This window comes from Cyrtonyx montezumae, unplaced genomic scaffold, assembly GCF_038088225.1.
Source record: "Cyrtonyx montezumae isolate F1298 unplaced genomic scaffold, pur_monq_1.0 scaffold_16, whole genome shotgun sequence".
NCBI lineage: Eukaryota > Metazoa > Chordata > Aves > Galliformes > Odontophoridae > Cyrtonyx > Cyrtonyx montezumae.
Window position 1 is genome coordinate 694387 of NW_027071892.1, and position 144179 is coordinate 838565.

Sequence of the window (144179 nt, forward strand, 5' to 3'; positions counted from 1 at the left end):
CCTTCCTGCAGCTCTTTCTGACTTCTGCATCTGGCAATAGAGGTTTTTATGCAATGGGTAACATGGCTAGTGGCACCAGATAATGCTTTTCTGGATCTGGATTTTCTCCTAAGAGCAATGACTCTTTCCCACATCACTCTGTAGCTGAGCTGGGAGCTGCATGTGGAGTTAGGACTTTCTGCAACTTCTGTTTAGGGGAGGCAGGGAAGTATTTTCTGCAAAACAGACCTTATAAATTTAGTGGGGAAACAATGTTGTTAAAATCTTTGGGATTCTTTTGGTGGGAAAAACAAAACAAAAACATAAACAACACAGTTGCTTTAGATTTAGATTTCTGCTGGTCTGAGCATGCCATGAGCTTTCCAGCAGGGCTAATGAGCAATGATAGATACACTGCAGCTTGATTAGTTCTTGTCTGATGGCTTCTCAGTTATTTTTGCCCAGGAGAAGGCTGCTGTTGAGAAAGCCCTATCAGTAACATTGCTAAAGATCTTCACTATCAAATTGATTCAAGCAGAAGAAAATCAAACCTGGGCTCCTGGGGATTCTGGGGGTCTGTAAGGCTCCCCAACCCACTGTTCTACTCCAATGACTTCTTCTTCTGGTTCTCTGCCCTGTTTCCTCTTCTCTTTCCTTAATTTCACTATTCCTAATATTTCTTTCTCCATCACTGCGCTACTCCCTGTCCCTGTCCTCCAACAGTCTTGGTGTCCTCTTCCCTGTCCTTTGCTCATCTCCATCCTTGCTTTTCTTTGTGTATTTCTTTCTCTGCTCCTGTGCCCATATCTTGCTTCTGCTTTTCAGTCTTCTGCTCTGTCATGCTGACCTTTCTCTCACTTCTGGCTACATCTATCTGGCCATCTCTTTTTCCCCTCAATGCCTCTATTTTGTTTCTTTTTGCTCTTCCTCAATCTGTGACTTGCAGCCCATCTCTATTTTATCCTTTTCCCTCTTTATTTTGTCCTGATCTACATCCCTTCCATGTACATCATACCACCACAGTGCCAGTGTCCTGGTCCTTCCCTTCCTCCCACCATTCATATTTTCTCTACCCTTGCTCCCTCTTTTCTCTCCCTCGCCTTCTGCTTCTCTCTCTATCCCTCTGCCATGTCCCCATTCCCTTTTTAACTTGTCTTTGCTCCTTTGCTCCTGGCTTTCTGTGCCAGTTGCTCTGCCCTCCTTCCCATGCTTCTTTTTTCTCTGAGTTTATCTATCCTGTTCCCTATCTCTTTTATTCTTTATGCACCCCATTGCCTTGCTTCCTGCTCATCTCATTTTCTCTCTATCCCTGTCACACTGCCCATCTATGTATTTTCCTCCAGAAAGGCCCTGCTCCCTGTTCCTGTCTCATCCTCCATCCCTGCTCTCCACCCCAAGATTTTTTATTCTACCTTGTCCTGTTCCCTGTTCTACTTTATGCTTCTTGTTTTCCCTCAGCCTACCCTTCACCCTGACCCACCAGCTCTTGTTCTATCCCCCTGTGCAGATGGCTCACTCTGTCTGTCCCTCTTTGCCTGTCCTGCTCCTATCTCTTTTTGCTATTTCTCACTCCTAGTCCCTCCCTACAACCCCCACCTTCTCTCTGCTCCTTCTCCTGCTCTGTGCCCTCATTTTCTGTCTCCATGTTACTCAGTTACTCTCATGCTGTCCCGCTCCTCTCAGCACCTTTTGCTTCTCCCAGTTCTGCTGCCTGTCACTAATTTCTTTCTCAAGCTTTCTTCCCTTTATATCTCTCTTCCTCTTCCCAGAATTCTTCCCTACTTCTCTCTCTGCTTTTCTGTATTCTTGCATCCTGTGCCATTTTTCTCTTCATTGTATTTTCTTGCTCTTCAACTTTCAGTCCCTCTGTTGTATTCACTGACCCTTAGCAGGTAATCTTTCTTTTGTGTCTCTGTCATTCATTTTCTTTTTACCTTACTGTTCATTATATTTCATTCTTCTCCCCCACTCCATGCTGCTTCCCTTTGTATCATGAGAACAGCTTCTCACAGTAAAGACAACTGTAAATCAAACTAATACAAGAATGTGGAGGCAGCTAAACTTGTCAATAAGAAAGCAGAACAGACATCCTGTTGTCCCAACAAGACAACCAAACAGATATCTCTCTTAAACAAAACACCCATAGGAGTGGTGAGGAGCTCTCCCCTTTCAAGGTTTGAAAATTTACAGCAAAACTGACCCTTAGGTTAAATCCCCTTGATAACCAGAGTTTGGAATGTAATGAATATTAATGTGTTATGCCTTTAAAAGTGTATTCGTTTCTCTCTTCAGTGTGCATGTTTGGTGGAGAGATCCCCCATGCACCCAGCGCTGTAATAGAGGGAATACCTGCTTGACATATTTCATTGGTGTGTCAAGTTACTTTGTCAGATTTCCCGGCATCAATTGGTGAGCCAGGCAGGAGACTCTCTTCTTGACTGCAGGACCCGTTGTGAGGGGGACTCCCCGGGCACTCACCGGTAGCTTGCCCAGAGGGGGACTCCAGCTCTCAGACAGATCACCACGGGAGCAGACAAGATCCTCTAGAAAAAGGTATTCCCTAGGTTTGGATTCTCTTTCTATTCTCTTTCCTTCTCTGATTCTTTTCTTTAGTAAAGGCCTTGGGGAAAAGGCACTCATAAGTTGGGTTGGGCAACGCAGAGTGCACGGCATGAGACTGTTTATCAGCTCTGAGGGCACTGAACTGGTTCAGCACTGGACGAAAACCGTGATTCTGCTTAAAAGGGAATTAGGCCCTGGCACGGTAGCTGCCAGGAAGGACATTTACAATTTAGGGTAGAACTGTCATTGTAACGTTGTACTGCCAGGAGGGGCTTGCCATGAAAGTGACTACTGAAAAGAGTAAATGTCTGGATTATATTTCATTTCTATACTTACAGGAACTGTGTTTGCTAACATTACTGTCTGTGTAATTGTTAAATGTTTGTGCTGTGTGGAATTCCACTCCCTGTGTAAAACCCCAGTCTTGCTGAGAGACATTGGTCATAGCTCTTGCCCAGGGAATTTGGTGTTCCCATGCCCTGGGGAAGCAGGCAGACTCCATTGCTCAGCATTACAGAAGTAAAATCATTGTCTTGCTGGGGGACGTTTGTTATGGCTCTTCCCTAGGAAATTCGGTGTTCCCGTGCCCTGGGGTAGTAGGCAGACTCCATTACCAAGTAAAAACACAGAAGATTAACGATTATCACCTTGAGACCGGCCGAGAGGAAAAAAAAACCAACAAAGAAAAAGGGGTCCCTCTGTGTTATATTTTGGCTCACTGAAAAGGGCACCACTGGTGAGCCAGGGGAAACACTGGATAAGAAATGGGGAACATAAATGAAGTAATAGGACCAGTTTCTATAACTGAATATTCTGATCATGAGACTAAGTATTGGGTGTTTGTGAAAGCTGAAGGACTGTATTGTTTGACTCATAGGTTTTGAAAGAAAAAGTGTGACCAATTGTTCTGATGGTGTATAGAAGTGTAATTGTTGATGGTATTTGGAAGTATAATTGTTGGAAGTGAATTAAGGATACGATTTGTGGAATTGTGGGAAAAAAATAATGCAAGAAGGTTAAGGAAAACTTTTAGTTCGAACTTGTAACCTGCGGCAGCCGAGGCAGATGAGCGCGGGCACTGAAAAACCCGCAGGGCCCCCCCCCCACCCCCCGCCCCGCCGCGGCATCTCGGACTGAGAGACAGAGCCGGGATCGGAGACTGCTGCAGTAAGAGCGTTTACTGCGAGCGGGGCAGGGAGGGGACAGGACAGATGAGAACAGCCATCATCTGCAGAGTCATCTGCAGAGATCTAGGAAACCTGGTATCCCAGTGATAGCACTGGAAGGACCCAGGGAGGTTTCCACCCCCACTGGAGAGATAGCAGTGTACAAACTGCAGGGAAATGGGACGTTGGTGTAGAAGCTGTCCCAGGTTGAAGGGGGAGGGAATTGTCTCTGATCACAAAAGCTGAGTGACAGGAAACTGGGAAGTCTACCCTAGCAGAATCACTGGTTAAACTGCAGCTAGGGGAGCAGGGTAAAGAAGTTAATTTTTGGTGGATGCGGGTGCTTCTTACCCTGTGCTGTCAAGAGTTATTATCCATAGATGCTGATTTTATAGCAGTAGTAGGAGCTACTGGCCAACAAGAAAAAGCTTACTTTTGAGACAATTACATATAGGTGGGGAAAACAAGTAGAAATACATAAATTAATGTACATGTCTGGTTCACTGACTTACTAGAACAAGAAGGATGCAGAGATTAAAGAAAATTGGAGCTAGGGGTCAAGGAAGACCAACTGATTGAAATTTTAAGTCTGGCCATAACCCGTACTGGGAAAAAATTGTTTCCCCAGAAGTAAAAGAAATTTTGAATTAGATATATCCAGGAATGTGGTCATTGGGTCTCCTGGAAGAACCAAAATGCAGCCTAATAGGAGTTAAGAGCAGGAGCCAGCCCAGACAGGGTAAAAGTAATATGCTTTAAGGGTACAAGATTGCAAAGGAATAAAAGAAATAATAGATAACTTTTTGGAGTTCAGTTATTAATGGAATGTAAATCTAAATGCAACATCTTGCCATTGAAAAATTGGATGGCAAGAGCTACCATTTGGTACAAAAATTGGGGTCAGTTAATAGAAGTAAATCCATATACTTTATTAACCAAGTTAAGGAATGAGTAGGTGGGATTTACCATTCTGGAATTGAAAGATGCCTTTTCTGCCTGGGAAAGTCTACAGTAATTTGCTTTTAAATTGGAAAACCCCAGTATGGGGAGAGAAGACTCAGTTAACCTGGACAGTGTTGCCCAGGGTTGTTAAAACAGCCTTTAACTTTTGAGAACCAGTCAGCTTACTGCAGTGTGTGGGTGCCACAGTAGCTGTAGGCAGCAAAGAAATGAGATGGCAGTGCACTCAATATGAATGCTGCAATCGTCTGAATTTAATTCAAGACTCGTCCCTTTATATACAATCTTAATTAATATCTGACTATCATAACTCATTATTGTTATGACAAGTACTAGATTAAATATTGAGTACATATCAGAACTTTGGATAAAATATGGGCACATATCAGTGTTTACAGGATGCTTTTACAGGAATACAGATCTTGGCGAACCACCACATCCGCAACTCAATCCCTTCTTTGCTGGTTATTAGCATCAAGATGTTCTCATTAACGTTCTGGTGGTGCATCCAGATGTTGTCCCATGCTCTCAGTACTTTTTCTTCATCAACCTGTCAACTTCAGTACTCTTCCATGCACCCTGGTCATTTGCAGATCAAGCTATTTCAGAGCAGTGAGCCCCACAAATAACAAGAGGACTGTGTACAATGGACTGTGAGTCTGCTAAATTTTCTTGGTTTAAATGGCTATCAAGTTTCTCAACAGAAAGCTCAACAGATCAAAGAGGACTTGGAACAGAACAGAAAGAAGTAATTTTGCTGAGCACCCAGAACTCCGATGTGGAGCTACCTCTGATCCAGCAGTGTGACTGCTTGGTTCTATGCCAGCTGGCCAGACCTAAGGGAGGAACCATTGGATGGTGCTGAGGATTCCTGGACTCATCAATGGAAAAGTATGCATTTGGGGTAGCACATGCTCATGGTACCATTTGGAAAAGAACAAGGATTGAAAACTTGCATCTATTGAAAAAGACATCAGAGAAGTAACACTGTACTGGGAACTGGAAATAAGGTGGCAGATCAAGCAGCAGGACAGGCAGCTGAAGGGAACTGGCTTTAATTCCAGATGATAAACTTAAAATTGATTAACCTGAGTCAGAATCTGTAAAATATTTTGAGGAAGATAGGAATTTAATTAATGATTTAGAAGGAAAGAAACAGACTGATGGATGGGCATATATGGATGCATTGTCGTGCCCTTTAGGATCTTAAGGAAGTTAGTTCTAAGGGAACATAATAAAACATACAGGCAGGCTGATGCTCTTTATAAGTATTTGAACAAAGTAATTGTACAATCCTAGTACAAGGAACAGGGTACAAGAAGGGCCTATCAGGAAAGGGAACATTCCAGGACAACAATGGCAAATAGATTTCTCAGAACTCCCTAGAAAAGGGGGGTATCGATACATGCTGGTTTTAACAGACACCTTTTCTGGGTGGCCAGAAGCCTTTCCTCAAAGGACAAATAAAGCAAGGGAGGTGTCACAGATACTATTAAATGAGATAATACCTAGGTTTGGCGCGCCTGATGTGGTATCATCAGATAGGGGCACACATTTTTGTGAAAAAGTAGTTTAACAAGTCAGCAGGCTTCTGGGAATTGATTGGAAATTACTTATCCCTTATAGGCCTCAGGCAAGGGGTCAAGTAGAAAAGATGAACCATCTGTTTAAGCAACAAATAGCCCAAATATGCCAAGAGATCAAGCTCTTCCTATAGCTCTCCTGCGGATAAGGGTTAAACCTTGAGGTAGGGAAGGATTAAGTCGCTTTGAAATATTATATGGTAGGCCTTATCAAACATCTGAGAAAGGGGAACTCAAGCAGATGGGAGAAAGTATGATAGGGCAATACGTGCAGGTCCTGGGACATCAGCTACAGAAAATTAGTAAGGGGGTACTATCCTCTTGATGTAGGGGACTAGATCATCCAATCCATTCTATTAATCCGGGAGACTGGGTATATATTAAAAGTTTTTCAGGTGACCCACTGGAAGAAAAGTGGAAAGGATCATATCAAGTCTTACTCACTTACCCATACTGCAATCAAGATCAAGGAGGTACCCGCGTGGATTCACTGCTCCAGGATTAAGAAGGCCCCAGGCACCGAGTGGACGGCCACCCCCGACAGACCTCTGAGACTTATTATAAGAAAACAGAATGCTTAATACTTATGTATCCTGTATACATTTAAATATGTACATATTTAATAGTTCCCTGAAAAAGTCCCCAGGGACCGGAAAGAGGGGACTATTGCTCCCATTTTTAAGAAAGGAAGACCTAGGGAACTATAGACTGGTGAGCATCATGTCTGTGCCTGGGAAGACCATGGAGCAGATCTTCCTGAAAGAGATGTTAAGGCACATGCAAGATGAGTAAGTGATCTGAAATATCCAGCATGGCTTCACCAAGAGCAGATCATGCCTGATTCATTTGATGTCTTTCTGCAGTGGACTGATAGCAATGGATTGATAGCATCAGTGGGCAAGAGAAAGGCAACTGATGGCATTTACCTGGACTTGTGCAAGGCCTTTGACATGGTCCTGCACCACATCCTTATCTCTGAATTGTAGAGATATGGATCTGAAGGCTGGACTGCTAAGGGAGATAAAGGATTGGTTGGATGGTCACAGCTAGAAGGTTGTCATAGAGACATCTTAGAGTTATTCTTGTTTTCATCCCATAGACATCATAGAGGCGTAGCATCATCATAGATTGGATGGAGTGATCATAGTATCATAGATATAGAAAAGAGTTATCATAGAGTTGTTGAGTCATCACAGAATTGTCACAGAACTATACAATTGTCAAGTAGTCATACAGTCATCATAGAGTCATCATAGAGTCATAGTCAAGATGCCAAGAAATCTGACATAGTAACTTGACACACCAATGAAATATGTCAAGCAGGTATTCCCTCTATTACAGCGCTGGGTGCATGGGGGATCTCTCCACCAAACATGCACACTGAAGAGAGAAACGAATACACTTTTAAAGGCATAACACATTAATATTCATTACATTCCAAACTCTGGTTATCAAGGGGATTTAACCTAAGGGTCAGTTTTGCTGTAAATTTTCAAACCTTGAAAGGGGAGTGCTCCTCACCACTCCTATGGGTGTTTTGTTTAAGAGAGACATCTGTTTGGTTGTCTTGTTGGGACAACAGGATGTCTGTTCTGCTTTCTTATCGATAAGTTTGGCTCCATGTTCTGGCATTAGTTTGATTTATGCCCACTCCCATTTCTAAGTTTTGTTCTCTGTTTGTGTAACACATCTAGCCCAGCAGATAATTCAACAGGGATCTGGATGATATAAGCTGTTCTCATGATTTAATCATCATAGATTCACAGTCATCCTAGAGTCATTATAGAGTTGTAATAAAACCAAGGTGTGTCCCACTCCAATTTATAGGAGGGAGAAGAGGTTCTTTTTAATATATGTGCACCTGATAGTGAGATTAAGACAAAATGGGTCAAATGTTAGCCCAACCAGTTTATTACAAATCCTAGTTGCTTAGGCATCTGGGGGAGGGAAGGTGAGTGATAGAAAAAAGATAAAAAAGCAAGGAGTCTTGGTAGAAAGCAAGAGAGATAGCCTTGCTGTGGATCCAGCGAGGTTCCTAGTAGGTCGGTTGGTCTCAGGAGCTTGTCTGGTCACCCTGGGGAATGGGAGAAAGCCGGGAAGTTTCGCAGCATGCAGGCCTCAGGAAATTCTTCCAAGGAGGTTTTCCCCTCAGGGAATTCTTAGTGGAAGGTTTTTTTTTTCCTTTTTTGGGAGTTCTTCTCCAAAGTCCTTAGTTTAGTGAAGGCCTTTTATCCCTTATTTCTCAGTTTTTTTTGTTTCTTTTTCTTTTCTCTATGTTAGGTGACATACCTGGCCCAGCAGATAAGCCAGCGGGGAGTGGTGCCTTTGTTGCCATGCACAAGCATTATCGTCTTTTGCAGTGATCAGCTTCTCCTAGCCGTACCCCGAAGAAGACTGCTTGTCCCTATTTCTGCTTATCTTTACAACCATAGCAGAGGCACTGTGGCACAGAGGCACCCCCTAAATAATTTCCAGTTGTCAGTTAAAATCTTTTCACCAGAAAGGTCTTATGAAGCAAGCTTTGAGACAAAAAATGAAGAGCAGTTTTTGTCTTCCACACCATTTGGTGGCTCAAAGATTGCTTGAAACTGATGCACAAAAAACCGTCGACTGTGTCGAGGAAAAAAAAGTAAGCATAAGGGAGAAGACGGGTGGGGGGGGTAAGGGGGAGTTAAATGTTACACAATTGCTATAAAGGATTTATTGGGCTTGGTTACAAATGTTGCTCTGATCTGTTGGACTTGTCCATCATCAGTGGAAGTGGTTACAAAGTGCATAGTGGATACAACATGTTGTATAAGTTGAATAAAACATGGAATCATGCAAGGAATAAACAGAACAGTTGCAACAACAATAGATAAAATAGAATGTGTTTCACCCTTGGGCCACCTAGAAGCCAGGAAAAAAGTCTAGGCCTTACCAAGTTTGGACAGGAACATGGGCAATTTTCTGTATACCCTGAGCAATTTGTTTAACAACTTGGCCATTATCATCAATCTTTAGACAACAATTAGAGTCATCCAATTTGCCACAAACAATCTATTCCCTAACAACATATCAAGCACTAGCTGCTTTTGCAATCCATTATCAGTACTTGTTGCTCTTGTGATTTTAATTCTCAGAAAGCATGTCTAGTCCAATTCAACAATACGTGAACTTGTCATGTAATGTTTTCAAAGATGATTTCGTGTTTTGCCAGGACCATAGATGGAACAAATATGTTTTCTAATAGGCTGAGTGAAGGTATAACTACACCATGCTGCAACACTGCATGTTGCTTCAAGGTTAAAAATGAATAGAACTGCACATTTGAACATCTCAAAAGTGATTTAAATGCTGAGAGAGATATATACTAGTTTGGTGAGTTCAAGTACTTTTATAGTTGTCGTAAATGCTCAGAGTCCAATAGGAGTTTTTGGAATATTTTATTACAATCAAAAGGTGAAAAGCAATAAGCAAGCAGTGCTGGGTGTGCCGGGGAGTCTCCGCTCCGCTAGTGCTGCACACCAAGAAGATGGTTCCCTTTTCTTTTATACAGTGTCTTATTTAAAATTCCCTGAAGTCCCTTCCTCCTTTCAGTTAATCATTTTATTCTTCTACGCTTGCGTGGCTAGTCGCTAGGAGGTCGCACATTCCTTCAGGTGGTCTTTGGGATGAAGTCTGTTTGTCTTCCTCAGTGCCCTCTGATTCATCCCTCTGGGCTCGGCCTTGAAAGGTTTGTGTTTGAGATGCTTATCTCTGCCACCCCTTGGTTTGAGGAATGTGCACTCCCGGCTCCATCTTGCAAGGTTTTGTGTTTGAAATGCAGATAGAACTCTGTTCTCAGTTTATCCTTCCATGCCTTATAAGGAAATTTTACTCCTTTAAGCGATTGTGTCTGCCTATTATGGTTAATGCTAGTTTACAGTTATTGTATCAGCATCCTTGACACTGTGTCTTTTGACACGAATAACATCCACGTTTTACTTAGTATATAGAACTTTCATGGGATAGTGTGTGTAGGATATCTCATAATATAAAACATAAAAGGAGTAATCTCAGAAACTTATGCATTACTTAACGAAACATAGACTCTTTCCAACAGCCATGTTTTGGATGGAACTCCTGGACTGGTGTTACAATCAACATCTCTCTGACACTGAAAAACATCAATAACATAATAGATTTCTTTTTGTGACCACATATGACAGTTATGATGGGTCCTTTGGTTCATTTCTCAATTTATTGGAAACACCATAGTGGAGTTACATGTGAATCATAATCAGTTTGATAAAAAAGTGTAGAAGAAGGGGTCAAAAGGAATGGTATCACTGTGCAGGTAGTAGCCAGTAAACCAGCATAACCTGTGAAAGCTCTGAACCCAAGTGTGAAGTTTAACAGATCTAAAGAGAACACCCACAACAAACAGAAACATGATACTGCACAACCAAGATATATAACGTAATCAAGAGGTATATTCAGCATTCTAGTATGATCAAATCTTCAATATTTGTCACAAAATACAATGGATTTAAGTCATCTGTCAACCTTTGTGTGTTCAGAAAGACCTCTAGGGGGTCTTCTACAAAATAAAACAAGACATCGGCTTACCCTTTTGGGCCTTGTTAATATGGTTAAAATAGGGAATCCAGAGTGTGGTAATTTTATATTCCTTTTTTCCAGCATCCTTAGCCTTTTAAGCATATTTAACAGGTCGTGTCCTTTTGTAGTGAGCTTTCTAATATGCATACAACTTCCACCCCCCCATTCACTTAAGGGGTGTGAATGCAGTTTTCCTGTGGTCCAAGGAACTTGTCCGGTCACCACGGGGGATGGGAGAAAGCCGGGAAGCTTTGCAGCAAGCAGACCTCAGGGAGTTCTTCCAAAGATGTTTTCCCCTCAGGGAATTCTCCGTCAAATCTTTTTTTTCTTCGTGATTTCTTCTCTAAAGTCCTTAGTTTATTGAAGGTCTTTTATCCCCCATTTCTCAGTTTATTTTATTTTATTTTTCTTTTCCTTGTCCTGTTCCCTGTTCTTCTTTCAAAAAAACTTGCCCCCATTTCTGCTTATCTTTACAACCACGAGAGGCAGAGGCACTGTGGCACAATGGTACCCTCTAAACAATTTGCAGTTGTCAGTTAAAATCTTATCAAGCAAGCTTTGAGACACAGAAAAGAACAATTTTTGTCTTCCACAAGGTGTCATCACAGAGTAATCAGAGTTAAAAATTAATCATAGACTCATTGTAAACATCACAGAGACATCAGTAAGTTGTCAGATTCCTCATAGTGTCATCATAGTGTCACTGGTTTATCTCTTGGTCTGAAAACCAAGGGCTTTACTCTAATGCTGAAGGTGAGATGGTTGCTGGGTCAAGCAGAAAGGGGAGAGGGATGACTTGCCAACAGGTTTATCTTTCCCTCTGAGCAGAAAATGGAAAAATGCAAAGTAGTGCAAAACCCTGTGGGGTATGTAGCTTGTCTTCTGAGACAGGTATACCCAGAACTATTGATCCACGAAATTGGAGCATTAACTCTTTAACTACCAGTGCACTACATGATGTTACGATGTGAAATACTGGTTAACAAAAATCATAAAACCATGACAGATAGTATCATAACAGAGTCATAATAGATTTGAAGATTCATTCTAGAGTCCTTATAGAATCATATAAATATCACAGACTGAAAGAGTTAGAGTCAGAGAGTTTTTGTAGAGCCTTAGGGAAATTTTAAACAATTTATTGATGTTGAAAACTTGTCCAGAAACTGAGAGAAGCCAAAGGACATGTTTTGATTTCAACAATATCATACTGTAATGCCTCATTAAAAGAATGCTGTAAATGCAAAATTGCAATCATTTGAAGTGATTTTTTCACCCTCAGATCCATTTAAGGTCCAAATTGAGAATTCAGTCTTAATTTTAGTGGAATTCTGTTAGAAGTTTATCACCAGCCATACTTAAGCATGGCAACTGCATCTCCCATTCCTATTTTGCAGAGAACTCAAAATTCAAACAGAATAAATGAATTTATTGGAAAAAAAAATCAACAACTAAAAGCTTACCCAAATGATTATATCGTCATCTATCTCATCAAAACAGAAGTATGAATATTCATAACTATGTATAAAGGTTGCCATGCAGTTTTGGCAGTTTTTCCTAGAGAGTACCAACAGCAGCAAGAAATATCTCATAAAATAAAGCAAAACTTCAGGGAATCCTTCATTTTCCACAGACATCAGTGGTGGAACAGTGCTAGATACTGTTGCTCTGCCACATCCAATGGAAAGTCAGACACCAATAATGAGTTTTGGTGTGCGTCCTAAATCTAATATTTGAAAGTGAAAGCTGAATTCTTTTTCTACTGATCTTTTCAACAATTAATCCTTCTCACATAAATTTGCTTATAGCCATTTCATTTATAAACTGTGCTATTTTTATATGTACAGGATGATTATTAAGACTCATATATGGTATTAATATAATATAATTGGTTTTACTCCAACAATCCAAAGAGCCTTACAAATAACTAAAACCAAACTGACTTAAATAATGCTCTGCTTTTCACTATGGCTTTATTCCAATGTTTGTATTGGAAAGGAAGTGAAACTGTAGGTCACTTATTAAACGCATTTGCTCAGTGCAATGGCTAAAATTGCAAATCAAAGGTTACAAAAATCCCCATCCAGCAAATCTGCAGTACGAAGTTCAAAACACATTCTGGAAATTCATTAAGGACTTCTTAAACATCAAAAATATTAACTTATTTCTTAATGCAAGTGAAGCTGTACAGGCACATTGTATGTGTGTGTATACATATATACATACATATATATATGAAGGTTTAGGTTTGATATTAAGAAAAAAATCTTTTAAAAAATCAGATAAAAGTTAGGAAAATAGTAGGGGTACTTATCTTTTGCAAGAGCACTTAGGCTGTGGAACGGGCTGCCCATGGAGATGGTGGAGTCACCATCCCTGGAGGCATTCAAATGCGTAGGTGTGATACTTAGGGATATGGTTTAGTGGTATTTGGTGGTAGATGGATGGTTGGACTAGATAATCTTGGAGGTCTTTTCTAACCTCCTCCTCTCCCCCATTATAGAAAACTATAATGAATATCTGCTGCAGTGTGGAGCAGGGCACCTCACAGACTGCATAAGAATGAGTGACCTGGCAATATATTTGACTTTGATACTGCCCTGTTCATGCAAAAAAACTGGGTACTAGTTCACAGCAGAGATCCAGCTCATAGGGTTAGCTGAGTAAGGAATCACAGTAGGTTATAGTTCCATCACCGAAGCCTGTGGCAAACTATACTAATCAGCCTAGTGCTAATTGCAGAGTCAGAGATCATTTCTAGGGTCTCTGAATCCCAGTTTATGTTTGCTTATTTTTACATACATTTGCTTATAATTATGCTTTTTGTCTCTGGATGAGCATGCAATAGTAAAACATTTGTTTGTTTGAAACAAGGAAGATCTAGAAGAGGCAGAGAACCTGGATGGTCCAAAAATGTATGACTTTTAAGGGAAACAGAACTGGATACAGATAAGAGCTTGTGGCAGTGATATGTGACATGGTGAAACAAGTAATTCTAAGTAAGCAATGACTAGTTGTACAATTATGTAATCTATACTTCTAAAATACTGAAATGCTGAAAAGTGCTCTGAAATCTCTGTGAAATACTAGGGAGCATTAAACAATAAAGCGACTGTCAGAAAAGAAAAAGTACATGTATTTATTGACAATTGCTTTCATCTCAGCTGTTGCTGGTACAGAAATTGTTTCAGTGACATAACCAACACTTTTAATCTCAAGAAATAAAAATGATTTATTTTCTCAAAATTAACATTCTCCAAATCTTGCTTAAGAATGGAACTCTAGGTAGTAAGAAGGCTGGAAAGGACCTTATTTTGTGCACAGATATACTGCTTTTTCTATCAATTTCCTCTTACTTCATGAATGGAAGTTGACTGTTGAAGGCTGGAAACGTTTTGTCAATTATGAAAATTCAGGCCAGAAAGGGAAATCTTAAAAAAAAAAAAGTACATACAGTTAAAAAAGCCTAACAACTAAAAGCTTGGCCCACTGTTGTGTTTACAACTGTAAGGAGGAAGCAGATGTGATCATCTGAACCAGATTTATACCAGAGTTTTCTTACTGGTTTAATCCCTACCAAAGTGGTTGCTGATACAGCCTGGACATGCAACAATTGGCTACTGTGTCAAAGAATTGTGGTTTAGTATACAACTTGGGTCACTTGCCAAACAGCAAACTATTTTTAAGGCCATCAGAGTTGGTACAGGAGTTTTGCCTCTTGTATGGGAAGATCAGAATAGAGGATAAGCAACGAAGACACTCTGTATTAGACAACATTTGTGGAAAAAGCTTGGGAGAAACTGGCAGTAACACATAACATGTGTTATCAACACATAACATGTAAACACAGGTGTAGGGTTGCAAGGCAGGGCCATGGGTTTCTGAGGCTCGCAGTGGTCTTGAGGAGGGCTTGTGGGAGGAAGGAACTCGGGTGTGATTGGGTGTCATGTGTCTGCAGGGTGGAGCGGGCGTTTTGGGTGTACGGATATAAAAGGCTTTGTTGCGCAGCATTAAATTGGCACTCGGTGCTTGACATTTGTCCCTGGACTGGGGATGTCCAGAATGGAGGGGATATAGAGCCTTATGCTGTACCATGTCTGGCCAACCAGTAGCAACAATACGTTTATGAAAGTCTTCTGGTATCAATAGAGGAGTGTTTCCCTCTTCAGTGAATGTTAGAAGTACAGGATTCAGTTTAAAACATGCTGCATTTAAGGACAGTATATGTGGGCAACTCAAACCCTCACCTGTCTCTTTCTACAGCTTGGTGCTAGGCAATCTGTATCACCACTATCCCTTCACTGATCTTTGATGTTATCTATAAGAGATGGGTCACCGGCTAAGTTCTGGGGATTTTTTGCATAGTAAGGTCTAGAATGGAGTTGTATTATTATTTGTATTATTTGTTCTCCCAGCAGTGCAACAGGACCTGAACCTATAGTGCTGGTATTAGAAGTTTTTGCAAACAGATGCAAACATCACACTTTGGCATTATCTACCGATTCTGATGCTCAGGCATTTAAAAACAGACCAGTCCTATTTTAACAGAGAAATATAGCATTAATGGAACAACAGAAGTTCTGTTAAATTCTGCACAATGCTACATCTGTCCCCACTCTTTGGCTCTTAATTCATTCCTCTTTATCTTCCCAGTGACTGTCTTTGGCAGCTCCTGGACGAATTCGACCTAAATAAAAAGAAAACAGAAGAACATGTAGTATGATCTCTACAGAGCAGCTTTTCCAAGACCCTCAATGTGCATGGAAAACAAGAAAACCTCCCATCAGTGAACACTTCTTGCCTAAAGGATCAAATTCAAGCCATATCAAGGCAGCACCGTGTGCATCTTCTGGAGATTTCTTTGGCTTCCTGAATGGTCAAACACCAGGGGAAGCTGCCTTCCAGCTAACCAAGCTGAGTATTGTAACTAAAGGACAAAGACAAATACTATCTGAGAACAGAGGTGAATAATGACAAAATAAAGAGAAGAGGGATGATATTGGCATAAAATAATGGTTCCTAAAAGTTCTGCATGTGTAAACTAAAGTATTGCTAGTGACATTTTTCCTGTAGTGTTGGTATTTCTGAGAAACATCAAGCATGTCCTCCTGGACTTTCCTCTTCTTTGGTAAGTGTGAGGACCAGTAGACAAATACTAGAATTCAGTCATATCCTATCCCTAAATTCACTAGAGAGTGTTTGGTTATATATGGAATACAAAAATTGAGATCTGTAGCTGTGACATTGACTTAGAACACAGAGAGCTAACTAGGATGTCAGACAAAGCCTACAACTATATCTGAGTTTTAAGCAAACAGTTTACTCAAATGAAAAATATTATAAACTATTATGAATGACCTTTTGTAGCCAGTGTTCTAGCTGAACCCTTATCACTGTTTCTTTCAGATAAACCATGAAGATCCATGTTATAATTTGAATGGGATTTATGGAAGAATGGTTTAGTTTTCCCAGAAGCATTTACCTTCCTGGGATATTTATATGGAGCAGTAGTTTTCTTGACATGCTCCTGCAAGTCGCGGGCCAAGCTATCATAATCACTGGATGAAAAGGCATCAGACAGGACCACAAATGCTTTCACAACCTAGAAGACAAGGTCAGTAAGAGTGATCTGACACTGTCAGTTTTCAAGAACTGATACATTGGCTATCAGTGAGCAGTTATGAAATCATGCGAGCTTGGAGTCATGATGTGCAAGGAATAAGAGAGAAACAGACACAACATATGAAATGGTTGTGCTCAGCTTTTGCACACGTTCATGCCAAAGGAAAATTTTAAAGCAAAGTTTTTCTGCACACGTTACAGAAAAAGGGCATTTGCTTTATGCTGTCAGACAGGGTCAAGGAGAAGGGGTAACAAGAAGTGTCTCTGCAGAGTCTGCAGAACATTTTATTTCTCTCTAAAGTTTGCCTTACAGTTATATATTACTAAGTAAAAGTATATATTACTAAATAAAGAATAAACTTGATTTATCAAATGTATGGCTTCTGCCACTGCTATGCAGCATCATTACCTCTCCTCTGAGGGCATCTGGACTGCTGACAACAGCTGTTTCTGCTACTGCTGGGTGTTCTATCAAGGCATTCTCTACCTCAAATGGCCCAATGCGATACCTGGTTAAGGGAAGAACCATGGAGGACTTGAGCTGGAAAACAGTACCAAAACAGTTCTGAAATAAAATGTTGCCTTGGTTGTGACTGTATCCTTCAATTTCAGTTTAAATTGAAACTAGATTAAAATCCCTCCTCTGCCAGTGAAGAAAGGGCAGAGTTGTGACCTGCTCGTGTGTTGAAAGAGATGAGTTGCAGGGGAAACTGTTATGAATACATAAGTAAGATGATAATGCAGGTCTAAGAAAAACTACTAATAAAAGCAAATATTCATAAGGTGAGAGGTAATATATTTCACCCCAGGGCAGGTTTAGAAGAGAAGCAAACAAACTGACCCTGAAGAAATGATGATGTCATCGTCTCTTCCAATAAACCAAAAATATCCATCTTCATCCATAGTCCCTCTATCCCCTGTGATGTAAAAATCGCCACGCTCACTCTCTGTAGTTTTCTTATGGTTATCCTTGAAGTGGATTACAAATAATTAAATTTTTGAGCATGCATCAGCATTATACAATAGCACACATAATGTTAAATTAATTTGAATTTATTTGTTCAATCAAGACTCTTCAAGAATTGCACTGATACTGATATAAAATACAATTAAATAGGTTTAAAAAAACCCAACATTCCAACTCTTGAAAATAAATTAACTTAATATTTTATAAATTCTTCTCTTCACCTTTCTAGTATTCACCAATCCAAGCAAGTGAATTCCTCAGGTTTTCTCTAAGTTACTTGAGCTTTTAGTCAATTCTTAACATAAATATTTAATTAGCTTTTGAGATAGCATACAGTGCACATATGGTGCTTCCCAGTAAGATTATGGTCTGTGGTAAGGGTGGTAGAGAAATGTTTTAGTCTGCTTTTTCAGATCCAGGTTTTAACATACTTGAACAAAAATCTGAATCAAAGAACGAGCTAGAAATGAAGTCTGAATCACATTTTTCCTCTCTGTTCTCAAAAGCATCTTCAAATCATAGAACCAAGGCTGGAAAAGACCTTTAAGATCACCAGTTCCAACCCATCTCAACATGCCTACTAGCTATGTCCCCAGCTGCCACATTCAGAGTTCTTGAACATCTCCAGGGATGGTGACTCCATCACCTCCCTGTGCCAATGCATCACCACTCTTTCTGAGAAAGAATTTTTCCTATTATCCAACCTTAAGGGGAAGAATAGCTTCCCATCAGGCCTCTGTCTGCACAGAACATCTAAGGAGTCTATGCTTAGATTCTCTCTGTCAACACAGATTGCTTCTACAGCTCAGGACTCAAAAATTGGGTCAGCAAGCCTGAAAGCAGTCTTTTTAATTCCTAAGGAATTGGAGATATTTTGGAGAGATTGCTGTTGCTGAGGAATAAAATACTTACTAAATATTCGGTGAATAAACCAAGTGGTCTTATGGGTTTGCTTCTGATAGCAATTTCCCCCTGTTGTCCTGGAGGCAGAATATTAGCATTTTTGTCTACAACCTAATATGAAAACCAATACGTACTTTAGTATAAGTAAAATAAAACAAGAACACCCGCCCTCCACCTGCAGAGAAGTCTAAAAAGCAGCCGATAAACCTGAACATCAAATGGGGGAGCTGCCTTTCCCATTGATCCAGGTTTGATCTTCATTCCTCTAGATACAGAGCAGATTATTCCCTGTAAAAATCAAAATCAAAATAAAGATTTGCTGTAGAAAACCACTGCATTCACATTTAATTCATTGCATGCATTTTCTAGAATAACGCCAAAGAAAGAAATTAAGATTAAGAAGATCCTGGATGTTGGTTTTGCACAGTAGAAATGAATAAAATCAAGAAATACTTGGAAATAATACTATTCATTAAATACAAAGAATTTGTGTCCTCTACTAACCAATCTTTCTTAGACCTTAATCTCTGCCCTCTGTCTTATGACTATCATTTGGAATTTGCTTTAGGACATTTAAGAAAATACTATAGCACATCCCCAATCCCCATTTCAAAGAGGTTCTGTGAGTACAGCCATGTAAATGTGCTCTTCAGAGGAGATCTGTGGAGGAGGTTACTGAAACATTCACAAAAATGTGAAAGAAGAAACAGGCTATGTTATTGAAAACAAGCATTAACATTTCATCAAGCAAAAGGGAATTACAAAGATTTAACAGAATAGTGACACTACCGTTTCAGTCTGGCCATATACTTCATAGATGTCTAGCCCTGTCTTGCTTTTCCACTGGTCAATGACTTCTGGGTTTAGTGGCTCCCCTCCACTCAGGCAGTGCTTCAGGTTCTTGAATTTGTAACTTGACAAGGGGTCAAAAACCAGAGAAATACTTAAATCTATTAGATAAGACAAGGAGTAGCAAAATGCTGTAGAATAATCCTGGAGCTCTGTTTACTGTGGAAGCTATTCCCACGAAGTAGGAAAACCAGAGGATTTCTGATTCTTTGGCTCCCAGTAAAGCAAGGATATCAATCTTTGCTCAGTGTTATAGACAAGTAGCAGCAGAGTTAAACATACATGAAAAACAAAGTAAAAGTTTGGCTGAAATCAGCTGGGATTTATGCACAATCTTGTAACTAACCAGGGATTAATTTGCTGAGCCAGGCTCCAGACTGCTGACCCTCTGCAACAGTCCAAGAGAGAGAAAGTACAGGAGAGGAAGCAACCAGCAGGGACAGTTTGTTCATCAGTAATAAACTGGAGCAGAAGGTCTGCCAGTCCCCAGCTCTAATGCTCTAGTGCTGACTTTCTAGGGTGACAGCACTTCCCAACACATGGACAGTTAATATGGTTATTGAAATTAGAATTTTCCACGTGTTTTGTTTTATATTCTCTGAGATTTACTAACAAGTTCAGTAATTAAAAGTCTCAAATTACCAGTGGCAAACTTTTCTACAATCAGCAAAACTATCAAATCTTGTGTGACTGTCTTTTCATAAAGGATATTTTAAACTGAATTACAACCCTACGCTGGGGCAAAAAGCTAGATCTGAGAGATCACTAGTATGTAGTTAGGGTAAATAATATCTCTTGACGTACCTGGAGAGATCATTTTGCACCAGCATGCGGTACAGCGTGGGAGCACTAATCATGGTGTCAATGGGGAAGCTGCAGAGAGTCTAGTGAGTGAAGCAACAAGACTACAGGTGAAACTCAGACAACAAAAGCTGTCTTGTGGATGTACAGTGCAGAGGAAGGTGGGAGTCAAATATATCTCTCCCATTTATGTAAAAGCAGCAGATATACTCTGTTGGGCAAGAAACATTCCTACTCTTGGCATAACAGGTGGAGAATATGTACAGGTGCTTGTGCACATGGCACCCAGACTGTTTAGACAGCTCAGAGCATGGGCAGAATAAGCCTGTCTGCATTATGGGGGTGGTTCATAGAATGGTTTGGGTTGGAAGGGACTTTTAAGATCATCTCATTCCAACCCCCCTGTCATAGACAGGAACACCTCCCTTTAGACCAGGTTGCTCACAGTCCCACCTAGCCTGGTCTTGAGTGCTTCCAGGGAGGGGACATCCATAACCTCTCTGGGCAACCTGTTCTAGTCTCACCACCCTCATAGTAAGGAATTTCTTCCTAACTTCTAGTCTACCCTCTTCCAATTTAAAGCCATTTTTCTCATCCTGTTGCTGCATGCCCTTATGAGTCCCTCCTCAACTTTCCTGAAGGCCCCTTCAGGTCCTGAAAGGGTTATAAGGTCTCCTTAGAGCCTTCTCTTCTCCACACTGAAAAGCCCCAGCTTTGCCAGTCTGTCCCCAATAGGGGAGGAACTCCATCCTCTGATCATCTCTGTGGCCCTCCTCTGGACCCACTCCAACAGCCCCATGTCCTTCTTGTGCTAGGGTCCCAGAACTGCACATACAACGGAGTTTGATTTCATCTTCACCACCACAGGCAGAAAATCACTTTCAGTTTGCATTAATGTCAGCTAATATTACTCCCCATTGTTACTGGAACAAAGGCATGCAATTAGTACTGCTTATGGAATGATTTTCCTACATGCTCAACAGCTATAAGCAAAATTGATGAAGCTGTCTTGGGTCTGACCCCTTCCTTCTCTGTACATTTTAAAATGTGAATAGGACGTTATGGAAAGATACAGCATCTTGAATGCAATAGTGGACATAACACTCACTAAATCTTTCCATGCAGTAAGAAATCATTTTTTCCTCCTTTTCTGCAGGTTAAAACATCTCTGCAAGTCTTTCTTACATTGAGGATAACCGATGATTCAATCTGTGGGAGCTGGTGGACGAAGACACATGATCCCAAAGCCCAGGCATCGAATACAGATGTCAGTGAAGTTACTATCCAGCCTGTGTCTGTAATGCCCCATACTGTGTCTGTTGGAGCCACGTCCAACCAGTATCTAAGAGCAGGAAAAAAATTAAACAAAAAATAAAAAGGAAATGGTAACTTTTGTTTAATTAAAATAAGAAAGAAGAAAAGAAAGCAAATGAAACCAAAGAGTCACTGTCCCCCACTCCTAAAAAAATCAAATGTCCAACAATCAACACCAATAGAAAATAAAATGCAAATCCAAGACTGCTGATGAGATATGTGGGCTCTGGGCACTCTTAAGAAAGTTTATTCGTATATTTGCTAGCTCAGGGATAAAAGGACCTCTATGGTTTAAGAATATGTTTGTACAAATTAATTGTAAACATACAAGATTAGTCATAACATAAGATACAATATGGGAAATAATTACAGTAAAGTCACTTTTATGGAGAAAGATAGGGCTGAAGCACAAGGTTTTGCATTGGACACCAGGTATTTTACTTTACTTTTAAACCTGCTGAGGGACCAGGCTGATCTGTGCAATCAACATCAGCTCTGATTGTTTACACATGACAAAATTTTTACAGCCCAAACAGCATGGTATTTTTGGTTCTGCACTCTAAAATATTCCTGGTTTATGACTTTCCTTTGAACCACTCTAAAGAAAAATTGGAAGATAGTTATTGGAAAATGGCAATACTAGGACTGATCCTGTTCACTTGGAAATCTGTCAGTTTCTAACCTAATTTCTGGGGGAGAAGGACTGTAGCCATACATTTGGGTATTTCTTATTCAGTAAGTTTTCATCAGTTCTATAATGCAGCTCCAATTATGCTTTGTTCTTCTGCCAGGCTGAAATCCTTCATACCTTTCACATAACAGAGGTCTAAAACCAAGGCTGCCTTGGGAATGTCCCGTCATCTTTGGAGAACCTGTGGTTCCACTGGTAAAGAAGGTAATCATTGAATCTTGAATCTTTGTTTTGACACAGGAATGGTCAGCAGACTGGTTTCTGTAAAACACAGAACGCAATTGGTGACTTCAGTGATTACTTTAAACAGGCTTCAGAAAGTAAGATGCACAGAAACCTTTCACCAAATTTGACTAAAATCATGTAAAGTTACACTTCCCTTCATGACAAGCTTCCACTTAAGAAGAACAGGGTAGAAACTTCCTGGAATAAGACTGAAGACTGCTGGTAAACAACTGCTGTCAGCAAACTCTGATGTGGACACAGCAATCAGGGAGCCATGAATTCACACCAGTAAGACTTAGTAGACTTAATACTGGTGTTTGATGAATATTCACTCTTGATGAGTACTTGTAAATTACCATTTGTGGAGAACAGGTCTGCTTTCTGTATCATGACTGCAACGCTGCTAGTGCATACTCACTTGTACAGTTCATTGAAGTTCAGCCATCCCTCCCTACTGCCTTTGGACACCATCAGCTTGTTTTTAAGAAACTGGCACTCAGATGCCACTGAATCTACAGCAGGAGCCAGAATGTCACTAGTAATGATGCACTTGGCCTTCGAAGCCTGGAGTCGATATAATATGTCTTTGGCTGTTAATTGGGATGTTGCTGGAATTAAGACAATTCCTGGAAGAGCAACATAGTTAGTTTAAGATAATATTTTTTATGTCTGATCCTTTTCAAATAATCTAAACTTGTGACTATTCTGAAACTGATCTCTGGGATGAATTTTCCCTGACATTTCCAAATCAGTTAATGTTGGAATTATGCAGCGGCTGTGCTCTCCTATAAGGAATCAAAGGTGGACATCTCTGGTGACTCCACAGATCTCTGTCTTCTGCCATCTACATGATCCCAGACCCCCTATGCTTCCCATGGCTAATCCTGCACAGTAGCTAGGTAACTCACTAAATTAATTTAATTTACATTACTAATACTTTATAAATGATTCTATATTCTCTCAAATTATTTGCATTATTGACCAGTTTTAATTATCTCAGATATGCTCACTGACCTGTTCGAATGCAAGCCACATTCACCAGCCACCACTCTGGGATTCGTGGCAAGATCACAATGACTCTGTCCCCCTTTTGCAGTCCACATATTTTGGTCAACATATTGGCCACTTTCCGAGAAAGGAATCCCAGCTCCTCAAAGCTCCACTTTACTTCTTCTCCATTTCCACTTACCCACCAAAAAGCAGCATTTGATGGTCTTTTTCCAGCCTAAAAACCACAAGGATTACAAAGAAATGCCAATTTCTTCTGAAAGACCGCATAATTATGAAAACACAATTATCTGTGAGTTGGGGATTCAGGTGTTTCCAAACTTGCATATGAGCCATTTCCTGTTCTTAGGTAGTGCAAGACTCACAATCGATCACAGTCAGATATTTCTAACAAACTGCCCTTTTCTGAACCTGAGGTGTTCACCATTCTGTGTCTCCAGACTCGAGTCGTCGTCTGAACTCTATTCCTGTTTAAGCTTTGAACTGGGCATTAACGCTCTTAAGAAGCACTAGCTTCTAGTGGGTAACATGAAATACTTCACCTAATACTTGTGATGTTCTGAATGGAGTTGTGGAATACTAACAGACAAAAGCTGCCCAGGTAGAGTCAAAATAAAGCATGACAATGCAGTATTCCAGGACAAAACTGAGAGCTCAGGGAGAGGGAACTAAGCAAGAGGTATTTAGCCACATGGTATCCGGACAAATGCAGCATCTACTTTGGAGTGAGGTAATTGCACACTTGTGGGAGAAATTTCCATGGCATGGAGTATTATTTTTATGTTACTCTTATTTTTATGATGCGACTTCTAATATTACGGCATGCAGAAGACATTTCAAGGATAAGTCAAGGTCATAAGGGTCTTATCACTGCTTTTTCCACCTACACAGGGTACACCAAGGTTCAGAGCCACTTGTAAAAAATGAAGCAAGAAGAAATGAGACTCCACATCATTTGCTGATGGAAATTGTTTTTAGCAACTATTTTTTTTAATTGAAAAAGGTTATTTTTATAAATTAATTAAAGGCTCTCATCTGCCCAATAAAAGATCACCTACCTTTTCAATCTCAGACCATTTGTCCAGTACATCACTTGCAAAGTTAAAGTACTCTGGTATTTCCTGCTCACCACGTCTGACAGACTTATACTGGGAATGCACATCAGAGACAAGCACCCTGGGGTGTCCATGGAAAATTCTACAAGGAGGTCTCAGAGTCCACAGTGATTTTAGAGTCTGTAACTTACAAATCTTCATGGCAGGATATAAATGGAGATGCAGTATTCTGCAAGAAAGTTAATTGGAATTGTTGTAATTGTTTTCCTGAAACGAAAATAATGAAAAAGGCTAACACGATCTTGAGATTAACCAGACAAAGACAATTCAGTTATGAATTGACTAATTATTAGTTGAATTCACTTAGGCTACTCACAGTTAAACTGATGTTTCTTCAATTAAATGCTAAGTTCCTCAGCGTGCTTTCATGTATTTTGTACCAACAGCTTTTTAAGGTCTTAAGCTACTGACATGATCATCTTGTCTATACCTTGGCCAATCCATATATATTATAGATCAGTTCTTCGAGGCTGCTAACATCATCTACATTATGGAAGGATACTTGTTCTTACATCAGAGCACTTGGTATTTGATTCTCTGAGATTCTTTTTCTTTCACATGGAACTGAAGGGTGTTTCCAGTTTCCATTTGTTCACTGTAGATGTTCTTCTTCCATCTGGTCTCACCATAATAATCCTAAATGATCTGAAGTCCAATCAGTTGCTTTCTTTTTATTGCTATTCTTTTTTTTTCTGTTTTTTTTTTCTTAATTTTTATCATTACTTTCAGCAGTCTATAAGATTGGTTCAAAATCTTGACTAACAGTGATAAAATGCTGTTTAGAGGCACCTGCTGAGCATACATGAGCACTGTCCAATATGGGGCAAAACCTGGTCAGAGGAAACTCTGGAAGAGCCTGCAGAAATAGCAGGGGACAATGCAGTTCATGAGGACTCTGAAAGCTGTTTCTTTCTTGATTTTCCTTTTTCAGCTGCTAAATGCAAATTACTAGTCTTGTTGCAAGCTTAGGTGAGTGATTGCTGATATTCAGGTCATTTCTATTCTTACGGAGGATGAAGCCATCAACCAGCTTGGAAAAAATAAGAAAACTTTGGATTAATTTCTTGTCCATGTGAAATGTGTGTAACCTGAGTGAAACTACAAAAGCTTTGCAAAGTTTTGCCCTTTGTCCCATGTTAAGTTAGTTTTGTATTCAGCACATACTGTCCACATACTTCAACCACAACCACTTCTCCTCTGAAGTACTAACAATGATTCCTGTAAAAAAACTTTATTCCTCATGACAAAATAAATAATTTAACAGTGGAATTCTTTCTTTTTTTACTAGTGGAAGCTGGTAGCAATCACATTTAATCTTCCTATCAGAAGAAAGAACTCAGATACCTATAGCTTGCACAATTTAATCTTTTCAGTGATTCAGAATGCTTCAACACCTTGTTATGACCGTGGTCTTTGGTGAAGCAAAGAATCTCATGAAGATATTAAAAATAAACACAAATGGGTTAGTGGGGATAAGCAGTACAGGAAACTGTCTTGCATCTACACAATACCTTCTGGAATATTATGCACTGTTGCCATGGAAAAACATTCAGCATATCATTCATTGTCATCACTGGGAAATAGCAGTACCAGAAGTCTTGCAAAGAGTTATCAGTAATTCTTCATTACTGATTTGCTGAGTGAAGAAAAACTGCAAAAAGATTTTTAACTTGGTGTATTTAACCCATTGCCTTTAACCCAGAGGAATAAGCAAAGAGGCAAGAATGGTTAAAGAGAAACATGATCTTGTCATCAGTGACTACCAGGAAGGACTGAGGTGGGGCTGCAGGCATTCCCTTGTCTGCTCCATGTTCAGCAGCAGGTATGCCCAGCCCCAGTACTATCAGTACATGACTATCCACTGATACTATCTGGGCTTTGTTCACAGAATCACAGAATCACAAAATTGTAGGGGTGGGAAAAGACCTCTAGAGATCTAGTCCAACCCACCCCCACCAAAGCAGCTCCCTAGCCCAGGTTGCACAGGTAGGTGTCCAGGCAGGTCTTGAACGTCTCCAGAGAAGGAGACTCGACAGCCTCTCTGTGCAGCCTGTGCCAGTGCTCCATCACCCTCACTGTGAAGAAGGTTCCACATACATTTGTGTGGAACTTCCTATGCTTCAGTTCGTGGCCATTTCCCCTCGTCCTATCACCACACACTGCTGAGAAGAGTCTGGCCTTGTCCCTTTGCCTCCTGCTCCTTCAATATTTATAGACATGGATCAGATCCTCTCTGAGTCTTCTTTTTTCAAAGCTGAACAGACCCAGGTCTCTCAGCCTTTCCTCATATAAGAGGTGTTCCACACCCTTTATAATCTTTGTGGCCCTCTGCTGGACTCTTTCAAGGATATCCCTGTCTTTTTTTGCACTGGGGAGCCCAGAACTGGGCACAATACTCCAGGTGAGACCACACCAATGCAAGTAGAGGGAGAGGACCACCTCCCTTGACCTGCTGGTCACGCTCTTTTTAATACACCCCAGGATCCCATTGGCCTTCTTTTCCACCAGGGCACACTGCTGGCTTGTGGCCAACCTGTCATCCACCAGGACACCCGTATCCCTCTCCTCAGAGGTCTGCTCCAGCAGCTCATCCCCCAACCTGTACCAGTGCATGCGATATTGGGCTGTATATATGTAGGCCAAATGTAATATCTCCTATTTATTTTCATAGAATCTATAAAAGATACAATGAGCAAAGATCTCAGCTTGATAGAGCAAATTCTCAGCTATAAAACTATTTTATATTTACTATTTTCAACATAGTAATAAACACTAGCTGTGCATTTTTGTGATGAACAAGAGCTGTATGCCATGCTGTAAACAATCTGCACCATAGGATGTTTGCTGTCACCACTGCTGAAATGCACCACTGTCTCAATGGATCTGTTTGGTCTCCATAAATATTCAGCAAGCACTGATGAATGTCAGTGGCTGTCATGTTTTCCGCATGGGGGAATTCAATTCCACACCCTTTTTCAAATGTACTTTTATGTCAGAGATCGTTCTGTCAGTGTGCCTCTCTGCTGTCTTCTGTCACACAGCAACAAAATGTAACACAGTATTGGTGGGAAGGTTCAACCTTTACTGCTGTACTACCAACATCCGCCTCTAATATTGTGGACCAACATAATGAAATAGGAGACATAACTTTCATAGCAGCCCTCCTAAAATATACAATATAGTTAATATATATCAGCAGCAAAACTTACTTTAACAGTTAACATATTTTTTTTAGAACATTAAAAAATCCAGAGTGACAAAATCACAAAACTAATGGGATATTTGCCCCTGTTTTTGTGAAACTGATTCATCAATGTCTGGTTCAGTGGCAAGGGCTACCATTCTTAGTGAGTTCTCAAGATGTTCATCAGAGATTTTTGATGAAATATTACTCTTCCTGGACTTAATCCTTGACAATAATTGTTCACAAATGTGCTTGCTACCAAAAAGTGATGACATGAATAAGGCTGCTTGTGAAGTGAAGGGTATCTTTCTTTGGTAAGAGAGGTCTTATGAAAGTCTGGTAGAGAGACATGATCACATTTTTGAGTTAAATATCTGGTTGCAACTCAATACATTTCATTTGAAATTTTGCTGAAATTTTGAAATAAATTTGAAATTTATTTTGTCTGGAAATGGAGTCACAGATATAAATTGATTGTTTTGTTTTGCAACCTTGCAACCTATTCTCAGAACCTCATATCAAAATGGAAAGCACAGCTGCGTATTTTTCTCTGTACACAGGACTGTGTTTAGGCAATGTAACAAAATGCACACAGGTACTTGCCATAACTTGAGAATAACACGATTCTATGTCCTACGTGACCTCTTTTCCAGAAATGATTGGTAAAACAGTACTCAACAAGTAAATCCATTAAAAATAGGTCCATAGCAGCAAGAGGATGTTTCTCTTTGACAGAGAAAATCAGGTTCCTGAGTGAGTACTTGATACAGGGAATGGAAAGCAAATCTGATTACAATAGAGTACATGCATTCAGATAACTACTTATGTACCCCAGAGGGGTCATGACAAACAACAGAAGAGCCATTCTATCCACTTAAGAATTAGGATTATAGAGGAGAAACTTAGAATCCAGGTGGTACTTGCATTTAAAGTCAAAATCCTATTAACAGGGATGGATGGAAAAAAAAATAATCTAAAAAGGTTTTACTTGTGAAATATGGTATTTTGAATATTTCCTAAATTCTACATAAAAAATGAATATTAAAGGTTTTTTAATATAATATTCTAAGAAATATGTTTTTTATTTGTTTTTCTCACTGAAGAAAACCACCAATGAAAAATAGCATGCGTTTTGTTAAATGTAACTTTTCTTTTAGATGTGACCACTACTGTTAATGCTGAAAACCAATGTATCTACTTTCAGCACTGTAACACAATAATTTTGATTATTCTTTTTCATAACATAGTGAACCCCTTCTCATTTCTTAGCGTGCTCCAATTCTACAGTTTAGCTAAAATCAATGGATTTTAGAGCATTGTAAGAGCAAAATATACACAACAGTGGATAGAGAGGAGACTACAGATATTCAGAAGCAATGTTCAAGTTTGGACAGGATATTAAAAACTGACAAAATGACAAAGAAAATGGAGGATTCCCTAGTGGTCTACCAAAATTTATACGAAGTTTTGCTAAGAGAAAACGTCTGACAGTTTTTTGACACTTTCACCAGCAGAGTTAGAGATGAAAACAAAACAAGAAAATTGAGAAAAGGACACAGTAATGAGAAAGTTTTCTGAACTGCTGCTAAAATCAGAAATAATTTTTCCTGATTAGTACCAATTGCTTCTTCTTGGTGATCATTCCATCAAGAACTTGAACAATTCATTTTACTGACCTGTTTGCTCTGGGCAGCGTGGATTGAGCTGCCAGGAGTAGGTCTTATTCACTGGTTCATTCAGCTTTCAGGCTTTCAGGACTTGCTTCCCAAAAAATACTCTGGGAAGACCGTCTGGAGATGTGAAGCTCGGATGCGATAATTAAGAAGTACTTGGAGTGATGCCTCTCTACCAGTTGCTTTTTTTTCAAAGTAGTAAGAGCAGAACATAGAACAAAACTGACCAGGAAGTGTAATAATTTCTAGAGTAACTTTTTTTTTTTGTAATAATTTACACCATTGTTAATCATTTATAATTTCCACCTTAGCCTGAAGAACTTCATCTATTCTTTTCTCCCATTTTAACCATTTGAAGTGATTACAGATTCTGTGACAAGAGGTAGTCATACATTATGTCTTTTTCTTTCCAACCAGAAAGTGTTTGGGAATGTTATCTGAAGAGTATTTTAAGAGAGAATTTCATTTCATCAAGGTTTGTACTCATTACAGGGCAGAGATTGTTTATATTAATTTTTCACTTATTTGTAAATGTCAAAATTGTGGTGGATATTTTTAAAGGATTCTGGTGTGTATATTAATTGTAGTAAAAAAATTAAACTTCTGTGCAGTCTTAGATCACTCTCTTATTTCTCTCATACCACATTTTTTATTATTTTCATATTTTCTTATCTGAATTGTAGGTTGATGTTAGAAGTGGTTCTAATATACTCAAGTTATATGAGCCCTGCCTCCATTTTTGCTCCCCATAGCTTTTTCTTCCATACATTCTCTTAGTGCTCTGGTTCATGATAACATGGCAAGTCCAAACACTGTGCAATGGCTGCTGTGGATAATGGAAATATTCTCTCCTCCATTCTCATACAGTGTTATCCTCTTCCCCACTCTTTATTTCTTAGAATCTTTCTCTGGACTTTTCCAGTAGCTGTCTTTGGTAGTGTCTGAACAAACTCCACCTGAATGACAAAAAATGCTTGTTTTAGCAAAACACCTTCTAATTTATCTCTGAGAGGCAAGAAAATACACAGTAACATTATGGTGAGGGTAACAATCTGGAAAGCTGCACAGCTTGGGGCTAGGATGGCGAAATTCCTTGCTGCATGACTCAGCAAGACTACACTGGCCATACTTAACTTGCAAGGGCAAGTATAATGATCCTGGAGAGAAGTGTGCTTCAACTATTAGGAAAGAGAATCATAGGTGTTCTCCAGATACTCTGATGCTAGCAGAAATTTCTGCTTTGTTTTGGCTGAGTCTGAACAGAGCTCAGGAGAGGAACTGATAAGAACAGAATGCCTTGTTCATTTGTGTTGCTGTGAAATCCCTGATATTTCAGGAACTGGTCTTTGGTATTACCATTTCCTCCCTCCTCCCTCCCCCCCTTTTTTTTTTTCCACTAGGAATAACAGCAAATCCAAGCTTACAGCTGCAACACGTTCTCAAATTTATTTTCATGTTACCTATGCTGGAAGAGTTTGTCAGAAAGCAGTGAAAAAGAAACAGGAGCAGGACAAAAACAGTTCAGTTTCTGACATAATTAGACCTGACTCTTATTGTGTACTTACCTTTCTTGGGTACTTGTAAGGAGCAGTCACCTTTTTGACATGTTGTTGAAGATCATGAGTTAGTTTTTCTGGGTCATGTGATATGAAAGCGGGAGCCAAAACAATGAAGGCTTTGACTACCTGTGCCACAAAAGTGAAAGGACTATGTTAACTTCTAGATGTGGTAATAAAAGGACTGCTAAAACTGAAGACCAAAATACAAAAATGTGAAATATTGAGGTTTTTTTTTAATCTCCCCTGTCCTTGGCATTTATTACAAAAACAGCTGTAATGAATTACATATATTAAAGCACGGGAATGTTTTGTTTTATTTTCCTTTCATGTTTTTCTTCTTCACTTTATACACTACTAAACTCTCCAAAAGATTTTGGAGTAGAAAGTAGAAAGCTGCTGAAAATTTCATCTCAGGTCTCAAAGACTTGTTGCTATACTGAAACAACAGAACTAAAAAAACCCTTTCTGATTATCACTGCCACCATGTGCTTGGTGACGAAACAAAAGGAATTAAATCTCAAATACTATTTCTCAGAAAAAAAGATGCCACAATAAATCTGTTATTTAAATAAAACCTTGTTATGAGGGAAATGCTGAAATTCTGAGATCTATTAAGTTTTCAATCTTTTAACCTATTTTAATTTCAAAATCTTAAATGATTTCAGTCAAGGGAAGTTCAGTACATGCAGAGAACTAGATGCTTAGAATAAAATATATTAAATATATTTATTTCCATATATATATATATTTTACCTCCCCTCGGATTGGATCAGGGCTGCTGACAACAGCTGACTCTGAGACTGCTGGGTGTTGTATTAATGCACTTTCGACTTCGAATGGACCAATACGATACCTAGGAGAAAAATACAAATATGACTACACAACAACCACAGCAAGCTTGTCATTTCGCTAGTTTTTTTCAGGTCAAATTTTTTGATAAAACACTTCGCTAACAGTCAAACAATGGAATCTAAAAGCAAATGACTTACCCAGAAGAATTAATTATATCATCAGATCTTCCAACAAACCAAACATATCCTTCTTCGTCCATAATTCCTCTGTCCCCAGTGACATAAAAGTTTCCAGTCATGCAGGCAGCAGTTTTCTCTGGATTATCCTGACAACAAGCAGTAATAAAAGAAAGAATGTGATCAAGATATTTCTTAAGCAATTTTCACAGTAGTATGTTTAATACTATTTCATGAGTTGGGTTTAAAAAAAAGAAGAATCATTTTAATTATCAGTCTTTCACTCTAAGTGTGTAAGAAGCAGAAAAGAATATTTGTATATTCATGGATTTATGTTCTAGGGTACAAAGGTGTGCTCCATCAAAATGCTTATTTATCACAGTATCTTGCTAAAATGCATAATCCGCTCACTTCAGATAAATGCTTTTATTATTTTTCTTGCAGGGCAACTCTACAATGACCTTTCAATAGAAACTTTTAACCCCTGTGCTTCCAAGGTGAAAGCAAAATGAGATGACCCACAGGAAAAACTTCATTAACTACACTGATTTATTGGGTGCAGATTATACAAGAAAAACAAAATAAAACAACAACAAAAACAGCTTAACAACAGAAAACTTGTGTAAAATTAAAGCAATATTACCAAACTAAAATAAGATGTTTTTAATCCCGCAGTTAATTTCTGGGAGTTGTTGTTTGGGGATGCTTCAAATATCATGTCGATTCAGAAGAAGCAGCATATAGATAGGTTTCTCAAAGCTTATTCAATGTGATGGCCCAAATGCAGCAGAAAATGTACCATGGTCAGGTACAGGTGTGGAACAAGGTACTTCTGCTTCATGCTGCAAGTTGCAGTTATACTCTGCATGTCTGTTCTTGATCAGATGTACTGATCAGGCACAAAGCTCTCAAGTCACCTGGAGAGACCCTGTGAAGATGCTGGCTGAAATTCTGCTTCTCAGTGAATAACTTTGCCCTGGGTTTCTCTTGAGCTTCTTGGGAGGCACAGCAGGCAGACCAACTCAAACCTACCAAGTACTCAGAGAACATGCAGAAGGGTCGTGCAGGTTGAACTTGGATAGCAATGTTGCCTTCTTCTCCTTCAGGCAGAACAGTCCCATGGTCATCTATGATCTACAGGAAGAATGACAGAATCACAGAATACCCTGAGGTGTAGGAGACTTTCAAGGATCATCACGTCCAACTCCTGGCTCACAATGACTGAGTGTTGTCCAAATGCTTCTTGAACACAGGCAGCTTGGGGCCATGATCACTGCCCTGGGGGACCTATTCCAGTGCCTAAATACAGTGCCCAAAGGGATATATCGTTACTGATTTGATTAACTTAATGAAATATCTGTGACGTAACAAGTGAATGATGCACAGGAACACAGCATTCTCTTAACACACGTACCCACAACTACAGATGAGCTCAGATGTAGTGTATCAACATACCCGCACATCATAAGGTGGAACAGCTTTTCCCAAAGAGCCAGGTTTAATTTTCATTCCTTTCATATTGGCACATATTGTTACCTGTATAATAGATAAATAGATAGATATTTATATTTGTGCAATATTTTATAGATGTTATTATGGGCTTGTATTAGGCCTGACACCTCCTCATGACTGAATCAGGACTAAAGCACTATGGTTCTCCATCACATCAAGGAAGGGTCAGCAGTGTGGAAAGAGGTTGCTTGTGCTCAGACTGAGACAGTGGATTCTTTTGTTAACACTTAAATTTGCATGCTTGCAGAGACAAAAGAGCAGAGACATCTCTTATCTTATTTCAATAATGGGACAATTAATTTGGAACCATCTCAAGGTTAAGTGGAGAGAATGCATGAAATCTGATTCTTAGTGGCTTTGTTTTATTCAACAGGGATATAAACTGATCTACTACAAGTTATTTTGCAGGGAGCTTCTTTTAAAAAGTTCATTTAAATGATTCTCACCTTGCTGCTGATTTATCAAAGCACACTGTGCCTTAGATATTGTTACCTTTAAGATGGCATACTGCAGGAATTAATACAAACATACTGTTTCAGTCTGGCCATAGCCTTCATAGATATCCAGCCCTGTTTGGATTTTCCACTTCTTCATCACTTCAGGATTGAGTGGTTCTCCTCCAGACAGACAGTGTTTCAGAGTCATGAATCTGTAGCTTGAGAAGAATAGCAAGTAAAATAGTTCTCTTAATTTTTGAAAATAGCAGTTGAATGGTCTTACCTGGGGCATGTGCCTCAACTTTCAAAGGAAGTATGCCTAAAACTTCACAAGCTAGACTGCAAATGACTATAATACTTCTGTCACATTATCTTTGATTGGACTCCTAGATTGCTCATGTTATCACTGAGGGGTTTACTCTCATTGTATTTCTCATAAGCTCAAATATTTTACAGTGTAACAGACCAGTGGGAACAACTGCCAAATAACTATCAGCATGTCAAAGTCCTCTAAATATTCTCTTTGTTCTCAAGGATACAGGAGCGGCTTCACTGTACTCCAGCAGCTCCTTGATCCAGTGCTGTATGAAATCCTCCTTGACTTAAATTTAATTGTGAGCCAGATGTTTGGAGGAAGTGACACTTTAAAAAAGATATACCTAATTTATATCTAATCATTTTAATCTATTTCCTCTGTGCACTTTTTTCAGAGATTCCAGGGTCCAGGGACCCTGAACAGTCTAAGGTACTTATACTTATTCCCCTCATTTCAAACACAGCCTTCTCTTCTGAGAGCAAATTATTGCTAATTAGCTTTCCTTTAATAGAAAAAATAAAAAATAAAAAAGGGACAACAACAACCAAAACCTAACATAAATAACTAAACAGCCACTGCTGTCACAGCATTATATCCTAGCACCTGCTACCCCTACAACACAATGTGCAGTACCTGCTCACATCATGTTGGACAAGCATGCGGTAGGCAGTGGGGACAGTGCAAAAGGTGGTAATAGGGTATCTTGAGAGAGTCTAGGAAAAAAAAACAGAAAGTGATTTTGTTGAAAAGAAAATGTAGTGATGGCTCTGACCTTGTAAATATCTTGAGATATTAACGTGACTATAAGGAATGACCTGAAGTTGTGCCAGGAGAGGTTCAGGTTGGATATTAGGCAAAATTTATTCTCTGAATGAGTGGTCAGGTGCTGGAATGAGCTGCCTAGGGAGGTGTTGGATTCACTGTCCCTGGAGGTAGAAACATGGTACTCAGGGACATGGTTTAGTGAGGAAATATTGGTGGTAGGTGGATAGTAGGACTGGATGAACTTGGAGGTCTTTTCCAACCTTGGCAATTCTATGATTCTGTGACTTCTGTGCTAAAATGTTTGCAAAATCAAACACATAAAAATGCGATATGTTTAACACAAGAAAAAATTTGAATGAATGAGATATCCTGAGCATAGAGTGGTTGTACCAGTCATTGCCACTGTTAAGGGAAAAAATACAATGCTTTCTGTCCAATAAAAATAATTCATAAATAAATGACTACTGAGAGCACCTAGTAGTTCCATGTAAGATTATTTTCTGCTTCCCTGTCCTAGAGTTAAGTGACAGTAGTGAACTGGGAAGAAGCTTTTACAAGTTTACTCTCAGAGCAGTCTGTATCTCCTGTCTAGGAAAGAGGCTAATGGTGAGGAGAAAGTTCAGAATAGCAGAAATCCAGTTCAGGTACTTACTCTACTCTGATTACTGACTAGTGCCCACCCTTCTCTCAAAGTGCCCAGAAGCCCATATTCAAATTTCACTTTAGGCTAAGCATGGGACAGAACAGCAGAGATCTTGAGTTAATTCCCTTCTATGTCTTTCACCATATCTCCTCCACCCTGTAGCCTAACAAGAAGGGAAAACACTTGCTTCTCCTTCTTACTGTGCACAATAAAGAGAGATAATTGCTGGAGTGTGGGAAGTACCATGCCTGCTGCTGAAGAAAGCTGAGTAGGTATGCTCTGGAATCCAGTTTGTTTCACCTATGACAGCTGGAAATAAAGCTCACAGCATGAAATGTTATGCTTACTTTTGCAATGACTGTTGGTTTAAACTGTGGCATACTGTGAACAAAAACACAAGATCCACTGATCCATGGTGCAAAAATACTGCTCCAAGCTGCTTTCACCCAGCCAGTATCAGAGGTATTCCACATTATATCTGATGGAGTCAAGTTCATCCAGTGCCTGATAAAGCAGAGGGGAAAAATAAATGTTTCACATAATGTGAAAGACAACTTAGGGACAAGTCACAGCACAATTAAAGGAAAGGACAGGAGGCTTCCGTTAGAAGATATGGTGTCAGCAATTAGGGCTCTTTAGAAAGTTTGTAGGAATTTGAGATATGAAACATTCTCTTGTTTCCATTAATTTCCTCCTGTTTAACATTTCTAGTGTCTGTTTTACTGCTGAGCAGCCTTGGAATGTGTTGTACAATTGGATTCAAACAAAAAAATTGGTCATTTGAGTAGGCCTTCTCATCAGAGATATCAGCTAAATCACAGGTTACTTATCTAGGAAAATAACAAAGTTAGTTCTATTGACTCCACACTCTCATCTTTCAACAGAGAATGCCAAAGAACATATGTCTTTTGGTTTTCACAGAATTTCTCCCTTCTTGGTAACTACAAGTGAAGGTAAATAATTGTCAAACTAGATCCAAGTGATCTGTGACTTTTCAGATGTTATGATCCAAGGGCTTTTGGTTCTCAAGGGAGATTTTTATAATTCTGAAGAACTCAGCTCTATCTGATTTTGCTATAAGGACACTCTCCTGACTGCTCCTCTGCAATCAGCCCTGTAAGTAATAAAACACTGTGGCTGATGTTTTCAACTGAGACTACAAAAAAATTTTATTAACCACTGTTTCACCCTGAGAGAAGAAAGAGGAGGAAGAAACAAGATCCTACATTTAATGTGTAATGCCTACATTTATTGCAGTTTTTACTATTGTATTTTAAAAAAGAATAATTTTTTCTGTGAGGGTAACTGAATCCTGGAGCAAGCAGTCTGGAGAGGTGATGGAGTCTCCTGTGGAGATATTCAAAACCCAACTGGATTCTTTCCTGTGCAACCTGCTGGAGGGAACTGCTTTAGCAGAGAGGGCTTGACTAGATGATCTCCTGAAGTCCCTTCCTGCTCCTGTCATTCTGTGATTATGTCTCTTAATCATGACACTGAAAGCATCTAGGAACAATACCTGCTACTGGTGGCAAATCCGATGCCGTAACTGCTGTGGGACTGCAGCACCATTTTTGGAGGGCCTGTACTTCCACTAGTAAAATAGATGAGCATTGGGTCTTCATTTCTTGTCTTAATGCATTTGTGGTCAGCAGATGTCACCCTTCAGAAGAAATAGTATATGATGGCTACTACACATATATTTTCCACTTTATTTTTTAAGATTTAGAAGTTAAATAGGAAAACAGTTGGCTCTGAGATATATGATCTCACAGAATAAATAGTTGCATCAGATGGTACACATAAGAGTTAGAGACACGTTTTGATAATCACATTTCTGTTCCATATAACATAACTTTCACAATAATTTTTACCTAAAGCCTATTCCAGTGACTGCCTACATCTATTTTTACAGCACTTTCTGTGGAACAGCAGGTAGCTGCAAAACCAATTTCTGCCTCAGTGCATACCATCTCCCACTCTGAAGTCAGTGGAAGCCATATGCATGTAATGATGGCAGATTAGGAACTTTTAGACACACATTGTACTACTTAAGTTCAAGATGCTATCCAGACTGTCCGGACTGTCAAGATAGTCAAGGGAAGAAATAGCTGATGCTGTATCAGCTGGGCAACAAGAACTGGCAATGGCTGCATTATTGCTGAATTCAAGAGCCATAAGGCTGGGATCTAGTAGACAAGCACAACATGGCTTCAAGTTTAGTACTCTGTGTGCTGGTGTTGTGGTCACAGTTGTAAGCTTCTAAAAAGGTCTCTGTTTCCAAGCTGTTGTGTAAGGAGCAGCTCAAAGACCTGATTCCAGATCCCAAAAGGTGTGTTGGAGGGATTTGATCACTTAATACAGTGATAAAAGTGAGTTGGTAGAGGGTTGGAAAAACATAAGTCATCTGTATTTTGGAATTTCAAAATGTAGCAAAGTTACCTGACTGACAGTTTCCTTTCACAGGAGTGATGCTAAAACAACTGAATACTCACGCAAAGAGTTCTTTGAGGTTCAACCACCCATCTCTCCTCCCTTTGGCTACAATTAGTTTGGCTTTCAGAAACTGGCAGCCAGGCAAGATGGATTCCACAGCAGGTGCCAGGGTATCATTGGTAATGATGCACTTGGCCTTTGAAGCCTGGAGTCGGTATAAAATATCTTTGACTGTTAATTGGCATGTTCCTGGAATAAAGACAATTCCTGCAAAAAAGCAACACAACAAGCTGGAAAATAGTCCAGTTGTCTTTATGATGTTTATACAACATGACTGTTCTTTTTAATAAGGAATTAATATCTCTGACATTATACAGAACTCAATAGATCAAGTTCAGGTAGCTCATACACATTACTTCAGTCAACATCGCTGTCCAGCTTCGATTAATTTTGTAGCATGAACAAATGTGAGTTTGGATAATGAGCAGAATGTGAATGTTATCAAATTTTCAGGAAAAAAAAGAATTCCCTGGATTTCTATACATCCTTTTCCCAAGAATTTCAATAGTCTGAACACATATGATTGATTTCAGTCTTGTTGCAGATTCAGAGGTGTCTACCAAATTTTTCAATTGGGAAACTGAAGAACTGGGATACTGAATGATATTCCCATGTCATAATACAGAAAAAAACTTAGAATTGAGTTCCCTGACACTTGATACCATTTGCAACCTGCAACAATCCCAGAGCAAACAATACAAAAGTGCCTGTTGATGCTGAATTATTCTATCATGGATTTATTTTCATGCAGACTGAAAAGGTGATGGGTAAAATTCTTCTGAAGAATCTGTGGAAATAACAGCAGAGCAGAAAAATACTGCACTGAATTATTTAGTATCACTGTTAGATTACTGCATTAGAACTGTCCATGCTGATAGTATGTTTGGTCAAATCTGGCCTCAGATTGTAACCATTTGGCCTCCATTGGCTTCAAGTAAGGACGGCATTTATTTCAACCAGGTCTGTTAAGCAACTAGTTTATGGTGTTATTTAGGTTCCTGTGTAAATGCTGCCAGCTTTCCTTCTGTATAAGAGAAGAATTATACAGAAAAGAACAGCTAATTCCCGCTTACTTCTCCCCTCTCCCCCCCCCCTTTTTTTTTAGATTGACAATGTAATTTTTTCACATCTATTTATTTTCTACATTCTTTCTGTTTCGAAGACATCAATAAGATGACTTACCTGTCCGGATGCAGGCTATACTCAATAGCCACCATTCAGGGACACGAGGCAGAACTGCCAGAACTTTATCTCCTCTCTGCAAACCACATGCCTCAGAAAGTATGTTAGCTGTTTTTCTGGACAGAAATCCCAACTCTTCAAAGCTCCACTTCACCTCCTCCCCTTCATCATTTACCCACCAGAAAGCTGGATTTGCTGGTCGTCTTCCATCCTAGAACATAGCAACAGAACATATTCAATATGATGACAAACCTTAAAACATTTAGTTTCTATCCAAAATAACTCCAGACTACACAGATCTTTGGTAATCAATCCCGTGGAGTGATGCCCACATTTCTGACAAAGAAAAGAAAATAATGCATTGTGATTTCCAGCCACTATTACTCAGCAACCATCATGAAAATTGTTCCTTATTGTCTGGTATTTTTTTCAATGCCTATAAAATAGAAGAAAATCACTACCTTTTCCAGTTGCATCCACTCATCCAAGACATCACTTGCAAAGTTGAAATATTTGGGTAGTTCCTTTTCACACCGGTTTACAGAGTCATAATATGAAATAATCTGAGATGAAGGAAGCCTGTTACATCCATGGAATAATCTGAATGGCAACCTCAGAATCTGCAAGTAGCGAGTCATCCGGGATATCATAAATGTTCTCATGATAAACAAAGATCTATCAGGCAATGGGAAAAAAATCCAGATAAACACTTACAGGGATCAGACATCTGCAATGAAAGAAATTCTGTTAAGAAACAACCAATTTTTTTTCTTTTTTTTTTCTATCTTTGTTCTCTATTTTTTCAGCTCATGAATGAATCCCATATCTTTGTCATCCCACCTGTGCTCTGGGAGACTTAGGCTTGGGTATCTTATAACAGGGTATGTTCATTTCAAACAGGTCTAGTTCCTTTCCCTCTGTTATTCTTGTCATAAATGCTCAGAGTCCAATAGGAGTTTTTGGAATATTTTATTAAATCAAAAGGTGAAAGGCAATAAGCAAGCAGCGCTGGCCGGGGAGTCTCCGCTCCACCAACAACACACACCAAGAAGATGGTTCCCTTTTCTTTTATACAGTATCTTATTTTAAATTCCCTGAAGTCCCCCCCTTTCGGTTAATCATTTTATTCTTCTACGCTTGCGTGGCTAGTCGCTAGGAGGTCGCACATTCCTTCAGGTGGTCTTCGGGATGAAGTCTGTTTGTCTTCCTCAGTGCCCTCTGATTCATCCCTCTGGGCTCGGCCTTGAAAGGTTTGTGTTTGAGATGCTTATCTCTGCCACCCCTTGGTTTGAGGAATGTGCACTCCCGGCTCCATCTTGCAAGGTTTTGTGTTTGAAATGCAGATAGAGTTCTGTTCTCAGTTTATCCTCCCATGTCTTATAAGGAAATTTTACTCCTTTAAGCGATTGTGTCTGCCTATTATGGTTAATGCTAGTTTACAGTTATTGTATCAGCATCCTTGACATTGTGTCTTTTGACACGAATAACATCCACGTTTTACATTCTGAAAGATGGTTTTTACACTCATTGGAAGACAGCTTTGGAAAAGAGATGAATAACAGATGTTTTCTCTGTTATGAAAACAACCACAAAGTCAAACAGGAGACTCTATCTTCCTTTATTTTTTCCCTTCCCTTTAGAACCTGAATGCTGTGTCTGTATGTGTGATCTTATCTTGAAAACAGCCTGAATATACAGATCTCGGATTTCATTAATCACCCTGTATAAGTGCTAATCAGACTCTTCTCAAGGTGCAGTACAACTTAAAGCTTTTGAGATTTACAAGGAAGAGTTTACTTGAAACCAAGCCTTCCTCAAACCAGGTATGAAAACAACCTAAACTGAAGCAATCTGTCAACCCTAAACAATGAAGACTAGCCCAACAACCATAATCAGGATCATCAAACATGATCAGGATCACCAACAACTTTTGAGGAGTACCCTCCAGATACTAAATTTTTCATCCTTTTGTTTAAGAGCATGAAATAATAAAGTTACACTTACATCTCGTTGAATCAAGGAGACTTGTATAGACTTATTTAAACTAGGCCTCATAGCTTTCACATACAAGTAACTTTAGGAAAAAAGGTAAGTGAAGACAAGTAGAGCTGTTTGCAACTCAATGGGGGGAGGGGTGGGGGGGGTCGGGCAAGGACTGTGCAGTCCCATGAAGAGAAGGACAATACAATGATGGGTTGCTCTTTACAACACAATGGAGGGTCCAGTGAAGATAAGTGGAGTTGCCCGGTGCAACTCAATGGGACAGTCCCATGAAGATGAGTTGCTGTTGCAACACAATGCAACCCCCACAGTTTTTCAAGGATACCACCAGATGTGCCCAGAGACCCTCCCCACATTCTAGGACACATGCTCAGAAGGTGGGAACATTCAATGTGTATGCAACCGATTTCTTGGAAATTGGATGAATATGTATACACTATGCCTATGAATGTGTAGTCACTGTTAGGTTGTACTGAACTGGACTGATCCATCCTCAAGTCATCTCTGTCCTCGCCCTCTAGATTGATCAGCCCTCCAGAGAGCTTTGGATGTATGCTCTGGGCAACAAATTTCAACAAGGTTTAAGGATCATAGGTGTTCCTGCCACCATTAGAGGCTGGCAAACATTTTGGTGTCAGAGTTCACAAACACATTTGAAGGCTTATCCATAGGTTGAAAGGAAATGTTTGGGGCCTTCTGTTACTATACAGATATTAGCTAATGAACTGGGTAACAAGCTGTTCACATTGCATGAAATCATTCTATAGCTGAGAATCAATGGCAAATAGCTCTGATTTAACCTACAAAGTAGGTATCTTTCTTGAGGTACAATATGGCACTTCAGCAGAGTATACCCTGAATCAGACTGCAGGATGTAGCTTCGCAAGCACAATAAACAGGTATCAACCAGAGGAACAATTATCATCTACTTTTCATAGGTGCTGGAACAGGTTGCCCAGAGGGGCTATGGATGCCCTATTCCTGGAATTGTTCAAGGCCAAGTTGGACAGAACCCTGCGCGATTTGATCTAGTGCTCAGCAACCCTGCCCATGACTGGCAGTTGGAACTAGATGAGCTTTGAGATCCTCTCCAAGCCAAGCCATTCTTTAGTTCTATGATCCCATGATTCTAGTTGCCTCACTTACTGTCCTGTCTGTATCTTTGTGCTGGGTAATGGTCACAAGAGCAGGTTGTCAAACTGACTTACACTTTTGTGGGCATGTTTCCCTCCTGTGCTCTCCCACTTTCTCTCCAGGGTTCTTATTACTTACAGCAATTGTAAACCTATTATCTATGCAGAAATTGTTTTTCCAAGCACTGCTAGAGATGGGGAAGTACTTACATTAACCTTCCAGTGGAAAGGTACATTTGGCTCCACTCATGGTAAATGTAACAACCTTATCAACCTCTAAATTTGGCTGATAAAACAGCAGCTCTCTGAGCAGCAAATACTGCTGTTTAGTGCTTCTTTATTTTTGGTCACCAAATAAAGGTAGGGCAAGATGAAGATGCATCATTTTCTCTTCCTGCCATTGTTATTTCTCTCAGGTTTCCTGGCTATAGAAGGCATAAGCCCAAATGAAAGAAAGATAAGGAAATCCAAACTGCCCAAAATAAAAAAGGAGAACAGTGTACTCTTGCTGAAAAAGAGCAATTTTGACAGAGCACTGAAGGAAACGAAGTACCTGCTGGTGGAGTTCTGTGAGTATCAGCTTTGTCTGTCTCTTATCCTGGCAGCTCTGCAGAGCACAGCTGATGCTGGAGCACGAAGGTATGCCTGTTCTACTGCTGCTTTGTCCTCCAGTAGTCCTTGTTCTATGTCTACCGTGTATCTAATTCTGACAATGACTACAATCACTGATTCCTTTTTGGAATATTTGTACACCAGCCTGCTCCGTAAAACCGATACTGATACTAAGATAGATTTACATATGCATGGCTCTTACTTTGCATTCTCTGCTTCTACTGCCTAATCTTGCAAGTGTGTTTCACAGTGATGAAACTCTACGTGTTCAAAGATCACATACGGGTTTCCTCTCTTATATTTTCATCTATGTACAAAATTTATGCCAGATGGCATCTCTCCTCCGTGTTTGGGCTTCAGGGAATTGTTCTATATGTTATTTTAGTGTCTGTAATTGCATTATATAGGTCTGCAAGGCTCTTTCCCTGAAATCAGTGCTTGATTAGGTGGAGGTAGGCTTGTGGTTTTTCTATTATGTTTCTGTTCATTCTTCATAGTGAGCAACTAATTTTGTGAGTTAGAAGGTCTGGCATTATAAAACGTAAATCACAAAAGCAAAAGCAAAAAAAATAAGAGTCTTGTGATTACACCCACCTAAAAGCTCAGGCATTATGTAACTTCCCCCTCCACTTGGAATAGTTATTTGAACAGCTTGCTGGTAGCACAAACTCTTACTGCCAGAGCAAAACTTCTCCAAGGGGTTGCGTGTTACAGTTCATACCTGCAAACCTGTGAATGCTATTTCATGTTCAGAAGGTCCTACTGAGTTTCATTGCCAGTGGCCCCAGTAAGCTCATAGAGGCCATAATGGGGTGTAGGAGTTAAAAAGTGCCATGCAGCAAAACTCATTCACAGTCGGTTTGCAGAAGCCCTACAGATAGCATTGGTCTTTCCAGTGTGTTTTTCTAGCTTGCTTCATATGACCGATCAGGGAGACCAGTCCCATGGAGCAGTGCTCATCCCACTCCTCCCGATCATCACTGACATTCACATTGAATTTAACAGATGAGCTTACAATTCCACAGCTGCATACCTTGTGCATAGTGCTTTGTTGGACCAGAAATGATCATTTAGCCTACAGAAGGATGGAAATAATGCGTGGAGACACAGCATATTTCATATTAAACACTATGCGTTATGACTGTTGCAAGTAGAGAAGTTACAGCAGAGATAAAGGAGTCCTATATGTGACAGCAGTGTAAATAAAAATACTGTAAATATCCAAGTAGAGACAGTTCAACCAACCAAACACGGGAAGATACTAATTAAGTTAGGAACTTTTTCTGAGATAAGTTTACTGTGGGAGTGTCTAATGATTATGGAAAACAGATTTTTCAATTTGTGTAAGACAACAAAAGCTTTGTCTCTGTTCCCTGAGCTTGACCTTGCTTCACCTTGCTATCAGTCATGCACTCACTGAGCTCAAGACACACACACCAGCTCAGCCCTAAGCTGCACACTTTGCAAACTGTCTTTTATCTGAAGGCAGGTATGCATTAGACATAAGATGCAAACCCAAAATCTATACTGAATAAGGAATATTTATTTGAAGTTAAAGCAATATCCTAACTTTGTGGAAGTGGATGTGGTGAATCAATGAAACTAAAAATTACTTTGAGTCACGCTAAACATTTTATTAATTCTGAAACTTTTACAAAACCTAACATATTTCTTAAACTTTGGGAGCAATCACTTCAGAAATTTATTTTAAAATTAAACATTCAAATGACATGTTTGAAATGTTGAAATTTAGCAAGAATACATACATATACTTATTATTTGTTGAGGATTTAAAGCTATTTGACAAATTCACCCTGCAAACGTGAGTTGCTTTGGTTCTGTCTGAAGACGTGATATTTTGGTGAAAAAACAGTGTATCAGAAAACCATTTTTCAAGCTCTATCCTCAAGCTTTTCAAGAGTTGATTCAAAGCACTGAACCTAAATGTCCAAGTCTGGGAGGAGTTTGTACCAAGCCCCATTACTACTGACTGAGCTTATCATAACCTAAGTTCTGCAACACATTTCAGGATTTCAACCTAATAACAAATGGGAAGAAGACATGCAAAAGTTCCATGAAAAATGAGAGAAAATGAGACAACTGTTCAGAAGAGACTTGGACACTCACAAGATGTAGGAGACCTAAACTAAGATCTCCTCCTCCTAATTCAGAGAAGTTTTGGCCCTCCGTCTGATACTCCACCACTTCCACAAATGGATTTCTTCAGAACCAGAGAATGAAAGCACCATATGCTTGCACTCTGCTCCTTTAGAAAAAGTCAGAGAGAGAGCACTGTTCCCCTACCACATCTTGACCAATGAGATTCAGTGCATTCTGGTTTGGCGTCAAGGTTACTGTATCTGTCCGAAGGCTTACTGAAAACCCATGAAAGCCTATCTTCCTACAAACTAGAATGACCTCTACAGTGAGTTATGAAATCATTCAGGCTGACAAGTTCCTCAGTCAAGACACATAACCTGTGAGTTTCCAGCCTCAATCTCAGCAGATCTCTTTGGAGACAATGTCACTAGTCTTCAAAGCAGTGAAAATGCATCCTGCCTTGCAGCACTGGCCCAGGGTTTGGGAAACCTGAGCCCGCAGTGCTGAACCACCTGGATCATTTGCTAGAATTTGCTTTGCCATGAAATGAGAAGGATAAAAATCACATATTCACTTGAACAGAGAGCCAGTAAATAATTTTTTATGCCCTACTCCTTAAAATAGGCTAAGTGAATGATGTAAACATGGAACTACTTTGGTAACTGTGATAACGAGAGACAGAAAAATATTCCCACATAGGGAATTTGTGGGGCTGGTAGGAATTAGTTTTAGAAATCCTGAGATTCTTCTTCTCAACTCTTTCTCAATCATGGCAGGGCAGTGAGAGAATGCAAAGGAATCCTATACACCCTAGAAAGCGGACTTGTACCAAGAAGGAGAAAAGTGTATGCTTCAAATTTAGATTTAGTGCTGTAGGATCTACCTTAAGTGTATTTGTACTGAGAAAACCTCAACCCTTTCCCTGATGTATAATATTATCTACTTACCAGTGGTGGAATATTCAGTGAGGAAAGGCCTGCTTTGACGTCTTCTGCCCAGTGACTCCCAGGCCCTCCTGGTGCCCCCTCCAGTTCTACTCTCACTGTGTCACAGCTTTGTCTTCCTTCAGGCAAGACTGAATATGAAAGCATCTGCTGATTTTCTGCCATGCAGTGTCAGTACCCTAATAACTGAGTGAAGTACACTTGGCAAATTCCCATCATGGAATCAAAGTGATGATCCAGAAATCCAGCATTCTTCTTTCTTCATCCTGACTGCTTTCTGCAACAATAAAGTAACTGAAGGGACAGCACAAAGGAGTTGGGGAAGGGCAGAGTCCAGCTAGCTTCAATTTGCTTTTTTATGATAGAACAGAGAGCAATGTCTGAAAATAGCGTGAGCAGCACATGGCATTATGCCCATTCGCTTATCTGAACTGTGTCCTGGTTGTGCTAAGAGCACTCAGTTTCAAAGTTCACATGAGCGGGTCCTCATTCTGCTACAGTCTGCAGCATTGCCATTAGCGTTAAACTGATCTAAGTATCATTCAGATGCTTATTCACTGCAATTCACTCAGAGTACTGTTGCTTTTAAGTTTTATCCTCAAAAACATGATAATTAACAAAAATCCCAAGCACTTCAACAAAAGTTAAGCACCACAGTGAGGATAAAATATGTCCAGTTATAAACACAAACACTCCAAATACTACTGCTAACAGCTATCAACTGTGACCATTTTAAGTCATGTATTACCTTAGTCCCCACAAACTTCTCTTCTCCAGGCTAAAATCTCAGCATTTCTCCATGTTCCAGTGCACAAGTGCTGCATTTGTACACTGCACTGCTACTTTGTTCTCCAAGCTTATTTCCACTTATATATATAAAAAAAGGAACAAAAAAGAGATATTTACCTTTCCTAGCAGATCTGTGCATGCAGTGATCCACAAGATCAGCTGTAGGATTCCTGCAGCCTGGGACTGTCAATCAGTGCTGAGATAATGATATTTAATAGGTAAAATAGGGTGCCTCTTAAAGATTATCACCTTCCTAAGGCATTAAAGCAGGTGACATTTCTGAAACAAATGAAAAACTGCTGATTGTGTATACATGAGAAGGGAGACTTCCATGCAGAGGAAGAAACATGACTGATTTTAAATCTGTGTATCATCTCACTCATAAAGCCAAACCCTAACCCAAAGCACACTCACTAGGAGTGCTAGGAGCTGATTCTAGCAATGCAGAAATCTGCTCATTACAGCAGAGAATGGGAACAGTTCAAAAACTCCCAGAACATGTATATCTTATATCTAAGCTTCATACAGGAACCTAATGCAGCATGAAGGAGAGGGGGATGTGAGTGCCTCATTCATGTAGGCTTTGTTGGAAATCTGTCTCAGTCTTTAAGAGTAAATTGTTTGAAGCAGACAAATTATTTTTTTGTGCAAAATATGCTTTTAAAAATGAGCTGGATGGTGGAAATGCATGTCCAGCCAAGTACAAGCATCACTAGAATTACTAGATAATGTTCTTGTTGCCAGATGCAGTCCCATTGATTAGCATCAATCCCTTAACTAGATGTCCTTATACATGCTTTTTTTTTAATTGAACATTCTGTATAAAGATCCAAACTCTAGAATAACCTTCAGTGTTTGCATAGCAGAAGACCTCATCTGAACTGCAAACTGCAAACATTTAATTATCTCAAATTCAAAGTACAGAAGTCAACACAGGAGATAATGGGCTGTATTTTGCACAGTACAATAGAACGGGGACACTTTCAAGGTCACATAAGAAAATGTGCACTTGCAGCAAGATCAATACCTTGCTTTTCTTGCTTCCAGTATACTATATTATACAGAAAACCATTCTTCTACACAAAAAATTAAATATCTTTAGTGAAAACTGTAAAAGCAGACTACACAGGAAAGAGGAAAAGTAGGACTCCTGAAGGGAATTTCTGAATGCATCAGAAACTAACAGCTAGGAAATCAGTATTTAGCATTTCAACAGGCATATTTGCAGTGTCTGCAGCATTCACCAGACATCAGTATAGACTACCAATGAAGTTGATGGTCATCAGCAATTAACTAAAGAAAAGAGGAACTCATCCTACTTTCATGTATAGTCACTTAAAGAAAGCTCTAGGGTCATTAAAAGCACGTGTCAGCAAAAAGTATCTCTGCTCAGATTGCAATATAAAGTAGCTCACTACATGGCTCTATGAAACAAAGTAATTGTTCACTCAGGTTATCCATGTGTTCGAAGTACAAAATTTCTGGCCCTCTTCTCACTTTTGACATACCCATTTGACATGGCTTTAGGTAAAACATACTCTGATATTCTCTCTAGTACAGGGATTGCTCTGTGATGATAACCTGTCTTAATCTTTATACAGCAATATGGTAAATTCGCCAGGAAAGCAGGTCTGGTTCCTCACAAAATGTTTCCTACTGCACAGAACAAGAATGCTAGTGTCTTGGGATAGAAAAACCAGCATTTTTGACACTCCAATTACAAGTCTGTATTGCCTTCCAGTTTGTCAGGCTTTGCTTTCAATGTGTGTATGATTTCAACATTAACCTAGTTCTCTGTTTACAGAAATCAAAACCCAAAATTTGAGTTGCTGACATATGAGACAGATAAAATACAAGAAGTGCACTTAAATCCTCAAATATGTAGACTTAGCTCAGGAAATTGAAAATATGGCAAACCTCGCACACACAGCACTTTCTCTTTTGGGGAATGAGGGTATATATTACATCAGTTCATCCTGACCTTTATAGGAAGGAATTCTTATAGCAGTTCTTAAAATAAAGGAAATTGTGGTCATCAGGATTGATGCTAAAAAATGTGGTGCTGTTATTCAGCACTTGCTGTCTCGGTAAACTTGATGCAGAAATGGTGCTATGAACTCTCCCTTGCAAATAAGCGTTCTCCCAGGATGCTTCACAAAATAGCCATGACTGTGTGAGAAGGGATTCAGGTAATTTGGTGATAAGAAATCATTCTTTAAACAAAATATGTTGTTGAAATTGAAATATGTTAGAGAAAAATGGATCCCAAAATCTTCCCAGACAATCTACGTACATATGTAATGCCCATAACGCTTACTGATACCAGTGTATTTAGGAATCCTTCAGGCATCTTCAGCTTCTCTGTCTGGAATATACTAGCAATTTATTTTGCACCTTCTCAAGAAAGTTCTACTTCATGTGCAGTAAACTTCTGATCTTCCAGATTCCCAATTACAGCTGGGAACAGTAACAGATTGCACAGTAAAACACCTGTGCAATCTTATGTTAGCTATATTGAAATTGCCTCTGGTGTAAACCATTGCCTTGGAATTAGCCAGAAGGTATTGGATCCCTAATTACCATGTGACTTCTACTCATTATTCCAAGTTCAGAGCAACACATCCTCTTAGAAAGCCCAGCGTCTCTGCCTAACTGATCTGGGCTAGCCCTGTCAATATACAGTCAATATGTATCAGTACTCAGTCGCACAGCAAACCCTGTGTTTTAATAAAGACTCCATGTATCTGTAATCATTTCAAGTAATGATATTTCATAAAGTCTCAAGAAACATTCTCTGAAGAAGCAGCAGTGTTTTTGCATGGTAAATATGCTACATCTCATGTTGATAGAGCAGAATTTCCATTAGGTATCATGGTTTTCTGCAGTTTCGTCCAGAGCAGATCAAACTCAGCCAAGACTGAAATAGTACTCTGGTGTTTTTGTGTTGGGAAATAGTGTTCTGCAAATTAATGGGGGAAAAATGTTAGCAAGAGTATCTTTATAATTAGGCGAAGGGAAACTGAAATTTCAATTAAATCTCCGAAAATCTCTGTAAAGTTTCATTAAAATTAGTTCATGAACCACAACTGCCATTTGAGCTAGCAAAGGGCTGACACGTGGCATACATCTGTTATTTCAGAACCACTACCAGTCTGTGAGAACATATTCTCTTATTCTCTCCTTCCCTTCTCCATATCTTATCTGGAGGTTTCTGAATTACACAAGTTTATCCCAGTGGAGTACTTACAAAAGTAGTATCTTACAAAGAGTCTCAATGTGAGTACAAACTCTATCCTTGAACTTCCTTTAGAACCTACTCAGGATATTCTGTCAAACTTACTTTTTCACTCTATGTCATTTCTTGCCAACAAAAGACTATTGCAGTCCTGTTGATTATTCCCTATGACTAGTCCAAGTACTCATGGAATCTTGAACAATCAGAATTAACAGAAAGAAATAAGATGTAAAGATAATTTCTCATTTATTTGAGCCATAAATGGCCTATATCCAACCCCTCCAGCTACTACTTGACATAATAATTTCCACTGGAAAGCTTCACACTGGAGCCTATGTAACCGATTCTCTTTTGACTGACCTCTTCCAGATGTTTCTTTATCTCAAGCATCTCATAATTTAACTAAAGAATTCACTGAGGCTGCACGACTGCTTAAGAAAGAAGCTCCAATAATCCAGTTCGGCAAAATGGATGTCACAGATCAACATGATTTGAGAAAAGAATTTAATATTCAAGAGTTTCCTACTGTGAAATTTTTTGTGGATGGCATCAGGGAGGCTCCCATAGACTGCAAAGGTAATTTATCATATATGTTGCTAATGACAGGACATACTGACCTAATTTGCTGCCTACACTGAATTTAACAACAGTTCTGAGCAGAGCCTAAGAAAAAAAATTTACAGTGCAGCCATCAGAGGGAGCTCATACATGGCTCAGAAAAAAAAGAATAATTTGAAATCTTCCGGGGAAAGTTATTCAGTAAAGACAACAATATTGGAATAGGACAGATGAGCAATCCTTGGAAACCCAGGATTTGTTAGAGCTTTTCTTTCAATGAAAGTGCATACAAGTAATTTCCTTTCTCCTCCCCTCCCCTCTCCTTCCATCCCCTTCCTTTCCTTCTTCTCCTCTCCTTCTAGTTTTCCATCCTAAAACTGGTAAATTTTACAGAGTTAGCAAAAATGTTATGACTTGGCTAAGTATCTGTTTGTGCTCTGAGCATATACATTTGATTCACCAGTTTAAAAGAGGATTGTGAAGTTTGTCTCTGAGCCTGTAATGAAATGTAGTGCTCAGGTTTCTTCAGCTCCTGAGACCCCTGTGGCCACTCTGCTAAAAGCTGATCTTAAGTATTTTAGTAACTTGTTTCTCCTTGTACATCGGCTACTGAATTTTGTACCTACGTTCCTATAATCTACCCTTGTGTAAATAGCTTCTGCACAAATGAACCACTGAAAGTACAGTTTGCCATAGAGAATTTGTAATAGAGGTGCTGATACATGAGAATGAAAGTTCCTACTTCAGTTTCTGATTAAATCTATAGGTCTGACTTGAAAAAGTTCTTTAAACTGGTAAACCAATTTGTCAAGTATGCTAGAGAGAGCCAGAGAATATACAACATCATAACACAAGTTGCACACAGCCACCCTTCAGCTGAAAGCTTCTATTTAAGAGATACCCCCCAGCAGGACACAAGGAGTTAGCAAACTGGCTTCTCCCCTGTGGTCTGCATAATACAGTACTGACTACTGTTCAGAGCACATGTACTGCTCATAATGACTTAAGTCCCACATTATTGATTTGCTTGTACAATAGCTAGTGAAAGCCTACCTAGCAAGTATAACTATAAACATTAGGAATCCGCAAGCGAATCCTAGGTATTGAAGAAATAATTATTTACAACTCCAGAATTATTTACAAGGCCAGAATTTGCCCAGAAGAAAGAAGCTGCAGTCCACGTAGAACACCAGCAGAAATACTCCGCACAAGAACAGCTGGCTATTGGTTATATTGCTGACACAAAGCTGCAAGAGCCCAGCTCTGCGTGTGGATGGAAATCAAACTCTGTGTGGCTACTTGGTAGTACTCTGTGTTTTGCTCTGCAGACTATGCACCTTACAGCCGATGTCTGCCAGCTTGGCCTTAAAAAAATCCAATGACAACCCTCCCAAAAAATGAAACAAAACAAAACAAAACACGCACACACACACAAAAAAGCCCAAACCAATAACAACAGCAACAAAAACCAACATATTTTCAACTAGTTGCAGTGAAGCCTGCTGCAAAGACTTGATGGTAGTAAATTATATGACTCAATTTGACCTTGTCATATTGTTAAAATACACATTAGGACTTTCATCTTTGATATCCACTTGTACAGCACATCTTGACTCTAGTACTTCCCAGTGTAACACATGAAGACATTATCATGTACAATTTTTCATTAACCCTTTGCTGGACTTTTGCTCTCATCCAACGAGGAATCCGTGCTCACAGATATTTTGTGGCTGAGAGCCTCAATTTATGGCTCCATTTCCTTAGGAAATGCAATAACTAGAAAGTACTTTCAAAGAGAGTTCAGATTTCTAAAACTCCTGAAAATCTGCGAATTTACCAAATAAATGGACTGAATGTGAACTTATGAACTGAGTAGCATTAATTTGGAACCCCAAAGATGGAATGCTGCTGAATTTAAGGACAACTTTAACAGTTTTCAGCTTTGTTCCTCGTATCTAAGACAGAAGAGAAGCTGCAGTACCACTGGGGAGTTTTATCATGTCTCTGTATCTTTCTGCAGCAGCAAAGGAACAATTTTGACACTTAATTCAATTGAATAGCCAGTTCAATAAAATTTGTAATTGGTTTGAAGAAATTTTGGATTAAACCTCAGGTTGATAGCTCTTTATAGCTTATTATGATTTTGACTCAATTGTGGGGCACATGAAACCCTGCAGAACAGGTTTGCTACTTGTCTGAATTTTCTCCTATCTGCATTCCACAAGTGATCAAACGATTAACTGGACACAGTTGTGTGCCGAGGTCATAGAAAGCTGCTTGTCATCGCCAATCTTCTAGATCTGGCAGTAATCACATTGGTGATGGGACCCAGAAGATGGCTTTGAAACAGCTTTGACCTCAGACCTAAAGAGTCCAAGTTCAGAATCCTTTTCAAATTCCACTGCTTCTATCTTGATTGCTCAAAAATGTCTAATTCATTATGAAGGTCCTTTTAATTCTCTTTTTCTACCACAGGAGTCAGAAGGGCCTCAGCTTTCATCACATGGCTCAAAAGACGAACAGGACCCTGCACAGTTTTAATCAACTCCACTGATCAGGTTGAAGACATCATAAACACCAACGATTTGTCTGTGATTGGCTTTTTTAAGGTAATTCACTGGAGAGATCAAAAGGCTGATTTCCCTTCTAATCTGTTGGGGTTATGCTGTTTTCCATTGCCATCAAATCTCACACATCCCAAAGGCCCAGAACTTGCTGAAAAACTTGTACTCTCCAGCCTCCTCACTGACAGGGCAGGATAATTGTCACAGTGTTATCTGTGACAGTGACCCAAGGGAAACCGAGAAGGGAGAGAGGAGAGAAAAAGAAAAAAAACTGCGTCAGTGGCCGCGCGGCCGCCCGAGCAGAGCCGCGCTCCGGGGGGGGGGAGGGGGAAACAGCGGGAAGAGATGGGTCTACAAGAAGACAACGGCACGATCTGAGAAGGAACGGGAACTTTACTAAATCTAATAAAATTGAACAATTGAGAGAGAGATAAAATTTCCAAACCAAAAGCTGTGAGCTGACGTTAAGGAGGAATTGCAGGGGCAGCACACGTGCTGAACCTCCACGGCAGCCCAGAGGAACGCGCCCAGGCAGAGCGCCGCCTGCATCCGGTGCGGAGCTCCGCCCCTCCCCTCTGCTGCTCCCACAGCATTAACTCCTTCACTGCTGCGTGATGCTCTGATGTGGAATACCGGCATCAAAACCACAAAACCACAACAATAGTATAAGAAGAAGGCAGGTACTCAGCACTGCACAAACACTGCTTTGCAAAAGCGAAAACACTGTCATTGCTATCATCAAAAATCCAAAGACACAACAGTGTAAGCCTCTACAATGAAAATTAACTCCATACTAGCCAAAACCATGGTGTAAAATCACAGACGTGAATATTTGGCAAGGTGAAGAAAAGCTACCGTCAAATATGTCAGAATGCCTTTTATTTATCTTTACATCTGGGGGGTGGAACAGAGATCCATCAGTGCCATACTAGCAGTTTATTTAGCTCCTGCCAGGTAAGAAATCTGCAGGGAATAGGAGATCAAAATGTTGCACTGTATGTGATCCAACTCACGCAATTCTTTCTCAGGTGAAATCCTCTACTTTCTAGAGTAGATTAAGGTTCTCAGGATTTGGAAGTGAATGATGCAGAAAAATAGGCAAATATCGTAAAGCAGATATGAGCTGTCATTCAGTTAGAGCTCAGTAAAACTGGGTTAGGATTTTTTCTTCTGCTTTTTCATTGCATCCTTAAATCTTTACTATCTGAAACATTCAATCTGTGCTGTAAAGAGACTTTTATTCTAGTAAATTTCTGCCCAGTTCAAGGCACCTGAACTGATACAGTCCCAAATGTGCCAGCTGCAGTGGGCAAACCATGTTTTTCAGCTGAGAAAGTAGGATTCATCACCAAATTGCCCCCAGTAACAGAGGCGGTGAACAAAAACATACAGCATAATAGGACAAGCTGTGAAAATGGTCACAGAGTTCAGAATTTTGCTTTGCATCAATCTGCTCATGGCCATGAAGGGAGGAGGGTCTTCCAGTCTTCCAGTGCTGGATCAGATTGAGAAGCTTTTAATATTGCAGTGATGCTGAAGAGACTCCTGCAACAGGCTGACAGCAGTTAGTGTATGCAGATGTGTCTGACTGAACTCCACAATTTCTCTTGGAGGCTGAAACAACTCTAAGTGAGCACCAGCATGAGTGAGGCTATGTCAGAAATGCAGGGGGTGGAAGCCCTTGCAATGGTGTCCAAGTAAATGGCTACATTTGGCCTTCCGTTAGTCACATATTGCTCACAAACATGAATGCCAAAATGTGTTGGAAGATCTCAGCATATAAATTACTATTAATCCAGTGTGAAATAACTGTCTGATTAAATCAAATCTGAAAGAGCTGCTGCCTTTCATTGTGCTTATTGACTACTAGTTTGAGGGTGGACAGAACAGTGACTGAAAGACATAGAAGTGAAGATCCCTGCTCTGAAGAGTACTCAGTCAAAGCACCAAAAACATCCATCAGGTCCTTCTGCAAGCAGGCAGCCCTCCCCACTTGTCCATGCAGCTCTCTCTGCAGCTGTGCAGCAGAGCTGAAAGCAGGGGAGCAGCTGAAAGCAGGGGAGCAGCTGCTAGCTCAACCCTTCCTCATCTGGAGAAGTCCTTGCAGAGTGTGACAATGCCAGGGGAGTGCAGGGCAGATGAGATGAGCACACGAAGGAGATGGAGGGGCTGTTAAATAACCATATTATTGTAGCCCAGCCAGCACTAGCCAGAACAGTGAAGGCACAAGTGCTGTCACAGCACTCCTATGATCTCTATTGTGAAGATCTCCCCTTGAAAGTAGCTGTGGCAAATCATACCCACTTTGCACTCACCTCCACCTTACAAGCCTTTCGGGGCACACCTCACCTGCAGCTCTTGCTCATACACATCCTGTCAGGATCCAGAACTCAAGTTTTAATATTCCTTCTGGTACTAGGAACTTCAAAATGACAGTGTGGAAATTTTCTGCGAGACTGCAAAAGATGTGCCAGAGATGTTTTTTGGGATGACATGCAGCAAGGACATCTGTGCCCACTACGGCATCCAAATGAACACTCTTGTTGTGTTTAAGAAGGTAGGAGTGCTGTTCTAGCGAGGTAAGGTACAACAAGCTGCTGTGACAGCTTTGTGCTTTGGAAAAGCAGTTGGGTACTTTTTCAGGTTAAATAGTTCCCTATATGAAATTCAAACTGCTTAACACACAAAAAAATTGCATTTGCAGACAAGAAAGATAAGGAGGCAGACAGCTACCTCTGGATATTTTCCATCTCTCTGCCTACACTTCAGGTTCCAAATTTATACTTAAAGCCATTTTATCTAGAATCCCTATGTTCTAATTAACCAATCACTGATATACACCATGAACTGAACAAGGTAATGTTCAGTGAATTCTACTGACATTCACTCTTCTCTTTTACTTCAATCAGGAATATTTTCTTCCAATGCACATCAGAAATGGCCAACAAGAACAAATATACAGTAATAGCACCAACATTTATTCTACAACATAGTCTGACCAAAAATGGGTGTTTCACAGATAAAACATCTGGTATAGAAGAGATCTCTTATTATATTAACATTACTGAGCAAATTAAAACTGTCAGCTGTATCTTGAATTCTAGCTATAATCTTCTGTAATCCATGACATTTATTTTATTCATTTATTTATTACTGAGGATCATAAAACAGCAAAACCAAAAGCAACATTTTAGCATAAAGAGTAGTTTTGTTCCAATAGATGACAAAGCCAACTATCTCAAATTCATTATTTATTTAAGGGAAAACCTCTGTACAATGAAGTGCTTGAAGATGGTAGATGGAACAAACTGGATCTCACAAGAATAATCAAAACCTTTACCATGGATTTGATCACTGAATATAATCTTGAGGTATGATTATTTTTTCACTGTATTAACAAAAGCCATAGGAGAAGGACAGCCAGTGACATTTCACATCAACCTCTGAGAAATCTCCCTACATTTCTTGGATTTTAAGTTATCAGATTGAGACAGGCATCATGTTTTGAAACTGCTTATATGCCTTGACAAATTATTACCTGGAACAGAAGGAAGTATTTGGTTAACATGTTTCATATGCTATTTCCCACTTACTGCAAACTCTTTGTATTCCGTGGTACCTCTTATGGAAGGGAAGTGGAGCGAGAGAAACCCATACCCCCCCCCCCCCCCCCCCCCCCCCCTCCCATGTAAAGTCACTGTGTTAAGAGTTCAGTGAAGAGGGAAGACAGTTGTCTTTCTTTTTCTCCTAACAACTGCTGTTTCTGTGAACTCTGCTGGCAGTGACCATCTGCCGAGGAACACACACAGAAAATAAGGAGCTGATCTGCTCCTTAGTGTTTGAGAATGTTGTTTGACTAAGCTAGCTCTAAACATATCTAGAAACCTCAGCAAAATCCAACAGGAAGTACTTGGTCAAATTCAGATCTGAGGGTGCAACCCTCTTAGCAAGACAATGTTTCCTAAGGGGTCAGGGAGGGGTTGCCCAAGCCGTGAGCTCACCTGAACGTGCAACCACCAACCTACAGGGATGGTACAAACCTCAGGCTTCTGGGGCAGCTTGGTGGGTTAGAGGTTAAAAGGTTAGTCTCCTCCCTGTCCTCAACCTTTCCAGTCCCACACACCAATCTGGGCATCTGGGCTATGAGAAATTAGAAAAATTCTAATAGTCATTGCTAGTGTAGGAAGGAGAGACAAGGCATGGAAATGCTTGCATGAGGGGGTACCCCAGTGACTCTGATCATGGTGTGACATGAGAAAGGGCAGCTCTCTGCAGAGGAGGAGATGTAGGCTGCTGATGACATTCAGAAGTGAGGGAAGTATCCCGGTCAGAGCTAGTTGCTAGACCTGGGTCTCCCTAGGTAACACTGTCTTTTACTTTCAGCACATCTTTAGCATTAATTCTTCAGCACGTGTTACACAGGTCAGATTGTCCCTTCTGACGGTAAAATCCATGAATAACAATGTGTTTGGTTTTTTTTAATCAGAATACAGAAAATACTCAGGAGCTACTGATTCTTCTCAGTTTATCTTCTCTAAAACAATGAAAGCAATCTCAGGGTTAAGGAAATGATTTGGAATAGAGTCTTAGGAGGTAACATCTGCAATATCAGAACTGAATGACACTGATAGTCTGAGCTTCTGATTCCCAGTTCTACCTAAGAGGAATGGAACAGATGTTGAGTGTTGTTTTCCAGACATCTGTGAAGATTTTTGATGTCCCTGTTGAAAACCACATCCTGCTGTTCATCCCAATGAATTCAAAGATATTCAACACAACTTATGAAAACTACAAGTATGCTGCTGCAGAATTTAGAGGGAAGGTTTGTAATACTGAATCCTACTACATAAATATAATGCTAAAAGATCAGTGGGAATACACCATTGTGTTTGCAAAAGTATACTGCTGCCACTCTTTCTTTAAGTCTACTAAAGCCTTTTAAAACTGTTTCAGCAGCTTGTTTTCAGCTTGGGCCCCTAACAGAAATATCTGAGAAATTCAAAGAATAAACATCACTTCAACACAATTCGTTAAAACAGAAAGATCACTCCCATTCAACTTGCTTCTGATCTTACAGAAGAAATTTCCAACCAAAGCTAGCTTTAGCAAATTTCTGGCAATTTCTGCCTGGTCCAGGAAGTGGTCCAAAGATCTCAGGGCATTGCTTGAAGCAAGAGCTGGTTCCAACTACAAAGCCTGAAAAATACTTCAAGGCATCTGTATAGCTTTGTCTGAAGTGCACAAGTGTTCTCATATATATATAATTTATATATATATAATATACATATACATATATATATATATAATATATTTATATATTTGCAGACAAGAACAGTCTTAGATACAAGTATTTCAGTTTCTATTGCCAGCTAGTGTGGTGCTACTTCTGCTCTAAATATGCTAAAGATTGAAGAATTATAATTTGTCTTGTGATATAAGTGCACACATGAGCACACACATGCACGACGTGTTTCAGTAACTTTGTCCTGTGAAGATCTATTAAGATCTTTGAGGGGTAATTTAGAAGTGTTACTAAAATAAGTGGTAGCAAACCAGTCTGAAAAGACAGAAGGGAAATTTCCACTCTTTTTGGCTGCTTTACAATTTCTTAACTTGGATCAAGGTATGAAAAATTCACAGAGCTGCTGGTTGTTGGACTAAAGCAAAAAAAAAGGGTTCTACAAAATTGCTTTCATTTAAGGTTAGGTCCAAACCTGCTGCCAAGCTGCACTTCTCTAAAATGGCTAAACCAAAGCTGGAAGACTCAGCCAGATGTTTGACTCTCTTTATTATCAGATAATGTTTGTGTTGGTGAATACGAATGAAACAAGAAATGGACGCATTTTTGAGTATTTTCACATCAGGGAAGTTGATGTTCCTGCTGTAAGAATCCTAAATCTGACAAGCCAAGCAAAGTACAAAATGCCTGCAGATGAGGTGACTGTGGAGAACATAAGAAATTTTTGCCAGAGCTACCTAGATGGAAAAGCAAAGGTATGTCTATTACTAATAAGATGCCCCCCTGCTACACCAACTAAAACACCAATAAATTTGCCAAGTTATAACACCCTTTATAGTATTAGAACAGTGTGCTCTTCTGATTATCGACTGATTAATTTACTCTTGCCCTACTACAAGACTGAAAGTTACTGAAAGAGCATTCCTCTGTATTTAAGAGAGGAACTACAAAGCTCTCCAGATCTCCTACATGAAAAAGAGGCAAATTATTCAGATGATGTAACTGACATTTTAGTACTTTAAGGCCCCCATGCTTCCATCTTTTCAGTAATCATGGAGAAATTTTACTCTCTTAGTTGGGAGAAATGAAATTTCACTAATGATTGAAGGAATTTGAGGTTATAGAAGTTCAGTAAATAGAAAATAGTCAGTTTCACAGTAGAACAGAATTCAATATTTGTTGCAAATGAGTCTAGCAGAGTGAATTTTCACAGGAGGAATTGATCCCAATGGTAAACACAGTATTTGTTGTCATAATGAAGCATCATCTCTATACTCACATAGAAAATACACGAAAATGTTTTCCTTATTCAGTGCTCTTCAGGGTGATTTACTTTCATTTTCATCACAAGGAGTGATGAGGTGACCAGTCAGAGTAAATTGAATTGAAGAAATTGAGCAGTAGATCCTATTTTCAATCTTGAGGCGGGTAGCAGGACAGAAGAGGTGCAGATGCCTCTTCCACAAAGAGCTGCTATGGAACATCTACTGAGGAATGTGTGACATTCTTCTATTTGATCTAAAAGAAAAGAAATTTCCAGGTTATATACTGGAAACTGTAGGAGTCAAGTGGAGGCTGATCAGCTGTGGAATTAAAAATTATAGGCAATACTCACCTTCTTATGTGTTTTGCTTAATTTTGAGAGCCCAAAATACTTAAGTTTTTCAGTATTCTAGCTTCTGAACATTGGGCAACAAGCATCCAGGATAATGAATACAAACATGTTCCCAAAAGTGATTTCCAGACTGTCTATCTTGTCTATACTCAAGAGAGGGATGCATAATTCTACCTACCAACTATACAGGGCTGCAAGATACCAGTTCCCTGCTGAGGGGAGAGCAGAGAGTAGCATGAGAAGGCAGGAGAGGAAATAGAGATAGCTAAAAATAACATTCAGTAGAGGTGGACATCAGGCAGAGGGTGATTCCACTTGTCTCACAAAAACTTGATCTGAAGTACAGTTTTTCAGTGCTTCCTGCACTTTCACAGCATTGATTGTTTCTGCTTAGTTACATCTCTCTAGTGAAGAAATTGCCGAAGACTGGGACAAGGCGCCTGTCAAAGTGCTTGTTGGGAAGAATTTCAACAGAATTGTCTTCAATAGGACCATGACTGTGTTTGTCATGTTTTGTAAGTGTTGTTGTATTCAGATTGTTTTAATGTAATTCACTGGAAACTTTTTGTTTCAGTGAAAAGAAAGCTCATTCTTACACACCAGACTGGTCTTCACTCTTTACAGAAGTCATACTGAGCAAATCTTTGGTGCCTGATGAAAACACTTTTGTGTTTTGTCCTGTCTATGAAAATGTTGCACTACCTTTCCTTTCTTAAGGCAGCAATAGGTAACTCTCAGTCCCTTAAAGTTTTTGTCAAAACTATTTCAAATTCTCTGCCTTGAAAGAAAGGGACACTATGATCTCATGCTGTGCAATGGAACGTATATTCTGTACAGCATGAGTATGGCTGTCTTCCAAGGACGGAGGGGGAGTTAATAAGGTTGAACGGTTACAGCGCTGTAATATTACATCCCAAAGAGCATCTGTAGTTTAGCAAATCTAACTCCTTTCCCTTCTCTGCCTGCAAACGTAAATGGTATTCCCTGCTTGATCTTTCCCTGCAAGAAATTGCTGCCCTATCTTATACCAGCCAGCAGAAATTAGTTTGTGCCTTAATTTGTTCAGTAGAACAAACATACAGCATGAATACAAATACAACATTAAGCATAACACTAACAATTTCTGAAAGGAAGCATAATCATGCAGTCCTTTTAATTCCACCTAACCTGAGTACGACCACTCTTTTGATGGAAAGACTGTGACTGTGTATCCTATTTAAGGACATTCTCAACTTTTTGCCTTTTTGTTAACCTGCTAATGTGCACTGTTTGGAGACAAAAGCACCAACATACCTAAAACTCTTCCTTTCAGTACAGCTATAGTATAGTTCATGGACACAGTTAATTGTTAATATGCCTGGAGACATTCTAATATGTGTAAAGCATTTTGTGCTTCTGGCAAGCACATAGTCATGGGAACAATGTATGACTTGGGTTGCATTGGTTGTCTGGCATGCTTCTCCAGCTCTTCAGGGTGATTTACTTCCATTTTCATCACAAGGAGTGATGAGGTGACCAGTCAGTGTAAACTGAATTGAAGAAATTGAGCAGTAGATCCTATTTTCAATCTTGAGGCAATCTTGTCACCGGTTTGTGGGACAGTTTGACCCGGTACCGTGACAATTGAGGCAGGGGACCCATGGGCCCACACCCCGGGGAAGGGGAAGAGGGAAAGGAAAAAAAGGAGAAGGGAGATGGGCCCAAGAACAAAACAGTGGCAATGATCTGAGGAGGAAAGCTAATTTACTAAATAAGATATCAGAAAGGAAAATAACACAATATAATATAATATAATTGGAATTGAGGCAAATGGATCAAATAAAATGAGCAAGAGAGAGAGTGTCCGATAAACCGAAGGCCTTACGCTAACGCTGAAGGCGGACGGCTGCAACAAACACCCACTGCCGAGCTCGGTCCCGAAGGGAATTGAGAGTCCCGTGACCGCAGACAGTTTTTATCTTTCCCTCTGGGTGGAAATATGTAAGAATGCAAAGCATCGCAAAGTCCTCTGGGGAATGCAGTTCTTCTTCTCTTCTGAGACAGTTACACCCAGAACTATCAACGATCCACAGAGCTGGAGCATTAACTCTTTAACTCCCAATACACCACATGATGTTATGATGTGGAATATCAATAATACAACAGAAATCATAAAACCATAACAAAGTCATACAAGTGCAGTGTGCTATTGTAATAAGGAGTAAAGAAGCAGTGCAGCTGCCAGAAAGGCATCAGAGAAGCAGAGGGTTATACCTACATGAAGGCTCATGGAGGACAGATGGTTTCAAGTAGAAAATGACCACAAGAGAAATCAAAAACTGTTAACTTTTATGGGCTTAGCTTATCTCACTCAGCACACCAGGATGTTCTCTTCCAACAGAATATATGCTTTGAAATTTGCAGATGCTCCTTGGTCCTATGACTGCAGAAAAATTCTGCCAATCTGGGATAAGCTAGGAGAGAAATACCAAAGCCATGAGGGCATAATCATTGCAAAGATAGATATCACAGCAAACGATGTCCTGTCAGTTGTGATGGATCGCTATCCCTTCTTCAGACTCTTCCCCGCTGGACCTGATTTCCAGGTGAGAAGCTTTAGGGGATAGCACAGTTGCATGCTGACTGGAGGTTATATGTGCACAGATCAGAGAGAAGCAAGCTTTTTAAGCAAAGTTTTGCTCTTTATCTACTCAACACTGAGCTCATTATCAACAAGAACCTGAATTAAAGGTGAAATTCTTCTACTATATCTGAAGTGTGAGGCTGTAGCAAGAGCCTTCACACTGTTCACCATCTTGGACCTCACTACTGCTTCTTGCTCTGCTGTTTAGCCACCTCCCATCTGCAGGGTTCTAGCAACAGCCTAACCTCAGAGCAAACTCAGAGCCAGACTCCTCATCACTGCTGCACCTTTCTTCAATCTATAGCAAGAGGCAGACAGTCACAGGACTACTTTGTCAGTTGTTCCTGCAGGAGGTATGACTAAGCTCTAAAATACTGCTATCACTTATCACATCCTCTATATTTTCACAACATTCAGCTCTCAAGACTTACTCCTGTGTAGTTCTGCCAGCAATTTTATTTCATTCAGTCTCAGTAGGGAAGAAATATTTGTTGCAAGATTAACAATCTTCAGAATATGCTATCTAATGCCACGTTACAGAATAATCAGAAGATGCTACAGCTGAAATAAAGAAAAATATTAGACAGTTATATACCTCCATCTACATATACAGTCTCATTAAAAAGAAAATACGTCTGAACTGAAGATAAATTAAATTCTAAGATACTGTTATAATTAAGACATTACTAAGCTTTTCATTTTTCTTCTTAGTCCTAAGCTTAAATTGAATTCAAAGACATTTGCTCATGTCCTCATTTAATCTTTTAGGGAGATACTTTGTTCTCAGATGTGCATGCACAGCTTCTAACGAACTGAGCTGTAGCCCTGCACACTGACACTGTGATTTGGCTGTAAAAAGGAGAACAGAAATCCATGAAATTCTCATAATAAATGCCAATTAAAAAAAAAAATCAGTAATAACTTTCAGTAGTCATTTAAGGGGGTTGTTTCAGACTTAAAGTACCCCTAAGTTTGCTTGAGATCTGAAGTTCTTGTTTGTACACCATGTTTTTATGCCAGGTACCTTGGCTTTGGACAAGTAATCCTGTACCTGATGGCTGGTGCAGCTTCCTGCGGTGGCTGACCCATGTTCCTGCCTTCTTTCTTAGTGCAGTGTATGGCCAGCTGGCCATAGACCATCATAAATAACCAGAGACATACTCAAGCCATTAATACACAGTCACTGCAACAACTCTCAGCCATTTTCTATCCAATCAGCAGTTATAGAGGGATTTTTTCCAAGTACATTTATGCTTTCTTACAAGTTCATCAAAGTCAGGGTGCAGTAATACCCCAACTTGCCAACATGCAAAGCACAATATACTGTATAAGCACTGCCCCACATTCACAGTCTGTGCTTATTCTGCCCGTAAAAAGTGCAACAGAAAAGTCTTGGAGACAAAGTGAAACTGGTACACAGAAGGAAGAGGAACAGGACATATCTACAGTCCAACATTACCACCTGGTACAATCCTGATTTCACACAAGAGTCTTCTGTAGCCTTTGCATTTTGCTAGTGGTTAAAACAAATACAAGCCTTCTGACTGCCTCTGTTGAACCTCCATATTGCTTAAAGACTAAGGATGAAATGAATGCTAGTGCAAAAGCAGGCAGAATTCTAAAGATGAAACGTCTATCATAAGATGCTAGGAAGCACACAGAAATATAAATATAGGAGTCAGAGCCAGCTCCTGATAAGCCAATGGAAATGTGGCTAACGTGACTCATAGCTGTTTTCTAGACTATGTTCTTTGGTTAACGCACCCCTTACAACTAATTAAAGGCAAAGCCGGGGGCAGAACACATTGTTACACAGACCTTTCCATGCACTCTCATCTGATGAGATCATCAGATTCGATACTTGCCTCCTACTGACAAGAGTATCTGCTTGGTCTGTAGTGTATGAACTATCTGCTTTCCTGTCATTCTTCATCTAAGCTATCTAAGGGGTGGTCAGCTTTTTTTGAAGCTAAAGACAAGTCACTCTCTTGCTTACAGTGGATGCAAAATTTGGTGGCTGTTTTTTTTTTATTATTATTTTTTAATTTAATTTATTTATTTTTAAACCAGGAACTACTTACTGTTAACTAGAGTTCAGTGGAGCTACATTAGCCCAGACATATAGATTCAGATATAAATCTATAATCTGGACTTTTTAAGCATGGGTCCAGTTTTCCAAAGCACCAGCTCTCTGATTCTATGAAGGCTGTTTTTTTTTTTTCCCTTTCTCAGTCTGTTTAATAGCAATTGATTTCAGTGAAAGGATGCATTACTAGATGGCTACTGATGAGATTAAAAACCTTCTGGTGCCAAAACCAAAAATCAACTCTCAGTGAGATAGAAAAGTTAACTCCTCCCAAGAGAACAATTGAATTTGGCATGAAGCTGTATGCCAGGAACAGCTACAGTCAGAGCTGGAGGAAAAAAAAGAGTGGATTTAATGATTGCATGGACAGAAGAGTGACCAAACATTATCTGAGCTCCATCTGTGAGATGAACAACTCATCCACTGTGTCATCAAGTCCAAATGTGAGAGAAAAACGTGCAATTTTTCAGCCAGATTTTAAGGTTATTTTGTTCATTTCTATGGATTAAGTGAGAAAAATATCATTGACACACACTTATGCACTGATTGCTCTAATGAGAAGTGTTGACATACATCCTCAGACGCCAGAAATCAACTGCTTCTCTGGCTTTATGGGGTCTTTAGTCTGAGAATTTTATATTTCAGCCATTAGAGTAGAGCAAGATTCATCTGAGAATAATAATTGCCTCTAGAGGAATCATATAATATTACTTAGAAAGTTAATATTGCAAAGAAAAAATATCTTCAAGACATTTATTACAAAAGAATACTTTACTGCGTGGGGAATATTAAACCCATGTATAGATATAGAGATTCACCAGGAAATGGATGTGTTTTGTTTATAGTCTTTTGAACTAAAATTGGGCACAACAGTACCTGGTATAAACTAATACAGCATTGTTGGTCTCTGTGAGAAGTCATCTTACGTAAGAAAAGGCATCTGCCTATTTCTAAATAGACTATGGTAACAGCAGACAATTCCTGAATTCACACACATGGGCTTCTACAAATTTTCACTGAGAGACTTGTGCAAAATCCTTACAGACTTATAGATAGCACTTGAAAGTGCTTGTATTTGAAAAAATAAAATACCTTTAAAATAGAGTATGGTGCTCAGATTTATTCAGAAAATTGCAAAGACCTAAATTAAAAGCACTTCTCACTAATCTTACCAAGAAAATCTCCACACAGCTTAGAATATCATGGCTGGATCTGTAAAAACTTTGCTCTCTAAATATCTTGCAAATGTTCAACTGCTGCAATTCTATCATCACTTTTTAAACTGAGGGCAAAAATCTAGGGTAATCTAAAACATTGAAATCCTTCTGTTCATTATGCTGATATTTCCATCATTTTGTGTAGAGATTTAAAGACCTCTGTCTTTGTAATCTTGAAACTTTTTCTAGGAGGTGCCCTATGCTGGAGAGCACAACTTGGAGGCATTTTCTGAATTCTTAGAAGAACAAATCAAGATGAAAGCAGAAACAAGAGAAAAGGTAGGCATGTGACCCAGACAAAGTCTGATTTGCTGTGCAATCCAAGGCATGTTTGCACCTCATATAGGCACACTGAACTGGCAATAACATAGCCGGCTTCAGCCATTGCTTGGGTAGCTCTTACCAGCTCACCAGCTTGGCATGATCACATTAACTGCAGTCATACCACCACCAGGCTGGCACACACCCACTCACATCCTTGTTTTCATCACAGAATGCTGTTCTCCCACTGCTCATATTATCACTGAGCACCTGTGCTGACATGGTTCTGCAAAAAGAAACCCATGCCTTGACAAGTGTAAGCAAAACCTTGTCAGGATTCTTGCGGGAAAAAAGGCTTAGCTAAATTTGTTTTGGCTACAGCCAAACTGATTGAAATATTCACACTACCTTGTTACAATGCTACATGCATTGTTGTTTCCCTTCATCATAAAGCAATGGCACAATGCAGTCATTGTCTCTTGTATTGACAATCTAGTTATGACAATTTTCTAATTTCTCAGCTCTCTCTCACTCACTGTAAGTCAAACCAGATAAGCATTAGCCGTCTCATTCAGTGTAACAATTGATTCACTCCAGATTTCACTTCTGAAATAGGTAGTTACAACTGGAGAGAGATGACTAAATAGTGTTACAAAGCAGAGGTCTGCAATGAAGGATCAGAAATGTGACTGTCCAGCCTCTGTTTTCCAATGCCTGGGGCCTACGTTTGGTGTCTGCCCCTGTTGCATGTTCTTCAGTAATGTGGCTGCAACAGATCTGTTGAGTCTAGTACATGTCTTGTTATGTACAATGTTGAGGAGCCACATATATTCTGTCATCCCTTCTTCATGCTTTGTTTCACATTATACCATAATTGCCAGCTTAGGAAACACTATCCAAAAAAAACATGCTTTGTTTATTAAAAGAGGCTGACATTTGCTCATCTGTTGAATATTCTTCATCCAAGTTTTCCCAGAAGAGTATAGTTCAAGACCTTTTCTAGTACAGTGCTTATGTAAAGTCCCCTGTTAGAATAACTGTGAATCATAACTTCAGGATAAATAAGAAGGTGATTTCTTCTATAATTGACTAGGAAATATTCTTCCACACTCATTAGCTTACCAGTCATGGTGACCAAGTTCTCACTAACTCTTCACACACACCCTTCATTTACACTTTGCATAACCCAGGAGTGTGCAAACAAAACATGTTTTATCATCGGCAGCACTACTTCTTACCCCTTACATGCTTTCAAGTTCCTTTGCTAAAATTATGAAAACAATTTCTTATATATATTATTTTTTGTTTGATTTTGAAAGTAAAGAGTTACTAGAGCAACTCTGTTGTGAACATGAGTAGTAAACAGCTTTGCTTTTGCATTTGCTTTTTTAAAAGGGTCCTTCAAGTGGAACGAAAGAGGTTCTCCACAAGAAAGAGACTGTAATAACTGAGAAAGAAGAACTTTAATAGTACAGAGAGAAAAATCCTGAGGACTGTGGGGAATGTTTCCTGGAAGGAATTTGTTGTAAGAATGAATAAACTCAAGTGAGCACAGAGCTGAACCAAAAAAAAAAAAAAAAAAGTAAATTCAGTATCAATTGCTCATTGTGTGACCTTCTCTTCTGAATTCAGTTTTATTTGTAGTTTTACCAGGATTGGATGTCATGGGTTCTTAAAATATTTTCAATTTTGCCTAAATAATTCCTTCATTACCAAAGAACTGCTCTTATTTAGAAAAGTATAAGTACCATGGTAAATAAATCAATATACAATACTATTAATTTTTAATCAAAAAGCGCAATGAGTTTGCAATCAGTTCCTTTCCAATGTAATCTGAGGCAGCCGTGTTGTTTTCAAGGGAGATTAACTGATCCATGGAGTAACTGCAGCTAGGGGCTGTGCCCAAAGTAGCACCAAGGAGCAGTTTGTGATCATTTTGTTTATTGCCAAGCAGCAGAAAATGCAGAAGTTATGCTATAATTCATTTTCAATAAGAAAATGCTGTACCTAATACACAAAGTCACTGTAATGGCTCATATTCTAGTTCTGATAGGTCTCCTAAGCACCCCATACATGTGACACTACTGTACAACAACAGTTTCTTCCTGCAAAGTCTAGACAAGGTAGAAATAAGTTTGAAAACTTTTCTTACAGAATTAGAAATCACGTACTAAGCATTCATTTCAAAAACAGACTCCCCAAGTCTTTGCTCTCAACTGATTAATGTGCTTTTATGTAAGCAGAGGAAAAAAGGTGAAATAGTATAAAATACAAAAGGATTAGTCACTACAGTTAAGAACATAGCATTGAAAGAGAAGTGACATCCTACCTCTCCCTTTCTTGTGAAAGTCAACAAGAGGTGGACAACTTCAAACAGCTGGAACTCCAACATTTTGCCACTATTTGCTACAAAGAACAGTTCAGAACTGATGGTTTGGTTCCCAGTCAGGCTGCAGAGCGTAATTAAATAGACACACTTAGAGATGGAAGATAAAATATTAACTCCACAAATCTTGCAAATAGATAGCATTCAACATGCAATTCTGACATCTCATGTGGGTGTTCATTGGCCTTCAGTGGTGTTAATACCGAGACAAAGTGAAACAGTTTGTGTGAATCTGTCACATGCACACTCAATCTCTGCTGGGGCTAATTTTCATTGGGACCTCAATTAAATCTTCATACTCTGACTCTTTTAGTAGCATGTTTTCATGCAAAATCACACAGAGGATCTGCTTGGGCTTGGTCTTGGACCCACTTTCTTGAGCAGTACAATGGGTGTCACTCCCCATAGCTGAGATGATGGATTGAAGTCTCAGAGACTCCCAAGGTGTTTAGCATGTCTTCACCTCACCCAGTCTATACACTGGTAGATAGCAGATGGTCACCACGATTGCCAGTGTCCTTTACATCAGTGCTGCACTTAGGAGCTGAAGTTGACTCTTCTAAACTTCTTCACTGGAAGCACAGGGGTTCAAGGTCCTTGCACTGTCCTATTCCTGTTCCCAAAATCAGTTCTCCAACCCAGCTAGCCAGTTTGATGGTAAACTGCAAGCATGGTAAAAGCCACATCATTTGTATTCCATGCTTCCCTAAGCTTCACACCTATATAAACATATAAATATAATATATATAAATATATATTATACATATAAATATAATATGCATAATAAATAAATGGTATGAATACGAACACATAAATGTATGTATACACATATTTTAGAAAATTCAAATACTCAAATTCAATTTTACCTCAGATTCTTTGGCAAAATATTTTGTTTCTCACATTTCAAAAGTCACTGAAGTTAGCAATATTAAACTGGAAACTGTAGCTAAAGTCATAATAGCAGATCTGAGAGAAGCAGTCCACTTCTTCACTTTTAATTGTGAATCACAGCTGAGATATTATTTAAAGCAAAATTCTTCTCTGAAGATGGCAGGTGCTATCTAAATGTCCTGATTTTAGGACCTAACAAGACTTTGATGTAACTGCAACACAGCACATGTCAAATCAAAGTCTTACTCGGCAGCAACAGCAGAAGATAGGATCTCAGATGGAGAGGTGCTGGGTTTGAAGAGATTAGCCTTACTTGAAGGCAGAGGAAACTCTCATCCCAGCTGGACAGAAAGGGATGCAGTTAACAGTGATTGCTTCTCTACACCATTATTAAGGGCTTTTCTTTACAAATACCACAGAAGCAGTTCTAGCCTCAAAGTATGGCAAAGGGGATTTTTAATTATTATAGAAAATCGAAGAAGTCAGTTCTCCTTTGGACATCAAACCAGTTCTCTGCCAGTGGGTCCTTGCACAAAGTAAACCTACTTGGAAAAGGCTGAGGTTCTCAATGCCTTCTTCACATCTGTCTTCAATAGACAGAACAGTTGTCCACACGGTACTTGCCCTGACCTGGAAGTCTGGGATGGGGCGCATAATGCACCCCCTGTGATCCAAGCAGAGACGGTCAGAGATCTTCTCCTCCATCTGAACTGCCACAAGTCCATGGGGCCAGATGGGATCCACCCAAGGGTGCTGAGGGAGTTGGCGGAGGTGATTGCTGAGCCACTTTCTGCCATCTATCAGCATTCCTGGTTATCTGGAGATGTCCCACAAGATTGGAGGCTTGCCAATGTGACTCCCATCTACAAGAAAGGCCGTAAGGAAGACCCGGGGAACTACAGTCCTGTCAGCCTGACCTCAGTATCAGGGAAAGTTATGGAACTTGAGGGAAATCACACGACACGTGCATGGCAATAAAGGGATCAGACCCAGCCAGCACGGGTTCACCAGGGGCAGGTCATGCTTGTCCAACCTCATCTCCTTCTATGACTGGGTGACCAGACAGGTAGATGAGGGAAAGGCTGTTGATGTAGTCTACCTGGACTTCAGCAAGGCCTTTGACACGGTCTCCCACAGTATTCTTCAAAGGAAACTGGCGGCCCGTGGTGTGGACAGGTTCATTCTTCTCTGGGTGGAGAACTGGCTAGAGGGCCGTGCCCAGAGGGTGGTAGTTAATGGAGTTAAGTCCAGCTGGCGTCCTGTTACGAGTGGTGTCCCCCAGGGGTCAGTTTTGGGGCCCATCTTGTTTAATGTCTTTATTGATCACCTAGATGAGGGAATTGAGTGTACCCTCAGTAAGTTTGCAGACGATACCAAGTTGGGAGGATGTGTCAAACTGCCTGAGGGTAGGGAGGCCCTTCAGAGGGATTTGGATAGGCTGAACAGCTGGGCTGAGCTCAATGGGATGAGGTTCAATAAGACCAAGTGCCGGGTCCTGCACTTTGGCCACAATAACCCCATGCAATGCTATAGGCTTGGGGCAGAATGGCTTGAAGAATGTAGAGAGGAAAAGGATCTGGGGGTGTTGGTTGATGCTCGGCTCAACATGAGCCGGCAGTGTGCCCAGGTGGCCAAGAAGGCCAACAGCATCCTGGCCTGTATTAGAAATAGTGTAGCCAGCAGGAGCAGGGAGGTGATCATCCCCCTGTAATCAGCTCTGGTACGGCCGCACCTCGAGTACTGTGTTCAGTTTTGGGCCCCTCACTACAAGAAGGACATTGAGGCCCTGGAGCGTGTTCAGAGAAGGGCAACAAAACTGGGGAGGGGTCTGGAGCACAAGTCTTATGAGGAGCGGCTGAGGGAGCTGGGATTGTTTAGTCTGGAGAAGAGGAGGCTCAGAGGAGACTTTATTGCACTCTACCACTTCCTCAAGGGGGTTGTGGTGAGGAGGGGGTGGGCCTCTTCTCCCTGATAAATAATGACAGGACGAGAGGGAATGGCCACAAGTTGCGCCGGGGAAGATTTAGATTAGACCTGAGGAAACATTTTTTCTCTGAAAGAGTGGTCAGGCACTGGAATGGCCTGCCTAGGGAGGTGGTTGAGGCACCATCCCTAGCGCTGTTCAAGAAGCGTTTAGATGAGGTGCTAAAGAATTTGATTTAGTAGTTGGGTAGGGATAGTGATAGGAGGATGGTTGGACTAGATGATCTTGTAGGTCCTTTCCAACATTATGAACTTATGAACTTATGAACTTACTGCTGGACACCAAGTTTAATTTAACTTTGGGCATTCATTAACAAACAGAAGTGCACATGTGATACCCTAGGAGATCAGATTAGAGTGTGAATGAGAGGAAATGAATCCAGAATAGGGAAATGCCAGTATGCTTTCTCTTAGCTGCTATTTCATCACTCACTGTGATGAAATTTGAACAGCAAGCAGTGTCACCGATGTGTTTTGAATGACTATTAAACACAGAAGCTATAATCTTTTAATTAGTTTCTGCATTGAAAAACAGAGCAAGCAATGTTCTGCACATTATCTGACAGATGGGTTACCATTCAAGATAATGAAAAAAAAATTAATTTTCACTGCTCCTATCTCCTGCAAATAAGGCTCAATCCTGAAGCTGCTATCTAACCTATTATAAGGTGCAAGATTACAGATTAATGAAAACTTGCCATTTCAGCAAATGATGCTCTCATTTCTATTCCAGCCACTCTCAGATATTGTGTAAAGACAAGAGGCCAACTGCATATCTGCCCTGCCCTTATACATGGCAAGAGTTACAAACCTACTTTATAAAGCACCTAGTCTGCCTTTAAGATAATTTCTGCAGTATGAATGCACTCAGTTATTAATTGCATCAGGTTTTTCCCACCCCCAGCCATGCAGAATGTGCCCTCAGTAGCCACAAGTGGCCTTACCTGATCATTTTCCATTTGACTCAGGTCAGTTCCAAAATATTTTACTGGAACCAAAATTTAAAGCCAGATTCAGCTGATCCAGTAACTCACTTTCCCTCTCGTGCCAGCTTCTGTCAGTTTGATCAACAAAACTCTTACGTGTCTCTGTGGTTCCTCAACATCACACGCAGAAGTGAGCCCTAGAAGTTAGAAGCTGAATCAATTTCTCAAGCTTTACTAAGTTGAACACTATTTTACTTCCGTCTAGACATTAGAGAACTCCATTATAACTGTGCTCAGACATTCTAAAAATTATTTAAACTCAGGCAAAAAAGAAAAAAAAAGAATCAGTGTTTATTAATTGAATGACAGTAAATAAGTATCAGTGAGCATACCAGTATTACCAGTTTTTAATCATATGAAAAATTTCCCCATATACATAAATAAGCCCAATGAATTAAGTCTGACATATCTAAGTAAACAGATATCAGCATGCACCAACTATGGAGCTCATTTAATCTGCAGAGCCAAGATGGTTTGCTAACAAAGTGAGAAAACAGAGTGAGAAAACAACACTCTCAGCCAAGAATCCGACTTTAAAAAGCACTCAAAAGTGTGAAGCGTATGTAAAGCATAGCAAAGATTTATGAAAAATTAAGTTGGAGGTATTGCAAACTACCTCTCAGAAACTCTGACTTTTTAAAAACACTAAATATCTGCCTACTTTGCCTTAAAATACAAGTTTTGAGCACCTTGAGGATAGCAATTCATCTCATTATGCTCTCTTCTTATACCCTGGGGAAGAAAAATGTGGTTCAGAATTGATAATCATTCATAGATGCTCATATGCACAGGAAAAATACAACAATTCTTGTCTTCACAATAGCTTCATCTCAGCTTAATTCCCATGGAGTTATTTTCATCCAGCATAGCATAAGAACAGAAACAGAACCACAGTACATTAGAAGAGACTACTACAAATGCACAACAAATGCACTGATTGTTCAAAAAGCCCCAAGTGTGGTAGCTACAAAATTAGTATAAAACAAAAAGTCTGTGTTGGAAGCAAGAAGTTTGGTTTTGATAGAAATATATGGGCTATACCCTTAAAATCTGATGTGACAATCAAAAAATGTCAACGTTTTATGGGCTGGTTCAGCCTGGTTCTGTGACGGTTGGTGTGGGGGACCCCCAGACCCACACCCCAGGAAAGGGGAGGGGGGAAAGGGAAAAGGGAGATGGGGCTAGAAGAAAAACAGCGGCAACAATCTGAGGAGGAAAGCTAATTTACTAAATAAGATACTGGACAGTGAAATAACACAATATAATACAATAAAATTGGAATTTAAGCTAATAAATCAAATAAAATGAGCAAGAGAGAGTGTCCGATAAACCGAAGGCCTTATGCTAAACGCTGAAGGTGAGACGGCAGCGAGCACCCACTGCTGGGTCTGTCCAAAAGGAAAGAGCATGTCTCATGACATGCAAACAATTTTTATCTTTCCCTCTGAGCAGAAATAAGTAAAAATACAAAGCAGCACAAAGTCCTCTGGGGAACATAGTTCTTCTCCTGAGACAGGTATACCTGAAACTATCGATGATCCATGGAGCTGGAGCATTAACTCTTTTAACTCTTAATGCACTACATGATGTTATGATGTGTAATACCGATAGCAAAAATCATAAAACCATGACATAGATTCAGCTCTTCAGGCATTTAATTCAATGACTTGAATTGCCAGACTTTGCATGTTAGGAAGACCTCTTTCTTGCCTTTCTCTCACCTTTATTCCTGATAAAAAAGAGGGAAGATAGCTCCTAGGATACAATGCCTTTATACAGGGGTATTAATGAAAATGGACAGTTACCACTTCACATTTTTATGTGCTATTGTGTTAAGCAGAGTTTGGCTGATGGAAATTACTAGTTCAAAAGTTTGTGACTAAAATCTGTGCTTGGGTATAATCAACAGTGATACAGGGGTAGGCAATAGTTCTAAAGATGGATTTGTGAGATGCTTCAAATCCACCTGCCCCCTGCACTTGTGAAACGTTATTGAATCTGTGCACCCTCAGTATCACATAAGCTTCAGATTACTTGCACAAGTCTGTGTCCTGTTTTGAGAGTTTCCACACAGATTTTACTGCTCAGCACTTACATACCAGACAAAGAATATACAACTGAAGAATCATTTGCTTCCCTTTGCCAACAAGTAAAACCCTGCAGCACTTCATTTAATCTCTCCTGGGAAAATGTGTTACCAACAACTGCCAAGAGTGAATAATAAATATTAATAGAACATTTAATTGGAATCATACTGAAAAGCACTTTCACTAGCATAGCTGGCAGTAATCTCCTTGAACAAATGCTGTCTCCTTGCCAAGTACAACACAGGTAGAATCATAATTAGTCACAGGCTACGGAATGTACATGTGTAAACATCACTGCTCAAGTATGATCTTTTCAAAGCCTGAATTCAATAGATTACAGTAATCTGAGATATAACTAACTACCCTGGCCTTGTTTTTGAACAGGTGCTGATTACTTCTCTATACAAACCTCTAGTCTCAACTGTTTTTTCTTATAGTCTTTGATAATTTTCCATGTAATCCTTCATTAAGACTGATTGAAGGAAGAGACTTGGACACTAGACTGCACCCAATTAGCAATCTTTGCTGTAAATCTGTTTCTTTTTCCATTTGAAACCCTTGCACTGCTGACTGGCATTAAGTGTTCATTGAAACATTTCGTCAGAGAGCACATCAGTGTGAAGGATGTGCTCCTTCAGCAACCAAAGGACTTCACAGAAGGCAAATGACAACTTTTTGTTGAATAGCCATGGGTTAAAGTGAACTGTAAATTGTGATGCATGAAAATAAAATCAATTTGGATAAACTAAAGTCTTCATTTTGAAATTCATTTCCTTCTGTGACCTGAAATGTCTTCTTCCAGCTGAGAGCCATTGGGATTTTTGAGTGATCAAATCTTGGCTTACAAATTCTAATTCTTACTGGAAAAGTAACTTCTCCAAATCCATTTATTGTTTTACAGTCCAGATCTTAGTAATGCATCTGGGCCTAGCGCAACATCTCAATCATCCAGTCAAAGGTGAGAAATAAGATGTCTTCAGGGAACAATCACTGAATGGTAAACAACAGAAACTCCAGTCAATCACTGAGAACAAGATAAGAAAATGTAAGAAAAGCTAACAAAGCAGAACTCAGGTATATGATCTGGCAAGTAGAATTGGCACAAGAATAAACATAACTTCACAGGAAGCCAGTGCTACACATTTCTTCATTAGAAATGCCCAAAGCACAACTGACTGCTCTGTTAACTACACCTGATGATGAATTGCAAGGTTGTGTTGACTCCCTGGGGTACTCCCTGACCTGGGGACAGAGCATGGAGCACCACAGGGTCAAATATCAACATCAACCAACATCAACCAACATCGACCCAACATCATCATCTTCCCGTTTGGTTGAGGAACGCGGCCGCCTCCCGCTCGAACACTGGCGCGCCGGAAGGGAGGGAGCCGGGGGGGGAGGGCAACCCGCGCATGCTCTGAGCGTATCTGTGCTCCCGGAAGAACCGCCGAGATGGGGATAGGGCGAGAGGACGGGTGGACCTGGGCTCCTCCGCTCGGATCACTCAGGTCCTCATTCACTGGTTCAGGCTGGGACCAGGCAATCCCACTACACCTATTAACATCAAGTACCCAGAGAAGCTCATCTATCAGAGGCACACAGTAAGTTCCTAGGTGCCTTATACATCAGACTTCCATCGGCTCTGGTAGAAAAATTTTATGTTTAACCTCTCATTTCCCCTGTCTTCCCTGCAATATAGTCCACTGGCTGGTAAGTTGTAATGCATCCAGGGGAATGGCCACAGTCAGCTTCAAAGTATGCAGGAAAAACAATCTGCATTTTCCTGAGAGGAAAACTTTGTCCGCTGATCTGAGGTGGTAGAAGGAATGACAGATTTGTCTCAGTCATGCTCCAGGGGTACTTCTCTTACATGAACCTAGATGTGCCTCTGGGAATAAGAGGAGTACACAGACGGAGTAGCTGTAGGCAAACAGATATGATCACTAGTAGCATTGTATCTCCCTTTTAGAGGTAAGTTTTCTGACTCTGTATGAACTCCCAGGGAGGTTGAATTACATGGTGTGAGTGGTTACAAGCAACACTCTCAGAAACAACTCCCATGACGGCATTCTTAGACAAGCAGAAAACCCCTCTCTATCTCCTTCCTGTATCATCTCAGGTTATAATTTTACAATTTAACAGATAGTACTTAGAGAAGTAGCAGTTTTCACTTAAAACAGTTGTTGACAATTCCCGTGCTTTCACTGAGAGCACATTTATAACTCATAGTGGGATGGGGAACCCCCTATCTGGCAGGTTAATGCACTATGGAGACCTTTCTCAATCAAGACTGCACTTTTTCTTGTTCAAATCTCAGTCCCATAGGGGATTTTCCTTTACCAGCCTGTTAACAGTGGTCTGTGTCAAAATGTGACGTCTTTGCCCAGATGGGCTCGCAAGAGTTTTCTGTCGATGTACCCAGCAGTTTTTTGTGTACTTAAGCATTGCAGTCACAGGATGAAATGTTACTCTGCTGCCATATGTATGCATCTTCAGGTAGGATATAGACTAGGCAGCACTGACTTAGATCAACAACAAGAAAAAACACTGTACATTTCCAATTTCAGCTTGGGCAGTAGGAATGTTAGCTTCAGTTCATTTAGAACTCTTTTATACTTTGTGTACATCTACAAACCAAACCAAGTACACTGTAGAGATGTCTGAACTAGCAGCTATCACTCAAGGGCCAAAGCAAAATAACTGTACTAGCATAGTGCTTTGTCCAAAATTATTAAGCCCTTTGCTAGCAGCTTCACTTTACCATAGAGATCATTTCCAGCTTGATCCAACAGAGGTGAGCAAATGTTTTCCTTCTGCAATGCTTTGGAAAATCCTGTACATCTCTGAAAAAGAAAGTTTCCCAACTCAGGTTCTTCAAATAGAGTCATGCAGAAAATCCTCAGCAGAAGTTGATCACACTGAGCTGCTTGCCTAAAGTGCTACAGCAAAATCTTTAGTGTTACAGAAGAGAGAGCTTTGGGCTGAGCAACTGAAAAGCCCTGAAGTCCAGATGCAGGCTTGTTCAATGAACACTTCAAGATAAGGCCAGCACAGGCATGTGCTTTCTGTCAGTTATCAATCTGCTCTAATATTCTAAGAATCCTAGGCTTCAGGTAATGAACAAACAAACAACAAAAAACCCACAACAAAAAACAAGTCTGCAATCTGTGCTTGCAACACAGAAGGCCCTCCGTATCCCAGGCTGCATCAAGAGAAGTGTGACCAGCAGGCTGAGGAAGGTGATTCTGCCCCTCTGCTCTGTTCTCATGAGACCCCACCTGGAATACTTCATCCAGTTCTGGATGAAGGAAATGCAGCTGATGGAGTGGGTCCAGGGGAGGCCCCCACAAGGACAGACTAAGAGAGAGAGGGCAATTCAGCCTGGAGAAGAGAAGGCTTCATGGGGATCTTATAGCCCTTCCAGGACCCAAAGGAGCCTACAGGAAAGCTGAGGAGGGAACTCTTATAAGGGCATGTAGCAACAGGATGAGGGGAAATAGCTTTAAACTGGAAGAGGGTCAGTTTAGACTAGATATCAGGAAGAAATTCTTTACTGTTAGTGTGGTGAGACACTGGAACAGGTTGCCCAGAAAGGCTGTGGATGCCCCTCCCTGGAAGCACTCAAAGCCAGGCCAGATGGGGCTGTGAGCAACCTTGTGTAGGGGAAGGAGTCCGTGCTGATCGCAGAGGGTTGGAACAAGGTGATCTTAAAAGTCACTTCCAACCCAAACTGTTCTGTGACTCTATGGTTCTATGACTTGATCTAAAGCGTGATGGCTAATCTTTGCTGGCACTTGGACAATAGCACTGAGACAGTAAATAGCAAACTGCTGCTGCATGTGACATGTTTTCTTTGCCTTCTAACCTAGGCAGAGGCACCACCAGCAGCTTCCTATGGCCATAGACACTGGCTGATGTCAGGAAACTGGGAAAACAATTGGTTGAGAGCTGGAAGGCAGACTGCAGCTGCATTTGGTGCAAGCCTGTTGACATCTGTTCTCCAGCCAGCTGTGATCCAACACAAGAAATACATACGTTCATTGTTTAACATGTGAGAATCAAGGGCAGGAAAGCTAACCTTAATTTTCGCTCTGGACTGCATCCACACTGTTACTAATGCAGAATACATTTGCAGGGAAATCTTGATTATACAAGTAGCTCTTTTATACTGCTGTAATTTACAGTGGAGGAGAAGGATCATGGGATCATCTGTAAAGGAGTCAGACAGGGACAAAGTATTTTTCATTAAGTAGTTATGGAAAATGCGCTGTAGCTTGGGAGGGGAGAAAAAATAAAACCCTCCACAAGTGTGAAGCAATGCTCCAGTTCCTTCTGTCTTTCCTACTTCATTCCCAAGGCATGCAGCAGTCAGACTGGCAGTCCTGTCTCTTCCTATCAGTAAATAAGCCTCCAGGTAAGAAGTCACAGCAATGCAATTGAGTACACTGTCAGAATCAATTCCTCCCACTCTTTATGTTGACTTACTGACTTAATTCTTTTAGTGCCTATGACTATTATGGCAGAATTACTGTGTGTATTTTCTTTAGATCTAAATACCTCTACACAGTGGTGAACTTAGATTACTGTCTGAGAAAAGAAAAAGTAACAGCAAATAATTTTATTCTTTTGAAAGAATCTATTTGCTGTAGAAAAGAGCTGGAACTGCCATCTTACTGGTTTGTTTGAATAATTTTCTGTAGGATTAATTTAAATGCCTTTGTGTCTGTAAGGGGCAGCTGCTCCTTTTCCCAGATGGGTATTATGGTACAAGACACTGATACAATTTGGAAGATGTACTACTGACTGCTGTGAAATTATACTGAAAATGATGCAATCAATTTAATTCTCTAGGAGAATTAAAGGAGAGAAAACTTTATATGCATTGCTTGACTTGCCTTATGAGAGGCTGAAAATCCTGTTCTGAGTAATCAGAAGATGGATCTTATATTTTATGTTTGTTGTTTTGGGGTTTTTGTTTAGATTTGTTTTGGTTTTGATTCTGAAGCTGAAGAGGGAAGAACTGAATCACAATTTATAATTATAGATCATTCCACTGACACTCAGAAGGAACAGAGAACACAGGTTCTGTTCCAAAACCTGAAGTGCTTTGGATAGCCTTGATGTCATCAAAACCTTCCTGGTTGGATTAGAAGGATGGCTTGCCAGGTATGGGACTAGGATTATGGAGATTTGCATTCAGATAACAGTGTCACTACAGGTCCTGAGCAGGTCACTTAACTTCATTAGAGTTTTCTCTGCTCTAAGCATCTTCTAGTCACTTATACTGCAAATTCCCCATGAACAGGCCCACCTAACTCTGTGTACTCCTAACAGCTAGCAGAGTGGAGAACTGGGCAAAGCTGGACTCCTGTGCAGTACTGCATTACAAACAGGAAAATATCAAGCACATTTCTCTCAGCCAGAGCGCCCTGACTGAATAACAGCTCCCACTGTTTCATGGGTTGAACAGGCAGTGAGATCCTCTGAAAGAAACATCAGGTTTGCAGCTTAAGAATCCCCCTTTTGCATGAAACCATGCAAAGAAAAAGCCCAGGACCTGATACAGTCTCACTGATTCAAGTTTGCCTCCTCTCTATCTATCAGATACTCCCTTTATTATAAGCCTTCAGGGTAAACAGTGCCTCAACATATTTGATTAAATGCTTTTTAAGCTCAAAGGCCCTAGGAAGCAAGCAGGTTTGGTCTGTGATATTGCACTAATACAACAAGAATGATTGATTGAAACAGACCTTTTCCTCTTTCACTCCAGAAGTTGATTCTGGCAAGAAGTGTGACATTATTGATTTGCTTCTGCACTGCTTGGTCTGGAGCCTCGTCTGCAAAAGCATTATTCTTTATTGCTTCAATAATTTCAATGAGTGCAGAGAACTCAGTTGTATTTTTTTTTACTTAGTGTTTAGTGATTCTTTAAATTTTTTATGTTCTCTGAAGCTAAGAATCAGCCATTTACAGAAATGCACTGGAAAGTAACCAGAAATCCAGATATCTCCGTAGACATGGGACTACTTACACTGCTGATCCAGATTTCCTGTGAGAGGTTTTTAGCTCTGACCGGAATACTGATAGTGCACTGCCTTTAAGTAAGATTGTAAGTGATAAGAAGAACTGGGCAGGGAAGGGAACTGGTTCTGAATTTGGGGCAGCACCACATTCTGTGCCCAAATGGCTCCTGATCAGCAGGAGGAATAGAAGTTTGAGCCAGACCTACAGCAAAGGGTCTCTAAAAGCATGTTCATTTTTATCTTTTGTCCTTCCAAAGCCCTCTATTTGTGCTCTGAATGCAAAGGAAATTTTGGATCACTGGAAGATCAAAGGGTACATTGTGCGTATATATTTTGAGATTTACAACTGTGGATCAACCAGTGTAGCCTGTGGATATGTGGAAGACATACTCGAAATCCAGGATTTGCACTTTGACACAATATTGTATTTAGTTGCCTCCTACAGTCTCTTACACTGAACTATAATGTCTAATGAGAACAAATGACTGCAACTGATGCATTGATAGCAGAAGGCAACAAAAAGGGTGTTGCTTGTTTAGTTAGATAGAGTAGTTCAGGATGACAATTCCATACAAACCCTTCTGAACACATCTGCTCCTTGACAGTTAAACTTGTGTGTCAGCTATGTGTTATAACCCAGCTTACAGGCAGGGGGCCAAAATGATTACAGTAAGACAGAGAACCTCCCATTCTCATCAGGGATGTGAATGAGCAGTGCATCATGTTTCAGTTTCCAGGATACTGCAGTGTAAGGAGTTATTTAGCAGCCTGAAAAGGTCACATCTACTCCTCTTCCCACTACTGTTTACAGAGCAAAGTAGGCATCAAATACAAGAAGTCTTGTATTTTTATTCTGGAAATTTCAGAGCAAATGAGGATTTAGAAAAAAAAACACGCTTGCAAAATAACACAGCTGTGAATGTGGCAAGCAGACAGCCAACACAACCTCTTTCACTGGTCTTCAGTGATTCAGATGATTTTCTGCATCTGAGGAATCAGACTGAAGCCTTGAACTGAGAACAAATCCCTAAACTAAGATTTCATTCTACACAACACCTGCCCAGAAGCCACTTTGAACCTCAATCTTTGCTTTATGAACTCAGAAATTAACAACTTCAATGAAGTGGCAGGCAACGGTTTTGTAAAACCTAAATCCCAAAACTTCTGTTTATCAAGATACTTAGTTGTCTATTTTGGTCAGCAAAGGGTATTCTTAAGAAAAAGGCAATATTACACCCTGAGATACTGTACTATGACACTTTAAAGATGTATAAGCTTATAACAGATTGCCTGGTAATTTTCCCATGGAGAAGATATATGTCACTGTTTAGAGGAAGGAGAACACTATAAAAAGCCTAATGCTGGAAGCACCCTTTTTCATGTTTTCTCTCTCTCTCTCTAAGCAGTCAAACAATCTGATATAACACAGCTGATCTGTTCCAGCCATCGCTTCCCTGCAATGCATTTCCATACAGAGTGGAGCCAGAATGTAGTTCTAATAAGCACCCCTACCTATGTCTGGAAATATTTCACTAACTGCCTCCTCCCCTGTTTCAAAAACAAGTTAATTTTTCTGAGTCATGGAAATTCCATCCCAAATCCTCAAGCAAGCAACTCTCTCATGAAGGGAGAGAGCCAGTGCTGCTGGTATAGCTGTGCTCCCCAAAAGCAGCTCTGCCAAACCTCTGATTGCAAACACATCCACAGATGTGCTGCTTAAATGTTCAGGGCACAGCCAAAGTTCATTTGTCTGAGTGAAAACTGGGTCAGAACCACTGAAGTCCATGGAACACTGTCCCTCTACATCAGTAAAGAATTCAGCTTAAGATAATTGTACACAGTTTCACAGAATCACAGAATTATAGGGGTTGGAAGGGACCTCAAGAGATCATCAAAAGTAATCTTGCTATGCTTTCAAAGATTGTCACATGGTTTTTAAGCATACTGTTTGTTTGTGCGTTTGTTGACCTTATTTAAGAGACTTTTCAGTAGTCCCAATGTACACATCTGTTCCATGCAACAACAAGGCAATTACAAAAGCAATTAAAATGATACTCCAGCATTTAGGGCTGACAGATTCTTGCAGCTGACTACTGTTCTGCCACTCTGCCAATTCCACAGCAAACTTTCTAGCACACCCAGATCAGCCACAGGAAAAGTCACAAGTCACTGTTGTCACTTCTCCAATAAATTTATCTTTATGTTAAGGAGTACATTCTTTATTTCAGGGAAATTGAAACCAGTTTTAAACTTAACAGAACAAGCAAACAACACCACCACCAAAAAAAATACCAATCTTGCATTTTCTTTTTCAGCTTCTAATGCAAAACCATCTGATATCAGGAGGCTATGCCATCCTGCAAAATGTCAACCAAACCTGGACTATTGTTTCCACTTTCCCAATATTTTGTAGAAGGCCACACCAGCAAGTCAGGACATGTTCTGGATCACAGCTGGTCTTCAGTTCAACAGCCTATTAACGTCCGCACCCTTACAACATCTCTTGCAATCTTAAACAATAGCAGTCAACGTCATTGTAACACATGGCTTCCAGTCCCCAGCTCTTCTTGTATTCTATTGAACTGTGAACTTTAGGACCATCTCTCCACTGAAGTATCATGAATTTTTTTGCTGGGTGAACTTGGGCTTTTAATTTTATACAAGAAACAGGTCAGGACCTTAGCCTGTAGTGAATTAAGAGGTTTTTGCTGGAAGTTAGAGCAAATGCTTAGTGAGTAACCAGGCAGACTTTCTGTGAAATACTAAACATTTACTGCTCTCATCGATGCAATAATATCACTGTTACACATGTAAGCTTTCTAAGCTAAGAAATCAGCTCAAAGGGGTATACAAAGCTCTGATGTTATGATGCTCCCACATTCAACTCCGTATTTACCATGACTAAAGGTTTTGACTATAGGTTATTTTGACATTGGATACATGAGATAAAGGAACTTGTTTGCAAAGGCTGACCAGTGCAGGACTGGTACCTGATCTATATTTGGAAATGCCAAACATTTACATTACCTTCCAATTTGACACTGAAACAAGAACAATTGTATAAGACTCAGAACTCAAGGAACCTTCCCAGCTCAGGAATATGTGAAGTTCCACATATAATCATAGAAACACCAAGGTTGGAAAAGGTCTCCAAGCTCATCCAGTCCAACTGCTCCCCTACCACCAATATTTCCTACTAAACCATGTCCTTTAGTGCAACATCACTCTGTTCAGCTGAGAAACTAAACCATGTCTGAAAGCTATCAGTATCTGATTGCTTGATTCTCATTTTCAGTCATAATAGTCCTTTTCCAAGAAAAAGCTATTGATTAAATATATCATTTAAATATATCAGGTAAATACCTTTTTTTTTTCCTTTTTGCATGCACAGCAATTTCTCACTTGACATCAGATAAGTTCTTCAGTTGCTTTCACACCTATGAAACCACTGGAAGTAGAGAACTGTCATGCTTGGATGTTTTCAAAATTCTTACATAAAAAGCCAACATTTTGTAAATATGTTTAGGAAATTCTTACTGGAAATGTACCTGAATTACACAGTACATACAATTGCTAGTGAATCCAGAGTGGATGGAATGAGAATGTTCTTATTGCCTGAATTGCTTCCTATGCAGGTCCTTTTGCTCCTGTAATACTCATGCCTGCATCATATTTGAAAGTTCTGCTGGGAAGAGCAGAAAAACAGAAGGTGAGAACTGTTTTACAATGCGAGGTTTATAAAAACTGACTAGAGACTTCCTGTCTCTCTTAGCTGAGACATACCTGGCCCCTCACTATTCTAATTAATTTATCTCAGAAATTTACCCATACAAAATTACAAGGGAGAGACTGAAAAACAGATTGAAGAAAGGTGGGAGTTTTGCTCCCTATACTGCTATTTTTCCAATGTCTCTTTATTCCTTCCACCCTAAACAGAACCAGCTGTAGGTGGCTGTCAGGCTCATTTCTAGAGTCCTCAGAGCTGCTTACTGTGGAAAGCTGACTTCATTTTTTTACTAAGTAATGTAAAATAGAACAACTCCACAGCTAACAGCAACTCTTCAAAATATGAGTTCCAACAGAGTGTCCTTAGAAGTTCTGGACTCACTGACTTGAAAATATTCCATATGGCTCAGAGTGTATAGTTCCCTTGCTATTTCAGTATGTTATAAAATGAATAATGAAGACAAATTAATTACTGGTGGAGGAATATATAGGAGATTTTCTATGGGGACACAGAAAATCACAGCACGGAACTGGAGAATACAGCCACTGTCTCATACCAACACATCAGTTAATCAGATTCAGCACTTATTCATCTGAAATGAAGGTAGTGGTAGTGGTTTGTCAGACTGGAACTCATCAGCTAAAAAGTTGCGGCATGTGCTGTCTTTTGCATCCAGTATATAGGCCAATGTCAATACTTCCCTCTGCTCTGCAGCAGGTGGGTGGGCTGGGACCCTCTGCTCCTGCCAGTCTTCCCTGGCATTTTCTCATTTCTCATGGCAGTTCATTGCCTTTAATAATACAGAAACAGTATTAGACTTCAGTGGGCAAATGTGTTACCCTATTTATCAGCCTGTTTCCTTCACAGCCTGTTCTAAATGTTTGCCTTTTGACCCTGAAGCAAATGGCAAATAAGTTGGTCAGAAAAACAGCAGCTTTTAGATTTCTTTTTTGACACCTAGCTGACTATTTTAAGAGGGTCTACTTTCACAAATTTGTTTCATCACACTGCAGTCATGCTTTTATTTACAAGTATAGTACAAATCCTTTCTGCTTCTGTTTTTCCTTTCTGCATGTGTCAGGAAGAGGTGCCATGTGCTACATCTTCCACAACCAAGTATTTTGTAAATTCTGTACTTCACTTAGCCACACATGGATCAACCCAAAAGAGAACTCCCACTCTTTTGAGCAGTCCCAGAAAAGAAAATATAACATCTCAAAACTGCACTAATGTAGCCCTGAACATGTGAAATGCAGACTGCATTGGGTTCTGGGATAGCCTTTCTGTAAGGTTGGGACTTCAAATTAAATAAGAATACAATTCTCTGGATCATGACTCTTTATAGTTACTTATACTACAGTGATCTGGGAAAAGTAGCAGCTAAGACAGATATGATGGAAAATAGACTTTGGCCCCAACAATACAGTGGAATATTCTAGAATATTTCTCTGAACACTGATGGAGCTGTGTGTATCCCTGTTCATTGAAGGGGAGTTGGACCAGATGGCCTTTAGAGGTCTCTTCCAATTCAAATGGTTCTATGATTCTAAGATAAATATATTTGGTTAGTGTCACACTTGATCTACTGAAGTCTTACTTCATCTGTGTTTTTGAAGATATATAAATGCTGTGAATGATCAGACTCATTTTAATACAAAATTCAGATTTTATTTTCAGATATTAGTGCTGATCCACAGCACAATCTTGATGTTTCTATCTTAGAAATGTTTTTAAATTAAAGAGCCCTGGAATGTGGGAATACAAGAAAGTGTACTTAGGGCAGAGAAGCTGTGGAGCAGGATGAACAGCATGAGAAAGGAAGGCTGAGAACCAAGGACGCTTCCAGGTGAGAAGAAAAACAAGTTCAAGTAAGCTGTGGGATGGCAGACCCTAACGGGAGGAAGAGTGCATGGCTTAAAATGACTCATGGAGCTGACCTTCAGCAGAGACTTTGCAGAACTAGTGTGATATCACAATCAAAAGTTACCTCCTCCGGGATGTGTTTTGCAGAACTGCTAACCACCAGGAGTGTTTTTAGAGTTGTTTTTCTCGAGGCTCTCTGCCAATGACTGTGTGCTATTTTCTATATGCCCCTGTCTTAAACACTATAAAAATGAGGCTTTCCGAGTAATAAAGGGAACATAGTTTAACCTTATTGGTGTATGTCATAACTCTGGACGTTTCCTCCGACAACACTGGAAAAGCAGTCAGAGAAGAAATACATGAAAAGGACTGTGAATTAATTAGGATTTTATTCCTGACAGAAACTGAGCATCTGCCAATCACACACACTGTTGGAAAGAAAAGTCATATATATATTATATATGAAAATCTAATCCTAAATGAAATCAATGGATATTACAGGCACCCAGACCCATTCATGACTGAACCTTTGCAATCTAACAAGATACTAAAGATGTTCAGATATACTGCTCTAATCAGCTTTTTCACACAAGTATTAACATCAGTAAGGATGACATCACTATGGAGTTTGGCACTTCCTAGAAAGCAAGAGCTGCCTGCAAGCAGTGGCCTGAGTCATGCCCAGTTTTAACGAATGACTGAGGATATCTTTAGCATCCCATCAGTATGATAATTACTTTTAAACACAGCTGTTTTCATAACAATTTATTTCCTTGACAAGGCAAGTTAAGGTAAGTTATCAGTGCTGTTCATAGTGATTTAGCTCTGTGTCTCATTAGTAGTCACTCTCCTCAACACCATTCATGCTTACTGTGAAACACCTTGCTGCTTGAAACTTACTTCCCTTACATCATTCCCTCCTCTTAAGTCATTAGTAGCATGACCACTCCTTGCAGAAGATAATACCACAAATCAATGCATGAACTGGACTTCAAAGGTAGTTTATGGAGACACACTTTGTTTTAGTATATAGGAAGGTAGGAAGTTTGTGGAAACTTCTTCACAGTAAGGGTGACGGAGAACTGGAACAGGCTGCTGGGGAGGTTGTGGAGTCTCCTTCTCTAGAGACATTCAGACCCGCCCAGACACCTACCTGTGCAACATGGTGTAGGGAACTGCTTTGACAGAAGGGTTGTACTAAATGATCTCTAGAGGTCCCTTCCAACCCCTGCAGTTCTGTGATTCTGTGATTACTAAAGCATCATTCATCAAATGGGGCTGCAAATATGAATTAAGCTGAAAACCCCACTAACTTATTTCATTATCCCCTTCCCCATTACAGACTGTGGTCAGTTTTCTGGCAAAATTCACATGCCTTGTCATCTAAATGGACTACTCTTCTAGCTATCTTGCTGGTGCAAGAGCAGTTCTCTTCATTCTTATTAGTTTAACATATTGAATAAATTAATTATTTTGCAGCAAAGTATCCTGCAATCACAACAAAAAGTTGCAAAATCATGATATTTGGTTAAAAGAAAATTTAACAGTAAAGGTAGTCAGTTGACATGTTCAAGTCGACAATTTAGAGAAGCTTTTACTATCCTTCCTTTGTAAATCAACCATGTCTACAAATCAATATGTAATTAATGCCATGAGCACTACAAATGTAAGTTGAAGTCATGCAAGTTGAATCAAATCACAGCTTTGTGAGGCTTAGAAAAATCTCACCTGAGTCACAAAATGAAGCACTAAAATGTTAGCAGGACTAGATTTTGTTCTCTGCAAAATTAAATAACTGTAAGCTTAAATTTATTTTAAGTTACTAAGTTGGGCCTGTTTCAGTACAATTCATCCTTTCTGTCTGTACTCCTGAACTTAGATATTTCCAGAAGGCCAAAAAACATGTCCAAAGCAGGATAAGGAGCAGCAGGTAGCTGGGAAGTCAGTGTAAACTCAGAGTAAGTAATTAAAATTCTGAAACAATAAAATGCAAATATGTAAAAAAAATTCCGATGCAACGAATCTGTTCTTACCGTAGACTGAGTTATTTCCAACTCCTCTTCTCTACACACATCTATGCTGCCCAAGTCAAGCTTTCATTTCATAAAATCATCATTGAATCATAGGATGGCCTGGGTTGAAAAGGACCTGAATGATCATTGAGTTTCAATCCCCCTGCCATGGGCAGGGTTGCCAAGCACTAGACCAGACTGCCCAGAGCCACATCCAACCTTGAATTGAGTGCTTCCAGGGATGGGACACCCACAACCTCTCTGGGCAATCTGTTCCAGTGTGTCACCACCCTCTGAGTGAAAAACTTCCTCCTAACATCTAATCTAAATCTCCCATCTTAGTTCAAAACCATTTCCCTTTGTCCTATCACTATCAACACATGTAACAGTAATTTCAGAGTACTATTATCTGTCAGGGGCAGAAGGGATGCTCAGGCTTGCACAGGAGCTGCAAGATAACATGCTTGGGGATGGTACGTTAGCCCTCATATCCATGAACATTTGCCTACAGGGAAGCTGCAGCTGGAAGTGGTAGTGGCTGGATGTACTGTAGCCAGCTTTTATTGCTATTGCTACCTCCTACATATTCCCATCAGTCAAGACTGGCTTTTTACAGGCAAAAGTTCTTCATTCCACTGACAAGATCAGAATCAGTCTCTTGCTCTGAGTCTATTCCTCACCCACAACATACCAAAGGGTATTTTCTCCTAGCTTTCAGGAGTACAGAAAACATGCTAAAGGAATCAAATAATCATCTACACAGCAAAAATGAGAGAAAATGCTTTCACAACTTGTAGCCATAATTACATTATTTAACATGACATGACCAACACCGTGATATGTCATAGGTTACTAACTATAAGCTGAAGAAAAACAGCAGAAGCCAGGATTCTCATCAGAATTGCCGTCTATAGTTTTGCACAAATTCTTGCAGTCAGTATGCAATCAACACATTTTAAGACGAGCTTATTTTCTATAAGCATTATTTGAAAAAATACATGTATTTACAAAGTAAGAACAAAGCAAAATTATCAGTTTATTTGTAAGTTTAGTAGCACTGCAGTACATTACCAAATCCATGATCCCAACTGATCCAACATACCACATTTTAGATTGTCATTTAATACAAGTATCTGTAGCCTGTAGGAATAGTAAACAAAACTAATTAAGATTAATAATTCAAGAGAACCTAGCATGCCTGATTGCTACATAAATGCTAATTATCTTTCCTCTCTTTCAATACATGTCTCCCTCCCCCCACAATAAAGACTTATTCTGGAAATGGCGAACAAGTACATCAAGGAAAAAAATCACTATGGAAAAAAGAATACTATAGAAAAGAAATCACTATTGGCAACCCCCTTTTGACACACAGAACATCCTAGGTCAGGTTTGCAGCTGATGCAAACGTGGATAAAATCTTACAAACTTTGAAAGTGTAACATCTGTTTTCATGAAAAAACACGTTGGTCGTGAAGGAATTTTTTTTTTTTTATATGCCTGTCCTCCAGTGAGAAACAAAACCTTGGACATCTTGCTGGATTCAAGTGAAGAGCTAAAACACAACAGTGACTTCAGCTGTGGAGGTATCTTTACTATTTGGTTGACAGTCAGAATCACTGAGGCTGGAAAAGACCTTGAAGATAATACAGTCCAATCATCCCCCTATCACCAATATTTCCCACTAAACCATGTTCCTCAGTACAAATCTAAACATTTCTTGAACACCTCTGGGGACAGTGACTCCCTCACCTCCCTGTGCAGCCCATTCTAGTGCCTGACCATTTTTTTGGAGAAGTATTTTGTAACATCCACCCTGAATCTCCCCTTGAACAACTTGAGGCAATTCCCGCTCCTCCTATTGCTAGTGTTTGCAAACAGTAACCTTTAATGAAGATCTACTTCCCCTACTTATGTAAGTAGAACACTGAAAGCGTGAGTATTTGTAGAAAACCACCCTTTTCCTCCCACATACCTCCCCTTCCTGAGCTATTATCAAAATGTAAGTACAAATAACAATTTAAAGCCTTTGATGGATGCACAATGTATGTGTTAGAATTAAAACTGAGAGGTCTTATCATCAGAATCACTGTACTTATGAGGGAAAACAAAGGTGAAGATTTTGTCCTGGTCAAAGGTCATTTGCTTTAAAGCACTTCAGACCAGCAGCTGTCTGTGCAAGGAGCAGTATGCAGACTGCTTGTTCCTTAAAATTAAGAGAAGAGTCATCACAGCTGGACCCATTTATTTTGTTCTAAAATCCACTCTCAGCCAATGCTCTTTTGCCAAGGTGAAGAGTTAAGGAAAATACTCTAACCAATGATTAACTTCCTTTACAGTACAGCAAAAATCTTTTGAGACAGAAGTTGACTGAGATTTCCTTGCTAACTAAAAAAACCTTTTGTATAGGTTTTTAACTAGCTCACCTAAAGCACATTCTTTATTTGTTATTTATGATTCTTCTTCTCCACAGTGTAGTTACCACCACTATAACACACACATGCACACACGTGTACAGAGATGCCTCCTCCCGTTGCATGGTCATTCATATCGAATGGTAAAAAATCCTCTGCATGCAGAAACATCAACTTTGCTCTTTTTTCAGCTCTTTTTTTCTGGAGACATCTACAGGATCCTGAGGCTTCCCAGCATAACCACTAATCACAGCATTTCTTCTCATTACCTGTATTTACATCCATAGTTTGATGGAAGATCTTCCAGGGAAGGCAGAAAGAGCACTGGGCCAGGAACAACAGGGATGCTCTCAGCAGCATCACTAAAACCACTATTTTTCTTGTGCACATTTACCACATACCTGGTAGAAGAACACTGAATGAGACTGGCTCCCATATTCATGTTTCAAACTACTGCAGAATGTAGAACTCATATACACACAGTGCAGGACATGGAGAGGACTGCACAAAGAAGGTTAACTATTTACGTGTTTAGATAAATTGCCCTTGCCCACTAAGACTCATGTCTGCTCATTTACTATGGTCATTGAGGAGACAAAGATGGCTACTGATACAGACAAGCAGAATGCAAGTCTCCATGCCACTAACATTTATTCCTCATGTTAGGGCTTGCTTTGTCTAGTATTCACTTGCTGAAAGCACTACTTATCCCTGAACGTGCAAAGGCTCCTCACCCAATCCTCAGTTCTAGTCTGTGGGATAGGCACTGCCATTTTATAGATTTCATTTCTCAGTAGTTCTGTTTTGCGGATCTCTTCCTTTTCCACAGCTTTGCCCAGAGAGAGCATTTAAGGCCAGTAATTACAAATGCACAGCACATCTTCCTTCTATTGTGTACTATGCTTTTACAAACTTTAATAAGCCTCTTAAAAAAAAAAAAAAGAGCATTACCGTTCAGTTGCATTTGGGTGTAATGAAGATTTCTTTTTTTCTAGTAGAGGTTGAATTAATTCACTGTAGCACTCTGCCTATGCAGATACAGTGTTACTTTCATTCCATCACAGGGAAAAAAAACCAAACAATTTTTAGCATCATTGATTTGCTTGGTAGCTTCTCTCAAAGTCCTGACCCTGACTTAACAGCACCTCTGTGTCCAAACTGATCAAACAGAACATCTCCAGCCAGTGAGCCCATCATCCAATCTCACAGGGAATTGCATTAAAAAAAAAAAAGTTGATTAGTTTAAGGAATTACTTTCCTCCTTACTTAGCACTAATTATAAATAATAATAATTGTAATAATAATAATAATAATCATCATCATCCTGATGGTAGTCCATAGATAAAGAAAGCTTAGAGGAGAAAAGAACAATCACATTTGTTTCTTGATTTTTAAGGCACAGAAATGGAAGGAGAGGGGAGGCAGGAAGGCTGGCTCTATGGCTAACTTATGGCATATGGTACAGCATCTTCCCATCAGGAATGAACAGTCTGGCTTACTGCTCACACACTGACATGTGAAGATCCTGCTGAAAGAGGGAAAAGGACACTGCTAAGGACCATCTCTGCAGCATGGATGAAAGGAAGGAACTTGTGCTAAGGAGCCCCAAGCAACAGATGGCTTTATAGAATGAAATGTGCTGCCCAGTGAGGTGGTTGAGCCCCACTTTGAGGTGTTCAAGAAACACATAGATGTGGTACTAAGGGTCATGGTTTAGTTGGGAAATACTGATAGTATGTGGGCAGCTGGACTGGGTTATCTTGTAGGGCTTTTCCAACCTTGGTGATTCTATGATTCTATGATAGATACAATGAAAATATATTCTTAGTTGGTTCTCTGCCACATGTGCACCACAATCCATATTCACGGTCCCACTCAGCATTATCAGATATCTGATATCTCTAGGTATCGAAAACTGAAGTAACCACACGAGGGGCAACAGATACAGGACAAATGAGGGTAGATTTGTGCCTGCTCTGACATGTGGTTCCCTCCTTTCTTCATATCAGCTTTCTTAGGTAAATTGCCACTGAAATTGGCCAGTGTGTCTGTCAGTGCAGATGGTCAGTCACAAGATAACTTACTGTTTCCAAGAAATGCCAAGAGCCGCTAGAAATCTCCCCAGCTCACTCAAGAGAGCTTTCTCCCAAATTTCTGTGACAGAACTCCCAAATGATTCTTGTTCACATTCTGGTTACTCGCCTTCTGTGAAACTCCAATATAAGGCTTTCAGTGCTAGACTAGGTCAGATCTCACTGCAGACCATTTCTACAGGGAATTACTCAGCAAAAGTTTGGATTCTCAATAGAATTACACTACTCAGATTTTCTCTTGCAAGTTCTAGAGTACTAGCAGCGCTCAGTCTTCTGGTGGCAGTTTGCCTCACCTGCATAGTGAATCCTCAAACATTCCAGTCTTGCGTTTCTGTAAAACCGGTATTCAAGTCTTCAGAATATTCCATCTACCCAGAACGTGAATTCTATTGGCATTGGCAAAACAGCAACAATAGGCTTCTCTAGTTAAGTCTAAAAGGTGTATGGGAACTGTTGAATCACGGCCTGAACCACTGATTGATCATCTGAGGTGAGCACTGAGTCAACCGCAGGGGCACAGGTGAAGGTGATACACCTGTGTCATTGGAAGGGGTGCAGTCTGGCTCCACCTCTCCCAGACCCCATTTAAGGGCTGACCACCACCAGGGAAGGATACCCAGGTCCCTGAGAGAGTGGATCTGGATATTTTAGAGAATAAGATTTCTAAATTGGATCTCAAAGCTCCATCTATGATGGATCCATTTGAGATCCGTCCAATCGTAACCCAAAAAACAGAGAAAACACAAGATAGGCCAGCAGGGGTGCCTCCTGACCAATGGCCCCCTGCTGAAACGCTCTTACATGTAATAGCTCGCTCACACATGGCAAGTGAATTGATGGACCTAGTACAGCGATTCCATAAGAAGCCTAGAGAGAACATACCATCATGGCTCCTTAGATTATGGGACGCAGAAGCTGAAAACATACTAGTCAATGGGACGGAGATGTCCAAGTTGGCATCCGTACCTATACATCCTGCCTTAGGGCACAGATTATACGCTGCCATCCATTATACTAATGAAACCCATACTATTATAGACTGGTTGATGGCACCATGCCATTTGACATGGCCCAATAAGATGGACATACCACTTAATACCAGTCTACGGTCTTCTATGGAGGAACTCCAAACATATATTTGAGAACTGGGCGTGAGGGAGGCCATGTACTCTGACATGTTTGAAAGCCCTGACATGGAGAAATTCACAGCAGCTACGCGAGACCTAATACTGCAACAGGCCCCTTCTCTCCTTTATGGGGCATTGGTCTCTATACTGAACCCATTGGTGGCTTCAGAGGCCATTGTTCAACAGGCAGCTCAGTTGGTGGCAGACCTAGGGGAAACAAGCATTTAAGAACTAGGCACGATATCCGCATGGTGGAGGAGGCTGTGGCCTTCCCAATTAGAACCAAGAGGCCTACCCCACAGATACCCTGATCAGGCCCCATACGGCTATCACGTAAGACCATGTTTAATGAGCTTATACAGGCCAGGGTTGCATTTGTTAAAATCGATGGGCAACCAAACCACATTTTATCACAACTTTGGAAAAAGCTAAGGAATGATCAGAAATTTCAGAGTACTCCCAGAAAATCGGGAGTATGAATAATACAGGAAGCACCTACAAGGACTGGAATTTAGCCAATTTTATAGTACTGAACAGAAGGAAAAAAAATCCACAGGTGTCGCGGACTACAATGCCTGAGCCACCTGTGGCAAAAGACCTGGATCTGATGAAATTCATGGAGTAACAAAGGACAATTGTCCCCTTAGGACCTCTAGATGGGAATGGAGGCCCTATGTAGAGTTGATGATATATTGGACAAAAATGGATGATCAGAAGGTGATGGCTTTAGTGGACACTCAACCAGAAACTTCGATTATATATGGAGATCCAACAAAGTTTAAGTGTAATAGAGTAATGATGGTTGGGTTTGGGGGACAGACCATTCCAGTCACCCAAACATGGTTGAAATTGGGGGTTGGACATCTCCCGCCCCTGGAGTATAAAGTGTGGATTGCCCCAATCCCAGAATACATCCTGGGCATAGACATTTTAAGGGGTCTGTCTCACCACACGACTGTGGGAGAGTTCAGATTTCGGCAGAGGTACATTAGTATCTGGGCAATACGGACAATATTGAGGAGCCAGGCGAAACATGAGCCCATTTGTTTGCCGATGCTGGATTACTAATGTAAGACAGTATAGACTCCCGGGGGCAGGAAGGGGGGGGAGGAGGGGTACAGAAAGAAATATCAAAGGCAGTGCAGGAACTAGAAAAAGAAGGTATTATAAGACCTGCACACAGTCCATACAATTCCCCCATATGGCCAGTACAGAAGTCGGATGGAACCTTTCAGGTCCTGCCACAGGGGTACACGCACTCACCAACATATTGTCATAATTTGGTGGCACATGACCTGGCTAATTGTAGAAAACCGAATGATGTGAATGTATACCATTATATTGATGATCTCCTGTTAACATCCAACTCACTGGAAGCAGTAGGGGAGGCAGCAGATTCATTAACTGCCTACCTAAGTGAAAGAGGATGGGCTATCAATCCTCAAAAGGTGCAAGGTCCAGGCCTGTCTGTAAAATTCCTGGGGGTAGTCTGGTCAGGAAAGACCAAAGTGTTACCTAGTGCCATTGTAGATAAGGTTCAGGTATTCCCAGTCCCTACAACACCAAAGCAGCTGCAGGAATTTCTAGGTATTCTGGGATAGTGGCATTCCTTTATACCTCAATCGATGCAGTTGAGGAGATCTTTGTATAGACTTACGAAAAAGGGTCAATAATGGGATTGGGGGAGAACAGAACAGGATGCTTTTCAACAAGCAAAACAGGCATTTCAAAAAGCCCAGGCATTGGTTATATTCGATCCTACTTTCCCAGCCAAATTGGATGTTCATGTGACTCAGGACGGCTTTGGCTGGGGCCTGTGGCAACGTCAGAGTTCTGTTCGGACCCCCGATTTGGATTTTGGTCTCAGGTGTGGCATGGAGCAGAAGAAAGGTATAGTATGACTGAAAAACAGTTATTGGCTGCCTATTCCACATTACAAGAAACAATAACCCAGACGGCCAACGTCATAGTTAAGACCACTCTGCCAATTCAGGGGTGGGTAAGAGATCTGACCCACCTTCCTAAGACAGGGGTGGCCCAGGCAAAGACCGTGGCACGATGGGTCACCTGTCTCAGTCAGAGGAGTAGTCTGTCTTCCTCACCATTGAAAGAAGAGCTCCAGAAGATTCTAGACCCAGTAACGTATCGTAGTGATGCACCGAAACAAACTTTGGTTGCTCCACTATGGAAGAGTCCCATCCAGGAAGGAAAATATCCTATTCCTGAAGATGCTCGGTACACAGATGGGTCCAGCAAGGGCAACCCAAGTAAGTGGAGAGCAGTAGCGTACCATCCTGCCACAGATACAACATGGTTCGAAGAGGGACATGGTCAAAGCAGCCAGTGGGCAGAGCTGCAGGTGGTGTGGATGGTTATAACCAAAGAACCTGGTGATGGTATCCTGAATATTTGCACAGAGAGTTGGGCTGTGTATCGGGGGCTCACTCTTTGGATCGCACAGAGGGCTACCCAGGATTGGACCGGTCCACTCCCGACCAATCTGGGGCAAAGATATGTGGTTAGACATATGGAATGCAGTCAAACACAGAACTGTACGTGTCTACCATGTTTCTGGTCGTCAACCCCTACAGTCACCAGGAAATGATGAAGCCGACACACTGGCCTGAGTTAGTTGGGTTGAGAACTCGCCATCTGAGAATATTGCTTACTGGTTACATCAAAAGCTGCGGCATGCTGGGCAGAAGACCATGTGGGCAGCCGCTAAAGCGTGGGGACTGCCCGTACAACTATCGGACATCGCTCAAGCACGCCGAGACTGTGACGCCTGCTCCAAAATGAGACCGAGGTTGCTGCCTGAAACAACAGCCCATCTTGCTAGAGGACACAATCCTCTACAGAGGTGGCAGGTTGATTATATTGGGCCCCTCCCTCGGTCTGAGGGGGCGAGATATGCCCTAACCTGTATTGACACTGCGAGTGGGCTAATGCAGGCCTATCCAGTACCAAAAGCCAACCAGGCATACACTATAAAGGCACTCACAAGGCTGATGGCTGCCTACGGGACACCGCAAGTCATCGAGAGTGACCAAGGAAGTCATTTCACAGGTACAATGATACAATGCTGTGCAGAAGAGAACAATATCGAGTGGTAATTCCACCTGCCATCCAACAAGGGCAGGCCTTGTTGAGCATTACAATGATATTCTCAAGGCTGCCCTGAAGACAGACTCTCAGTCCCTGCAGGGGTGGACAAAGAGACTCCACGAGACCCTGCGAGACCTGAATGAAAGACCTAGAGACGGCAGACTCAGTGACTTGAAAATGTTACAGACAACACGGGCCTCCCCACTTAGGATCCAAGTTACGGGCACTGATAATGAGGTAAGACCTCAGACTGGCCGTGAGAACAATCTTCTGCTCCCTGCCCATGAGAACCTAAAACCAGGCACCAATAAAATAAGATGGCCTTGGAAGGTGCAGGTAGGACCACGATGGTGTGGCCTGCTTGCACCTTGGGGGAGATTATTGGGGGTGGTGTGTACAGTAGCCCCTCCGGTTATATTACTTATATTACTCCCCGTAAGTCTATGAGTCTGTTGTAGTAGGCATGGCTGGGTCATCGGTTACGCGACCCATGTGTTACGCAACAGGGCCTTCCCTGCTCTGAGATTAATTAATTATGCATACTTAGGGGCGTAGATGATGGTAGATGTATGTGTATAAGGTGCTGCCGTGCCTTATTAAACACCATTTTGCCATTTTCTACATAACCATATTGGTGTCTGTGATGGCAGTTGCCCTAGCGTGGGGAGATAGCTAGTTCTCAGTGGTCCAGTCTTCAAGAACGGAGACAATATGAGTCGCCAGAAGGAGCCAAATAATGCTGAAGTGTTCCAGAGTTGCTATAGGATCATGTGCAGCACCTGGTGATGGTCTTACCGGGACTGGCGGAGCATAAGATGGACCTGCATCATGTGATCGCATGCTTCCAGTCGACACCAAGCACTTGCCCAAAGAAGTGTACAACTTATATGCTAATCATCACTCATCTCAGGTTACATCGATATGCATTGTGACAGGCAATTATGTAAGCGTCGCAATGTATTGGGTCTCTGTATCGAGGGGGCTCACCCTATAGTTACTTGATCAGTGGCTCACGTTGTGAAGGGGTGGAGCATACGGGAACCATTGAATCATGGCCTGAACCACTGATTGGTCACCTGAGGTGAGCACCGAGTCAGCCATGGGGGCACAGGTGAAGGTGATACACCTGTGTAATTGGAAGGGGTGGAGCCTGGCTCCACATCTCCCAAACCCCATTTAAGGGCTGACCACCCCCAGGGTAGGGTCACTAGTTGGAAATCTCTCCTGTGTGGTGTCCACAGTGAGCCTTTATCGTCCTAAAGGTGAGCCACCTTCTTTTTGCTTACTATATGTGTACCATCTATATAGGCCTACCAAAGTATACCATCTTCTCTACTATTTTTGAGTACCATCCTTGGGGATTATTTACCCTACGTTGTGTACTGCCTTTTGAAGGGTGAAAGGAATGTTGGCAGCAAGCTGAAGATTGACTTAGTGGAGTGAATCAATTCTGATGCAACTTCATGCATGTCAGTAAAATTACACTTGGTCCAGGATTTATCTGTGCTGAGTATGTCACTGAATTTATTGCTGTCTCCTATAGAACAAATGAGATGTTTCTGTGATAGGATTTTCAAGGGCAGAATACCATAATTCTCCAGGTACATTGGAAGGGTTAGCTGTATGCTCTCACTGTTAATTTTAGGAGTCAGCAAACCCTTTGCAGTGTGCAAGTCCATAATGAACTAATGAGGAGCCCTCTCAGCTCAGAAAACTGACTGTATTGGGGGCTGCATCCAAAGCAGTGTGACCAGCAGGGTGAGGTCTGCCCCTCTGTTCTGCAATGGTGAGACCTTCCCTGGGGCACTGCATCCAGATGTGGAGTCCTCAGTACAGTAGAGATGTAGACCTGTTGGAGTGCGTCCAGAGGAGGGCTACAAAATGATGCAAGACATGAAACACATCTCCTATGGGACAGGCTGAGAGAGTTGGAGAACTGATATTAGCTGTTCAGTATCTAAAAGGGCTATAAGGAGGAAGGAGACAAAGACTTTAGCAGGATCTGTTGTGATAGGACAAAGGAAAATGGTTTCAAACTAGATGTGGGAAGTGTTAAATGAAATATAAGGAAGAAGTTTTTTACAGCAAGGCTGATGAGGCTCTAACACAGGTTGCCCAGAGAGATGGAAGGTGCCCCATCCCTGCAGACATTGAAGGTTAGATTAGACCAGGCTCTGAGCACCCTATCTAGCTGTGGATGCACTGTTCATTGCAGGGGAGTTGGACTAGATAGTCTTTAAGAATCCCTTCCAAGTCAACCAATTCTATAATTCCATTATAGGAGGAGGAGGATACCTCTCACTGAAGCTGAAACTCAGGTAGTTAAACTGAGGTATACTATTTATATGTATGTTTGATGGTGGTTTTTGATTTTGTTTGCTTTGTTGATACTTTTAGGACAGACTGACTAGGTTCTTTGCTTTGTTGGTCTTATTCTGAATTCCCTCCACCTTGTTGCTTTTTCTCAACTTCTTAAAACCATAAAAAGGTGCCAAGAGGGTGAAGGAAATCTCTCAAGAAGGATGAGAAACCCATTAAGGGGCTTAAGGGAGGATGTAAAGAAAACACCAGGCAGAGTTCAGAATGGCAGGTGCTTGTACTGACCCAAACCGCCTCCTCACCAGGACCACAGCAACCAGACACAGGTCAGCAGTGGTACACAGTGTGACAGGTGTGACCATGAAGGAATGGCCAAGGCTGAGGCAAGGGTGGCTGGGTGAAGAGCAGGAGCTGTGATGGTTTTGGTGTCTAAGGGGAGCTGGGCCCTTGCTGGGCTCAGGCAGTGCTGCCTGACTTCTGTCTGACAGCCTGTCCTTGTTCCTGGTGGCCTTGTTCCTATGTTTGTGGGCATCAGCACTATCACTCATCTACTTCCTTGCAACAGGTGAGTGCGGTACGCAAACTCCTCCAGCCCTGAGAGGGCATCAGCTCTGAAGTCAGCACTCTGTACCAGTTATTTTCTCCTCTGGTTGCTTATCTAGTGCAAGACAAAAGCAAAGAAAACATAACAGCAAATTAGCAAGCTCCCACTGAGATGTGCTCCCCAGAGGGTTTCTGTCTGTGCCTGGATCCTTCTCATGACATCCACGAGTAATGACTGTTTGCCTGCTGTGGTGAGGGCTGTTGGTGGCTGCTCCTGAGTCTTTCTCTCTTTCTGATGTGTGTCTTTGTTAGTTTAACGTTTGAAGGTAGTATTATTAAGCTCCTGTTTTATTTCCTGGGCTTAGCTGGACTAAAACAAGATATGAAAATTGGAGTAGCTTGTGGAAAAGGGGGGGTTGTTGGTAGAGTGTTTTTTCAGGCCTTTATGGCAGAAAAAGGGGATTAATAATTAAATACTTTGGGAAAAAAAATCCAGTATCTCTGTTATCATGCAATTCAGCTTGGTCAAATACTCTTCTAAAGAGGAGGAATGTGACAGGTGACAGTGGATCCACATTTGGTGTGTTCCTATCAGAGAGAGGAAGTAGAAACAGAGGGTGTTACTTCAGAAATTTGTTTTGAGAGTTAAAATGGTCCTTGAATAAAGAGACTTTATCATTTTTTCTAGTGTTTTATGTTCAGGATTATTCCTGAATGGAAGAGCTGAGTATGAGCAGCTTCTGTCCCAGAGTCACATAAAATGGATACAACAAATTTGATTTAACCTTCTGTGTTGTCAACTTTAGCAAGAGCTAGTTCATTGTTCTAGCTAGTGTCAATGTCACAGAACAGAGCACTGATGCTTGTGAAATTTAGTATTCCTAAAAATAATTGCCATCACCTGTGAAGTACACTGCACCATGTTGTCTACTGTCTGTACTTCTACTGCCACATCTTCTCCAGCTCTCTAAGAGAGAATAAAATAGCGAATATTATTAGTCTCCAGGACAGCTGAGGTTCATTTTTCTCTGTGACAGAAGAGATGGAATACTACAAAGGCTATGTCTTCTATCTGAGAGATGCACAGACTTCTTCAACCATATATATTACACTTGCAATTGAACTAGTCCATATTTCTGAATACATGAATCAGGGATGTGTTCTTACAGGTTGCACCTCCAGTTTTACAGTAGAAGATTCAGTAGCTCTTCTTGAGTTTTGCAGGGGCATCAGTTGATAATTTTGGCATTGCTGAAATACAAATAGGAATTGAAATGCGTAAGTATGCTGTAAGAGTTGTTGGCTTTGTGACTTTCATTTTATTGACAGCATTACTTCCTGCCAAGGCAAATTATAAGCAGAAAACATTTTCTGTATGTGTTTTTGTTTAGTAGGTTCTCAGAAGACAGCTCCTAATATAAAACTGTTTATAATAGCATACTCAGATAAAAACATTTCACTTCTAAGACTGAGAATTAAAGTTTCACACCTCCAGCTCTGATGTGCCTTACTCTTACGTTGCCGAGAGGCTAGATTACTATTCCATTACTAATATAAATTGAAAAACCTTTGTTTCAATTCAAGCCCAAGTCAATTATTTTCAAGTCTTCAAATTCTAGCCACTTTTAATCTCTAATTTTGCTTTTAACACTTAGTGTTTAAAATGTTTTGTGGTCACTCTCATAGCAACTTGAATGTAATGGCATTTTTCTATTTCTCATCAGTGATCTCCTTGCTTGACACCTTTCTTGATTATTATGATTATAATGATTACTTGAAGTCTCTGCAGCTTAACTTGGACCCTGGAGTCTGCACAAGTGAGAATGAAGAGGGTAAGAGGATAGCACTTCTCAATACCCAGGGGAACAGCATTATTTATATTCTTGTCAGCCTTATTGTTAGGTACTACAGGCTAGTGCATGTATTCAATTAGTCCATTTCTCTTCCTGCCAGCTTTCTGTGCAATTAATGAAAGCAGTTATTATGATTTATCTGCTTTTTCAGTGTTTCAGTACTGCAAGCTCACCGCTCTAGAAGTTGCCTCAATGCACTTTTAAATAAGACTAAGAAATGTCTCTTACCCTGCAGTGGGTGCAAATTAAAGAACTTTTTCTGGCAGAAATTTCATAGTAGTAGCAAAAATGAAATATCACATTTTTTTGCCTGTAAACATAGCAGGCTTTCTCCTCAGTATTGCTGTACAATTTTACTGTATGTACAAGTTACAGCTCTGAACAATCATCAAGGGAGTTAGTAAACCCAGTGCAATATCTTTTCATTACTTAGTATATACGAGTCAGATTAACTGTACTGATGTCTGTCTACTGAAATGAAAGTATCATTTTCCTAATAGAGTTTTGGTCTATGACTGCATTACTAATGACTTGTTCACTCTGCTTCCTATGAGCAGCCTAATTAAAGTCTTGACATTGAGTAAGTGATTAAAATTTGCATGAAGAGAACTAGAATTTTTTTGGTGAGTCAATAGTTAGTAGCATGCATTTTTTGTTAGATATTACAACTACCATTTAACTGATGTACTAAACAGAGCATCTATTCAAAGAATGGCCTTTAATTCTGAATACCTTTGAGAATAAAAATTTCTTAACTTACATTTAAGCATATATTACAGAGGATATATGCTGAATACGAAGAGAAAGCTGTATGCCAGTATTCAGCAGGATCATGCCCACAACTACACATATTCATGCTTTTGAATATGCCTCCAGCATATTCCAGGATAGTTCTTCACATAATGAAATGGGTAAAAACTAATAATGGTTTAGATTCTGAGTAGACTTATTTGTACTGAGTAACACATGCTTCACACAGTAACCCCACTGAAGACTGTCATACCAGTAATGCTATTGGAGTCTGCCCCATGTTGGCTGGTAGAGAATATCAGTATTCCTTATGCTTAATTTGCATTCACCAATATGTATTTTAAAGGCATTTGTTTATGCAACAAGAAGGCAACAGACATTTGTATGGACACAGTGGTGTGATTTTTCTTGACAATACTAATGTATTGGCCTATGTGAAATAACAGTTGTCCAGATTAGCCACTGATGTACACAACTGAAGCTTCAGTACCTAATGTAGGGAACTTTCCACCTGCAGTTGTGTTGTCATGTAACTGCTTCATCTACCTCCCCTGCCACAATATACAGTGTTTTCAAAAGGATTCAAAGCTGTCGGTAACTTCTGCTTTCATCTCCAGAGCTCGAAATGCAACATGCAAATCAGCTAACGGCAATTATAAGAATTGTCAGGAGCTCTGCAAGCATGAGACTGAATGCTTGTAGGCAAGGACATACTGTGTGTCACATGTCCAGTGACAGTGTATCTCTACTGCTTTACAGCTGTGTGTGTACAGGCACATGCAAGTTTTTGTATGAGTTAGCACAGTGAGGAAGAAAATATTCTTTGGTTATCTCAAACTCTGCATTGGGGCCTTTCATGAACAAAAAATAGAAGTTGTCTCGATGGATCATGAAGTTCTGTGGTTGTTGTATTCCTTTCTGCTCCCTTGAAGTGTGCCTGTAACATGGTTTTAAGTATCTGTAACAAGAATTTCTGTTCTTGCATTCTGTAGGGTGGATAATTTGAAAGTATGGAATTCAGAGGAGATATTGTGAAGGGTAGTATATTTCTGTAAGGCTTTATATAGATGGCACACAGACTACTGGTAAGTAAAGGGTGGCTCACCTTTTAAGATGGTCGAGGCTCGCCAATGACTCCACATGGGAGAGATCTCCAACAAGAGATCCTTCCCTGGTGGTGGTCAGCCCTTAAATGGGGTCTGGGAGAGGTGGAGCCGGACTGCACCCCTTCCAATGACACAGGTACATTGCCTTCACCTGTGCCCCTGTGGTTGAATCAGTGCTTGACCTCAGGTGATCAATCAGTGGTTCAGGCCGTGATTCAACAGTTCCCATACACTCCACCCCTTCATGACATGAACCACTGATCAAATAACTATAGGGTGAGCCTTCCTTAATACAGAGACCCAATACATCACAACATTTGCATAATTTTCCATCACCATGCATATTGGTGTAATCAAGGAGTGATGATTGGCATATGGATTGTATTCTTTTTTGGGTCAGTGCTTGGTGGTGTATACTGGAAGCATACGGTCACGTGGTGCAGGTCCATCCTATGCTTCATCAGTCCTGGGTAGACCATCACAGAATGTTGCACATGATCTTATAGCAACTCTGGAACACTGCAGCATTATTTGGTTCCTTCTGGCAACTCATAGACTTATGAGGAGTAATATAGATGTTTCAGAGGTACCAAGAGGGGAAGGTCTGCCCTTCAGGGCAAGATACAGGCCGTATTCCTTTCATGGGTCAACACTTCAGCTTGTACAGGGGCATGCCCTGGCTGCCTGTACTTTGACCCAATGTTTGTGGGTGCGCAACTGTATCAGGCACCAAAGGGGGTGTCCTGATCTGCCACAGGGACATGATAGGGGTTCCCTTAGCAATAAAGGCTGGAGTGTTAACCGTTATTTCAGTAGGCCATGTACCAATTACTGGAGGGACTATGGAACCCCCCACCCCCAATAATCTCCCCCAAGGTGCAAGCAGGCCACACCATCGTGGTCCTACCTGCACCTTCCAAGGCCATCTTATTTTATTGGTGCCTGGTTTTAGGTTCTCATGGGCAGGGAGCAGAAGATTGTTCTCACGGCCAGTCTGAGGTCTTACCTCATTATCAGTGCCCGTAACTTGGATCCTAAGTGGGGAGGCCCGTGTTGTCTGTAACATTTTCAAGTCACTGAGTCTGCCGTCTCTAGGTCTTTCATTCAGGTCTCGCAGGGTCTCGTGGAGTCTCTTTGTCCACCCCTGCAGGGACTGAGAGTCTGTCTTCAGGGCAGCCTTGAGAATATCATTGTAATGCTCAACAAGGCCTGCCCTTGTTGGATGGCAGGTGGAATTACCACTCGATATTGTTCTCTTCTGCACAGCATTGTATCATTGTACCTGTGAAATGACTTCCTTGGTCACTCTCGATGACTTGCGGTGTCCCGTAGGCAGCCATCAGCCTTGTGAGTGCCTTTATAGTGTATGCCTGGTTGGCTTTTGGTACTGGATAGGCCTGCATTAGCCCACTCGCAGTGTCAATACAGGTTAGGGCATATCTCGCCCCCTCAGACCGAGGGAGGGGCCCAATATAATCAACCTGCCACCTCTGTAGAGGATTGTGTCCTCTAGCAAGATGGGCTGTTGTTTCAGGCAGCAACCTCGGTCTCATTTTGGAGCAGGCGTCACAGTCTCGGCGTGCTTGAGCGATGTCCGATAGTTGTACGGGCAGTCCCCACGCTTTAGCGGCTGCCCACATGGTCTTCTGCCCAGCATGCTGCAGCTTTTGATGTAACCAGTAAGCAATATTCTCAGATGGCGAGTTCTCAACCCAACTAACTCAGGCCAGTGTGTCGGCTTCATCATTTCCTGGTGACTGTAGGGGTTGATGACCAGAAACATGGTAGACACGTACAGTTCTGTGTTTGACTGCATTCCATATGTCTAACCACATATCTTTGCCCCAGATTGGTCGGGAGTGGACCGGTCCAATCCTGGGTAGCCCTCTGTGCGATCCAAAGAGTGAGCCCCCGATACACAGCCCAACTCTCTGTGCAAATATTCAGGATACCATCACCAGGTTCTTTGGTTATAACCATCCACACCACCTGCAGCTCTGCCCACTGGCTGCTTTGACCATGTCCCTCTTCGAACCATGTTGTATCTGTGGCAGGATGGTACGCTACTGCTCTCCACTTACTTGGGTTGCCCTTGCTGGACCCATCTGTGTACCGAGCATCTTCAGGAATAGGATATTTTCCTTCCTGGATGGGACTCTTCCATAGTGGAGCAACCAAAGTTTGTTTCGGTGCATCACTACGATACGTTACTGGGTCTAGAATCTTCTGGAGCTCTTCTTTCAATGGTGAGGAAGACAGACTACTCCTCTGACTGAGACAGGTGACCCATCGTGCCACGGTCTTTGCCTGGGCCACCCCTGTCTTAGGAAGGTGGGTCAGATCTCTTACCCACCCCTGAATTGGCAGAGTGGTCTTAACTATGACGTTAGCCGTCTGGGTTATTGTTTCTTGTAATGTGGAATAGGCAGCCAATAACTGTTTTTCAGTCATACTATACCTTTCTTCTGCTCCATGCCACACCTGAGACCAAAATCCAAATCGGGGGTCCGAACAGAACTCTGACGTTGCCACAGGCCCCAGCCAAAGCCGTCCTGAGTCACATGAACATCCAATTTGGCTGGGAAAGTAGGATCGAATATAACCAATGCCTGGGCTTTTTGAAATGCCTGTTTTGCTTGTTGAAAAGCATCCTGTTCTGTTCTCCCCCAATCCCATTATTGACCCTTTTTCGTAAGTCTATACAAAGATCTCCTCAACTGCGTCGATTGAGGTATAAAGGAATGCCACTATCCCAGAATACCTAGAAATTCCTGCAGCTGCTTTGGTGTTGTAGGGACTGGGAATACCTGAACCTTATCTACAATGGCACTAGGTAACACTTTGGTCTTTCCTGACCAGACTACCCCCAGGAATTTTACAGACAGGCCTGGACCTTGCACCTTTTGAGGATTGATAGCCCATCCTCTTTCACTTAGGTAGGCAGTTAATGAATCTGCTGCCTCCCCTACTGCTTCCAGTGAGTTGGATGTTAACAGGAGATCATCAATATAATGGTATACATTCACATCATTTGGTTTTCTACAATTAGCCAGGTCATGTGCCACCAAATTATGACAATATGTTGGTGAGTGCGTGTACCCCTGTGGTAGGACCTGAAAGGTCCACTGCCTCCCTCCCCACGTAAATGCAAATTGATCTTGTGATTATTTAGCAATTGGTATACTAAAAAACGCATTTGCTGAATCCAGGACACAATGGTAGGTTTTGATTTCCCTACTGAGGGTGTCCGTTAAGGAAGCAATGTTGGGTACGGCCACATGGATGGGCGGCGTAACCTTACTTAGTTCTCTATAATCCACCTTCATTCTCCATGTTCCATCTGACTTCCATTCTGGCCATATGGGGGAATTATATGGGCTGTGTGAAGGTCTTATAATACCTACTTTCTCTAATTCCTGCACTGTCTTTGATATTTCTTCTTGCCCCTCCCCCCCCCCCCGCCCGGGAGTCTATACTGTCTTACATTAGTTATCCGGCGTGGTTTCGGCAAACAAATGGGCTCATGTTTTGCATGGCCCCTCAATATTGTCCGTATTGCCCAGATACTAATGTACCTCTGCCGTAGTCTGAATTCTCCCACAGTCATGTGGAGAGCCAGAGTCCATAAAATGTCTATGCCCAGGATGTATTCTGGGTTTGGGGCAATCGACACTTTATACTCCCAGGGTGGGAAACGCCCAACCCCCAATTTCAACCATGTTTGGGTGACTGGAACAGTCTGTCCCCCAAACCCACCAATCATCACTCTATTGCCCTTAAATTTCGGTGGATCTCCATATATAATTGATGTTTCCACACCAGTATTCCACTAAAGCCATCACCTTTTGCACATACGTCTTTGACCAAAATATCATTAATTCTACATAGGGCCTCCGGTCACATCTGGAGGCCCTAAGGAGACCAGTGGTTTTTGTTATTCCATGAACTTTGTCTGAACTTTGTCAGATCCAGATCTTTTGCTTGGTGGCTCAGGCACTGTAGCCCGCGACACCTGCTGGTGTTCTTTTCTTCTGTTCGGTATTATGAAATCGGCCAGATTCCAGGTTGTCATAGGTGTTTCTTGTATTATTAATACTCCTGATTTTCTGGGAGCACTCTGAAATTTTTGATCATTCTTAAACTGTTTCCCCAGCTGTAACAAGACATGGTTGGGTGTATAGTTATGGATGCTAATTTTGACATCTCCGTCCCATTCACTATTACACTTCATAGGTTCATAGGTTCATAAGGTTGGAAAGGACCTACAAGATCATCTAGTCCAACCATCCTCCTATCACTATCCCTACCCAACAACTAAATCGAATCCCTTAGCACCTCATCTAAACGCTTCTTGAACAGCGTTAGGGATGGTGCCTCAACCACCTCCCTAGACAGGCCATTCCAGTGCCTGACCACTCTTTCAGAGAAAAAATGTTTCCTCAGGTCTAATCTAAATCTTCCCTGGTGCAACTTGTGGCCATTCCCTCTCATCCTGTCATTATTTATCACTTTCAGATCCTGCGTCCCATAACCTTAGGAGCCATGATGGTATGCTTTCTCTTGGTTTTTGATGGAACCGCTGTACTAGGTCCATCAACTCATTAGCTGTATATGGATAAGCTGTCACATGGAGGCAGGTTTCAGCAGGGGGCCATTGGTCAGGAGGCACCCCTGCTGGTCTATCTTGTGTCTTCTTTGTTTTTTGAGTTTTTATTGGTTGGATCTCAAATGGATCCATCATAGATGGAGTTTCGAGATCCGTCTTAGAAATCTTATTTCCTGAAATATCTAGGTCTGCTACTTCTGGTTCCTGGATGTCTTCTACTGATGTGCTTCACATTTGCCTTGTTGGGACATTTAGGCCAGGTTTCTTGGTCGTTAATGTACCCAACTGTTGTTCTAGTTTTTCAATGCGTTTCCTCAATAATTGGCTTTCAGTTTCTATGTTAGTATTTGCAGTTTCTAATTTATGAAAGGCCATTACTAGAGGCCAGGCTACTGCCGAAGCAGCTAGCCACCGCTCCTTTGTAACAAGTATATCTCTGTCTAGACCCTGAAAATAATCTGTCAAATAGGCTGGGGAGAGAGAGGCACTCCCTGGAACCCGCAGGGGTCCCCATTTATCAATAACTGTTGCTAATTCATAATAGGGTGACCCCATAAACCCTGGAATTTGACCAGGGATTGTTTGATCTAGGGGAGTAATGTTCTCCCCCACTGCCCCATTTGAGCATATTCCAAATGATAAACATGTTTAATATAAAAATATATATTTTTTTATTTTTTTAAGCCTGCCTGGCTTGCCAAACGCAGAGTAAATAATACCCAAGGATGGTACTCAAAAATAGTATAGAAGATGGTATATTTCTGTAAGTCTATATAGATGGTACACAAATAGTAAGCAAAAAGAAGGAGGCTCACCTTTAGGATGATAAAGGCTTGCTGTGGACTCCACACAGGAGGGATCTCCAAGAAGAGATCCTTCCCTGGGGGTGATCTGCCCTGAGATGGGGTTTGGGAGATGTGGAGCCAGGCTCCTCCCCTTCCAATCACACAGGGATATCACCTTCACCTTATTCAAGTGGTTTGATTTGATGACTTGACTGTTTAATGCCTGTAGTTGCTGTGATCAATCAGAAGCAGTAACTGAAAGGGAGATTGCTCAAATTAATTATCCTATTCAAATTTTTCTATTGCCTAGGTAACGTGCCAAAGAGACCATTTCAAAGAAAGGGTTGATGCATACTGTGCTGGAGACAACATATGCTTACACTATTCCACAGAGCTGAAAGCTGAAATATTGGACAGACCACCAGTAGGTTCCCACAGAGCAATGGGCACGGCAGATCAGGCCTAGAAGTTGTACGGCCACATCTGTGCTGAATTATATCCAGGCTAGTACAACCTGTCTCCTGATTTACTAGTTTTGTCTCTGTACCAAGTCATATACAGCCATGTTCTTTCCCAGCCTAAAAGTGTGTGTATACAACTGTCTGGGTCACTCAGAGACAGCACATTTGTATCCCTGATCAACATGCGTTTGAGGACTATATCTGAGTGCCTTAGATTACAAATTTTGTGGGACAGGAACAGTCCTCTGCTCACAAGTCTGTGTTCTTCAAGACTGGAACAAGAATGCATGTGTTCCTTCAGTTGGAATAATGAGAGCTTTTCCTTTTGCAAAAGGATGCCAGAGCAGTGAAACTGATGCTCTTATAGAAACAAAGAGAGAAAAGCTATCAAAACTATCAATATTATGTATCCAGAGGAAAAACAATGCTGATCTTATTAGCCAAGTTGCATGTAAGTTTAAAAATGTGTCAGTCTAGACCTGAAAACGTGTTCAGAGCCAAGATTTCCAAAATTATTTATTATGCAGTAGATTTCCATCTCCACCAAGCCTAATGGGATTTGTTATTCTGTTAAATGGGCTTTTCCCTCAGAGCGTCTTGTTCCATTAGACTCTAACAGAAGCATGCAGGAATTAGGTGTGTAAAAACAATACTTCCTCACACCAGCTATCCCTTTATTTTGCATGTTGTGCCCTAATTCCTCTTAAAGATTGCAGATACCTGTGTTCTGCTCTCCATGCATAGGAGGACATGCATACACCATGCTTATGGAGGCAAGAAGATGCAGAGAGATTTCTTTTTGTCATGAAGAAACTACTGGAAATGTCACAGATCCCTTGAGAGTGGTTCTGACATACTTACAGTCTGTAGTGTTTAGTATTCAAAATGGGAACTAGCTTGCTTGCACTGGCAGTGCAGACAACACATTCTCTAAAGAGACAGTAAGCATTTTGGGATGTGACTGTGATTTGGGAAAGGAGTTCTGCAAAGCAGGATCTGTGTACTGTGGTGGACAACAGGTCAGCTATGAGCCAGCAGCGTGCCCTTGTGGCCAAGAAGGACACTGAAAAGAGCATGGCCAGCACGGTGAGGGAGGTTACTCTGCCTCCTCTGCTCCCACCTGATGAGGCTTCAGTTCTGGGCTTCTCAATTCAAAAAGACAAGAGAGTCTGGCAAAGGGCTGCAGAGATCGTGGGGGCCTGGAGAACCTCCCAGATGAGGAAAGGCTAAGAGCCCTGGGGCTGTTCAGCCTGGAGGAGACTAAGAGGGGATCTTACTATTGCATATAAATTCCTAACGGGCAGCAGTGAATGGAGCCAGGCTCTTTGTGGTGGTGGTGTCCAGTGACAGGACAAGGAGTGGGTACAGACTGGAAAATAGGAAGTACCTTAAGAAACTTCTTTACTTTGAGGGTGCCACAACCCTTAAATAAAGGGCAGTTGCCTGGAGAAGTGATGGATTCTCCTCTGGAGGTATTAAAAACCCACGTGGATGTGTTCCTGTGCAACCTTTGCTATGGAACCTGCTTTGGGGGCGTTGGTCTGGAAGATCTCCAGAAGCTCCTTCCAAAGTCTAGGGTTCTGCGATTCTGTATTATGCCAGATGTATACAGAACAGCCCCTAATTAAGAACACTGTGATTCATAGCACCGTTAAGTGGACCCAACAAAATCACATCCCCAAAACTCTCTCTTGTCTCTTGCAAAGTGTCTAAAATGTATACGTCAATACTTAAGAATCAAAACCCACAAAGAAGAAGAAAAAACACACTATTTCACAGAGGTGAAATCCAATCAATCAAGGCACGTGACCTTGGTGACAAAACCAAGAGTAAATCCAAGGTATACTTGTTCATTCAGCACCTGAATGAAACTCCTTTTATGACAGTCCTCAAAGGATCCTTCCCCAGTATTACCAATTACACACTGTTCTTCTCATGTCCATGATGAGACAAGAGATCCTCCCTCTCCAGCACTAATTGGAGAATGAATTTTCTGTTGGCATTCATTATAACTGAGAGTTCTTGGCCATTCTGAGCAGCAAGTTAAGTGTAAATGCTATAATCTTTAGTAAGGTAATACATACATTAAGTAGACATTTTGCAGTTTTTCATGATAGAATTTTACACTACACAACCAATTGGCTTTGACATTTCCACTGCTTACAATAATTTCACATTCATATAATATTAAGAAGTTTTACAAGGAAAATTTATAAGCAGTTTCAGCAGGTATTAGACATCATCAGTGGAAGCCTGTTTATGGTGAGAAACAAAATAGGACCCACAGAACTGTCAAGAAAAACAAGAAATTCAATGTCTAAATTCCTGCATTAGTAACAAAAGAACTAGCGTGAAATTGTAAGAGTTTTCCCCAGATACTTATTTTGTAACTTATATAAAATAAAAATCTTGCTGAAAATAAATTTAATGTACAGAACAAGGACTGAACAAATTAATAAAAACTGTGGGACTCAAAAATAAATGGTTTATTTCTCTTTTGCTTTCATTTGTGTGAAAATCTAAACACATTCCTATGCCTGAGGGCAATGTTGATTCAGAAATGACCTGTTGAAATAAGTGGCAAAATTCCCTTGATTTCAGCAAAAATATAATATTTTTTTTCCCAGATACTTAAACCAAACTCAGCAACAGCCAAAAGACAGTAGATTTGACCTTTGAAATCCAGTGAATGGGAAGAGAAGAATGGTCTTTGGATTATTCATCTGTTCTGTAAAATTTTTCTGAAAATATATCAAATGGTGCTCAAAACTCATTTTCCCACTTCCACCTCAGCATAATCAAGTGACATTTCTTTCTTTGCTACCTTAGAGGTAGTGTAAACTCCTTACCTAGATATGTCAGTCCGCAGTTAGGTGAGGAAAATGCATAGTCCACTCCAAAAGTAATGCCTCCTATTTATTCCCATGGAAAACACAATAGGTACAAAGACTGCAATAACATCATTTGACAGAGCAAATCCTGAGCTACAAAACAATATTTATCAACACAGTTGCCAACATTAGCTGTTCATATTCACCAGAACTCATTAGCTGCATGCCATGCTAGTACAGCTCTGCACCACCTCTATTGCTGTCAACACTGCTGAAATACACCACTCACCACTGTGCCAACTGTTTGGTCTCCATAAACATCCAGCAAGTGTTGGTTAATGTCAATGGATGCCGTTTTTCCACATCCCTTTTCTTCATACTCACTTCCATGTCAGACATCATTTTGTCAGAGTACCCCTCTGCTACTGTCTGTCACAGCAACAAACATAATGGGATACCGATGGGAAGGCTCTACTCTATCCTACTCTACTGCCATTCCACCAACATCCACACCTGATGTCGTGGACTAACATCGTGAAATACGAGGCAGTCCTCATTCATGCCTTAGTGTGAGATAGGCCAGATCAGAATTTACTTTTAAGACTTAGGAGTGTGCAATGATGGAATCAGTCATGGTAATACTTACTTCCATGTACAGAGAAGCTTATGCTTGTTACTGTGAACACGTATGTGAAGTTTCTTCTCATTTTCTTATCCTTGCAGTGCTGAGATATATAGTACCTCATGTTTCCAGATAGAAGCAATGAGAAAAAGAGAATATAATTCATTTTCTGTAATGCATTTACACTGTTTTCATGCCCTTAGTTACAGAGAACATAGATGATATGAAATGTGCAATGAAGCTTGCCAAGATATCTGTTCATCTCCCTTGGTGGCCCACTGATGCTTGCATGAGTATGGTGTCCTTGTAAGTTGTGAAGCTGAACTTAGGGATCCCAGTCATTGCCTTGACTCCAAGGACTTGCCCACCTCAAGAGACATAAGCACAGCTGCCCAAGGATGGCTATTCACAAGGCATTTGGGTTCCTGAAGCATCCTATGAGGATGGTGATATCATGGCACTGGCTTCTTACACAGACCATATACAGTGTCCTTACATTTCTGGAAGTGTTGTACCCACTGATGATCATCCCGTATGCACTGGATGAACCAGTCATCCCTGGCTAAGTTTGTTCACTGAGCCCAGGCACCCTGGCTAACTGGGGCAAAGTGCTCCAGTTAGCAAACACTGCAAAATGATGCTCTGTCCCACTGCTTCTCAGGAAAAATGTGCAGGACAGGCAGTGGCACATTCCAGGAGGCAGACTGATCCCGCAACTGAACCTTCTTTCGTTGGCCTGAGCCCAGCTCTTCTCCCTCCTGGTTCCTGCATTACAAAGTAGCAGTTAACACCGAGCAGCCGCAGATAGATTAACACCATCATAACAACGGCAATGATCTTCAGGCAAAATCAAAGCTACTGCAGAACAAAGACCAAGCTTAACGTGTGACACAGTAAAACTTCTACTGCTTTAATTTTTCTGGTACTTCTGTTTCACTATCTAGAAGTTCAGAATGACCTTGGGAGCAAATCTCTCCTAGATGAGAGTCCCAAGGTCACTTCCATAGCTGCAGGACTAAAGAAATGCACAGAAGTCTGTCCAGCTGATAATTTTTTTCCTTGCTCATATCTATTAAATCCTTCCTTCTTTTGGATGAACTTATCCCAGAGCTAGCTAGACTATAGGACCCTATTAAATAATGATGATTATGTTCTTTTGTTCACTGCAGACAAAGAATTATAGCCCCTCATTTAGAACTCATTTCAAAACTGTAGGATTCTGTAATTGAAAGTGACCGAAGCTAATTTGATAACCCAGTTTTGAACACAGCCAACTAACTAATTTCCCTTTGTCCTTTCAACAGTAACAGTCTTGTCAGGAAAGTCTTCTGTGCTACTTTTAAGAGGACAATTATGATGGAGATCAAAAACTATTGTTCTGTGACAGGCTGCAATTTCAACATTGCATTCAGGTTCTCAGCAAGGCCAGAGGCAAGGCAGGAGGTTCAAATACTCAAATAATCAGTCCACAAACACCTGTCCAGAGCTCACCCTTTTTGGCTCTGGAGCATGCCCCAAAACTCAGAGCTCCATCCAGAGGTATGTCTGAATTTCCCAACCCTACACTGGTACTTCTGTGTTCTCCCAGGGAAGATGGGAGGCAGAAGCGTCTTAGTGCTTTTAACCTTGCTAGCAGCTCCCTCAGAGACTGTGAACTGTTGAACCTTGCTAACCAAAATACCACTGGAGGATAACCAGAAGGCTCCTCCTCGTAGTCTCATTCAGCTCACTTTATGGGGATGATGCACTAATGGTTAGATATGAAGGGTGCCCCTCGTGGAATATGAGGTGGGTAACGGGAGAAGGACAGGAACTCTGTTTACCCTAACGAACAGCCACCTGCACAGAGTATGGGAGAGGCACACTCGTACATACATACATACATACACTGCCAATTGCATTGCCAAAATACTTTCAGTTAGAAATACACAAGAACAGAACACCCTTGCAATTCCTTCTGCCTTCAGAAAGGTCAAAAGAGCCTAAACAAGCAGTTCAACTACAGCTGGAAAACAGCCTGAAGGCAATGCACACCAACCTAGTGCTTTATCTGCCAAACTGTTGTCTCTCTGATCTGCTTTTGTAAACAACTGTCCTGATCCCTCAACACACTTACCGTGGTACAAACATCAAAGTTGTCTTTCCCTCAGATTCCTGTCTGTCTCATTGCCACATCTGCACCCAGGAACACATCTGGTGCTGGAGGTGGGAGCAGCTTTCCCCTCTGCAGTGAGCACAAAGGGGAACTTGACAATAGGAAGAGACACACTTTTGGTATCTACATTTTTCTTGGCGTTTGTAAGGTTTTGGGCCTTCCCCGTGGTAAATGGAGGGAATGTAAATAACACGGTGAACACACCCTAGAGTTGTGCTCAGAGCTTCTTGGTCTGTTATAATAATTAGCACAAGCAAATTGCTAAACAGTGTGCTGTGATAAAATGATGGATGGCAGCATGGAAAAAATCAGTAAGACACTGATAAGCAGAACATGCCTTCAAAAACACAATCTAAGCAAATTCTGAGGGTTGTGTGAGTTTTGTAAATCCTGCAAGTGCTGCCTTCTGTAATAAAAAATCAGAAAATATTAATACATAAGTCACTGACATATGGAAATGAAATTTTAACTATTAAAGTCAGACCTCAAACAGTTTCTCTAGCTGCTCACGTGGGGTTCCTGATCTGTGCCTGCTGTATGCTCAGAGATGGGCTGGAACCATGGCTGCTTGAGTGGCTGGAGCTCAGAGATCTGCCTTCAGGTGTGCACACCCCTCTCATCTTGTGTCCAGATCTTCCATGTGTGTGTTTTAAACATCATCCCTTAGCACAGAGAAAGATAATTTACATAGTTACAGTATGCAGAGTAACTTTTTTGTTCTTGTGCATCCTAAGTTCTGCTTTGGATGTAGTGCTTTGACTCTGTCCTTTTTATTAAATAAAATGTTTTCCTGCTTTTATGTATCAAACAGATCTTCTGACCAAAGTCTGTGTGGTTCACTGGCAGCATCTTTTGCTAGGTATTCCCTCACTGTGGCTTTAATAACAAAAGCAGCTCTGTCTTTGCCAGAGCTAACAGCAAGAGGCTTCACTCCTCAATCAGCACAAGAGCTCAGTAGTTTAAAAACTTACTCATTTTAATGTGTTTCCTTTTACCAGGATTAGCAGGCCAATTCCACCCCCTCCCCAACCTCCCTCCTCACCTTCTTTGAAATAAGACAAAACACGCATATTGAAATTTTGTATGATTGTAGCAAAAATGTGTATGTCAATAGTGGCTAGCTGCTATGTCAAAGAAAAATATGAGCTTACCCCATAGCTCTATATTAGCACATTTACCTAATCCCTGAGGATTCCCAAATTCATTATCAGTTGTACATAAAATCAATACAAGACTGTGATTTCATTTACTGATTGGGTACTGCCTCAGTAGAGATTACAGCCTTGCTGTAGTGTTAAGTGCCATAAGAGAACACACACACTCCTTGCAACCACTGCCAGCCAGGAGGGTGAAGGCACAGCCAGAGCATGGAGGTGCAGAGCCTCGAGGGGATCCATGTGTCTTGCAGAAGTGCTTGGTTCAACTCCCTCCCCAACACAAATACCTAAACCTGGACCTGTGGGGAGGATGGAGTGGAAACCCAGATTTGTTTTTTCTGATCATTTTATGGATCCTACCGTGCACAGAGAAGTCTTCAAATGTTTTTGGGTGCTGCAGTGGATTGGAATGGGAAGAAGGAAAAGAGAGCTGAAAAATGTTTGCATTTCATTTGCCAAGGATGAGTATCTCAGGGAGTTCTCCAGTTTCACTGCCAGATTTAATCACAAATGTAACCAGTGACTCCAGGATCTGCATCTGTCAAAGAAAGCATTTCAGTAAGGAGGTAATTTCTTTCGCTGAATTATACTCCCTGATTTGTGGTATGAATCTGTTTGGTAAAATGCCCTTTTAATACATAAAAGAATACCTTTCAAAAATTGGAAGATTTGCGAATGTGTTTCTTGCAGTCCCTAATTCAGCCCGGTTCCTGATGCAAGGCAGAAAACCAGAGACAAAGTGCTTGTCTCCAAGGAGCACCCACTTGCTGGGTGCCTGGCAGAGTACTTAGCCACTCACTGCTTCTTTCTCAAAATCTAGTATCTCACTGGATTTTTTTTTTTAAGATTAATTGGGTAATTTTATACATATTCCAAGAGTGCCTCTCAGAACAGCATAAATTTTAACAGTATCTTGAAATGAAGGATTCAAGATATGTCACTAACAGTGAATATAAGTAATTAATAGATTTTCTTCCTCCCACACTTACTTGACTTATTTGTCATAGCAGTGGTCCTGCTTTAGCAGCGTTCTCATCCACATCTCATCCACTGATTTTCACATCATAAAATATCTTTCACCAGCTGGGTAATTTCTGCATTGATATACCAACAATTTCACATACCTAAAAAACACTTCACAAACATTTACTTCAGCAGTTGTCTGTGTTAGACATCAAATATTATTTTCTGGAGGAGTCTGTGGTTTCACCTATTATGGGGTATCACCTCCCAGAAACAGTATTAGGAGTAGATCCCATTAATTTAAAATTTCCTGAACAGCCTTTACCTGATCAGACATAGGGAACTGTCCTGACCTTTTGGCAGCTGTAAGGAATGTTCAGGCTGAAAGTAAAGCCAACAAATAACTCAGCAGTCAGCCCCTCTGTTAGACAGCCAAGCAAGTTTATTGTTTTTGACTTTTAGTAGGATATTTCTATTTTTCTCTTTTTCAGGAAGTCTGGAGGATTTGACAATGATTGTCAAGAATACCTTATATTTCATGGTGGCACAAAGCAGCATAGTACTCCTTAAATTTGTTCTCCATTTTTTTTTATTAGAAAAGCTGGTCTGTTGGGATGAGGTTTTTCACACTCATTCAAGTGGGATTTGCACCTAGAAGCTATGCAAAAGCAGAAACAAAGTTTGTTGTCCTTAGTCACTGAGCAATATAGTCAGAGAGAATCTTAGGAAGGGTAGCTGAATTTCTAAGAGTTGTGTGAGTGACCTTATTTCAGTGTTTGCACACTGGTTTTGAATGCTGCCATCCATACTGTCAGTAGCCAGGAGTGGCATGGGTCTGCAGAGCAGCTCTTGAGTTATACCTACTGATCCATGGTGCTTGTGTTCCTTCTAGAGCCAGCAAGAACTCCATCAAACGAAGCAGAGGAAATAAAACCATGGATATTTTCTTTAAACTGCAAAGAAGTGCTTCAGTGTTTCACACAGGTTTGTCTCTTACCAGAGACCAGCAATGACTGCGTCCAAAGACTGTGGGCTGTCCAGATGGGGCAAGGAATGAAGGAAGCAAACACTACCAAAGGGTTCACTTTGTCTGGCTTGACTTCTTGCTGTTGGAAAAGCAAGGTAACAATGACATATGGAGCAAGGTGGAAAGAAAACCCAGGGGAGGTCTGGGAGCTGACCCCCAGGAGAGTCAGCTGGAAGAAGTTGTTCTCAGCAGTTGTCTGTGGAGAAACTGGAGCAGAGCACCTCATTTATAGGAAGAAAACATTTCTGTAGCTTTCATGAGATGATGAAGAAAACAGCTGGTCTGGATGCAGAAAAGGGGAGGCACACAAGGCAGCAAGGCTCACATGGCTCTGCTTATTTCCTTTTCCCAGGCTGTTGGCAGCAGTTCCCAGACAGCACTTGGCAGCGGCAGCAACCAGCAGCCAGCTCACAGGCCACAGCACTCTCCTTAGGCAAAAGGTGGTGAAACATTCCAGTTGATGAAGTCCTCATTTTATTGAAAGCAAGGCCAAATAGTGTCTCTGATTGCAATGGAGCAAGAATTTTTCCTGTCCTTCAGCCTTCTCTGATCACATCTCTGCTTTCTGTTGTCACCTGTTCTTTTTTCTCTGAGGCTCTCCCAAAGGTTTTCAGAGGAAATGAACTGAATTCATCTCTCCTAATTTTAAAGCTCCTGACAGTACGTGTTTCAGGTTTTCCATCTCACACAGTTCATTTTTGTAAGGCTCAATAAAGGTCATGCTATTTAAAAATGTACAGCTTGATCACAGCACAGAAAAAGATCACAGGCCTCAGGGCTTTCACAGCAGTGAAAGCAGTGCATGGCTGTTGTGTTTCTTTTCTCATGAGCAGATGGTGCAGCTGACATCTGCAAAAGCAAAGGGCATGGCTGGGTTGCATGGAAAGCAACAACATCTACTGTGTGTTACCTGTTTGGACTACACAATTCATCTTTCTCTGAGAACCAAGTGCTTCCCCTATGCATAGAAAATGAGTGTGTTTCCTATTTATAACAAAAGTGATGTCTCATCCCCCAAAGGAGACAGAAGAGCGAAGGCATATAATATAAGCAACCAAGGATGACACTCAATAAAAACCAGTAGTACCAGAAGGGGTCTGCAGGAAAGATGGGGAGGGACTTTTGATAAGGGCATGTAGTGACAGGATGGCGGGAAACAGTTTTACACTAGAAGAGGGTAGGTTTAGACTAGATATTAGGAAGAAATTACTGTGAAGGTGCTGAAAAGATGTAACAGCCCAATGAGGCTGTGAATGCCCCCTCCCTGGAAGCATTCAAGGCCAGGCTGGGTGGGGCTATGAGCAACCTGTGCTAGAGGGAGGTGTCCCTGTGTATAGCAGGGTGTCGGAACTGGATGATTTAAACAGACCCTTCCAACCCAAACCATTCTATGATTCTATGATTCTATGAACATCCAAGGTGCTTTAAGCTTTCTGGAATTAAAACTCTTTTCATGCAAGATGTTGTAGTCTAAAAGCGATAATAAGCATTTTGACCAAAATTTCCCATGGGAATGATGGTGTTTCTCTATCAGAGTCACTTTTTAAAGCAGTGGTGACATCTGCATGGAGGATGTCAGTTCCTGGCTGGAGTGCAGCAGGGGCCATGAGGGCACTGAAGGAAAGGGGATGAGTGCCCATGTCATGTACCCAGGGAGTTGCAATGCCACCACTGCCCTCCCTCCCCAGCCGGCTGTTATGTGACCAAATGGAGACAAAAGCAGCTTTTGGCCCTACAGACAGAGTCGGCAAACAAACGCAAAGGAAGTATCCAGTATGTTTCATACCACTGAGCAGAAACTGGTGAATTTTAATCATGGTCTGTGCCAAGTGCTTCCCAGTCTGGATTCCACCCCAGGTGTTCTGTGGCATTACTGAATGTACTGATTGAATATATAATACTGTAGATAAGGGACATCTGTGGAGATTTATATTCTTAAATGCAGAGAAAGCAGTTGATGTCAGATTCTCTGATCTCTAAACCAGCTTTGTGCATCCAGAGCAGCTGATAAAGCACTTTGATGTTTCTCTGAAGGCAGGCAGGAAGGCATGCACTTCCAGAGGAATAGATGGCATGACTGCAATGGCACCCCAAAGTTCAGCCCCACCCCTTATTTGTAATGTACTGAAGATACTCTGAATGTGTGCTTTCTGTCAAGGACTTTTCTGCATGCTGGTTATAATGCTGCCTTGTTGAAAGGGGTCAGAAGAGCAGTACCGAGTGTTTTCCAATTAAATGGTCCAAACTACTTAGCTAAGTCCTTTTATTTAAAAAAATACAAGAAAAAAACAGTTACATCTTAGCAAAACAAGATCTCTTTGGCTTGATTCAAGCTTGCATTTATAAAACAAAAAGGGCATGAGTGGGAGTGGCATTCTGTCCTTGGAGTGGGAAATATACCCAGAAGTGCTGCTATGCCTTTCTCTTACCTCCAGATTTTAACTCCTGATGTCATAAGTCAGTACTGAATTGCTCACATACTTACCGTTTTTTATTTTTTGCCTGATGTGTAACATGGTCTCAGCAGTATGGTACTTCACAGCTCACTGTAGGACTGCTTACCTTTTTAAGAGGGTCCAGGAAATCCTGCAGAATAGTAATGAGATGTGTACAAGCATGATCTGTTGTATGTTTACACTTATAAATAATTCACACTAAGACAGTCCAATCACTGTCTAGTTATCATTTTTATAGATAGTTAGTATTACTAACTACCAGGAGGGTAATCCTAATGGGAACTACAGGAAAGAAGGGGACAGACTTGCCAGCAGAGTATGCAGTAATAGGACAAGGGAAAATGGTTTCAAACTCAAAGAAGGGAGATTTAGGTCAGATATAAGGATAAAGCCTTTTTACAGTGAGTGGTGAGTCACTGGCACAGGTTGCCCAGAGATATAGTGGATGCCCTGTCCATGAAGTCAGGCTGCACGGACTCTGAGCATCTGATGGAGCTGTGCATGTCCCTGCTCATTGCAGGTGAGTTGCACTAGGTGGCCTTTAAGGGTCTCTTCCAACTCTAAGGATACTATTATTCTGCAATTCTACAATAATGTACAGTTAAACAAATGATCCCTATCCCCTTAAATCAGAAAGGCAGATGATACCCACCTCACGTAGGCTTCAGCTAAGGGGAAACAATAAAGAGGAATAACAAAGCACAGTGTTCGGCAGCATAGGAATATTTTTGTAGTCAAGATGGAGAAATCTATAAGCAGGATTTTCGTGCGCACCTTATGACTATGGGTGTCCTTAGCCTCTAAGTGGACACCCAGAAGTGGGTGCACAAGAGATTGGGAAAGCTCTCCTCATTCTTATTCATCAAAGCAAGACCTCTGTTGACTGCAGCACTGAGAAATGGGCTGGGGCACCCTGAGCTGCTCTTTCAAACAAGAAATCAAACCATTGTCCTATAATGTCAAAAGAAAAATGAATCTTTGTTAGAATTACACCATAGCTACCATTGAGAGCATCTCAAAAGCCAAAATGTGTTTTCACAGCCCAGTGACTTTGCAGCCAGTGCTGAGCCTGAGCCAGGGCTTCATGACCATATCCTCTGCAGTTACAGAACAGGACCCTGAATTCCTGGTGACATTTCAGAGAAGTAACAGAATCTGCAAGGTGTTTGAGAAACAGCAGAGCTGTTTCTAGCTGTTTTTCTTGTTTTCTCTGCCAGGCAGAGAAACTTTTCCAAAGCAACTGCCTCAGTGCAGTAGATGGATGACAGCTTACAAGAGATAAGAGCTGGAACCAAAAAACTCACTAGCTGGTTTAATACCATCATTAAATAATAGCAATATGTATTTCACAGCCTCATTTTGCAGGGTGTATGACTTCATTTTGTGATCTTGATTCACTCCCCCCTAATAACAAGCCTGTCCCTTTCCTTGTGCTACTCTGTATTGCTCGTGAGCACTCCTCTTCCTGCTGGCTAAGGATGAAGAATAATGGACAAGGCACATAACTATCTTGTATGATGCTATCAGACACAGCATGGATGTTGCAATAAGCATTATGTGCCATCAGCATTCATTCTGTTTTAAAGACAGCTTCTCTCTTTGTGCACTCCTTTTCCCTGCAGCAGCCCTGCCAGTGGGGAAAAAGGGCAGAATGGTATCACAGGGAAGTTTACCTGGCACTAACTCTAGCAGAGCAGTTTCCTGATGCACTTAGATAAGGCTGTATCATTGAGGGGTCACCTGTACTTTGCTTTCAAGATAAGAAGTTGCATCACCTCAGCGGGGCTGCAGCAGCTGCTGGGTGCAGCTGGAGTTTGTTGCAATTCAGAGGGGAAGGGTATGCCTGAATGCACCCCTAATGGTTGCAGCAGTAACTTCCCCATCCTTGGTCTCTCTCTGATGGGATGAAGGAGTGGCCAAGGAATTCTATGAGCTAAAGGCTAATTCTCAGCTGAAATCAGTGATCATGGCTCCTGGTCTCTACTTGTCCCTGAAATGGACAGAAAACCTGTCCTGAGGGGATGTTTGGGCAGCATCCCGAGCTATGTGGCTGCTGGGCAGATTCATCTGCATTTAGCTCATGTCCCATCCTCCTTTCTCCTGTGCTCCCTGTAAAGGGCAGAGGGGTGCTCCTGCCTCTGACTGCCAAATCATCATAATAAATGCATTTGCTGGAAAAAATTAAACAACAGGTGTCCTTCAGAGCCCAAAATGGCTGTTAAAAGAATTTCTATTTGTGAATAAACAGCATGAGAAATTGTCTGACAGCTTCTCATTAAAATTAAGACCTGCTTAATCCCTGCCAGTGTCAGCAGGACCCAAGATGACCTGCTAAGTGCTGGTTGCAAAAGTTAATGCTGTCCAAGTTTTAATGGGAAGTTTTAATGGAAGCAACCCATTTAAAAACATATAGACAGTTCAAAAACATGTTGGAGCTGTCTTTGCATCTGTTACAGTCAACAGCAAAATCCCATGGCTTTCAGTGAAGCAGTGAAGCAGAACTTGTAGAGACCATCTATGGGTGCCCTGGACAAGAGTGCTTGGGGATGCTCACTGAATTTTGGTTTTACATAGACATCCAGTTTCTTCCCCAGTCATAGATGCCCCAGAAAGCAGGGACTGAGGCAAAAGCTGCACATCTACTTGGAGAAGATTCAATGATCTGCTATGGGGCCTTCCCATCACCTTGCCACTCCTTTCATTCTCTGCCTGTAAAATGAGGTTGCCAGCAGTTAGGTGCATTTTCAGTGATACTCTCAACATTTAACATGTTTGAAAATTCTCTCCCTGGTGTTATTGTTAAATTACTCAATTTGAGATACAAGATATCCCACAATACCATCATCTCAAGTGAGGTCTTAAATTCAAACCCAGAAGCTTCCCTTTCTTTTCTTATTTTACTGTTATTCTAATGGCAAGGATTCCTAGGTAAAACAATCAATTTGCAGTAGATTTGTCAAAATGTAAAAATATCGATTTTTGACTGTGTTTGTCCACGGCGTAAAAGCAAGTCAAAGTTAAAATCAATAGAGACAAATTAGGGCTTCTCCAGCTATAAAAATGCTACAGTAACAGAGCCCTTAATGCATAAAGTCATGTAGAGAAGATGACAAAAATAGTTTAAATTTACTATTTACTGCAATTTTAAAAAGCAAGGGTGAACATCATCTAAATTTTTAACAGTAAACTATTTTTCCAGAGACATTACTTCCCAGAGATGCTGTTCTTGCAGAATGCTGAGACCTATTGATGCCCAGTAGCCTCACCATCACTCCCAACTTCTGCCACACCTGTACCACTCCTTCCTGGGGCACATGGGCTTCAGGCTTGTCCCCAGAGCACAGAGCAACCCCAACTAAGCAAACTGTGCTATGCCTTGTGTCCACTTTCACCTTCTTTCCACCTAGAAATCAGCAGTGCCCCAACCTGCACACACAATCACCACTGAGCAGATTGGGTGGAAGAGTCTGGCACCCAGCATCAGCTCTTCAACTGGTCAGCTTGCTTTCTGATCTAGAATTGTTCTCCATTGTGGGTTGGTGGTGTGATACTCTATTCTGTTGTGGTTTTTTTTTGCTTGTTTTTGCTAAATGAGATGTCAACATTGGGCATGATAGGACAATATGCTCACATTCACCTTTTTCTTCTAGAGTGTATGAGACATCACTCTTCAGTAACCTCTTTGCTACTCCTGTATTATACCTGTTCCTACCTTGTCTTTCCCTTACTGTTTGTCATTGACTATTGCAGGTTTCTAGCAGAGCTCCTTGCCTGAGCAAGGAGCAATGTCATCCTGCATTTCTCTATAGTGAATTATATGTTCCTGGGGAAGCACAGTATTACCCAATGTTTCCTGTCAGACTTTGGCCTGGTAACTTCAAATCTCTCCCTGTATCAGAACCCTAAATGAGGATAGTGCTACCTGTCAGTCATGTTTTTCTTTCAGCATGACTTATACCAAAGAATCAAAGAATCAAAGAATCAGAGAATACTGGGTTGAAAGGGACCTCGAAGATCACTGAGCTCCAATCCCCTGCCATGGACTGGTTGCCCCTCCAGCTCACGCAGCCCAGGGCTCCGTGCACAGCCTTGGGCACCTCCAAGGATGGGGCAGCAGTGCCAGGGCCTCAGTGCTCTCTGGGTACAGAACTTCTCCCTGATATTTAACCTGAATCTACCCTGTTTGTTGGAAACTGTTTCTGCTTATCCTTCACTCTCAGACTGTGCAAAATAACAGCCTCTCCCCTGTTCATAAGCTCCGTTTAAGTACTGGAAGGCCATAATGAGGTCTCCCTGATCCTGCTCTTCTCCAGGCTGCACATCCCCGGCCCCTCAGCCTGTATCCATAGCAGAGGAGCTCCAACCTCCGAGCATCCCTGAGCCCTCCTCTGGCCCTGCTCCAACAGCTCCCATCCTTCCTGTGCTGGGGCCCCAGGCCTGGACGCAGTGCTGCAGGTGGGGGGCTCCTGAGGGCAGAGCAGAGGGGGATGATCCCCTCCCTGTCCACTGCTCCGCCCTCTGGTGATGCAGCCCAGGATGCAGTTGGCCTTCTGGGCTGCGAGCACACACTGCTGCCTCGTGTCCAGCTCTTCATCCACCAAAACCCCCACATCCTTCTCCGTAGGGCTGCTCTCTGTCCATTCTTCTCCCAGTCTGTATACATCTGGGATTGCCCCAACCCGAGGACAACACCCCACACTGGGCATTGTTGAACATCATTAGGTTCACATGGGACCACTTCTCAAACCTGTCCAGGTCCCTCTGGATGGAATCATTTCTTTCTGTTGTGCCAACTGCACCACTCAGCCTAGTGTCATCAGCAAGTTGCTGATGATACAGTTGTTGAATAGCACTAGTTCCAAGGGAGACCCATGAGGGACGCCATTTGTGACCAGCCTCCAATTGGACATAGAGCCACTGACCACAATCCTCTGGCTGTGACCATCCAACCAATTCCTTATCTATTGAATAATCCAACCATGAAATCCATCTATTTTCAATTCTGAGATAAGAATGGGTTGTTTTGATATTTATAAAATTCTGTTTGTGACCCAAAGAAACACTCTTTATTCTTACAGGCCCTGTGGCTGACCACAGATAAGGATGACTCACCTCATATGAGGATCCAGGTGTAGTGGATGTCTGCAGGAAAAGAAAGGAGGAATGTTCATTTTCTAAGTGGCTGCCTGACTTATTGACAAGCTCCCATTTGCCCAGAACTTGTTTGCGAGAGGTTGGCAGCTTCTGCCCTTGAGTCTGAAAAAATATTGTTTTAAATACTAAAGATGGGCTTTCAGGCCATACATTTTTGTTAACAGTTATTCTATTTATGAGAAGTTGCCCAAATGAGACTTTTCTATTGCTTATGTGGGAGGAAGAATTTGGCAACGGGACAGAGAAAAACAGATTATTATTAATATTTTTAGATGCTTTATTCTAAAGTGCAATTGTTATGTCATGCATTCATTTTCCTCTCTCAAGGCTGAGAAGTTCTTGGCAGCAAAAACTGCAGTTTGCAAAAGACAGGGGTTTCCAGCACAGTGCATCAGATGAGCCTAATGAGACAGATCTTTGGCAGTCATAAATGAGTCCAACTCCACTGACAACACTACAGCAAGTCTGATTTACGCTTGCAGAAGACAGCTCAATCATTTCTAAATTTGGAGTTTGCCATCACAGCTCTGAACAGACCTTAGTGGCTCATGCCTTTACTCTAAATAATGTGTACAATGCCTTTGCCCTGAAATGTGTTAATTGGATATTACACCGTTAAAACAGTTTTGCTTAGCTTCTGCTTTTGCCTCATTTTTTTATTGAAAGTATTCTTGCGGTTGCAGGTAAATAGTTTTCCTTTATAACTCTTGATGTAAAATGAATGTTTTATGTCTATTACTTTTGGTTGTTAGACCTATGAACCAAAAACTGTCCCTACTACTTTCTTGATTCAAATTTGCTAATGGTTCTGGTGCTCAAAGGACAAGCATCAGTTTAAAACATTCAGCGTGGTCACAGGTCATTCAGCTGCACCATCAGGAATGCAAAATCTGCACTCAATTGCAGTCACAAAGAAAACTATTCCCCTTTCTAGTAAATGAGTTATTAGTATTTACAATCGTGTCATGCTGGATGTGAGAATATGTGACTACATTTGTTCATTTTGACCAAGGTCTAAAACTTGTTCTTTAATGCTCTTGACACCCTCACCCACGTGCACTGACATATGTGCAAAATTAGGAATCTCCCATAGAAGTAATTTTTCACATTTGCAAGCATGATTTGTCCGTGCACCTTTGTGCTCTTAAACAAGCACACAAATGTTTATAAACAATTTGGAAGAGACAGACATCAATGGCATATGCAAGTGTTTTGTGTGAACAGCAAAAGATGTGGGCACATGCTGCACAGGCACAGTCCTCCTGTGCTCTTCCCTGGAAATGTGTGCTTAGAAGTCAGACTCTGTGGACTATTCTGTCTTCCTGAAAAGGCACATCTCCCATTGTCATAGCTGTTCCTTGGCAGCAAGGTAGGAATCAGACCCTGAGTGTTAAACAGAATTAAAAAAAAATCTGTTTTTCATTTATTAAAATTCCAGTTTGTAGGCTCTCAGGAGAGTCATTACATGATGAGTTCTCTATGCAAAATTAAATTTAACTGATCTCCTTATAAAATTCTCCATACAGAGCTACCCAAAATGCTTGCCAGTGCAACAGACCATTATAGAGACTGTTTTAAGTCATTAGTCTCCAGACAAAATAGGCATTTTGTAACGTTTTGATTTCTGCCATCTAATAAATGAAGTGCTACAAATCTAAACTTAATATCTGGCATCTCCATTAATTTTCTTTGCCTTACATGCTTCCTAGAGGTTGATCATGACACAAAAAGACAAACTGTTGTAATATTTCCAACACATAGGGAAAAACTGTTGTTTCCTCGAAGTTTGTCTGTTCAAAATGACTTACTGTAAGTTGCCTTTTTATTCCTATGCTTTGGATGGACTTTGTCCTTGACACACAAATGTTTAATAGGTTCGACTCTTTCCTAGTTTATTTACACTGATGTTCTTAAGCTTGATCTTGTTTGTAGTTTTTGTTGCATTTGTGATTATTCTGAACGAGAACTTGCTGACGCCTTTAGTATAAACTCTTCCCCATTATCAAAAAGAATATTTTAAATGATGCAATTGAGAACTGTGCCAGCCCTCTCCGGACTAAATACACTGGCAGTTCACCATTACTTACATGTGACCAAATTACTCCAGTTTTTTGTCTCCAGCAGCTACATCTGCAGTTTGCAGCAAAAGCCACTGCAGTCTGATCTACATCTGTCTTTTGCACTGAGATGTAAACCCACCCTATGCTCTCCTGGGTGACGAGTCTGACCATGTTGCTGTCTGTGTTGGCTCCAGCACTTTGATCATCTAGGCACAGGGATGTGCATGCTACAACCACCTCTATGCTCTTCCTAAGCCCAGATGTAAAGGCATTGAAAACAGAAACTGAAAGAATTGCTGGACTTGGTTCGTCTGAAGCTGCTTGCACATCTGTTCCCTAGCTGTACACCCTAAAAGACTCTAATCCTTGCCACTGCACCCCCAGCTGCTTTTCACCATGGATATTCAGTATTTTCCAAGCACTTAGATATTCTCAGGCCCATCCAAATTCTTGTGCCTCCAGTTTTAAGCCATCATTTTGCACAGGACTAATGCTAGTCCCACCAATGCAGAGCAGAGGTTCCTCCCTGCCACAAAGCCCATCTCCTGCAGGCAAGCTAAGGAGTACCAGAAACGCTTCTGCCTATGGCTCTGCTGGTCCTGCTCTCAACACCCATTCTTGCTCAAGGCCCAGCAAATGCTGCAGCACCAGGGCAGATCTGAAAGAAAACTCTCCAGGAACTCCAATATCCCCATGAAGGATACGGACATCCTTACAGTGTGGCAAGATCTAAACTAAACTTATGCTACTGCATAAGGGCTGCTTGCATCTATAAAGGTGGGGAATGTTTCGTGGGAAGGATTATTGCCGAGTGACAAGGATACTGCCCCACTGCTCTTCCTCCTGAGCTGGAGGGTGGCAGAAGCAAAACCAAAAATGCACCATGATGGAAAAAAACTTTAAGCACTTCAGTTTTATATTAAATTAGAGCTAGTCTTGATCTTTCTCTTTAGTCCTTTGTCCTTCCAGGAAGTCTCAGCTTTTAAATGATGCCAGCATAAATGCTAAAAAGATCCTCTCACTAACATACTGTAGTCCTGAAGCCAGTACTAGGAGTCATTCAGGTTCAGAGCAGCTACATCAGTATTTAATGACTTCAGCAAAATCTAAGCCTCCTTACTGAAATATCCTTATCCTTACCTATACCAATGTCATCTCTAAGCGATCTTTTAATTCAAAATGCATAATCTGTCTATATTTTAGGTTTTGCCAGACTGTGCTCCACCAGTGCATAATCAGGGCTTATGAAGACAATTTACCAAAAAGTGACTTTATATATACACAGCAGATGTTTGTGTGCCTCAGTATCTGGTACATGCTCAGCTGCACTAAAAGTGGGTTCTGAATAGATGTAGGAAGATGATAGCAAGAACATGAACTACTGAGTCATGCAGGCCTTAATTGTGTTTGCATGAAGTCTACCTGACTGGCTTCCAAATGATGTATTACTCGAGTTTCCACTGATCGTATCAGCTTCTGCATTTCAATCATAATATGTAGCCTCAGCATTCATGTTTAGAAATACCTTGATATAATCTGTATGATTGGATACAGACAAATCATTCAAGCGTGCCATGTGGTACTGTGATTCAAAAGCAACTTGTTCCTTCCTTCCAGAAAGGTCTCCTCCACCCCCTCCTCTCTTTCTCTTCAAAGCTCAGTCATAGCTCTCAGGCAGGATGGTTTCTGCATCCACAGAATACAACAGACACAGATAACTCCATAGACAAAACAGGTTTCCTGTTCACTGTGCTGGCTGCATCCAACCTTTGCAGTATCAGAGAGCTCCTCTCCTCTTCGCCTCAGAACCAGAATCTTTAAGGAGAATAAATAAAAATGGAGAAGAAAAATAATCTTCTCAAAGCTCCATTTGGAGTATCTCAGCTCCAAATCGCCTGGCTCTTGGTGGAATTTGAGACAGTGCAGGAAAAAAAAAAATTAGAGTCAAGGTCTGTCTTACAGGTAAAGGAGGGGAACACTACCCTTTGTATTGCAAAGTTATAATGAATAGAAGAAAATACATATGGGATGAAACTAACTGGAACTATGGAGTTTCCTTTATGCAAGACTCAAATGAACTTTCTGTTTTATAAATAGATTATGGTACCTTACTCATATTTACTTTTAAAAAAGAATAAAGCCCTGTCACTGTCAGCAGCTGTAAAGTAGTTCTGGCTTATGTAGGAAATGACTCAGCAAAATGCTAGGAAGATAATGCAGTGAAGCACTGGAAGACATATTCTTCATATGAATAGTTGGGATTATCTTCATGTTATGTGATAAGAAAACATAAGCAAGTAACACAGTCATAGTCATTTGTTTCCCTTTAGTCATTCTGAAAAAATTTACTAGTACAGGGATCTCATAGAAAGTTAACACTCTCCCCAAGAAAGGAACAGTGAAGGTGTTAGTTTGCCAAACTTTCTATTATTTCTGGTAGATAAAGGGCTGAAGACCACTCAGTGCATCACAACAGAGCACAAAATTTTATATTTCTTCATGTAAGACTCAGTCTTCTGTTCTTTGCAGTTTGATGGAAGTATAGGACTAAGCTCTCTACCGATAAGAGGTAGAACTCTACTGAATCCAGTTGAAAATACTGGTTTATCCCACCTCAGCTCTGGCCATAGAAGTCAGGAGAGAGACTCTGGAATTCCCACTGTGTACTTCCGGTTCTGGGCTAATGGTGGTTCATCTTGTCATCTTCTCATTAGCTTTACTTAAAGTGAATGCTTACATTTACTTGCTTCTAAGATTTTTCTAGCTTTGAAAAATCTCCCATGTAGCTTGGTCAGTATCACCACAGCTACAAAATCTCTTTGAAGTATAGCAGTCTTCTTGCTAAGGATTGTGACTCCACCAGGTCACTGAGACTTTAATTTAGGAAACTGTATAGAACAAATATTAATTACTAATGAATGCTGTCCTTGAGAAATCTGCCACAGGAGCTTGGATGGATCGCTGACTGAGTAGGTTTGCTTTAGCACTGTTTGGGAACTACTATGGGAGAAGAGTCACAGAAAAAAAGGATATGCAGAGCATTACTTTCAGAAACATTATTTACCAACCCACTAGGCTGTGAAAACAGCATCCAGGTGTTACTGCAGACCTTCCACATCTCTATACATATGTCTCAATGCAGAGAAACTCAAGCTGAATACATAGAAGCAGTTAAAAGACACATTTGCATCACTCTTTATTCCCGTTTGAAAATTCTGTAGCTATTCTGTCTTTGCATTCTTGAAATAGGATTTGGCAAAATAAACAAAATCAGAGATCAGATAAACACTGTAGAAATGTGCTGCCTTTCATTTATTTGATGGTATGTATTACCAAGATAGTGCTTGTGACATTCATTCTCCACCGCCAAATCTTCAACTTCACATCTTAGTATTAATCTTTATGTCTTCTGTGCTTGATCAGGAATCCCTAAGCAGAAGATACATCGATCTCAAGCTGCACAAGACGTTCACTCCCAGGAGGCTGATGGTGGTTACTTCTCCCTCTGCTCATCACTAGAGCTTTTCTCAGGAGAGACCTACTCCTTTGCTACGTATTCAGACTCACTTTGTAGATCAGAATCTCATTCACACTTCTGGAATACATATTGAAGCAGTTCTCTAAGCCTGAATAAAATAGCAGCACACAGCCCACATTGCAGGACCCAGAGTAGTGGCTATAAACCACGCCTCCCATGGGACAGCACTGAGCACTTAGAGATGCCCCTGTGTACTGCGGTTTCACAGCTTTTCAAACCCAGTGAGAGCAAGTGTTTAAATGCAGACACCCATCTCACACCTGAGCCACAGTCAGTTCTCTGTACCCCAGAGTATATTGAACTCAATATTGTAATATTGAAGGTGCAGCAATAGACAGGAAAAGCAACTCAGTTCAGGTGACGGAGAACTGCAGTTCATCTGGCTTCAGACAGTCAGTAGTCCAGAAAACACCATGGTGGTGCAATTAATGTGAAGCATAAGTTTCTCCTTCTTCAGGATTCCTGCAACACATCTGCTATACTCCAAACATTGTATCATGCCCAGTGCTTACCTGGAATATCCTCCTGAACAAGCTAAATGGAGATCAGCCTCCCTTAGATGAAAATTGCGGAGAATCTAATGACAGATAAACAGAATTCAACTGGTGAGAAGATGTAGGGTTACACCTATGCTTAAGCTGACCTGCGTGTTCAGATGTCAGAGCTGTGTGTTAATGGTTTAAGGGCTGGTTTGGCCTGGCTCTGTGATGACTGGGGCGGGGGACCCATGCCCCGGGTCCACGCCCCAGGGAAAGGGAAGGAGGAAAGGGAAAAGGGAGATGGGCCTAAAAACAAAACAGCTGCAACGATTTGAGAAGGAAAGCTAATTTACTAAAATCAGAAAGCAAAATAACACAATATAATACAATATAATTGGAATTGAAGCTAATAAATCAAAGAAAATGAGCAAAAGAGAGTGTCCAATAATCTGAAGGCCTTAAGCTAACACCGGAGGCAAGACAGCAGTGAGCACCCACTGCTTGGGTCAATCCCCAAAGGAAAGGAGAATGTCCCGTGAGATGCAAACAGTTTTTATCTTTCCCTCTGAACAGAAAAACGTAAAAATACAAAGTAACGCAAAGTCCCCTGGGGTATCTAGCTCTCTTCTGAGACAGGTATACCTGGAGCTATCAATGATCCATGGAGCTGGAGCATTAACTATTTAACTCCCAATGCACTACATGATGTTATGATCTGGAATACAAATAACAAGAATCACAAAACCATGATACTATGGCACAGCACTGAGCATACACCATGTCAGAACTTGGGGAAAATCATTTGTCAAGAGAGAGGTAAGTAAGTGAGGCTGCCTTCCCCTCATTTTGCTGAGATCTCAAATTGACTACGTGGGATACCCCAGAGGGGATCACAGCATCCACCCAGAATCACAGGAGCTGAAAGGGACCTTGAAAGATCATTGAGTCCAACCCTCCTGCTAAAGCAGGATCCCTACAGTAGGTCACACAGGTAGGTGTCCAGCCAGGTGTTGAATATCTCCATGTAAGGAGACTCCACAACCTCTCTGGGCAATCTGTTCCAGTGTTCCTTCACCCTTAGAGTGAAAAAGTTCTTCTGCGTTTGTACAGAACTTCCTATGTTCAAGTTTTAGGCCACAGATCCTTGCCCTATCACTACACACTACAAAGAAGAACCTGGCCTCATGCACTTGCCTCCCACCTCCCTTTAGATATTTATAAACATAGATCAGATCCTCCCTCAGTCTTTTTTTCCCAGGCTGAACAAACTCAGATTACTCATCCATTCCTCGAGGTGCTCCACGACCCTCATCATCTTTGTGGCCCTCTGCTGGACTCCTTCTAGAACATCCCTGTTTTCTTTAAACTGGAAGCCCAGAGATGGAAACAGCAGTCTAAATGTGGCCTCGCCAGGGCAGAGCAGAGAGGGAAGATCACTTCCCTCGACCTGCTGTCCACTCTCATTTTAATGCACTCGAGCATACCATTGGCTTTCTTGGCCACAAGGGAACACTGTTGGTTCAGGGATCAATCTGCTGTCCACCAGGATCCCCAGGTTCTGCTCCGCAGAGCTCCTGTCAGAAAGATCATCCTGTAACCTATACTGATATATGCCGTTAATTCTCCCCAGGTGCAAGACTCTATGCTTGCTCTTGTTAAAGCTCATCTGGTTCCTTCCTGTCCAACTCTCTGGTCTGTCTAGGTCTTGCTGAACGGTAGCACAGCCTTCCACTGTGTCAGTCACTCCTCCCAGCTCCATATCATCAAGTACTCCCCTCTATGAAGACACAGAAGAGCACACCGAAATCCATGAACACAGCCCTCAGCTAGAACAAGTCATACAGTACTCTCTAAAAAAGAAAATGATAGTCTATTGATGAAATGATAACAACACCCTTTCCATCTTTTATTTGCCTTCATCTTGCTATCCTGGTCTCAGCTTCACAGATGTGTCAGGGTTGGTTTGTCCTCCTTGTTTTCCCATTTGGAATAATGACATCTGATATTTTAGGGGACTCAAAGTAGATTTTGGAAAAAATAAAATAAAATAGAAGGTTTAAAATGCAATAGCTGAAATGACACAGAAGATCATGACTGCTGTGGCAAGTTGATCAATGCCTGCCTTGTCAGCAAAAATCCAATAACCCTGACACTGGAGATGAGACAGTTTGTCTCTTAATAGCTTCTGTCTCATTTTTTCTCTTGCCAAAAAGATTGTGGCAGTTTTTCAGAACCTCATAAATCCTTTGTTCGTGTTGCTGTTTTCCTTCAACAAAACTCTCCCATTTTCATGTCTGAACTCTACTATGAAATGTGGCTTAGCCAGATCTAACCCTTGCAGAGGAATAAAATGCTTCCACTGCCAAAGATGTGGTTTGCCTATAGTTCAGTATCATGTACAAACAGAATAGCTGCTATTATGAGAAGCTCCAGGTAGGAAATCCAGAGGCTGAACATACAGTATGACATGATGCTCCACAGGCTTCATTCAGTCTCTAAATGCTTGTAGCCTAATTCAAATACATACCTAGATCTTTGCTCTTGATGTCCAGTTTTCAAAATACTGACTTTGGGAAAGTCTTTTAAGGAAAATAGGAAAGAAAAGAAAATCACTTCCCATTCACCCATTTCCAAAAACAAGCAGGTTAAAAGCAACCATTCTGATTTTCAGTGTTGTATTCCTGGTGTGTCTGGTGCTACAGTACATGTGCTACTGTAAGTCACAGAATGAGATTAGCTGATACATATTTTCTTTGTAAGCAGAGAGTCATGGAAGTATTCATTGCCTCTGTGGTCCAAAGCCCTGCAAAAATCATAGCCTGCAAGGAGTTAGTTACACTTCTATAGACATGTAGAATAATTGCTTTGTAGCCAGAATCTTTGATTTGAAAATGAAGTTTTCTTCTCATTTCATCATTCATTTTAGTAGGATGCACACTAATCCTTGTCCCACCAGGCAAAGGCATGCATTTACCAGAAGTGACCTTCTGGGAATGACCACATTTACTCACCTATCTGCCACACAGAATACTATCGTATTATACTGGGAAGCCTGCACGCTGCTTGACATGGAATAGCATTCATCGTCCCAAAGAGAACTTTACCATGCTTGTACTAATCTATATTAACTGCACCTAATGGGGGGCAAGGGAGGAGAGCAGATACTGCAGATAATGTCCTCAGCTGAAAGCTGGGGAGCTGAACCCAACCGCGACCTGATCACTCATAGGGTAAAACTCTAGCACTGAAACGCAGTGACTTGGTTCTCAGGACAAGCAGTAATGTATTGTATGGGAACTGCTGAATCACAGCCTGAACCACTGATTGGTCACCTGAGGTAAGCACCAAGTCAGCCATGGGGCCACAGGTGAAGGTGATATACCTGTGTGAGTGGAAGGGGTGGAGCCTGGCTCCACCTCTCCCAAACCCCATTTAAGATCTCTTCTCAGAGATCTCTCCCATGTGGTGTCCCCTGTGAGCCTTATCATTGTGAAGGTGAGCCATCCTTTCTTTTGTATTAATTGTACACTGTCTATATAGAACTACTCAAAATATACCATCATCTACGCTATTTCTCTGTGAAGTACCATTCTTGGGAGTTATTTACCCTACACTTGGCGAGCCAGGCAGACCTAGTGATAATAATTCATACTTACCCAATGTGTCCTTTATTTGGAATATGCTTAAATGGGCCGGGGGGAGAACGTTACCTCCCTAGACCAAGCAATCCCTGGTCTAATTCCAGGGTTCATGGGGTCACCCTACTATGGGTTGGCATCCATTATTGAGAAATAGGGACCCCTGTGGGTTCCAGGGACTGCCTCTCCCTCCCCACCTTATTTGACTGACTACTTTCTAGGATTAGATAAGGACATACTCATTACCAAGGAGCGGCAGCTAGCCGCCTCTGCAGTAGCCTGGCCTCTAGTAATGGCCATACTTAAATTAGATGCTGCAAATATTAATATGGAAACTGAAAACAATTATTAAGAGAGCATATTGAGAAACTTAGGCCGCCTAACATGGCCCAACAAAACCGATGTTCCCCTCAACACCGGTTTGTGGTCCTCTATGGAGGACCTCCAGACATACATCCGAGAATTAGGTATGAGGGAGGCTATGTAAGCGGGCACTTTTGTAAGCCCCGATACAGAGAAATTTACAGCGGGCATGAGAGATCTAATACTGCAGCAGGCCCCCTCCCACCTATGTGGGATGCTAGTTTCCATACTAAATCCATTGGTGGCCTCAGAGGCCATCATACAGCAGGCAGCCCAGTTAGTGGCAGACTTAGGGGAGATGGAGCGCGTAAGAACCAGGTGCAATGTTTGTGTAGTGGAAGATGCTGAGGCCTTCCCTATTAAAACTAGAAAGCCTGCTCCACGGATACCCCGATCAGGCCCCATATGGGTCTCCCGAAGGACCATGTTTAATGACCTCATACAGGCTGGGGTTACATTTACCAAAATTGATGGGCAACCCAACCATGTTTTGTTACAGCTGTGGAAACAGCTTAAAAATGATCAAAAATTTCAGGGTGCTCCCAGAAAATCGGGAGTATGAATTATACAAGAAACACTGACAACAACCTGGAATCTGGCTGACTTTATAATACCAAACAGAAGGAAAAAACATCCGCAGGTGTCGCGGGCTACAGTGCCTGAACCACCTGTGCCAAAAGATTTGGATCTGGCAAAGTTCATGGATTAATGAAAAACACTGGTCCCCATAGGACCTCCAGATGTGACCGGAGGCCCTATGTAGAACTAACAATATTCTGGTCTAAAAAAAAGGTACAGAAGGTGATGGCTCTACTGGATACCGGTGCAAAAATGTCAATTATATATGGAGACGCAAAAAAATTTAAGGGTAATAGAGTGATGATTGGTGGGTTTCAGGGACAGACTATTCCAGTCACCCAAACATGGTTGAAATTGGGGGTTGGGTGTCTTCCGCCTCGGGAGTATAAGGTGTCGATTCCAGAATATATCCTGGGCATAGAAATTTTATAGACTCTGGCTCTCCAGACGACTATGGGAGAGTTCAGACTACGGCAGAGGTACATTAGTATCCGGGCAATACGGACAATATTGAGGGGCCATGCGAAACATGAGCCCATTTGTTTGCCGAAACCACAATTACTAATGTAAGACAGTACAGACTCCCGGGGGGGGCAAGAAGAAATATCAAAGATGGTGCAGGAATTAGAGAAAGTAGGTATTATAAGACCTGCACACAGCCCATATAATTCCCCCATATGGCCAGTACGGAAGTCAAATGGAACATGGAGAATGACAGTGGATTATAGGGATCTAAATAAGGTCACATTGCCCATCCATGCGGCTGTACCCAATATTGCCTCGTTAAAGGACACTCTTAGTAGGGAAATTAAAACCTACCATTGTGTCCTGGATTTAACAAATGCATTTTTTAGCATACCTATTGCTAAAGAATCACAGGATCAATTTGCATTTACGTGGGGAGGCAGGCAGTGCACCTTTCAGGTCCTGCCACAGGGGTACGTGCACTCACCTTGGGAGTTATTTACCCCACATGTATCTTCATGCTGTCTAGTCGTTTTGACCATAATGGCACGTGAATGACATTATCTGGTGATGATCACACTTTCTTCTAGCTAAATTTGAACACTTGGACAAACATTAAGTAATTTGATACACAATGATGGAAGATGATGCTGGAGACAGCCATCTAGCTTCCCGCTCTTCAGCTTCCCATTTGTAAAATGGATATATTACTTCAGGGGTGATGCAAGGACAAGGAAATTCAAATCTGCAAAGGTCTTCATAGCAGTTACTGATGGGGAGGAAAAACAGTTCTGACAGCACTGTGATGGAAACAGCCATGTGCAGCCCTACTTGCGACACAGGATGCCTTGGTGTGGAGGTGGGTTACACCACCAAACATCCTAACCATATATCCAAGAATTCACCATTCTCAATGTTTGTGGTGCTCTATACACATCAATACCTGAAAGCTACAGCATATTTAACTCCAAAAAACACAGCAATCTTTGTTGTATAGCACAAAGTGTTCTTGAATCCAGCAAATCATCACAGTTAACATTTTTGGGCTTTGGAATTCTTTGTCTAGATGGATTTTCATATTACAGTTAGACTCTGTTTCTAGATAGAGGTAGAAGAACAGATTCCTATCTACAGGTCACTTTACTCATAAAATAAAATCTAGCATCCAACTAAGGCCACTCATCCACCTGAGGAAGTAAACACATCAACATATAGACACATAAAGGTGCCCACAAGCATCGCTGTTATGAGGTCAGCACTAAGCTACCAACGGCAGAGGATTTTCTCTGTACATGAAGAGCCTGCAGTGCCACCGAGATCTGCAGAGAATCAGGAAGTGACTCCTGCAGGAAGCTGGGCAACTCTCTCGGGGGAGCTGTGGCTGTGAGCTCACTGCTGTTCCTTATGGCTGTAAATCTGCTGACTAAAACACCTCAGAAAAAAAAAATCCAGTAATAACTCAATTGCTTCAGAAGTCCCACTGTAAATCTGTAAGGCAATCTACACTGGGTTTCAGAGCAAACAGATCTTTGTGCTGGTTCCTGAATGGGAGGGAGCAGCTGGGCAGTGACTGCTCTGTGTATTTACAGCACTGTTTGGAAAAGCATCTTACTTAATGTGCTGCAAAGAACATTGCTCTGTAGCTAGGCTTCCTTATAACTAGTGTTGCTTTGCAAAGATGTATTAGAGCTATAAACAATGATAATACCTGCGGTTTCATCTTTTACTATTTTTCCTTCAGAGGAAAGTGTATGGGAACTGCTGAATCATGGCCTGAACCACTGATTGGCCACCTGAGGTGAGTACCGAGTCAGCCATGGGGGCACAGGTGAAGGTGATATACCTGTGTGAGTGGAAGGGGTGGAGCCTGGGTTCCACCTCTCTCAAACCCCATTTAAGGGCTGACCATCACCAGGAAAGGATCTCTTCTTGGAGATCCCTCCCACGTGGAGTCCCCTGCGAGCCTTGACATCATAAAGGTGAGCCATCTTCTCTTTTGTATTATCTGTATACTGTTTATATAGAACTACTTAAAATATACCATCCTCTATACTATCTCCTTGTGGAGTACCATCATTGGGAGTTATTTACCTTACAGAAAGCAAACTCAAACATATCAGTATGAAGACAAGCCAATACAATTGGGGAGAAAAATACAGCAGGCTTTTGTGATCCAAACCAATAAATTAATGTAAATGTATGCCTGCCTACATTGTTATGCTGATCTGTGCAGCTTTCTTCTGTTCATTCCAGACACCAGAAAGTTACTGATGTGCAACCACTCTGGGGTGCCAACCCCCAATAGGCAGCCCTGTTTGGCTCAGGAGGGGCTCATGGGTATTTGCTCCATGGCTTCATTACAGCCTTCTGTCCTAACAGCATCCCCCTGGCACAGTGCTCTCCAGTTTGACTTTTCAACACCACCTCCAAATCTCCCAGCAATTCCAAAATTCAGTTTTGTGGAAGTGAGAGGACTCAAGATTAAGATACCAGCCCAGGCAACAAATGTTTGCATGACTGGCATCAGAAAACCTCAACATAGAAACACAGAATTGTAGGGGTTGGAAGGGACCTCTAGAGACAATTGAGTCCAACCCCCCTGCCAAAGCAGCTCCCTAGACCACATTGCACAGGTAGGCATCCAGGTGGGTCTTGAATGTCTCCAGAAAAGGAGACTCCACAGCCTCCTTGGGCAACCTGTTTCACTGCTGTGTCACCCTTAGAGTGAAGAAGTTCCCACGCACATTTGTGTAGAACTTCCTATGCTTCAGTTTGTGACCATTTCCCCTTGTCCTATAGCCACACCCTGCTGAGAAGAGTCTGGCCTTGAGACTCCCGCACTTTAGATATTTATAGATGTGGATCAGATCCCCTTTGAGTCTTCCTTTCTCAAGGCTGAACAGCCCCAGGTCTCTCAGCCTTCCCTCATAAGGCCCTTTATCATCTTTGTAGCCCTCCACTGGACTCTTTCAAGGAGATCCCTGTGTTTTGTACTGGGGAGCCCAGAACTGGACACAGTACTCCACATGAGGCCTCACCAGGGCAGAGTAGAGGGAGAGGATCACCTCCCTTGACCTGCTGGCCATGCTCTTTTTAATGCACCCCAGGATCCCCATTGGCCTTCTTGGCAACCAGGGCACACTACTGGCTCATGGTCAACCTGTTGTCCACCAGGACACCCAGGTCCCTCTTCTCAGAGCTCCTCTCCAACAGCTCATCCCCCAACCTGTACAATCCTCCCTAGGTGCAAGACTCTACACTTGCTCTTGTTAAACCTCATCTGGTTACTTTCCGTCCAGCTCTCCAGCCTGTCCAGGTCTTGCTGAATGGCAGTACAGCCTTCCTCAACCATTTCTCCCAGCTTTGTATCATCAGCAAACTTGCTGAGGGTGGATCTTTTCTTTCAGCTCACAGTTCATGCCACCTAAAGCTGCTGCTCTGCCACTTGTCTTTTTTGGTTAATTTTCTTCATATTACTTCCCACAGTCACACAGTATAATTATCTGCTCTATAATTTATGTTGTTATTCAGAGTTTCCTTATTCCTGCAACAGCACAGCATGCCCAGATAGCATCAATATTTTATTGATCTCTTTTTATGCATGTATTTGATTATCTGGCTTCTTGTTAAGTATGGGATTATTACAAAGAATAAGCAGCAAGTGAAAAGATGTTAAAATAAGGCTGGAAACAAGCTGGTGTTTTTTCTCCTGATGCTGAGAATGTTCCGCAGGGAACGGTCCCAGAGAACTTCCAAAGGGCTGAACACACCACTGTCATCTCAGGTGACAGGGACATGGCATCTTCAGTCAGGGAGCAAAAACACAAGACACAATCCCATACTTTTCCAGCTCCTGCTGCTAACCTAAACACCTTCCCAAACCAATCTGCTTCCAGCTCAGAAGACCCCTGCTGGGTATATCTGAAGGCCAAGGAAACCAAATGTGCGTATCACAGGGCCATGATGTGTTATTCTGATGAGCAGTGTTTGACACATCTCCAGAAACTGTAATGACTTTGTCTTAACTGGCAGCTCTGATCTCAACCACTTGTATTCTGCAGGGCTCTTAAAAGCAAATGAAATCCTTAAGGATTTCTATTTTAATCACCAATTTAAATTCCATAATCTTGACAGTGATAAAAAATTGACAGCCAAAATACAAGCAGGAAAGATGGTTTGACAGGTTTCCTGGATTAAAAAGAGCTTCGTGACAATAGACATGCTTACAAGAAGGGGAACAACTTTCTAATTTATTAAAAAGTGACTCAGGTAATTAAACAAATATTGGAAAGCTCTGTATTGCCTTTGTTTTATCTTAATGCAGCAAGAACATTAGCTATTTGAAACATTACATAGTGGTGGTATCTTCTGATGCATTTAGTTTTTAATGTAGGATTCCAGATTAAGTAGGCTAAACAGAACCAGAAGACAGCAGAAATTTCAGAAAGTTTACAAACTTGTTCCTACATCATTTGCATAACACAAAATTGAGCAGATATAATTCAGAGTGCAAATGTTATGTGAATTGCTCTCTCTCATTTTCTTAGGACAATTTAGAAAGAAAAAGAAGGGCTGCGGGTGGGATCTTCTGATAGATGGGACAAGAAAGACATACCTAACACTGATAATGTGCTCTTCAGTTGTTCTGCAGACTGGATGAGCACACGTTCAAGAAACTCTCCTGCTTTCAAATAAGCTATGAGCTTTACTGGCAATGCTTTCTGCCTTCCTGTCTCACCAGCAAAGCACAAAAAAATCAATGTGAATTAGAGCAGGTACAGAACAGAAACCTCTATGTTCCAGTACTATACCCTGACTCAAAAATTGTGCAGCTCTACACTTTTCACTTTCTGAAACCTAATGGTGTTCATAGAGAAACAGCAATGGATGATTTCAAGAAGACACTTGCCCTGCAGCTGCTCAAATATTGTTATTACTCTTTGTTTGTTTGTTTGCTTTCTTGTAAAAGCTAATGGAAAAGTAAGAGAGGAAAAAGTGAAGATTCAACACTTTAATGACAAATGGTATTGAACATTTGGGAGTTGTCTGCTCATCCATGGAATTAGCTGAAATTTCGAGCGATCGGTTGTTGGTTTGCTCTTTTAAAAAAAAATCTAAATAGAAAATAATGCAAAAGAACTACTGCTTTTAAAGCATTTTTTCCTTGGGTGTTTTATCTACCACAGCATTTTCACAAGATTCCCAAAACCCACCTCACTTCCCTCACTCTCTAAGCACTGTAAAACATTGTCACAGCTCTCCTGCAGCAGTACATCATCTTTCACATCACTATACAGCCACCATAAAGACAGCATCCCATAGTGCAACTGCTGTCGTGATGTGGCATAGTCATAAGGACTACTCAGAAGTGAAATTTTCCATCTCACAGCCCCTCACCCTCTCTTAATAAAGAAGATGGTTCTGAAAAAAATGGACTAATAAGAGTTAGATGTATTTTTATGCTTTTTTTTTTTTTTTGCATTTCACTCTAATTTTTCTGATACTAAATTGTGGCGTTGCTACAGTCTATGCAATGTAAGGTACTTAAAGAACAAATGAGTACAAGAGGGAGCAGGCTTTTGGGATGTAGAGGTAGGCCTGTGTGGGCAGCCCATGATTACTACAGTTAAAATCACACAGTTCCCATCCCAGTAGAATATTCAACCACAAAGTACTGTAGGCAGCACAACAGCTGCCTGCCAGCAGGCCATTAATTAGTTCACACCAGACATGACATACATTATTTGTGGCAGGCTTCTACTTGAAGAATAATGATAAAAAAGATCGTAATGAGAATAAGTCCCAAATGGTCCCTCACCATGGTCATGCCACTTTTACAAATGCCTTAATCAGCCAGACTGCTGTGCTTGATTTAGTGGACACCAACTGGACAAAACACTGAGGTCTCTGGCAAAATCAAGTGATTTATTTAAGGAAAGAGCAGAAAGCTTCAGAGCAGAGGATCTCTTTGAGCCCAAGGCTGAGACTTCACCACTCTGAGCTGCACCTCAATTTGTTAGCAGCTCCACATCGTCCCAGCCCATGACCTGGGCACAGCCAAAGCCCAGCCACCAACATACCATAGGGCAGAGACATAGTCTCAGCCATCATCACCAGATCACGTCATCCACTCATCAATGTGGTCCAGATGACTAGAGAGCACCAAGATGTGTGCATGCACGTGTCATAGGAAACATATGAAATATTCAGTGATGAACAAGATGTGGAAAAGTGAATTACAGCATTTTAAAATGGTCACAGGCATGTGACTGAAAATGAGGATGTGTAGGACAGCAAAATCAAGCTTCACACTTACAGGATTTTTCCTTTGCTCCACAGAGAACAATGGTGTTTGGACTTCAGCAACAACAGATACACAATTGATAGGTCCATAAATAATACACTGATAGGTGGATTTGGCATTCCCACAACCAGAGGCCAAAGATTTATTGCTCTGGAGAGGAATGCATCAGGTCTCTTTATCTCTGGAGTCACACAGCAGATTTACACACTGTGACATTCATTGAAAGGAACAAAGCCAGGTGATCTCCCAACAACAGGGCCACCAGCAGCTCCTCAGGGCAGGCATCTCTGCTGCACAACACCCCCGCTCAAATGCCAGCTGTTTTCAGGGGATCCACAGATCTTCTACTGCTCCAACGCAGCCATCAGATACAAATCTTTCCTTGCTGTTTGCAACCCAAATGGTTAATGATGTCTAAGAGAAGGTGAGCTTCCTCCTAGTAGTTCAGATAAGTGTGTGCTCATCAGAGAAATCTGGGAGCTCTTGCACTGCTTTACAGAAGTTCTTGTTTCTGAAGGTAACCAGACTCTGCTCTGGTTGCATGAGCCTTCCTACTGCCATTGCCAATAATCCAGGAGAGCTAATGCATGTGTTGTTTTTTTTACTGCAGTATTTGCCAAGTTTGCAGTAAGTAAAGATTACCACAGAGAAAACACCAGAACAAAGTTTAACAAATGGTCAGCTCTACCTTGGTGATTCTATGATTGGGTAAAACCCAGCTTCAGTCTCAGAAACAGGCTAAGGCCCAGCTCCCTGTTCACTGCACCCTTAGCTCAGGACTATGGCAAGGGCAATGCTGTGAAGCATCTCTGCAGGCAGCCCCAGATCTTTGCAGCTCCCTGCCCCTTTGCCCAGTAGGACATGCCAGCTTTGCTCTGCTCCCATTGAGGCTGCAGAAAATCATCTAAGAGCAAGGCAACTGAGAGCCCTGGTACTGGAAGGTGCTCCAGCAGACCCAGCCCACTCGGAGACAGCTCAGGGCTCCCCTGACAGCTGCTGCTTTTCTGGGTTCAGGAGAGCAGCTTGCCCTCACCCTTCTGCACCACATCTCCGTGCTGTCCCTGCAAATGGACTCAGACATGCTCAGATCTTGCAGAGCTTTCCCCCTGGTGCCTAGAGCCTAGCTCCCTGCAGAGGGGAACAAGGACCACTGTCCCCACCAACGTGTGCTTTTACTAAGGAGAGAATTAATACTGCTTCCCCAGATCATACTGGCTTTTTGTTGTTTCCATT

The 144179-nt window shown here is 41.1% G+C and overlaps 3 protein-coding genes across 6 annotated transcripts; 1 reads left to right on the top strand and 2 right to left on the bottom strand.

The window, feature by feature from the left end:
• Positions 1–14954: 14954 nt before the first annotated feature.
• On the bottom strand, positions 14955–29218 carry LOC136046031 (acyl-coenzyme A synthetase ACSM4, mitochondrial-like). 2 transcript variants are annotated; one of them, XM_065732278.1, is made up of 14 exons: positions 29187–29218; positions 24270–24495; positions 23218–23428; positions 22622–22829; positions 22096–22239; positions 21159–21315; positions 19977–20056; positions 19113–19236; positions 18531–18611; positions 18333–18434; positions 17295–17422; positions 16863–16962; positions 16314–16433; positions 14955–15518 (listed from the first exon to the last, which is right to left on the bottom strand). In XM_065732278.1, the coding sequence occupies exons 2-14, from the start codon at positions 24465–24467 to the stop codon at positions 15432–15434; spliced, it is 1740 nt and encodes a 579-aa protein (XP_065588350.1). In that variant the 5' UTR covers positions 24468–24495; positions 29187–29218; the 3' UTR covers positions 14955–15431. The 2 variants fall into 2 exon arrangements, with proteins under 2 accessions (XP_065588350.1, XP_065588351.1); XM_065732279.1 differs by lacking the exon at positions 16314–16433.
• Positions 29219–29916: 698 nt separating this feature from the next.
• LOC136046030 (acyl-coenzyme A synthetase ACSM4, mitochondrial-like) lies at positions 29917–46040 on the bottom strand. Of its 3 annotated transcripts, none has more exons than XM_065732275.1 (14): positions 45852–46040; positions 39520–39785; positions 39059–39269; positions 37876–38083; positions 36900–37043; positions 35731–35887; positions 34609–34688; positions 33754–33871; positions 33166–33246; positions 32743–32844; positions 31732–31859; positions 31496–31595; positions 30749–30868; positions 29917–30139 (listed from the first exon to the last, which is right to left on the bottom strand). In XM_065732275.1, the coding sequence occupies exons 2-14, from the start codon at positions 39718–39720 to the stop codon at positions 30053–30055; spliced, it is 1737 nt and encodes a 578-aa protein (XP_065588347.1). In that variant the 5' UTR covers positions 39721–39785; positions 45852–46040; the 3' UTR covers positions 29917–30052. The 3 variants fall into 3 exon arrangements, with proteins under 3 accessions (XP_065588347.1, XP_065588346.1, XP_065588348.1); XM_065732274.1 differs by having other exon boundaries at positions 33754–33877; XM_065732276.1 differs by lacking the exons at positions 29917–30139; positions 30749–30868 and having other exon boundaries at positions 31490–31665; positions 31699–31859; positions 33754–33877.
• PDILT (protein disulfide isomerase like, testis expressed) lies at positions 42536–67595 on the top strand. The gene is made up of 11 exons (XM_065732283.1): positions 42536–42761; positions 50242–50448; positions 52906–53039; positions 55414–55551; positions 56255–56365; positions 57691–57816; positions 58791–58988; positions 60243–60363; positions 62252–62433; positions 65964–66053; positions 67431–67595. The coding sequence occupies exons 1-11, from the start codon at positions 42563–42565 to the stop codon at positions 67500–67502; spliced, it is 1578 nt and encodes a 525-aa protein (XP_065588355.1). The 5' UTR covers positions 42536–42562; the 3' UTR covers positions 67503–67595.
• The last annotated feature ends 76584 nt before the right edge of the window (positions 67596–144179 follow it).

Coding starts and splice junctions, on each gene's coding strand:
- PDILT (XM_065732283.1), top strand. CDS start 42,563: ATGAAGATGCATCATTTTCTCTTCCTGCCATTGTTATTTCTCTCAGGT. Junction 50,449..52,905: donor GGCTCCCATAGACTGCAAAG/GTAATTTATCAT, acceptor TTTCTACCACAG/GAGTCAGAAGGGCCTCAGCT. Junction 62,434..65,963: donor CCGCTGGACCTGATTTCCAG/GTGAGAAGCTTT, acceptor AACTTTTTCTAG/GAGGTGCCCTATGCTGGAGA.
- LOC136046030 (XM_065732274.1), bottom strand. CDS start 39,720: ATGAGAACATTTATGATATCCCGGATGACTCGCTACTTGCAGATTCTG. Junction 39,270..39,519: donor AGTGGATGCAACTGGAAAAG/GTAGTGATTTTC, acceptor GCTATGTTCTAG/GATGGAAGACGACCAGCAAA. Junction 31,596..31,731: donor GATATAATTAATTCTTCTGG/GTAAGTCATTTG, acceptor TTTTTCTCCTAG/GTATCGTATTGGTCCATTCG.
- LOC136046031 (XM_065732278.1), bottom strand. CDS start 24,467: ATGAAGATTTGTAAGTTACAGACTCTAAAATCACTGTGGACTCTGAGA. Junction 23,429..24,269: donor AATGGTCTGAGATTGAAAAG/GTAGGTGATCTT, acceptor TGTGGTTTTTAG/GCTGGAAAAAGACCATCAAA. Junction 22,830..23,217: donor TGTGGCTTGCATTCGAACAG/GTCAGTGAGCAT, acceptor TTGCTCTTCCAG/GAATTGTCTTAATTCCAGCA.